We start from the raw sequence: 105933 nt of genomic DNA on the forward strand, positions 1-105933 counted from the left end.
TAAATTATAGTTTTGTTTTATTTAATGCACTAAAAGTGTTTTGTTTATGTTGGGGAAGGATTATGTTCTTGGTGGAATAAAACGTTTTTGTGTTTATTTGTCTGAAACCACAATCTTTCCCTAATCTTAACCATAGGGTTTTTATTGTCTGAACATAACCACAAACAGGACGGAGCTGTTTCCCTACACTAATTGGAGGTATGTACATTTTTTACAGACAGGTTTGTTTTGAGGCTTTTACCCTTTCAGAGATTTTACTGCAATTAAATGTACCTGCTGGGGCTTTAAGGTGTCATTAAATTAATGACCTGGACCATGTTAGATCCCTGAATCGTATCCAAATGTCTCTTTATGGCTCATGCACGGTGTGTGTGGGGGGGGGGGGAATCTGAGACCGTTTTCCAATTCCGGACCCGACCGTAGCTGGTTTGAAATATGTCTTAGTAACACAATTGGGCATTTATGTGAAGAATTTAAACAGTTAATTACCCAACATTACTGTGTCATGCACATTCATTATGAGCAGTTAACAGCCTTGTAACTTTTTATGTCAGGTCAAATGACTCCTCTCTTGATGCTAAGATGACAGGGGGAGGATAAAGGGAGTATTACTATCAGAGTCTTGAGCTCCTCTGACACCGACCAACCACTATCACTCTCTGTCCGAACTAAAGTAACCTTTGAGCAACTCTTAGGGTATTAACCTCCAGCTAAACTAAGCCATGGGAACCACCAGGGAACTGGAAAGACAGCAAAAACAGTCTGGGGTTTTTCTCACCTGGAAGTCCCAACTTTTGGTTTCGGTTTTACGTTGCAATTTAGGTATAGGGCACTAAAGTCTTTTGTATGACATACATACGTCCTGTTGTCATCACCTACGTAGACGGGTGTCGTATAGTACAGTAGGTAGTAGTCTTTCCGTATGAACAGATTTCTTTGCCCCTGCATGATCATTATGGTATAAGTACTCAAAGCTAGTTTGAATGCACCAAATCAATGATATTAATATTATAATATAATATTGTTTATAATATTGTTGCAGACCAAGCAATCCTGCCTGCCTGAGCAACTCTGTTTCTGGAGAAGACCAGTAAGGCTTCCTCTTTCTTTTTCTTCTTTTGTTGTTTAATGTTGTCTCAACTTCCTGCAATTGTCTGGAAGTCCGGATTATCAAAAGTAATGTCTTCTCACACTGAACCAAACCACTGTTTAGTTTGATCCAGACTGAGACCACCTACTTTCGGAGGTATATATTTTGGTCTGTTGGTCCAGGCCGTGGTCTGATAAGTTAGAAGATCTGGAACAAACTAGTTAGATGTGAAAATGTACTTAAACTGGCACTGTTTTGATAAACAAAGCAAAAGTAGATCTCTTTGAAACCTTTTCGATGCTGACAGATTTCATTTCAACATTGGCCGACGAAACAAACAACAGTGACACAGAGACACACAATGACTCAAAAGATCTTCAGCACTTCTGCTCGTCAAACTTTGTAAGGCATCAATTTAAAAGAACTGAAGGCCGTTGACACACGGAGACAAAACATTCATGCCCTCCCCACAAACAAACAAGACAAAATGGTCAAAATCCTTTCGCAATAAAACTTTTTCTTACCCTTAACTTGCCATATACTGTCTAATCCATGTGGAGTTTCCCTGTGTTATTACATTTACAGCAAACTGAGTCCGACAATTGATCTGCCCTGGCATCATAAATCAGTGCGTAATGAAGGAGCACACATGCATTAATTTTTTTCTCTCAAATGGAGCTGCAGTGAGCTCTGAAGCATCTGCAAATAAAACGACTTTCAGGACAGGTGAAGATCCACAGAGGTGAAATAACCGAAGCCTCCCATGGTCAGTTAGAACTGAAGAAGCCTCTTGGATGAGAACTGTCTCCAGTTGCCTATGTGCACATGTACAACTCCCGAAGATACCATGACCTGGGTCACTCAGAATCGTCACAGATACATTGCACTTTATTGTTTTGGCTGTTTTTAGTGAGTTTCTGGAGAAAACCCAGACAGACATGTAAAGCCAGACGGAAAGAAAAATCCTGACCACAGCCCCACCATGCCGCCCTTGTCTTTTTAGGTTGTCTCTCTTTGTCGTTATCTGTGGTTTTACTGGTCGACATTAGAGAAGTTACAAAAAAAACACTGCACTGTGCGACGGAATCCCCACCAGTGTACACACAATGAAAAGCCTCATTGTTTATTGATGGACAGGTCGAGAGGGAGGGAGGACATAAACAGCTGACTTCAGGAAGTCAGGTAAATGGCGGCTGTTGTGAGGAGATGAATAATGGAATGCAACAAGGACAGACTAAAACCTGCAGTTTGTGAAGCACAAATATAAACCTGAGTGTCATTTATACAGTTGTCTATGCAAGTTGTGTTTGGGTGTAATTGCTGCGCTACAACGTTGTAATACTTGACAAAAGTGAATAGTTTGTATTGTATTTCCTGGTTTGTAGAGGTGCTGGGAGGTCAACTTTGCTATCAAAGCTGCCAGGCCTCCCCGTTTCAAGATGCGCTCAGTTCTGTGTTTTTGAGAATCCGTTTAGTGCAAATCTATGGCAAAGATATATAACATTAGACTTTCAAGACAGGACAATTTAGATAAGATCAAAGATCTCCCTCATCCTGTCTGTCATGTTTCTGTGTATGTTCCACTACACAAATACCCGTCATCCTCCACAGTGCTGCCTCAGTTCTCCTACAGAAAAAAAAAAAACACACCCTCTGGTTTGTTTACATTTCTTTAAACCAATCACAATCATTCTCGGGCAGCAATAAGATAAGCAAGACCAGGCTCCCTATCTAAATGAATAGGGGCAAAGCCATAACTGCTTTATCAATGGGCGCTATCAATGAAACTACACGTACAGAATCACCAGCCAAATCTGATTAAAAAGTTACTTTAAAAGTTTTTTCTCTGCGGGTTATAGTCTGAATGTACAAGGTTTCGTGACACCAGCCTGTTTTATACATCAGTCCAGAGAGACGTGACCTGATGAAGTTTATGTATGAAACATACGTTTATGTGTTGATATCCTCCTCTACATTCAAAGTCCATCTGCACTTGCTGCCACTACCATTTTGAAACCGTTAGGAACCTTCTCTGTGCTCTTGGCTTGCAATGATTCTCAGTTCGGCAGACAATTGATATTTCAGGGAAACAAATTTCAACAACAAATGTTTCATACAACTGCCATCTTGGACGTTTAGTCCTTCACCCGGGTTGCAGCAGCGATGCCTCTGCAGCATCAGGGAAGGACCTAGAGAGGCAAGCCCTGTCGTTAAAATGGATAATGCCATCAAAGAAAAGGCCATAAAAACAACTTACAATTTATGATACAACTTTTAACTGATAAAAACAGATTGAATAATTGAATAATCAGTGCCCTGGAGGTGGAGCCTGCTTTGCTTTAGCTCACGAGGAGATTACTGGACTTTTCTAAAGATGCAGTATGTGGCTCTTGCAGAAATGTATTAAAATCGACTTCACAGACAGTTTGGGTGAAGTGGAACGAATCGGTACATCGGCCAAGTCAGTGTCGGTGGTTCCCTCTGTAAAGGATTTGGTAAATCAACTATAACAATGGTTACGTACGTTGCTTGATTGGAGGTTGTTGTTTGTTATTCCATTTTGCACCAAAAACAGTGAGTGGCCAAAGGTTTTGTGATTTCGGCTTGTCCGTCCATCTGTCTCATTCTTCAAAAGCTGTGAAAACCAATGAAAACAAATTGTTGCAAAACTCTTGTTTGTGCTTCGTGGTTCAATGTGACCCAGCTTTAGCTTTTTCCTGTGGATGGTTTCACTCAGGCCGAGGGTCCTCTGAGATATGGAGAGGAAAGTCGTAATATTACAAAAATTAAGTTGTAATTGAGAAGAAAGTCACAATATTATGAGAAGAAAGTTGTAATTTAATGAGAAAAATTATATAATAATATTTTGAGACTAAAGTCATAATATATGACTATGTGTCACTTTAGAGGGGGAGAGAAGATCAGCCTGTTGCCTGACAGATTTTAGACTTTCTTTTGTAAGATTACAACTTTATTTTCGTAACATTACAACTGGATAACTGCATATTGTTCTATTTCAGGGGGTTTACGTCACTATGGACATATTTGAAGTTTAATCTGCATTAGTTTAGCAAGCTGATGTATGCCTCATTTTCTTTTCCCCTTTAAATGATGTTTTGTTCAGGTAGATGACAGCACACTTTACACCTTCTTACTGTTTAATAGAACATGTGGTCATGTGAACTGTGACCAGCACAATGTTGAGTCCTCTGTGACTTGAACCCAACACAAGAGAGAATATATACTGTTTGTCAATATTAATAAATCATAGAGGTTTAAGTGAAGGTTAACAAAATGCACATATACTGTGAAGGCTGTGGTTTGGAGAACTGTCAAATGAAACTTAACGTGTTGTGAGATCTTAAATCTTGTTTACTCACGAACTAGAAGAGAGCTCGGAGATCGTATAACTCCAACATTTTGTGGGTTCTTCTATAGGTCATGCTCCATCCATCCGCAAAAGTTAATGGGAATCAATACAGTAGTTTATGCGTAATCCTGTTTAACATCAATCCAACACAGATGAAAACTTAACCTCCATGACATTCAAAATCTAAGCCAGCAGGTAAATCACCAGCAGTGCCACTGCTTACGCACAATTTGACGTATTTGAGACATTCATCACATCTTTTTGTTGTAGTCACTCTGAGTCATCATGTGCCGTCACAGGTTTCGCGGCATCAAGACAGACGCTTTGGCTTATCATATTATCGATGACATCATTCCTGCTGCACTCATTCGTTTGAATTTTGGGCGAAAGTTAAGGTCTCCGTTTTCCCCAGAAATTGCATTATCTCGGAAAATTCTATTATAGTGTCAGGGTGGGTAAGAACACACACACTTATTGTTTTTCTTTGACTCTATGACAAAGAACAGAAGGGTGCAACGCATGAAGCCCAGGGCTGGGGGCAGCTTACGTGCCATTCACCCCCCTTGCATGTGTTTTCTATGTGTGTGCACGGCTGATAAATGGGTCAGTACATCTTTTTGGGGGAGGCAGATAAAATCTTGCAGTTACTCATACAATGAGGGTAAACTTTGCAAGTAAAAAGGTTGCTGTGTTTTTTCTATCTGGCCTTTGAGGTCTTATCGCTATCTCATCACTTCTTTCATCTCTGTCTCCAGTGGGTGCAAACCCTCCGTGCTTTCAGGAGGTGCTGGAGGTTATGGGTGTTTGCAGTGAGGCTTGTAATGGGAAATTACCCCCGGAGACAGAAAGGTCTTTTCAGGAGAGGCATCAAGAAGAGAAATCCCCTGACGGAAACCTCAGCAAACACGACTGGTGGCACAGAGGGGACGTCAGCTGAGGGAACGGCAGGATATCACGACTATTTTTAAACGTTGTCTGAGCATGTGATGCTGCTTTATTTGGAATCTGAGGTTCAAACTGAGGAGATTGGAACGATTACAAATTCATGACGAAGAGGGAAACACTAGGTCCCCGGTTGCTGTCACCTCTCAAAGGCCTAAATTGAATCTCTTATTGGTGGTCCCCTCTCTGCCCAGACATCCCACAGACGTGTGGGTGTAGTTATTTCCATAAGTGAGCAACATTCATCTCCGCGTCGGTGATGGACCGGCAAACTGGCCAAAGTGTAAAGCCAATGTAATCTTGAGGGGTATTACCAGGGTTAACCTGCAGAGCAAAGATAATAAACAGAAGAAGTGATGGACAGAGACGGAGAGGAAGAACAACAATCAAAGATGGGAAACTGAGTTTTATTGTTTTTAGTCCAGCTACTTGGAATAGTAAAACTACTTTCAGATATAGTTTGACGTTTTGGGAAATTCAATTATTTGGGTTTTTGCAGAGTTTAGGAGATTGATATCACTCTCAACCAGATTTTACATGTCATTAAGATGCTTCCAGACGTGCACTGAAGCCTGGACATTTTCCTGAAATCTTCCAGTGGGACTGTGAGAACGGAAATGACAAAGATTGTATCTCTGGGCATTTTTTTGGAACATGAAAACTGAAAAAAACTGAAAAAACAAAAAGGATGCAAATTTCTCAGGATGAAGAAGAGGTGTCATACATGCACAACATGCCGACGAAGATGTCAATTCAGAAAGACAACAAGATTCGAGAGGTTTTGCTGATAAGGGCCCGCGCAGATTTAAAGGTGCTAGCAGGCGGATTTGGTTACAGAGCCAGGCTTGCTGTTCCCTCCCATTTCCTTTATTTATGCTAAGCTAAGCTAATTAGCTGCAGGCTACAGCTTCATATTTTCTGTAATCTCAAACGTCGTTGAATAAATCTTCTAATCAAACTTCGCTGTGAAGCAAATATAAGTTCCAGGGTAAATCTGGTGATTGCTTCTGTTCTTAACGGACAATATTTATTTGGATTTTATGTTTCATTTTGCTTTTCATGAGGTTTTCTGTTTTGGTCAGTATTTGCTTGTGTATTTATTCATTTATTAAGGATGTTTTAATTGCATTATTATCATTCAAGGAAGAATCCACACAATTTTGGAGCTGATCTGGATAAAGTGAGGATCCAGGTCCAGATCCATCTTTTCCCACTCTCTTTAACATTGTGAGATAAGGGCACAGCGTTGGGCAAATCTCTCTGAGTGACCTTCTAGCTCTATTTGAAATTACTCTGTACAATATATTCTTTCTTATATTGCATATCCTGGACTGAAAGCAAACTTCAATGACTAAGGTTGGTAGAGACAAGTAGAGACGGTCTCAATTATTGCCTCGCTGAAACCCAGCTTTAGCGTGTTTTACTCAGTGGAACACGGTAGATCAGGAAACAGCAGATTTCCATTCATCCTTGAAACGTGCTGCCTCTGCCTGCTCTGAGTGGGTCGTCCTCATCTGTGTGTGAAGATCAAACATTGAGACAAGTTCCTGTCGACCGTCCCCAGTGATCAGCGGGACGCGTTCAGCTTTAATTCAGCTGATTCCGGACAACAGTGACAGGACTCAATGGAAAAGCACTGTGCATTACTCTTTTATAGGGATAAGAGCAGGCATCCAGCAGTCCACCTGTGGTGAGGAAGAGAGGCCCTGCCGAGAGAGAGCATCCGGCCATGTTTTCTCAAATCAGCCAATCGCAGTGAGGGTACACAATGTGAAATAAGGAAGTCAAACAGAAACAGTGATAACATGCTGGTCGACACAGAGCAGGGCAGAGTTGCAGGCAACTGTCCTACGCTCACATGTGCGTAGAATGAGTGCGTCACACATTTTCCATCTTTATTTCATCACGGCACTGTGTCTGTTTTCAGACCCTTTAATTGTTGTGCGTTTGGAGACATCCTGTCTGCCCCAAAGTGGCCTGAGCATGACTGAAAATCCCCTCTACTGCGTAGATTTTCCATGTGCACAGAGATACTAGATTTAATATGATACAGACAATTAACTTATTGTTTTTTTTAATGCAAAATAAAACATAAAGCATATTGCTACTGCTCAACTAAATGAAGTGGCTGCAGGCACCGGCCCTATTGCGCAGCTGGATTAACCACTCTGGGGGCCCCGGGAGCAAGAACTTGATGCAGGGCCCGCTTTGCTTTCAAGTTCCCCACAAGTGGAGTTCACAGATTCAAGATAAACTAACATGATGGAGGTCACAGAGCGCCTCTGCAAGACAGGGTGGTATGATTATGTTAAGATAAGGCGCAAGGAAAAACAAAGTGACACAATTAGGGAAGCAACTGTTTTCTCTGAGTGTGTCACAAAGTGAACTCTTTTATTTCATCATGCCACCACTGTGTATGTTGGATGTGATTAAATAAGTGGTAAGATCAATCTGTCAACATTTTTAAAACCCTTTGATTCTTGCGCCTTTGTAGATTTCCTGTCAAAATCCATTTTTTAAAGCTGTTTTCCTCACAGTAGTCAGGACATTTTTCTGAAATTTTCCAGAGGGGCCAGAATACAGAATACAGTGGGAGGATGAAGAAAACACAAAGAAAACAAATATCTCATACACTTAGAAGATGCCGAAAAGATGCCGAAAAAGATGTTAAGATGTCGAAAACAACGAGATCCGAGAGCTTTTTGCCACTGGCCCCGCCCCTCACCTGAATGCTCCGGACATTTTCCTGTTGTTGTAATTGTGTCTCACTTCGGAATGCATCCCACCGATCCTCAGTCACGGCCACCCTGTATATAGATCAGGTCTGTCAAGTCTTAAACGTTGCCTCTGTCTCCAAGGTCCAGGAAGGTTGGATTCAGTAAATGATAATATGGCCTGAAAAGCATCAGTCAAATTCGGGGGGCTGCTTTGGGACATTTGGTTGACATTTGTTTGATTGCTGTTAAAAGGGGTTCTCTGTGCAGTGGAAGCACCAGATTCGTCTCTGACTCGGTCCTTTGCTTCATGTCTTTCCTGCTCTCTCTCCTCATTTCACATTTGCTGTCCTGTCAATAAAGACAAGAAATCCCCCAAAAATCTCTTTAAAAAAAGTTATGTTTGCACTTATAATGGCATCATATTACCCGTCACTGTGTCATTACAGTCATCTAGAATGATTTCATTAGAAAGAATTTTTAATCCATAAGTGTTTACTTCACCTTTTAAACCTGGGTTCTTCCCTCCAAGAGAAGGTTCTAGCATATAAAAGTTTACAAGTTAAGTTGCCAGAGTCCCTGTATCTGTGGTTCATGAACCATCTGTCATCTTTAATGAAGCTGTGACCACCCCGAACTCTTCGTCTGCACCACCGACGTGTCAGATCTTCCACAGAGACAGTATTTCCTAAGACTATCTGGTAAAAAAAAGTATTAGATGAAAATGACCTAAAAAGACACAGTGGGGTAGAGAGTCCATGCATCAATGTGACGTGACGGTTGGATTCGCAGAGATTAATTTGATGCTGATCACACTGATGTGACACACCGGGATCCTGGACATGCGATAGAGACGCAGATGATGACTCATGGGTCTGGACAGACCAGTGGGATATTTCACAGCGATGACGACAAAGAACAAAGGCCCTGAGATGATAAAAAATCTACTTTTTAATAGAGAAGCAGACGTGTTATCACCCGCCATCATCCTCCGCACCACCCTCACTCTCTTCATCTCCCATCTTCCTCAGCCAGATGTTATTCTTTACAGAATGATCGGCAGCACTGAGTGTTTCTTTTCATCTCGCACAGGCTTCAATATGTCAGTGAGAGCTGGTGTGTTCTTTGGCGTGTGCTTTAGATAATTTGTAATTTAAAGTTTGGAGAACACTTGGTGGTACACACAAACACACACACAGTGGCAATTTAAAATAAACAATGACATGACTATCTATCTATCTATCTATCTATCTATCTATCTATCTATCTATCTATCTATCTATCTATCTATCTATCTATCTATCTATCTATCTATCTAAAGAAGATATTTATTTAAGATAAAACAGAGTGCAGAAAATACCCGAAACTTCATGGTGACAAGAAAAGTTTCCTTTGCCGAGTCAAGCAATAACCAATTTGAAACTTTAACACTTTGATTTTTGATTGTCATCTTCGGTTGTAAAGTGATTGATTCAACTTGTTTTTCGACCTGCAGCCTCTCGCAGGAAGTCGTCTGCCTCTGAATGAAAAAGTTCTATAATTCATCATAATAATGGGCTATGATTCATGCATTTCAGATAGGAGCACCAAATTGGCATAAGTGACAATGGAGACACTGTCCCTGGGGTGTACACGTTGTCCAGACAGATGGGTGTGTGTGAGAATGGACATTAATAAGCTTATTTCATTCAGCAGATCCTCCATCCGTGGCTCCATTTTCATGCATTTGGCTTATTAATCCTCCTTGGAGACCTGGGAGGACTGCGTGTAAAGTTGACTGTCTTCAATTTCCCTTTGATAAATACTGTACAGTCAATGACCTCAGATATAGCCTGTTTATAAATCCACCCTTGGATTTTTGACATCACATCGGGAGTCGAATGCACTTGGCAGAATCTCATCGGAAAGGCATTCATCTTAACTGCAATCTGCTCTGGTACAAAACCGACCTGTGTTATCAAAATAGAGATTAACATGTTCTCTGAATTTCAACATGTCAAACATCGCGTTTCTTCCTCCAGTTCTCTGCATCACTCCATCTCCATCACCTCAGCTCCTCTGGTTCTTTTCCTGTCCGGGTCATACTTCCCTCCCCGGTGCCTCTTCCACTGGGGCCTGTTTTGGCACAGCGTCGGGTGCACAGGCCATTAAAGTCTTCAAATCAAGCATGTGCAGCCCTGCTCGATAACTTTAATGTAAGACAGAGAGAGAAAGAGATCACATAACACCCAGACTGTAGACAACGTCTTTATTTTGTGGCTCCATAACTGCAGACAAATCTACTAATCAATTTCAGGAAATTGCAGGAAAATTGGAAACTGTGTTGAATTACATGCCTATTCCAATTAAATTGCTCACACAACCAAACGGGTATTTCTGTCACGGCACAGCAGGGTAGCTAAACATGCGAAACATTTTAATTTATATATATCTTTGTAACCACATGGAGGGGAGTTCCCGATAAATCCCCATTTTCCTGTTCATTGATTACCCAGAAAGATAAAACACTATGCGGCAGCTTCTCAAACGGACTTTTACATACTTTATTTGGACTGTTGAAAACACTGAATGGTTAAAACAAAGCTCACGCATGTGGCTGAGACTGCACGCAGTATGTTTCTGTACAATCGGTGTAAGAATTTCAAGAATTAGTCTATCACTGATCTTTTTATCCCCGTACGACCCTGCAATGCTCCGGCCTTCTATCTGTTCCAGACTCTCAGCTGAGGACTCAAACGGGACAGAGCTTTATTTTATGTAACAGCCGCGAGACTGTGGAACACCCTGCTCGGGGCGAAGTTGAAATCTAAACTGAAAACATATTTTTATCTCACCACCTTACCCAACTTTATCTGATTCTAAAAAAAAATTCCGGTTCATTCTGGGTTTTGCCATTTTGAGCTTTTCATGTGGTTTGTTAAAAAAAAGTGCTGCTTTATTCGTTTCTGTGTCCAAATCAGTTCAAGTCAATTTTTATTTGTATAACGTCAAATCACAGCACACGTGCCACCCAATCGCTGCAAATCTTCGTGCTGTATTCTCACATGGGCTCTCTGACATTTTCCAGACATTTTACTGGGGGGCTGGCAGGGAAAGTTGTGAAAATGTCCAGAGCAACTGACTCGGACATTTGTGTTTTAATTTACAGCCACTCTGTCAAGTTTCAGGAAAATATCCGCAGTTCAGTTCACATCTAAAATCAGCCCATTGTACTTTTTTTGGGGGGGAAAACCTTAAAAATGTATGGAGGACCAAAACTGCAAAATAAAACTAAATACATAAACAACTCAATAGTAGGTAAATAAATGAAATGCCAAAATAGATTCAGTATCTTCATGAAATAGGTGATTTATCTATTTATGTATTTACTTATTTGGCAATGGAAATCTCTTATCTTTATTATATTACAGATCATGCATTTCTACATCTACACATACGTCTGTGTGTTAACTCGATGGGCGGGGGTTAATTCTGTCAACTTCAGTCAACTGATCTTTATACTGAAACTCGTCTTCGAGTCTGTATCCTGCAGACATGTTCTATTTGATAAAGCATAAACTGCATTAATAAAAGTTACATTGATATCATTTGTTTATTATATATGTCACATACATTTTTTTCATGAATGAAACTGGAAATTCCTGGAAGTTTTACTGCCGTCTTTATCAGACAGTTGCAGGATTTATACCTCACAAATATGCAGAATGTGTCTAATAATATATATCTTTATAATCATGTATATCACTGTGACTCATTCATAAGGACACACTGAGTGAGTCATATATCACTCTATTACTCCACTTTCCCTCTCTCTCTCTCTCTCTCTCTCTCTCTCTCTCTCTCTCTCTCTCTCTCTCTCTCTCTCCCTCCCTCCCTCCCTCTCTCTCTCTCTCTCTCTCTCTCTCTCTCTCTCTCTCTCTGCACGTCTCTTCTCTTTATTACATTAGAGAGCGTGCCCCGTCACAGTGTGGCTCAACCAGCTGCTTCTACAGGACTCTGAGATCCCAGTGAGCCGCCCTCAGTCTCCACAGGTACCGAGAGTTATTTCAACTCCTCCGCCACTTTAGCATTGAGCAAATAATCTGTCAGGAGTGACTCACAGAGAGACAAATGAACAAGAGGAAAATAGAATGAAATTAGATTTATTGTGACTTTGGCAGGGAGCAGTCCGATGAATTAAGTGGTTCAGCTGTGAAGGAGACTGGTGATGATGAGGAATGGAGCACGAAGATGTGACATCTGATAAACGGCTTCTGATTGGATGGTCGAAGGGAGATGAGAGTTGAGCTGGTGCGGGGGGTGGAGGTGGTTACTCATTAATTGCGGTACTGAAAGCCATATAAATATAGCTTTCTATTATAAGTAGTAGTATTAGTAGTAGAAGTAGTCGTACTATGAGTCATATTTTATTATTATCATAGGAACATCTGGGATTTGTTACGAATCAGAAAGTCATTTGATATTTGATATTTAGATATATCAATAGCAATTACTGGTGTCATCCTAAAAGTGTTTCGAGGGGAAATGAATGAATGATTGAATCTGGGAACCATGAATGTCTCCCTTAACTTTTATGGCGATCCATCCAATCGTTATTTCAGTTTGACTGTGTGAACATTACAACTCTGTGACATTTCCAACCATCCATTGTTTGTTATTGTGCCAGTTCTGGAGGCTTCATATAAACTACATCACAGCGTGCTGCAGTGTATAACCGATCATTTATTTAAGTCCATACCCCCTCACTGTGTGGGCGTATACAAACCAACACTGGTTGACATCTCCCTCACTCTCATGTTAGTGTTGTTGCAGCCATTAAATGGTGTTAATATTCCTACTGTAGACGCCCTGTGGGTGTTTATATTCTGCTTTTAAATCCTAAGTAGTAGGTGTAAAAAACAGCTGTAGTTGATGTATATAATGTTTTTTACCTCTGCACAGGAGGTCACGTTTTCTGTTTGTTCAGTTGTTTGTTTGTCGGTAGGATTCCACAAAAACTACTAAACGGATTTACACAAAACTTGATGGAACATGGCTGAGAGAGAGTCCATAACATTTTTGTGCAGATTCCATACAAAGTTTTTTTTTTACTTTCTTTAACGTTGGCATGTTTTTTATATTTTTACCAATTCCCCATTAATTAACTCATGGCTCTTTAGGATAGGGACTGATCTATATGTGTGTGCTGCTGTTTGAATTTAAGGCGACTGTTGAGTGCTATTCTAGTTGTATCGTGTTTTTACAGAGGATTTTAGACTGGAATCCCATATTATCTCTCATATTCTAATTTATATATTTTCCCTACAAACCTCTCCTGTACATTAACCTATATTTAAGCTGTGCTGCTGTGGAGGAATGCAAATTTGCAAGTGTGGAAAGGTGATTAAACGTGCCCCCAATTAACATGACACTGTAATAGACACAGTCCTGACATCATTACCAGAAGAAAACACAACCACAGATGTTGGGAACCACAGTGGGAGCCGACATCAACTGTGTATAAAGTGAGAGAGAACACAGTGACACGCGGTTGAATACACGTCAGTGCTCGTTTCGTTTCTGCGCTCGAGACGTAAACACGCAGTCGCCGTCGAGGCCTATGCAACATCTGCTTATTCTCTGTCTCAGTCATATGCATGGATTAAGCTGGCAGTTGGCTCGACATGCACTGCAAACACACACATCCACAAGATGTCAGAAGTGAGGCTTCACCAACATCTGTTAGTGGGAACGTGCCATCCTAAATCATTTGGAGTGGGAAGACCCCTTGACAGCCCATCAGTGGGTCGGTTGTTTGGCCACAGACTCGTGCTGCGCTGCCAAACGTTGTTCAAACCAACAGAACTTGAATTTCACTTGTAGAGGAGGAACCAAAGATATCAAATGTCACAGTGCATTCTGGGGGAAAATGGGTATAAAAGTCTTCACACTGCATCTTGTTGAGTGTTGCAGTTATTCAAAATATGGATTCTTGAGTTAACATCATACAGAATCAATTACACAATATTCATCGAGTGACGTTGTTAAAAACAAGCTAAAATAAAACAGGAGAACTGGATGTCAGGGGTTAATTCTATACCATGCTATTGTGCTATAATGATAATATTTTGTACACAAAGAGTACATCTACTGTGTAATTCTGCATACTTCACCCCCCCATCTGTAAAGTGCACAAACCTGTCTGAGCCCCCACTCACATGCTGTAATATACTGACATCGTTCGTCTTCATGTCAGTTTCTGGACAAGTGATTCCAAATGTTTGTCAAAGCGCTGATGTCACATTCCTACTGTTAGAAAATGTTTGGAATATTTTCTCCCTCAACAGCCTCTTTGTCTTTATCAATTAAGTTTTATTGTTTAAAAACCCATCTTGAGTTTTCAATGACTCGATTTAACGTTCTACGTGGTTCTGGAAGTGTTTAACAAAGGTCAAGGGGTCGTTAACGTGAGTCACTGCCTCCGACACAAGACAAGATGATCAACAGAAATCAGGGATATTTATTAGGATTTGGAATATGAGGAAAAATCATTTCATTCTTCATTTGGCCGATTTGGTGATGAAATACCCACTGAAACTTGAAAAATCGACTTCATGTGCTGTGTGTTCCAGGATGAGCTTGTCCGAGTTGTCTCATTATCTTTGTCATGCACGCTGTTCCCCTGAAAACAACATGGACCTCTGTCTTACAGGTGGTGTTTCTTATATCTAAAGTGTTTTCACCCACAGCAGTGCAGCTGACTGGGTGTTGTGCAATGCATGACAAACCCGAGGAAATCAGCCATAACTGAGATACACACGAGGAGGAGAATTTGGCTGCAGCGTTTTTGCACCAATCAGACCCGAAGATTTAAACTGCGGATAGTGTCCACTCAAATCTTTATTTGAATTTGAAGAGAACCAAGACCGTCTTAAACTTTGATACAAGACATTACTCATGTTTCTGGAGACGGGGAGCTGGTTGCAATCGATGGGGATGTGTGTGTGTGTGTGTGTGTGTGTGTGTGTGTGTGTGTGTGTGTGTGTGTGTGTTGTGTGTGCGCACCAGAGAGAGGTCAGAGTGCAACCTCTAATGTTATTGCCCTTTCAGAGATGATCAGTTCCTCTAGCTGTCACAGACAAGCCTCCAACCCCAGAGAGGGAGCTCTGTCCAATCACACCCCCCCACCCCCTCACTCGCCGACATGCACGTACGTTCACTTCACCACCTCCATCCCTAAAACACACCCATTTCTCTTCCTCCCCATATTCTGAGATAACTTCCAGTCGATCACTCACGTACGCACTTAATGGATCATGACAGATGAAAGCAGGCAAAGCATACCAACATGAAAGTAGATGCATCTGGGAAAACAAATGAGTGAAAAAAAGAAAAATAATGGTAATTTTGAGGTAAAACATCTTGTCAACCTTCTACAGAGATAAAAAAAAAGTGTGAAATGAGGGATAAGTCTCCAAAGACACACGTCCTGTGGTGGGCAGCACCTGTCTCGTGTCATTTAGTTCGGACTGCCCTCTAGTGGTACATTAACATTTATGGTGTGAACCAAAGAGAAATGTCATGAATAAACATCTCAGGGTGACGACCTGTGTGTTTCACCTCAGCATTCTTACTTTGAAAAGGACACTTTAATGTGTATACTCCCAGAGCAGCGTCTGCATGTTTTCACTTTCCTCAGTGTGTAAAAAGCCTCCTGGGAGAAGTGAAGGGGTCAAACTGCACAAAGAGTCGCACCCAGTATCACAGGCCCTGTAAACCCCCACCACACCCCCTGGGAAGCTGTTAAACCAGTTCAGCTGATCCCGGCATTCAAATCCAGTTAGGCTCGCATGACGCTGTTTTACTATGGAGCGGGTTCCAGTCCTCAGACGCCTGCTTATTCAAATAAACACATCATTTCCATATTATTTTGTGGCTGTGACTTGATGTAGTTGCTGCAGGATTGAAGATCAAACTACTTTATGCTCTCTCACTCTCTCCAAGCCTTATAAATACCATACTACAGACTAGGGGGCCAAGCCTTTGCTCCGATCACACATCCTTTCTCAAAAATACTCTTAAATGTGTTATGTTATGTGTGCGTGACTTCATTTCTGTTTTATGAACTAATTCGTTCTCTGGTTTTGATTTTCGCTTCAGATTTTTTTCTGTTTGCGAAGCACTTTTAAACTTAAAGAAAAGTGCTTTATAAATAAAGTTGATCGTATCATAGAGAAAAACAATCTCATTTATCTCCCCACAAATCAAACAGTCACGTAAAAGTAATTCAAGTAAAGTTTAAACACACTTTAAAACAACATTACATACAAAACAGTTAGTGTCCTTTGGTCCTGGTGTATCTCATTATGTACAACATATTCAGCAGCACTGTTATCAGACACAGGCATCCAGTCCGGTTGTCAGCGAACAATCCTTTTTATAGTCACGATGAAGGAATCTGCCAACCGCCTCCAAATTTCAGGATTAGAGGAGAGATTGTAAGCTCCTCTCGGTGAAGCCCATTTACAGACATAGGGAGAGAGATCAGTCAGTCTTGTCTCTCTTCTCTCTGCGCGCCTTTCGCTTCAGCTGGAGTATCTTGAGTTCAGTCATAGTGGAAAAGGTCCTGTACACCCACAGCATCTGAAGTTAGGAAACACACACACACACACATGTTGTCTGTGGCATACCTGATGCTCATCTGTGCTCTCAGCCTTTGATCTGATGTGACAGGTTACTTACCACAATGAGGACTGTGTTGAGCAGCAGAGGAATCGAGTAAACCAACGATATGAACATGCCCTTTGAATCGAAGTACTGGAAATCAGAAAAAGACCTGCAAACAGAAATAAAGCAGAATGAGCATGTGTTGCTGGTTACGGTTAGTTTCCCCATTTGTGATCAAAGCCAACAGAGCTTCTAGACACACTGTTTCACTCAATGTACATTGAAATACTGCTCGTACCTCCAGTTCATAGCTGCCAGCTCATTCAGTTGTTCAGCGCTGTACACCAGGCCCACTGTGGAGAGACGTCAGGTCAGTCTGGGAACACTGATAAGTCACATCTCTCTCTCTCTCTCTCTCTCTCTCTCTCTCTCTCTCTCTCTCTCTCTCTCTCTCTCTCTCTCTCTCTCTCTCTCTCTCTCTCTCTCTCTCTCTCTCTCTCTCTCTCTCTCTCTCTCTCTCTCTCTCACACACAATAACAACACAGTGTGTTTACAAGCCTCTTCACACTGGGTCTCATTTAGCTTTAATTATGATTTGCTGTTGTGGAGACAAATCCAAACAAGATTTATGGGATCTACCGATACTCAGCTGCTGATTGAAGTATATTATTACGTATTGCTCGCTGGTGCTGTGGAATTGAATGAATTTCTGGATGTTGAATATAATGTGAATATTAAAAAACATGTCAATACTATTTGAATGCTGTAAAAAAAATAAAATATGTATTTTTTATTCATCTACATTGAGTTTAACAACAGGGTTTTGTTTACCTTGTTCCACAACACAGAGAGAGAGAGAGAGAGAGAGAGAGAGAGAGAGAGAGAGAGAGAGAGAGAGAGAGAGAGAGAACCATAAAAAAATTGCTCATCATCTGCTGTTTTCACATCTTTGTGACATAATCTACAGATGTAAACATTGCAAATCTCTTGGAAGACGCTGGTATAATGTCCAAATGATACTTTTCACTGTATCGCTGTGGAAAAAATAGACCCCAAATCTCAAGAGGAGCAGCATTTTACGTGCCTGAGACCCTTTGCTGTGTACATTGTAATAATTGTCTCTTTGACTTTTCCACTTCTCACAACCTCACACTCTTATACTATGGTTGATTCATTATTTGTAATCGGGGGGGGGGCAGTCATAGTTCCTCAGTGTTTCGTTATCCAGCGTGCAGCAGGGTATTGTTTTCCACCTGAGTCTATATACAGTATCTCAACAATGCATGGATGATCGGATTTTCACCAAATGTTGTGTGAATATTACTCAACACAACAAAGTCCTGCAGCTGATCGGTCGGGGCGGGGGGTCGAAACCCCTTAAGTAGAAAACTGTGTACTTGTTGCGTGACGCTCACTTGCACAGAAAATTCTCCATCTGCACACAAAGCTCTCTCTTTCATAGAGCTGGGGATGGGGATGGGGGATGGGGATGGGGGTGGGGTGGCTGCATTTTTCTATTTTTTTGTTTAGATTTACATCGAGCCCTGTTCAGTTTTGGCACATGACAGATACAAGTTAAACTGGAACAGTGAGGATAAGAACTGACTGCGGGTCTGTTTGTTCTCCACGTACCCATGAGCAGAAAGTGACAGATCTGAGCTCTGTAGAATCTGCAGGTCACCACCGTCACACACAGACACACAGCGTGAAACAACAGGAGCCCGACGAGCCAGGGCTCCGACCACTGCACCTACAGACAGCCACAGAGAGAAGACAGACAACAGACAGTCAGTGGATGTTAAACTCTCATCTGTTTAGCAGCAGAGCTCTGTGTGCTAGCTGCGAGAGCTAACGCTAGCTGCCTCGACTCAAGTACGAAACTTCCGCCTTACAGACATGAGGAACGTCCATATCGATGTGATTCTTAAATGGCTGAAGCCGTCGATGGGGATGGAGCTGATGTTCTTCTCCGATTTCAGCTCCGCCATCTTCACAAAACCCCGTAGCAGCCGCTAAATGTCCCTCAGCTCGTGTAAACCAGTCCGTGGTGTAAACAGGACCCGAATGCGGAAGTAGCGTCTCTGTCGCGGTCGAAACACGTCATCAAGGAGCCGGATCTGTCACATCTTTTGTGTTTTCACTTTGTTTAGCAGGATTACACAAAAAACACAAAACAGATTCACTTGTAAATTTATGTATATGTCGGACACGACCCAATGACGAAGACACTGAATTTTGGTGTTGATCCGAAATAAGGAGCGGATGTTTAGTTTGTACATTAGTTACCACAAAGTAACTACAGAGGTTTAGAATGGCATAGGTGCGTGAAGTGTTTAAAGCGATAGTTCTGAGATACAATTGTGTTTTGGTAATACTCGAATAAATGACCTCACACCTTTTTTTTGTATTTGGTGTCTAAAATGATGTCACACAACAATATACCTTTGCCCAGTTGTTGAGTTTCTGGGATCCACACATGGCCAAAATACTTTATTACACATCCACAATCTTTAATATGTTATTTGTGACATTCAGATACATGAATGCAAATATTTTTTAACGAGCATATAAAATGTGATATAACTGCAGGCTGTGAGATGATTTGTGAATATTATTTTAATTTAAAAGCTTCAGCTTGTGCATATGCTAGTAATACCAATGAAAAAAATGTCTCCTCTTGTTAGTCTGTTGTTCATCTCTCAGCAATTCACAGCAGTTTGAGAAATGAGATATTCCCTTTGGATCAGTGGTCCCTGTGTGAAGAAGTGGTCCCCAGTTACTTCAATTGTATTGGATTTGGCTGCAAAGCTGTTCACCCCTGAAACTTCAAAAGTGTTTTGTGGACTCAAACACTTCAACCATCCCTTTAAGGGCACATTATCAAAATTCTAAATGCACTTACATGGGAAAGTGCAAAACGCATGTTACACAGATCAATTTAATGTCTCATCAATTTCTTTGACTGACTTGACTTGTTTCTTGTGCTTCATCATTGCAGATCACGGCTGCGGCCACATTGTGGATAATGGTGGCAGCTATCGTGGATCAGGATTAAAACTAGACTGCTTAGATATACAATATGTCTGCTCACATATATACTATTACTGACAATACCGCCATAATACAGTCGTTATTGCTACTCCTTCCATCTCTGTCAGACATTTTCTTTTGTGTAAATGATCTAACGATTGATAAACTTAATTTGTTTAGACACTGTTCTTCTTGAGATATCGCGTTCACTGGAATTGGATGGACGGACAACCCGAAAACACGTGCAATTTTTTTAATCGGGGTATATAATGAGCATTAGGTCTATGCAGAGAGAAATTTACACCTTTCTCTAAAATCTATGATCTCAAAATGTCACAGATATGGTTAAAAAGTGTAGCTGTACTATACCAGATATCATGACAACACATTATGACCAACAACAGGTTTTTCAGTAAAAAAAATTAGCAAGATCAGCCACGTTTTAATATATCACAAGAAATAACTTCAGAAAATTTATAATTCTTTGATTAAAACTTGTAAAAAAAAAAAATGTAATTTCAAATACACAAATATTATCAACATCAAAAGTCTTTGCTCGGTGACATTGCTGTTATATACACAATAGCTTGTAAAAATAAAAAAAATAAAACTGGACGAGATTCAGGGGCATCAGCTCAGGTTCTCCCTCGGTGAAAGTCAGGGACAAAAGTAGCAGCCACGGTGATCGGAGTGGAGTAACCCAGAGCAAAGTTGTAGAGACCAAGCATCATACATTTCCAGGTGGAGCGCAGAGCTTTGCCAACGTTCTGCAAAACAAAGACAGAAACGGCCTCAGATTAATGATTCATTCTGTGGATTCCCATCGTCATTGTTAGAAAATCTGTTCAGCCAATCAGAGGAGGAGGCCCAGGTGAACTGACACAGATGGAGGCTGAGTCACTAACCTGGGATTATGTCGCCATTCATTTTAATCACAGAATATTCAAATGACAACCAGTGATTTTCACACAACTAGGTCAAATCAACATTTTCATGATTTGTCAGGATCTGAAGTAGAATCAGTTCATATCAGTTCAGACTAATCGTGCACACGCGTCAGGTTAAGAACAATAGCACAGCAGGGAGAGTGTTTTTAGTCGTAACTTATAAATAAGGCGTCCCGTGAACACCATTGTCTCCTCAATGAGCAGGAAAGGGCTGTCCGGCTGGGGCGGATACAGGAAGTCAGATGTTTCAGGAAAATAAAGCAAAAACAATCCTACTCCCTCAATGTGGTTTGTAAAAAGGACTCTGCTCCCTGTCTCAACTGAAAAACTAAATTAATAAGTCAATAAAAGGTGATAAAAAACTAATTCCCAAGGTTGAGAATAAACCTTCAGACTCAAGTATTAACAACAGCTCTTTTATTTATGATTTGTTTACCTGACGTTCATGTTTTCACAGATTTATATGAGCCATGACTGATAAGATTCTGGTGAAGTTCAGCATAAACACAAAGTGCCAGGTCACTGATAAACCAACTGTAGTAGTTTGAAGTTACATTTTATGAACCATTTCCTTCTTCATATCTCACGTAAGTCGGGGGGGTATAAAGTCATCTGTTGAGTAAACATGTTTTCGAGGGACACACCTGCTCGTGGCAATAATTAACCAATGGTGATTATCAACTTGATCACGTTTATAAAAACAATTAATGAGATAAAAACTCATGATTTGATTCATAAGCCCAAAAACCTTTCCCAATAATCAACAGTTTATCTGAATAATTACAATGACAATTGTTGGCATATTAAAAAAAAAAATCACTAGAAAATATATATTAATTTATTATTATATTTATTAATATATATATATATTTAAAAAAAACTGCTTTCAACTTACCGACAGTGAAACTGCAAGAGAGGACAACACATTTAATTAATTTAAGGTTTGTCTTTAAAAGCGTCTTAATTGCAGAAGCATATTATAAAAAGTGCATTTTAGTTATGTTTACTGACTAAACATAAAACTAAATGAATATTAAACAGTCAAGAGGAATTTTAATAAAAAATGTCCTACTTCCTTAATCTCCTCTTTAAATCTGACTCACCAGGGGAATTGAATATGTTACTGCACACCCAAGTAGACACGCATTGGGTTGGATGTCGACTCTAATAAAGGTGTGATATAAAATAGATTAAATATAGTTAAAGATTAACAGCAGACTACGATTATTTTATTGGTTTGTTTACTTGACATTTTACAGCTCTTATTCCCAGAAAAGCAGACTACTAAGATTTCCTCATCATTCACGTGTGTGATGGTTGTAAAGCAAACAAACAAAACAAGAATTTCCCTTTTCCTTTCAATCACAAGAAGAATCGATGCACCAGGAACACTGTCAAGTGATCCTGGCAGGAAAGAGTGAGGACAGACAGGAAACTGAACAACCCTGATTTGAACAAAGCATTTACCAGCATGAACATTGATTGTCAGTACTTTTTTCTGCCACGCAGCAGCAATCAGAAGCTTCAAGTCCTCTCTGGCTTAGTCTGGCTGCGTCCATGTGAGCCCAGAAGTTATAGGTCAATAGATGAATGAGAACAAAGCTGTAATGTGTATGTGATGATTCATATGGTCTGGGGGTAATTCCTGATCAAGCATGTATATTTTTTTCAGATTATAACATTTATGTGATCTCTGTTTTAGGATATTCAGCAATTGCCTCAATAATCAGAAACCTCAGCCTTATTTGTATTTGGTCATTTGGGATGATGATGCAGTTGCAGCACAGGACACAAGGAACCCAAAGAGCCCACATGTTGAGCAAATTAAAGATTTCAGGTTAATTTACAGCAGTTTTCCCCCAATAATTCGGATTCTATTAGAACAAATTGAGGCTGATTGATGCCATATTGAGAAAATCTGTGATTCAAATGTGGACTTACCCGCTCTGAGGCTACAGAGGAAAGACAAAAGAGCAAGAGGATAAGAATCTCTATAAAAGTGCCACCAAACCATCAGAACACACACACACTGCATTTGCAGTACATTATTCAACATTGTAAGAAAAATGTGAAATTAGAATACCAACCTTCTTTACTTTTTTGTACTTCTCCTTCTTTCTCTTCTTCTTCTCTTCCTTCGCCTCATCATCCGTCAGCGGCTCGTACCTCTCCGGCAGAAAAGCAAAGTGTATTTCTCTGTGGCACCGCTCATGTTGTCTGCTGTTGTCTGCCACCGACTCGCTGTCCGTGGAGGAAGAGTCCTCCACGCAGTCCACATGTCGCTGGTACTTGCGTGCGGCTCCTACGCTCAGAGCCTCACCTGATGCTGCAGCTGAGTTTCTGTTAAACAACCGTGATGGGAGAGATTTAGGCTTCATGCTATCTCCTCTTAGCCAGCTCTCAGGGATATAAAGGGAAGAAAGCACCACTGTTCCTGCAGGAGGTCAGGTATGTTGTCAACAGACGTTATGTGCATGAGTGGAAGTGCATTCCAGTGGACCGCCTTGTGTGGGAGATCTGGCACAGAGCCCTTAAAGGGGCAAATCCTTCCTCACATGACTGACCTCGATAGGTCTCAGGGTTTCTGCTTGAATGTTCAAATGCAGATCTAAAACAAAATGACTTTTATCCAGTGAATAGGAAGAGCTGAGGAGAAATATCAAGGATTGTGTGTTCACTCAGTCCTGAAACCTAATCGACAAAAAAAGGAAAATCGAGTCTGATCTATTGAACAATTCACAAACTGAAATCCAAATTATCTCACCAGTGGAAAAAGTCCACTACAATCTTGCCTGAATCGTGAAATATGTTTCCATGCATAAAAAAAAAACACAGACGTTGAATTGGTCTATTAACATGTTTGCTTTAATCAATAACATGAAGAACACCTTAAAATGTTTCAAGCCATTTAAGTTATTCTGACAAAGGAGATTAAAATGCCCCCCCCAACCCCACCCTGCAAACCCCTGAACAGAAGTCGCCGTCTTTGTGCAAAACATTCAATACACTGATTCAGAAAGACAACTTGAGACAATTATTCTTGAATATTTACAGCAGGAGCTAAACCTAAAAACTGAAGCCAACTTTGATGAATAATAATGTGGCTGCACTTACTAACAACTGTTCCCTGAAAACTGGAATCAATGCACAACTGTCAGGCTCATGGAGGATCTCGGAGCCTGATCTCATGTTAAACTGAGCCAGGAGCACTACTGGTCCGCGTCTTGATCTGCTGGTGCATTGTTTTGGCCACGGTCTGGGTCTTTCATTCGCAGGATGCGGATGATTTTGCTCACAGGAAGAGTACTGAAAAAACAAAAATAGGGGAAAAGCAAAGATGACTATTTGTTCGTACCTTTGGAGGTTTACGCTTCAGAGGCAAATTCCCTTTCCCAGGCAAACCCTCCAGTGCACTAAAAATCACATGACCTTTGTTCCTGAACGGATTAGTCTTATCATAGCTCATTTACTAAGTTAATATACAGTAACTAAGCCAATAAATTAGTATCTGGGTGGTCAGACTGCTTTGATATACAAATAGAAGGATGTTGTATCAGTGGTTACCCCATGCTCTGTGGAGTGAGGAATATGAACTGTCTGTATCGCTGACCACTCGCCACCTTCAGCATCATGTCCATTGATATCCTCCTGTTCACCATGTCCTAATTGATCAAAAAATAACAACAGAGGTTCATGTTATTGTGTGATAAATGAGGCCAAACACCAGCAACTTCCCCTCTATTGTATTTGCTACTATACTTCACAGTTGAGAGATTTAAAATCCACACAGATGTAACAATGCCAGTAAAAACAGTCTCTCGTTACCATGTAAACATCAAACTCGTCGAGGCAGCGGAAAGGCGCCTCTGTGATGGCCCAAAGAGAGAGCACGAAGCAAACAGTGGAGAAGGAGCGCTCGCCTCCGGACAGAGAGCGCATGTCTCTCAGGTCCGCCTTGTTTCCCTGGCCGGGCTGCACCTACACAGCACGAGATGAGAAATCAGTTTTGAGTCCTTGAGTAAAATAGAATGGCTGCCTCACACAGTCACAAGCTATTTTGAATTGAACTCTGGAATATGCATGTAGAGCTGTGTTCAGACGTGAACTCTGGCAAGTGTCTCGAAAATGGTGGAAAGCACAAGGTTTTTGTTTACAGCACACCGACACCGGCGTCTGTCCTCATCACCTTAAGCTCTCGAATCTCTGTCTTTCCAAGTGGACATCTTCGTTGGCATCTTCTCTGTGTTTGGCATCCTGACATAACTGTATTCTCTATTCCAGTTTTGGTTTGGTGAAGTGTTAGAGCCTGGATCAACACGGCATCTCACTCGATGAGAATTTTTACCCTGTCTGAAAACAGCTTATGTAACCGACAGTTCATTGGTTTACATAATGCAAATCCAAGCTAAAAGAGGCACCAAGTGTTTCCCCCCCCCCGATGAATAAAATGTTCCTCTTACCGAGATGGAGAGGGTTTCGTTCTTGTGGTCAAAGCTCATGCTTCCAGTGTATCCTCTCTGGGACAGCATGCTGTCAAAGTAGTATTTACATCGGGCTGAGAGGAACCTGAGACAAGAGATGCAGAGAAAAGAGATCAGATGGATGAAGGGGGGAGGAAGAAAGCATGTCAATAAACAAGGGGGAAGTCCAGGGTCACAGTCGGGAGGTTTATTATCTTTTTGATTTGACAACTTGCCTCCTAAGCTCATTGTAAACCTGGAGTCTGTGGTTCATGACGCTGTCGAGGCTTTTGATGAAGCTGTTGAGGTTCTTCATTTGCTGTGTGAGGTTCTTGTAGTTCTCCAGAGCCTCATGGTACTGTCTGCATGTGGAATAAAGCCAAGAGAGAGGAAGCTTTACATGTTGACATGAATCAACTGATGTTTGGTGCGATGGCAGCACTGCAGTTTGCTGACAAGAAAGCCTGTTGCAGGATTTTGTTTACCACAGGGCCCGAGGTAACCTTACCTCACAACCTCCTCGCGGTCTCCTTGTTGTTCCTGCTGGGTGGAGATCTTGACTTTAAGACGGTTGATCTCACTATCCAGACTCCTGGCTGTCCGACGCACTTCCAAGCGCTCTGGACAGATCTCTGAAGCCTTGGATACAGATCCCTGAACCACAGAGGGAAGTAATCAATCAAAATGTATGCTAAACTAGAAAGACACTCAGTAACGCTTCCCTCTACTCAAGCCACATAGGATATCTAAAAAACGATATAGTGCTTTTGCTTTAAGTCCTTTGATGAACTCATCTGTCTCTTATCACCCCTCAAATCTCTGTACGTCATACCTGAACTTCCTGCTCCTTGCTTTGCAGGTTGGCTTCGAGGGTCTGGATGTTGCGGAGGTGGGTGCTGCGCTTCTCGTCGTAATGTTTCTTGTGGTGCTTGCACTTCATCACCTCCTGATCAGCCTTACTCAGCTCCTCCTGTAGTAGAAAAAACACCCATTTAAAAACTCAAGTAATCAAATGTGAGTTCAGAATAAAAAAACATGGAGGCGGACTGCTGGTGCGGTCGGTTGGCTGCGCTTGTTTGCACTGGAAAATGTAATAAAAGAGAAAAGCAATTCCACAAAATCGGTCTGTCTATCATCTCGTGTGCAGCGAGCGTTAAATATATTAAAAATATGTGACAGGTGATTTGGGAATTCACCAATAAGCATTACAATGTTTTTAGCCAAGGATGCTAATCTAAATCGTTTTAGAGATCGAAGTGAACTGGGGCCTGCAGTATGACTGTACCTTGATCGGGTCGGCGTCCTCTGCGATGGTGTTGATCTTCTCTTTGTGCTGCTTGTACTCCCGCTCTGCCTTCTCGTAGGACGCCTTGAGGTCAGTCATCTGAGTTCGGGCCTGGTCGTACTCTGCACGCTTGCTCGAGATCTTAGTAACGATCTCCTGAAGTTCCTCCTCCTGGTGGGGACAGCGACATTTTAACAGCAGCACATGGTGTGAATCACATCTATGTATCGCACTGTATCGATGTGTTCTGAACAAACCAGAGGGTTTAGGTCCTCTGACTGAGGCTCCTCCATGTTCTGTAGGTCCGTCAGCTCCAGCTCTAGTTTTGTGGCCTTAGCCTAAGTGATTAAAATAAACTTCATGAACAAATCCATCATCTCAATATTCTTAATCAGGCATACTGATTTGTCAGAGGTAAAAATAGTTACTTTCGTCATCTTCTGGTCTGCTTGAGCTCTTCTCATCAGCCCTTCATTCTTTTTGATGTCATCATCTAAGTTTCTAATCTGTTGCTGGATGCGAGTCGCTAGAGCTGTTTGGTTCTCCATCTCTCTCTGCAAATGCCTGAGAGGAAAGATAACAGATAAGAGAGGTAAGATAGAACACAAGAGCACAGGTTTGTACAACCACTGTGTTGCGATATACACTATATGGACAAAAGTATTGGTTAGTTCCCGTGAAGGGAAATCTTAATGCTTCAGCTTACTAAGACATTTAGGACAATCATATGCTTCCAACTGTGTGGGAACAGTTTGGGGAAGGACCTTTTCTGTTCCAGCAGGACTGTGCACACTATTGTAGAAAGAGTGGAAGCTGTTATAGCTGCAAAGGGGGGACCAACTCCATATTAATGCCTATGGATTTAGAATGGGATGTCATAAAAGCTCCTGTAAGTGTAATGTGACCTTTGTCCATATAGTGTATTTTCATCCTGTATCTTAATAACTGAAGCTCATTAATTCAGTTTCTATATGTAAATCCAGAGAATTAGCTACAGGTTAGAGTAGATCTCCTGCTGTGTTCACACATCAACTACCCCTGGATTTCTACGGATTTCATACTTGGAGGCCAGGCGGAAAAAGTCAGCAGAAACTACAGAGTGTCCCACTCAGACATATGCGCCTCACACAGGCACACACCTGATCTCATCCTCAACATCTCCTGAGAGGCGGTTGGCTCTGGTCTGCTCTGCAGTGTAGCTACGGTTATTGTAGATCTGATCTCCTTCCTTAGAGAAGGCCATGTTACAGTTGCGCGGAGGGTTTTTGCCCTGCATCACTCGTCGAGCCTCTGTGCGATTCTACACAGACAGACAGACAGACAGACAGACACACATCAAAATCCATGAAAATGAAGAGATGTTCCAATATCAATACCAGCATCTGAAATGACTCCAACACTGTCACAAATGCCGGGTCAGGCATTGGCGAGGATGCAAAACTGACCCCAAACCAAGCCTTTTAAGTATATTAGTTTCACCAACTGCAGTTTTCTTTTATCAGAATTCACGTCAGCTTCAAACGGCAACAAAGGATTTTATTCATTATCTTATTAAACTGGGACTTTTCTTGTTAAGAAATAATTTGTTACCTTGATGAGTAGAATGCTTTCTATTCCTGATTGATCAATCAGGCAGTTGGCCACAACTGGGTCCTCGATCTCTAGAGCTTGGAGCACGGACGGGTATTCAGGGTGATTCACAGCCCTGAAAATAAAAGATACAAACAGAACAATTGAAGTGATAGTTTACACAAAATGTATAGCTCGATTATTATATACTCGATTGCACCAGTCTACAGCTTGAGTGAATGTGTTGAGAGGAAGATGTGTACATTTAAGAATAGTAGAGTACCATTCTGTGTGTGGGAGGAAAACTTCAAGGCTAACGCTTTCATTTCAGGCAACTAAAACTTAAGACACTTTAATGTGAACGATGTACATGTCCTCACCTGGTCCTTGTATCGTGGACATGTTGGAGGAATTGGCTGGTAACGATGGCAGGTCTGCGGCCTCTCTGGCATACTTTGGCCATGAGGTCCTGCAGCACCTTCTCGTCTGCATAATTGTCACAGGTGAAGGCCAGCATCTGCCCTTTAAGACACACTTCTACAGCCAGGGCCAGCTCTGGGTCTTTCAGGCTAATGAGGTAACCTGTAGAGGGAAAGAAAGTACAAATTGAAAAGGCAAGACAGACAAATCAGAAAGGTAGAGCGACCATTTATTTATACATCATAGCTGAGAATGAGTCAAAGCCTGACTGCTTATCACATAACATGACTTTTTACATCTTACCAAGAGGTCCTCTGGGTTTGTACTTGAACTGGCCCCTATTGTGGGCGTCCTGGATGCCATTAAGGAGTGCAGGCATCTGCTCTCCAAAACGCTGCAGCCGATTGGAGCGGCTGCTTTCCAGAGTGTGCGAGTTACGTCTGTTGGCTTCAATGGACCTCTGGAGCACGTCGTGTTCTCTCCTGAAGATGTTTAGATTCTGTTAGAGGCCAATTCTGTTTTAATGATTCTACTGCTGAGTGGAGTTTTGTAGACCAGTGAGAACAACGAGAATGTATCTGGAGAAATGGCACAATAAACGGACTGAAAGAGGGTTTCACAAAGTTATCTATGAATAACTATTTGCACATAATTCATATCTTTTGGTGAACGTATCTGTTTCCCTACTTTATCTTTGATTGTTCTTCCCTGGCACGGCTGCAGGCATTCTGATACTGGTCAATCTGCTGGCCCAAAGTGGAAATCTGGTGTCTATGGTTCTCCAGTTCTGACTGGATCTGCTCCATGTGCTCCATCCTGGCCTGACTCTCTGCTCCCGATGTTTGACTGATGCTAGAGACACAAAAAAAACGTGATAATGAAAATTAGATGCAAAGCAGAGGGGAGGAAAGAAAGGATGAAATAGTACAGATGGCAAAGAAAACAAAGTGATGTTGTACCTCAGCTTGAGATCATTTATCCTCGAGGACAACTGAACCTTGTCCCTTTCCAGGTCTCTCAGGTTAGTCTTGCATGTGTTGACAGGGACCTGCGCAACGAGTATCACAACGATAACAGGGACTTTAAACAGCTGTGCCCTGCATTATATCTGACAACCACTGACGGTGACACACTCAAACTAAAAAACATGTTGGCAATAATATAAAATGTTATAGATAGGACATAAAAACCTGACCTCGCTGGACTTGAGAAGAGTGTTATGTTTCTGGGCCTCAGCCTTAAGGTCAGCACATTTGGGCTGAAGCTCCTGGACTTGCTGGGTGATTCCCTCCAACTGCTCCTGGATCTGCTTGTACTTCTTCTCTGCCTCCTCAATCTTGTGCTGCATGATTATATAAAAACAGATCAATAATATAGGGAGGTTAGAGGATAAAAGAGAGCTGTGTGCAAAAGTTGTAGTGTTAAGCATCAAACAGAGGTAGAAGTTATTTCATAAATAGTAATTATAGATTGTATAGACTTAATGATTTTGGTGAAGATGTGTTTCTGTTGATGAGAAACAGTTGCAATCAGTTTTAAGTCTTGGTTTTATTATTAATAATACACTATTGTACCTTCCATTCTTCAACCTTCTCATCATATTTCTCTGTAGAGTGTCTGTCTGTCCGTAGCTTCTCCTTCATCGGGTCCAACTCCTTCTCCATCTCGGTCACCTGTTAGATTTAAGACATGCGTTGACGGCAATTAATATTCACATGAATCGTCTATTCAGTAACTAATGCCCTCATCCGGTGTCTCGGGGGCAGAGGAGTGGGTAAAGAAGGTTGAAAATCCATAAGTGAGGGGAAAAAAAGAGAAAATGATCTCACCAAGGCCCACGCCATCTGCTTCTGTAACTCCTCTAGTTTAGTGTGCATTTCGTCAAGAGATGCCAGACTCTTGTAACGATCCTCTTTCTCTCTGTATTTCTGCTTCAGGTCTTTTAAGCACTGCAATGGTCACATAACCAGACATGGTCTTATAAATCTTGCTCAGCGGTCTAGTTATCCCACTAAAGTAATAATTACAGGACGACAAATTCTATCCACAAGGAAGCCTAAAAACAACAACCACATATTATAGTGCAGTATCAATACAATTAATAATGAACATGTGACTAATTCTTACTTCGTTTTGTTGATCCACCTTATCCTCTGTGACTTGCTTGGTGGTTTTGATGTAGACAAAGTCCTCTCTCATCTGCTCCAGCTGTGTAGCTTTCATAAAAAACTGAGCAATGGTCATGAAAATTAAAAGAAGAAGAAAAGCTCTACGTCAAAACATGAAAAGCCGCAAAATTCACATCAACAACAGGGCTTCTGATTTTCCACATTTTGCCCCTTCCCAACACCAATTCTGATATCATATTTTGACAGCTGTATGTACTATCATCTCTATAGACATATAGAGATTTTCATTAAAAAATATTTGTCTATATGTTTACTTGAGACTAACCCTATACTTGTCCCCCTCTCCTTTAGAGTGTAGGAAGTGTTTGCTCATCTCTTGGGTGAGGACGGACACAGGATTGTTGACCTTTGAAAGAAAACAAGTTAACAAGTTCACCAACACTGCAAAACTCATTTGTCGCACAGGATTTGAATTTGTCAAATGAAAATATAAGCAACATTGCACTGTGTAAGACTTGATTTGCTCATACCTGAATATTGAAATTATCCAGGACGGACATGAGCTCTTCCTTCTTGGTTGAGACAAGTTGACCTACAAGAGGAGGAGAAAAAAGATCACGAAATCCTTAACGTGTAATGAGAATTAGTCAGGCAGCTACAGGAAGTGTTACAGTTGGACACTAATATTACAAGACTTTGACAATTTGTACTCTTAATCTTCACCAGTGTTTAGTAATTGTGAATAAATTAAATAAATGAAAAAGCTTATTGGTGAAACTATCTTGCTATACCTCGTCCCAAAATGCTGAAAATCTGAAATCCATGAGCATCCATGGTTTTTACCTGACTTGCTCCTCAGTTTATAGGTTCTCATCCCCTCTCGTGTTATTTTGAGGTCTACGGTGATGGCTGGACCATACACCTCAGGTTTGTAAGCGTCCCTTCCTTTGTTACGTAGGGTAATTGATACATCGGCTGAGCTGAGAAACAGAGAGTGACGTGATGCAACCTTTAAAAAGACAAGTGTGTCACACTACATGGAATTTCACAGGTATGATGGGCTATGACAGTCATATTTTCTCTCTAATAAAAGACAACAGAAAATTTATGAATTCCAAAATAACTGTTTTAACAAGAGGAGCTACAAGTTAACATTCATACAATGTTTCCCTTCACAGATAATCTATTACAGTGTGGGAAAAGATTTACCTTTCACCCTCTTTCACAAAACCTTTGAGGGATGATCCTCTGTTTGTGGCCTGTGCATTCCCACCTAAAGCAACTATGAGAGCAGTCAGGACGGCACTTTTTCCACCTGTCAGAGGCAAATTGTACACAGACAAAAATGTTAACACTGAAATCAACAGTTTATTGTAAAATGACTGGGTCAAGTTTAAATAATCTCACGATTAAGTTGATAATTTATGGGGATGCCACAATGTGGACATTTTCCTACAAAGTAATTATCTTGTGACAACACTGGTGTTACCTATTACACTGGACATTTAACAGGAAAAAGCATGTGTTGGCTCAGTGTTTACTGAGTGAGATCTGTAACATTAGATTGTACTGTGAGCAGCATCAATCTTCTGCTGCGCTTGACGTTGTGGGATGAAATTGACTGTGGGGGGTCGACTTTTTATAATAACATAAAAGATTCATAAGACGTTGCGGCTTCATTGTAGAGTACCCTACATCTACACTTTTGACAACTCCATATTTATATACTCATATTTAAAGTATGCAGTATGCTATTCACACAAGATTTCAGCACACCAACGTTCTTTAAGCTGTGTGCCGGTACTGTGTGATGATTTGAGATGGAATGACTCCAAAGTCACAGAAAGTCTTTGAGTAAACTACGTTTCTAGAGAGGGGAACACCTCTCCTCTCCTCCCCCCCCCCGGAACGCTGCAGTAGTCAAACAGCTTTACTCACTTCCATTGTTGCCGACGACAAAGTTGACATTGGAACCGAATGTGAACGGGCCGAGGAGCGAGTGGCACATGAAGTTCTTCAGCGTGATGCTCTCCACGATCCCTGCATCACTCACCACCTCCGCGGCACCTGGCACCTAAACACAAGATTTTCATTTTCCTGTCACTTCAGTCCAAGTCAGGCCACATCTAGATATGCACACATGCTATACAGCTACTATGTGTAATCATTGATTCTCTCCAGAGCAACAGATTTGCAAAGAAATAGTAAAACAGAAAGGAATTATTTGCAGTCAGTAATAAATGTGTCCTAACAAGACAGTGAGTGTACATACGTGCTTCAGTAGAGGATCATCATGGTCATCTCCAACATTTTCATCAGTCTCTTCTTCTTCTTCTTCTTCCTCCTCCTCCTCCTCCTCTTCTCCGTGCACAGGTCGGACCCGTTTGTTGACATTTTCACTGACAGAGCTGCTCTTCCTCTTCGACATCTTCTTTAACCTACTCCAGAGAAGGGAAAGTGAAAGTAAACACACACACACACAGTAATAGTTTTAGTCGCTTCTCTCATTTTCCGTGTCACGTTTCCTGGTTTTGTTTCGCTGCGTCTTCCGCCACTAGATAAAAGCTAATGCCTCGCTTTCTGGACTAGCTTAGCTGGCTAGCTGACTGCCGCTACATGCTAAACAGGGAGTTACAGTCGCTGTGCCTGGCTTCTAATCTTTAGTAAGATATTGAGAAGACGGACATAGCTTGAGGAGGAGCTGCTCACCTTGTTGACACGACACGGATGAAAACATGGAGAAGACCCGCTCCTATTGATGGCTCATAGGGTTCGCGCTCACCGGTTCTTCTTCTTCTCCTCCTCTTGGTTTACTGGAGGATCGCATACAACTTAAGGAGCATACCGCCACCTACTGTACAAGGGTGTGTAACATCATGTCATTTAACACACTTGAATACAGTGTTGGGCAGAGTTCAAAGTTCAGTTCATACAGATGAAAGTAAACTAGTTCATAGTTCATTTATTTTTTTATTTTTAATTAAATACGGTTCCCCAACATTTTCTAGATTACGTTCATTTGTTCCGTTTGTTATTTGGATGATGTAGGTGACAAACTAACGATGATGCATTTAGTTATTAATCGATGGTGTCGGATCATCACTTTAACACTGAGTCCTGACTGTGAGCGTCACGTCTCGTGTCTCTGTACTGAGCGCACCAAATGACCGGTGCTCGGTGCATTCTTCATCAGACTGTTCTGATAGTGTCAGAGTGAGACTCTCGGGAGACGAACTGTCATTACGAAGTGAAATAAGTCTGAGGAAACAAGGAGTATATTTTTAATATCAATCTGGATTTAGAAGAAAAACTGTGACAATATGATATTTCCCAGGGCTTTTACTTTGAACTTCTTCATCAGACTGTCATTATGAGGTGAAACAACGAAAACAGATGACATTTAAAAAAGTAAACTGCTGATGTAACAAAGAACCGGGATAGCAATGATTCTACGCTGGATTTGGACTTTGCATTGCACGAGTTAAAAAAGGCCTGAGAGGGAAGTGGGTGTACAGCTCCAGAACAAGATAAATTGTGTTATGCTGTTTAGGCAGCTACCATGAGGTCCTGGAAATTATATTAAACCCCTTTAATAAGATGAAGAGAAGGTGTCATGCTTGTCAGTTGGAAAAGTGCTCCAGAGCTCCCCTTTGCTGAGCCTGGTAAAGACCCTGCTAATGCAGTAAACTACAAACCTATAGCGTTAACATCTCACTTGTGTTAATGGATGGAAAAGATTATCGTTTGTAGATTGTCGTACTATTTAGAATAGAGACGACTGTTGAGTACATGTCAAAGTGGAGGTCCTCTGACCATTCACTGCTGGTCGTCCCTCAGGCTCGGCGGAAACTCAGGGACCACCTTTCACTGAGACATTCAAAACAAAGCTCAAGACCCACCTCTTCTCCTTGGCATTCGACTGTTAATGGCTCCTACATATTAGCTACTACATTAGTTATTTTGAATTGTTTTCATATTCCTCACTGTTTTTGTCTTGATCTCTGCCTGTATATACAGTATGTGTGTGTGTGTGTTTTCGTAAACACACTGTGGCCAGCTTTTGTTGTTTTAAATGTGCTATCTAAATAAATTGACGGTGTCGGGTAAGAAGTATAATATTGTTTAGACTCTCTTAATAGTTTTAAATTATTTATTGCCACACACATCATTGCACAAAATGAATACAGTGAGCATCAAAAGTGAAAAAAAAACAGCATAAAAACAGGCTCAGCTACGGTAAGCAGTTGGCTCTTAGTCTTTCAAAGCAAGGAACTCGTTCATTTTGGAGTCAAAGTCAATGGGACGTTCACTGGGCTGCTTGTAGCGCCCTCTCATTGTTGAGCTCAGGTAGGGGAGTAGGGCGCAGCTCTTTTCAAACAAGGTCTGGGTGTCTTTGTGCAGCCGGCGAATGTATTCATCGCTCTTCTCGTTGGTAGCTGTATAAATATGAGAGTTATTAGCAACAGCAATTTGGCTTTATTTGCCCAGTGTTAATTCCAAAGAAGGGAAACAAAATATTATAGTAGAAGTATAAAAGTATCATCTTTACTATTTTTCTAATTCAGTGACAACCCTTGAATCCTGTTTACCTTTGAGATAGAAGGCCACATAGAGGATTGCTGATCTTTGTATGCTGACGAAGGGATACTTTGGTTTGAGGCACCCCGCAGCTGTCATGGCCTTAATGACTGCTACGGCCACAGCCTAAAAAACACAGACTTCATTCAAATCCACCTTGAACAAATTTTGACATAAATTCTCTGCATATTTTTAAGTATAAGTGTGTTTGACCTGTTCCAGGTAACCCAACGTTGGAAGGGCGGTGAGGGGTACAGGGTCACAAAGAGGAGGGACTTTAACGGGCAGCCTCTGGTCCCAGTATATTTCAGGACTCCTTGATAGAAAATATGTGAATCAAGTTTTGGTTAATTTACCAAACTTTCCAAAGGCTAAATTATGTTTCACTGTCATCTTTGTTTTAAAGGCAGGATAAGGAAAACTCATCTGAAGCACCATTGTAAGAATAAAACATGACTGACACGTTTCTGAAATCTGCAAAGAGAATAGTGTCACACCTCAAAAACATGTTCTGTTCCTGGTTCGACCTGAAAAAATAGAACCGTTCTCTGTATTCCACTGCATACTCCATCTTTCCTTGAACCAGGGCTTCATACCTGAGAACACATAAGACTTCCATGAATAGAAAATATCAAACATACTAAAGACATATTGCACTGATTAAGTCTAGTGTGAATCCCTGTGGGCTGCAGACATTGTTGAATTGAATTGATTGTTAAAACAGTGAATAATCATGTGTACATATTAGAATTAACTTTTCTGAGACAGATTTGAACTTTAATACTGTACCTTTGCTTTCCACACAGGTAAGTGACAGGACAAAAGCCCATCATCTCAACTTGCTGTGGGAACTTGCTCTTCACCTGAATCTCAGTTAGTTTACTTGGCAGCATGTGGGGTTCTGGGAGAGGGTATGGGCACCTCGGAGTCACAAATTTTTCTGGAGTGGACAGGAATTTCTGTGGTCGAGAGATTATATTATATAAACCTCATATTTATATTTCGGTTACATTTTATATTTGATTTACTTCATATCTGTGTGTAGGTTTCCTAAAGCTCCACCACACTGACCTCTAAATGCTCTTTGCCACACATCTTGTAAAGCTTTCCTCTGTACTCAGCCGCATGAGTCAAAGTTACAGTTTCTGAGCAGTCCACCAGGTGATAATTTATAGCCAAGCAGTCTGGGCAGTAATGGCCAAACTCTTCAAGCCGATTCTGCAGCTCCTCTGGTGTGATGCACATCCTGTCGATGCTGGCAGCTTGACCTGCAAAATGTGTCAAATGCGATCAAGATTTACTTTTATTATTCATTCACTTTTTATTTATCTTTTTAAATTAATCTCTTTTTTTTTTGCTTGTATTTTATTTATTAAATAAATAAAATAATATTAAAATAGAGTAAATGCATCCTCTTGCTTCGAAAGAAACAGTGTTTTAAATGTCATTTTACTTCAGGTGGAACAAAACCTCTGTTAAGCTAGTAGTACGTACCGCTGAGTGTCCTCTCCAGGAAGTTGTCGATGTATGCCATGCTGATACTGACTTCCTTTACAATCTTGCTCCAGATCCACCATTTGCTCTTAAAGCCATCAAGCACATTCCAGTTCCGATATTGATACTGGAAATATTTCTTCACCTGCTCCACATGTTGCTTGTAATGGGAGGTACGCATGTGAAGTAACTCAGAGCTGTCATGCATCAGGTGAGGCCTAAAATGAGAGGGAAGAGGGGAGATGGGATACATTTTATGATGTTAATTTAAAGCTTGTGATTTCTGCATATCATTCCTATTGTGTGTGTATGTTTTCATACTTGTTGGGTTTTATCTGGTCCATGTGGCCTCTTCTTAGCACCTCCACTGTGTCCATCTCAAGCTCAATTACTATCATGGGGATGATGCTCCGAGAAGCCATGAGCTCCGCCTGCTTAAGTGTCATCGGAAAGCCGTCCAAAACATACCTGGAGTTCCAAATAGGTAAATAATAAATAAATAAAAACAAATAAACATAAAAATAACAAAGTCTTCAAAAACATTAAAGCCTGTTCCAGTTTGTAGTCATAACTAAGATTCTAGTGTTCACCTCCAAACACAAAAATCACAAAGCAGTGATTTTATTAAGGCAAATGTTAAAATTTGAGTTTGAATAAATATATAAATGGAACCACCCTCTTACCCTCGGGTGCTGCAGACTGAGCTCAGGAGAACCACCTCCAGACACTGAATGGCCAGTTCATCAGGCACAACAAGGCCCTGGGAGAGAAGCTGTTTCAACTGGACAGCCAGATCTGTGTGCTCCTGAGTTTCAAGCACCATACGCATAGTTCTGCCAATGGACAGCCGCGCCAAGCCGTACTTCTTAGCAAAGCTCTGCGCCACTGGAGAGAAATAAGAGAGGAATGAAGACCACAAATATAAGAGAAAAGGGAAAGATAAGCATTTTCGATTATTTTGCAGCTGTTGTGAGTCTTACCAGTGGTCTTTCCAGATTTGGGTGGTCCAACAACGGCCAGTTTAACAGGGAGGGATGGGGTGGGCTTGGGCTGCCTAAGGTACTTCAGAGGGTTGAGCATGAATGTGTTACGGTTCTCCTCAGATTCAAAGAAGTAGATATACTGATTGAAGATTACGGGGTGTGTGGTATTCAGAGGCCACTGCAGAGGCTGGATCAAGTCCCTCTCTTTGTATTGCTGTAGAAGAGAATAAAACAATGTTGGACACCTCCTAGAGCTTTTATTAATGACAAAAATCAATGTCTCATCTCATAGATGTTAATGAAAATGACCTTTATGGGATCCAAGCAGCCAAAGGCACTGTGGAGCTTGTATGAAAAGAGCAGCAGCCTCTGTGCCAGGGTGGATGAGATGGATTGACATGTTTGGAAAAGTGACTGCCTGTTAGCCAGCAGAGGCTGTAACTTCTGCAGCAGCTGATTCCTCACAAAGCGCGGCTTGCGAGATGCACTGATAGAGATACTGGGAATGTTTTGCTCACTCAGCAGCTCCTGAGTATAGAAAAGCACAAAGCAGAATATATGAGAGCAATTGAAATGCATTTACAGTGAAGAGCTTGTCCTGAACATGAAATAACAGCAGAAAGTGTAAGGGTGTGGCAACAAAATTATTGTTTCGACAGCAAAGTGCCTTCATTGGTTTGTGTGTCTGTCATTGTACCATGACAGTTGCAAGGTCTTCTTCATCTATCGCAAAACGCTGCTTGATCTCCATCTCCAGCCGCTCGATAGCTGCCTCCTCATTCTCCTCGTTCTCTGAGTCTCCAGAGTCTTCCAAAGGAAACTCCACTTCCAGTATGGCCTCTATCTCATCTGCCAAGCTGTCTGCTGCTTCCTCCTTTTCATCGACTTCTTCATCCTCCTCGTCATCCTCCTGAAACATAAACTACAGGGTTATATGATGCAGAGTAAGAGGATATGGTTAACCAGTCATGGAGAGGAGATGACTGCGGTTGTGATGATTAAATACCTTGAATCTGGCAGTCAGTAACTCTGCGGTGAGTTCAGCCCGTCTCCAGACCATTTTCTCATCCTGTACCAAAAAGATAGAAGTTATTGTGTTAGATATTCACACATCTAAGTTGGCCGATTAAGTAATTGCAATATATTACCAACTTCCTTACCCTGATTTTCTTGCGCAGATCCTGAAGAATGTTCATCTGTGCTACGCGGTGGTCGCGGCGCTTACGCCACTTCTCCAGGTATGTCGGCAACAGACGTTTCTGAACATCTGTGACATTCACCTCCATGGTTACTACGACGTCAGGGAAAAGCTGTCCATCCAGCATGAACTGCACCTCTTCGGAATGATGTGGGAAGCCCTCCAAGATAAAACCTGTGGATCTGCAAGAGAGAACGTTATGGCCAGAAAATACCTCGTATTGTCAGTTGTGCACAAAAATAAAAAACACACAACAGAACAGCAATGCACATAAATACACAAAATGCATATGTAATGAATTTAGGCCAATAAATCCATCAGACAAACATTCATTGATTTGCTCAAGTAAAGGCAGAGAGAAAATGACTGTTGGTCAGTAAAGAGTACTGTATATTTGAAAGTGTTTGTGTCTATATGTGACGATGGGGTTTTTAGATAAAAGAAGCTGAAAAATATATAACATATACTATTTTTTGGAAAGGAAATGTTCAACATTTCAAGGAATATGCTACTGTGATTTGCTTTCTTGCCAAGTTAGAAGAGAAGGTTGATGCCAAACTCTGTATGCTAAATATACCGCTATCCCTGGTAGAAACAGGGGGGATTGTTGTTTTTGCACCTTATTGTGTATATTAAATAAACACCTGAGGTGGTTACAGGTAAGTTTAGGTGGTTTTTGTTACTCTTAGAAGAGGCAAGCTTTGGTCATCTGTTTCCAGTCTGTATGCGAAGATAAGTAAGTTTTATGCTCAGCTAATTTAGCTTTTTTTAACTTCATTTGTAGTGTACAGATACTAGAGTAGTAGCAACCTTGTCATCTAGCTCAGTTTGGGAGGATCAATGGAGGGAAAGGATGCATGTGCGTGTGTTTGTGTGCAAGTACATGTATGGTTCTTGATCCCAGAATGGTGCAATAACCCTTTCCAGGATCTGTGGAGACAGTGAATCTCCATCAGACAGGTAGGCTTTGATGGCGTCTTCCTCATCAGTCAGTTTCACTTCCTGTTGTAGACGCACAAAAGCAAATGCAGAATAACTCAGTGACAGAAAATATCACTATTGCATCTAATCAGAAACTAGTTTGATGGTCGAAATCTTGCAATAGAAAATGTTTGTTGATGCTGACCTCTATCTCATCGTCAGTGGTATCCTCCACCTCCTTCTCCTCCTCCTCCTCTCCAGCCTCCTCCCTGGCTTCCTCTATCAGGTTTACCAGGTCCTCCAGAGACTCGTCAAAGGGCTCTACCTCATCTGCATAAGGCACCCGTATCTTTGTCTTGGCGATGAGGAGCATTTGGAGCTGCTCCCTGAACCGAACATGGAAGAGGCCAAGCTGCCGGGCGAGCCACTCACCATGAGAGGTCTTTCCTGACCCTCGGGTACCGAGGGAAAGGATCCGAAGGGCAGGAGGCTTGGATAGAAGACAGAAATATGTCATTATTAATTATAATAATCATAATAATAATATATAATAATAATATGTGTTTATTTTACACATTATCTTTCTCGTTTCATATTGGATTGTACCTTGAGAGGCTCAGTCTTTGCGACAAATCTTATTGGGTTTTGAAGGAAGGTGTCTCTTGCTTCTGTGTTGGAGAAGTAGAAGATCTTCTCCCGGTATTTGGCTGCAATCTCGTCCGTACAGGGCCACAGGATGTTTTGGTTTTTAAAGGCCACAGGACAGAAATGAAGAGTATCACCTAATAATCTCTTAGGTGTTGTGTCCCCCTGGTTTCATTGAGAAGGATAAGATGCAGTTGAAGGTTTGTTTATATTATTAAAACAGCATTACAACACTTAACTGTGGGTTTAAAGATAGAAGCCTCCTCAGTTTACTGACCTTATCCTCATCATCTGGCGCTTTATTGTCACTGCTGTTTTCATCAGGTCTCTCCAACTCAGCTAAGGCCTCTGTATCCTCTTCCTCCTCAAACAGGTCCAGCTGTGACAGCTCCCAGGGAACATACTTGAAGGGCTCTGAAGACGAGGAAACCAGAGATAAAAAATGTTGTGCTGAAAATTGTCTTGGAAATCAGTCGTTTTCTATTATCATTGAATTTCCCTTGGTATTTGTGCTTTTTAATGTCAAGGAGATTGTAGAAATATACAGGAAATATTAGTGTGGAATATATAACAGAAATCTTCAGTAGCTCTTAAAGGACAAACATTAAATACCCATTTTTACTGTATGTAATTGATGCGTTGAGAATGAACACACTTACTCTCCATGTGAAGGACTATCTCTTGAAGCAGGTCCTCTGGGCTTTTTCCATCAACCTCCAGTACTAAGATGGCAGTAGTTAGAGCCGTCTCCATTTCTTCCCATTCAGACACAAACTGCCGGAGTTGCAGTTTGTAGTCCTTCATCTCTGGGCAGTCTGGATAACCCAGCTCCCAGTGATCAGGTAGTGTCACAGCTTGAGCAACAGAGGGAGACGGAGTGGGGGGGAGTAGAAGTTTGTAAATACTGAGAGATAAGTCACATTTAGTTTCCCTCTCCTATGAGTGATCTAGAAAAACAAGAGCATTTCATAAAATGTCTCACCTTCCTGTTTGATCACGTCAAGGTGGGCAGGGCTGAGGGCGTCAGATTGCTCAGGATTCTCTGCAAAGAAAAGCAATTCAACAACAACAAAAATGATTTTACTTGACAGGCTTCATATAGAGTATTGAAATAGATTCATAGGCAGATTTTCCATACCATCATTTTCTTCAACGATTGTCTCTAGATTTGATTGCATCTCTGTGTCTTTTTCTTTTTTCTTTCTAAAATGGAGAGAATTGAAGCACAAAACACAGCAAATGCACAATTAGTCCTGCTCAGCTTATAACAAACCTCACAATGTCACAGCATCATTTTCTATATACTTACAAGGCCTGCTCCACTTTTGCAGACTGTTCGCCTCGCAGCCTCTTCCTCACTGCCTTGTCCACGCTCTCCTTGTTCTTCTCATACATTCTCTCCAAAACTGTTGAAGTGCAATGACGCATGAACCCTGACAGAAGTCTACATATTTAATGCAACTATTTGTTTGTGGTGCTTGGTTTCTGTGTGTCATACCTTTATGTCCACCACTGTCATTGAGACAAAAGATGATGTGTGGCAGGATTTCACCTTGATTTAAAAAATTCAACTGGGAGAGGTTGCTGGGAAAGTTGTCAAGCACCCATCCAGTGTGCGTCTCCTGTTCAATCTTGGCCAGAATTGGCTGCCCCAGGTCCTCCTTGTCAAGCACCAATGCATTGTAGTGCTGCGCTAGAAGCTTACATAAGGTGCTCTTTCCTGACTGAGGGGGTCCAACGATAGAAACCTTGCAAGGGGGCCTGGGCATTGGAGGGAGTAAGTACCGTCTGGGGTTTGTGACAAAGTTCTGGTAGGCCTCCGCAGATGAGAGGATGTACAGTTTGTCCTGGAAGCTAAACAGGGGTTAACATGAGAGTCAGTCGGCTGTTTTTCACAATCTCACTGTAAAATACTGGATATATTCTTGACTCACCTGACAGATAGCTCAGGTTGGCCAGGAACAACCCGGCCCTCCTTCAGAGCAACAGGGCAGGTTTGGCCCCAGCGGCTCCTTCTCCACCTGAAGCCAGGGGCCACCGGCTTGGAGGAGGACATATGTCTCAATAGGTCCCCCTGGAAAAGAGATGAACTCTGGTTTAAACTACTTCTAGTTGAATCAGAATTGGATTCAGAGGAAGAAAAACATCATTAAAAAAACTCAAGCCTAAGTATGACCTAAGTATCAACTAAAATAGGTTCATTAATGTCTGACCGTATCAGCCTCTTCTGGCAAGTCTTCATCAGCTTGGTGGAGGAGGATGGGAATGGAGACACGTTTAATACCCAATGATCCAAGACGGGACATTACATACTACAGACAAAACAATAAACAAACAAATGTCAGCCCACAGAACACAGGTGGTTTAACAGGTACAGTTATACTTATTTTTGCATAGAATATGTCTTTACAGAGTGAAGCTCTTCAGGTGTGTTGTTTCCATCCAGCTCCATCCGGTAGAGGGGGTTGTGGGCTGCCATGTAGTCCTGAAAGAATGTTTTTACTCTTGTAAGTAGTTTTAAAACCATCATCTAATTTGATTTAGAACACAACATCACAGTAAACTGGGTTTGAGGCTCCCGGGCTGTATTGTTTTGCTGCTCCATCTGTGCATTATTAGTGCAATCCACTAATTATCATATGACTTCCCAGAGAGTCCAAATACAAACGTCATACTTCATATTGTTCTAGAAATTGACATCGATGACTTCACTTCAAACAATTAGCTCAAATAGTAGTAGTAAATAATAGTTAACTTCAGCCCCTGGTAACTCACCTCCAGTGGTTTAAGCACTGTATCTTTGTACATGTTGATTCTTATTAAAGCGTTTCGGGTTAAATTCTCTGGCAACCACACCATCTGGTAAATAACATCCCTTTGGAGTCCCTTTCCAGCAGCCTGCAGACAAAATTAACCCTTTTAGATAGAGAAATAGAGACAATTTACTGGGTCCAAATAAATAAAAACCGGGGATTGCAGAAAATACCAATTGTAATGGTATACAATTACAGCTAAATTAGACCAACAGTGGTCAAGGTGTTTGGCCTTGGATCTATACCTGCTCCTTTTCATTCTCCATTGCCTCATCCATGCTGTCTTTCTTCTTGATGTATACATCTTCACGCTGCCACTGGTCCCTGGTGAATAGCTGCCCTGTCTCTGAGTACTGCTTCAGACCTGAGAGCCTCTGGGCCAGGTCCTTGTCTGCACACTGGTACAGGACGGGTGTAGCATTCATAATTAATCCAATGACACATACTGATACAGATACCTCTCACTTGAAGAAATTAATAAGTTGCTGTGTTAAGTCTGCATATGCAGAGGATGTGATAGTAACCTTGATATTAATGATGAAATCAGGTGTCAGCTTGAGGTTCTTGATCAGTGCAACCTGCTCAGGAATCGTCATACACTCCTCAGACATGAACGGCAGGCAGCTCAGCACATATCCTGCATCACAACACATTGAGCCGTATTCACATGCATGATCACTGTACTGTACTGGACCTGATTAAATACACTCCAAATAAGTTATTTACCATAGTGCTCCACATCTGGTGAGTCAAGCCTGTTAAGAATCAGCTGCAGCACCTTTTCTTCTGGTAAAATCCCCCCCTCAGATAAGATATCTAAGAGCTAAAACAGCAGACAAGGCAACTTTAACCATTAATGGTGATGCAAACACATTTAACACAATTAAGGAAAGGTTAACTGTCCTGTGCGATGATGGAGAATTTATTACTCACCTCTAAACCTTCCTTTGTTCTATTTTGTATGTGTGTGTTGAGCACATCTGTATCTGAAATATTGTACAAGCAGATGAGAAATGCCATTAATGACGTGCATAGACATTATTGGTAAAAAATACATAAATAAATAAAAGTATTTACCATCGATCAAGATACACTTCCAGGAATCTGCAATGTTCTTGGCCAAAGTGGATTTGCCAATACCCTGCAACATAAAATGACAAAATATTTATATACTTTCATATATATTTTTTTACATTTATATATTATTATTTTTATTATAAAGGATAGCCAGCATTTTGATATTGTTATGGAAATGAGTATAGTTTATGTAAATGTTATTAATTTTGTTTCATTATTTTCATTTAGTATGTATTGTCACATTTTTGGCCTCTCTAACTCTGGATTACATCCAATAATAATACATGGTCCCCTTTCTCTATTGCAGTATTCGTAGGAGCCGAGGTTAAGTTAGGAAGCCAGATAGATAACACCTGGAGGAAGGTTAATAATATAGCTGAGGGCACTGACATTCTTGGAGGCAGAATAGACACAACAATGGTTTAGATACGTATTGTCCAATAGACTAGCTCCACTTCAAGATTAATGTCATGTTTCACTGTGACTTTGTGAGATTATAATACTCCTTCTTTTCCAATGACAGCTCAGATTTTGTGTTGGCAATACAACTGTTTAATTGTTAACTTTCTGTATGACTCATCTGCCTGGTCTCCTTTTTGCATCTGCTACTAAGAATAAATATCATTTGTCTCCAGGAGAGACTTCATTCCATCACCCTGCAAGATTTCCCTCACAGATTACATTTAATTTATTACGAAGTCTCCGATATATATATTTTGATATGAAGTGTTTATGTGTGTACATCCTTTTGGAAACCATTTCTAATGTTGTATGTGTGCAAAAGAGAGAAATTACCGGTTTTCCAACTATGATGAAGCAGGTGGGTTTGGCAAGAAGCGTCTCTATCTCAATTTCATCTTCCATCAAGTTGTCAACGAAATCCATTTGTGCTGATTAAACAGGAGGGATGTTAAAGTCATAAACATTGAATTAAATGACCATATCAATGTCAGTTTTTATTTATATTTTAAAAGATGTTTATTTACCGTAGCTTTCAATCGTTCCTTTATCCATTTTTAGCTAGTTTAAACTTCTAGAATAATAGTTCTTCTTCTTTGTTCAGTTCATTAGCAGGTGGCAAATTGTCTTCTTCTGCTTCTTCTTATTAGTTCGGTTTATTGGCGGGTGCAAAAAACATGGTTGTGAAGTCCTTCACAAAACAATCAGACATAAAGATAAAAGGCACAATGAAATACAAAGGGACATAAAGGACACAAATCAAATCAATCAGATCAAACACAAAGATAAAAGGCAGTGAAGAAAATTTAGTTTTTTTCCGCTGAGAATTTGAAGCCCCATGATTATGACCATTTTTCTACCACATTAATTGCCTTTTCCACAAGGCTCCATCATCAGCAAAGACCGACCGCCAAATATCACCCTGATTTTGAGATAAAACATCATTAATCATAATGGAAAACAATATTGGACTAATGACACTGCCCTGAGGAGTACCATTTTCCAACATATACCTTCCTGATAAAGCTGTCCCAACTCTCAGTTGAATTAACCAATCAAATAAAAAGTCTCTGATTGTTAAAACAAACTCCAAAAAATGTGTTTCAAATTATTTATTGCCACACACATCAAAAGGGAAAAAAAACAAACAGGCACAGCTACAGTAAGCAGTGCGCTCTTAGTCTTCCAAAGCCAGGAACCTGTTCAGTTTGAACTCAAAGTCAATGGGACGTTCACTGGGTGGCCTGTAGTTCCCTCTCATTGTTGAGCTCAGGTAGGGGATGAGGGCGCAGCTCTCTTCAAACATCGCCAGCTTCTTTTTGTACTTCTGGCGAATGTAGTCCGCGGTCTTTTGGTTGAAAGCTGTATAAATATGAGAATTATTAGCAACAGCAGTTTCAATATCATCTTTACTAATTTTCTAATTCAGTGTCAACCTTGAATCTTGTTTACCTTTCAGATAGAAGGCCAGATAGAGTAGTGCTGATCTTTCTATACTGATGAAGGGATACTTTGGTTTGAGACAACCAACAGCTGTCATGGCCTTAATGACTGCTACTGCCACACCCTAAAAAATACAGATTTTAATCAAAACAATGCAGATATCTCTAAGAAACACTTCAGAAATGCATCTTTAACAAATTTGGACATTGAATCTCTGCATATTTATTTAAGTGTGTTTGACCTGTTCCAGGTAACCCAACGTTGGAATGGCAGTGAGGGATACAGGCTCACAAAGAGGAGGGACTTTAACGGGCAGCCTCTGGTCCCAGTATGTTTCAGGACTCCTTGATAGAAAATATGTGAATCAAGTTTTGGTTAATTAACCAAACTTTCCAAATGCAAAATTATGTTTCACTGTCATCTTTGTTTTAAAGGCAGTAGAAGGAAGACCCATCGGAAGTCTTATGCATTGATTTGTACAGTTGAACAACATTGTAAGAAGAAAACATAGGTGACTGACACGTTTCTGAAATCTGCAAAGAGAATAGTGCCACACCTCAAAAACATGTCCTGTTCCTGGTTCGACCTGAAAACATAGAGACGTTCTCTGTATTCCACTGCGTACTCCATCTTTCCTTGAACCAGGGCTTCATACCTGAGAACACATAAGACTTCCATGAATAGAAAATATCAAACATACTAAAGAGGGCAGAAAGAAGACACATGACATTGATTAAGTCTTCTTGAGATATTTGTTTAGTTCGTGTTGACATGTATTGTGAATCTCTGTAGGTTGCAGACACTGCTGACCCAACAGATTTCTGAATGTGTTCTCAGATAGACGGATTTGAACTTCATGAAAGTGAATACTGTACCTTTGCTTTCCACACAGGTAAGTGACAGGACAAAAGCCCCTCATCTCAACTTGCTGTGGGAACCTGTTCTTCACCTGAATCCCACTGAGTTTTCTTGGCAGCAGGCTGGGTTGTGGGAGAGCGTGTGGGCAGCTCGGAGTCACAAATTGATCTGGAGTGGACAGGAACTTCTGTGGTCGAGAGATTATATTACATAAACTTCATATTTATATTTCAGTTACATTTTATTTTTGATTTACTTCATATCTGTGTGTAGGTTTCCTAAACCACACTGACCTCTAAATGCTCTTTGCCACACATCCTGTAAAACCGTCCTCTGTACTCAGCCGCATGAGTCAAACATACAAATTCTGAGCAGTCCACCAGGTGTTTATATAGAGCCAAGCAGACTGGGCAGTAACGGCCAAACTCTCCAAGGCGATGTTGCAGCTCCTGGGGTGTGATGCACATCCTGTTGATGCAGGCAGCTTTACCTGCAAAATTTGTCATCATATGTGTGATTTAGATTTAATTGAATCGTTTATTCACTTTTTATTCATATTTTTTAATCAATTCCTCTCTTTTTTAAAACATGTTTCCCCTTTATTTGCTTGTGTTTGTCATGAGTTGGTATTTGAAGCAACATTTTTTACAAGTTTTTATTTGCAAGAGTAAAATGCATCCCCTTGACAAACAATGTTTTCAATTTGAATTAACTTCAGGTGCAAACAATCCTGTAGGGCTGATGTCTGGTTAAGCTAGTAGTACGTACCGCTGAGTGTCCTCTCCAGGAAGCTGTGGATGTATGCCATGCTGATACAGACTTCCTTTACAATCCTGCACCAGATCCACCATTTGCTCTTAAAGCCATCAAGCACAATCCAGTTCTGATATTGTTGATGGAAATATTTCTTCACCTGCTCCACCTCTTGCTTGTAATGGGAGGTACGAATGTGAAGTATCTCAGAGCTGTCATGCATCAGGTGAGGCCTAAAATGAGAGGGAAGAGGGGAGATAGGATACATTTTATGACAACTTTGAAAGCTTATGATTTCTGCATATCATTCCTATGTTAAAGTTTTCTCACTTGTTGAGTTTTATCTTGTCCATGTGACCTCTTCTTAGCACCTCCACTGTGTCCAGCTTAAGCTCAATTACTATCATGGGGATGATGCTCCGAGAAGCCATGAGCTCCGCCTGCTTAAGTGTCATCGGAAAGCCGTCCAAAACATACCTGGAGTTCCAAATAAGTAAATATAGTATTCAAACACATCCTCAAGCCTGTTCAGGGTCATTTTTATAACCAAGATTTTAGTGTTCACCTTCAAACACAAAAACCTCTTACCCTCGGGTGCTGCAGACTGAGCTCAGGAGAACCACCTCCAGACACTGAATGGCCAGTTCATCAGGCACAACAAGGCCCTGGGAGAGAAGCTGTCTCAACTGGACAGCCAGATCTGTGTGTTCCTGAGTTTCAAGCACCATACGCATAGCTCTGCCAATGGACAGCCGCGCCAAGCCATACTTCTGAGCAAAGCTCTGCGCTACTGGAAAGATATAAGAGAAGAATGAAGACCAAAAATATAAGAGAAAAGGGAAAGATAAGCATTTTTGATTATTTTGCAGTTGTTGTGAGTCTTACCAGTGGTCTTTCCAGATTTGGGTGGTCCAACGACGGCCACTTTAACAGGGAGGGATGGGGAGGGCTTGGGCTGCCTAAGGTACTTCAGAGGGTTGAGCATGAATGTGTTACGGTTCTCCTTAGATTCAAAGAAGTAGACATACTGATTCAAGATTAGGGGATGTGTGGTATTCAGAGGCCACTGCAGAGGCTGGATCAAGTCTATCTCCTTGTATTTCTGTGGAAGAGGGAAGAGTGGATAGACAATATGTTACACAACTCCTACAACTTTTATCAATGAAAAGAAGGTCTCCTCTCACAAATGATGAGACTGTTTTAGGAAAAATGACCTTTATGGGATCCCAGCATCCAAAGGCACTGTGGAGCTTGTATGAAAAGAGCAGCAGCCTCTGTGCCAGGGTGGATGAGATGGGTTGACATGTTTGGAAAAGTGACTCCCTGTTAGCCAGCAGAGGCTGTAACTTCTGCAGCAGCTGATTCCTCACTATGAATGGTTTGCGAGATGCACTGATAGAGATACTGGGAATGTTTTGCTCACTCAGTAGCTCCTGATTATAGAAAAGCACAAAGCAGAATATATGAGAGCAATTGAAATACATTTACAGTGAAGAGCTTGTCCTGAACGTGAAATAACAGCGACTTCATTGGTTTGTGTGTCTGTCTTTGTACCGTTACAGTTGCAAGGTCTCTTTCATCTGTCACAAAACGCTGCTCAATCTCCATCTCCAGCCGCACGGTAGCTGTCTCCTCATTCTCCTCGTTCTCTGAGTCTTCGTTGTCTTCTTCCAAAGGAAACTCCTCCTTTAGCATTGCCTCTATGTTGTCTGCTGCTTCCTCCTCTTCATCGTCTTCTTCATCCTCCTGAAACATAAACTACAGGGTTAAATGATGCAGAGTAAGGAGATATGGTTAACCAGTGATGGAGAGGAGATGACTGCGGCTATGATTAAATACCTTTGATTCGGCCGTCAGTGTCTCTGCCATGAGTTCAGCCCTTCTCCTGACAATTTTCTCCTCCTGTACCAAAGAAATTCCCACAATCAACACTACCTCTTAGGGCAGATGACACTTCATAATAAAGTCAGCAGACTAAATTACTGCCATCTACTGCTGTGCTTGTCTTTTCCTTTTCTATATTACCAACTTGCTTACCCTGTTTTTCTTGCGCAGATCATGAAGAATGTTCAGCTGTGCTTCACGATGGTCGTGGCGCTCACGCCACTTCTCCAGGTATGTCGGCAACAGACGTTTCTGAACATCTGTGACATCCACCTCCATGGTTACTACGACGTCAGGGAAAAGCTGTCGATCCAGCATGTACTGCACCTCTTCGGAATGATGTGGGAAGCCCTCCAAGATAAAACCTGTGGACCTGCAAGAGAGAATGTTCTGATCAGAAAATACTTTGCATGTTACTTTGCTTCTTGCCAAATTAGATGAGAAGATTGATGCTTGAACGCTATTCCTGGTAGAAACAGGGCGATTGTGTATATTAAATAAACACCTGGGGTGGTTACAGGTAAGTTTAGGTGAATTTTGTTACCTTTAGAAGAGGCTAGCTTTAGTCATCTGTTTCCAGTCTGTATGCTAACATAAGTAAGTTTCATGTTAAGCTAATTGAGCTTTAAGGTAAGTTGTTTGCTGAACTTCATTTTTAGTGTGCAGATATTACAGTGGTTCCAGTCTTCTCATCTAATTCAGTTAAAAAGGATAAATAGTCGGGTTAGAATTATGTGTGTCTCTGTCTGTGTACATGTATGGTTCTTGTTTCCAGAATGGTGCAATAACCATGTCCAGGATCTGTGGAGTCAGTGGATCGCCATCAGATAAGTAGGCTTTGACGGATATTTCCTCAGCAGTCAGTTCTACTTCCTGTTGTAGACGCACAAAAGCAAATGCAGAATAATTCTGTGGCAGAAAATATTCTTATTCATCAACTGTTGCATCTAATCAGAAACTAGTTTGATGGTTGAAAGCTTGCAACAGAAAAGGTTTGTTGATGCTGACCTCCATGTCATCGTCAGTGGTATCCTCCACCTCCTCTTCTCCAGCCTCCCCCCTGGCTTCCTTTATCAGGGTGACCAGGTCCTCCAGAGACTCGTCAGAGGACTCTACTTCATCTGCATAAGGCACCCGCTTCTTTGTCTTGGCCATGATGAGCATTTGGAGCTGCTCCCTGAACTGAATATGGAAGAGGCCAAGCTGCCGGGCGAGCCACTCACCATGAGAGGTCTTTCCTGACCCTCGGGTACCGAGGGAAAGGATCCGAAGGGCAGGAGGCTTGGATAGAAATATGTCATTATTAATTATAATCATAATGTTTGTTTACTATACACATTATCTTTCTCGTTTCATATTGGATTGTACCTTGAGAGGCTCAGTTTTTGCAACAAATTGGGTTGGGTTTTGAAGGAAGGTGTCTCTCGCTTCTGTGCGGGAGAAGTAGAAGATCTTCTCCCGGTATTTGGCTGCAATCTCGTCCGTACAGGGCCACAGGATGTTTTGGTTTTTAAAGGCCACAGGACAGAAATGAAGAGTATCACCTAATAATCTCTTAGGTGTTGTGTCCCCCTGGTTTCATTGAGAGGGATGAGATGCAGTTTAAGGTTTGTTTATATTGTAAATATTAAATCAGCATTAAAATAGCTGATTATGGGTTTAAAGTTAGAAACCTCATCATCTGCCACGCCATTGTCACTGCTGTCTAAATCAACTCTCTCCAGCTCAGCTAAGGCCTCGATATCATCTTCCTCCTCATCCAGGTCCAGCTGTGACAGCTCCCAGGGAACATACTTGAAGGGCTCTAAAGATGAGGAAAACACAGACTGAGGGTATTTTTTTACTTTCTTTTTTTTGGGCTGAAAGTTGTCTTGGAGATCATTCTTTTTCTATTATCATTTTTAAAAAAATCTTTGGTATTTGTGCTTTTGAATGTCATAGAGATTGTAGAAATAATCAGGAAATGTTAGTGTGGAATATATAACAGAAATCTTCAGTAGCTCTTAAAGGACAAACATTAAATACCCATTTTTACTGTATGTAATTGATGCGTTGAGAATGAACACACTTACTCTCCATGTGAAGGACTATCTCTTGAAGCAGGTCCTCTGGGCTTTTTCCATCAATCTCCAGTACGGAGTGGGCAGCAGTTAGAGCAGACTCCATTTGCTCCCATTCAGACACAAACTGCCGGAGTTGCAGTTTGTAGTCCTTCATCTCTGGGCCGTCTGGATAACCCAGCTCCCAGTGATCAGGTAGTGTCACAGCTTGAGCAACAGAGGGAGAAGGGGGGGATGAGTCACATTTAGTTTCCCTCTCCTATATGGCAGTGATCTAGAAAAGCAAGAGCATTTCATAAAATGTCTCACCTTCCTGTTTGATCACGTCAAGGTGCGCAGGGCTGAGGGCGTCAGATTGCTCAGGATTTTCTGCAAAGAAAATCAATTCAACAACAACAATGCTATCATAACAGGCTTCTGAACAACAGGCTTCATAACAGGCTTCTGAACAATATGTGAATTCAGTTATACACTGACAGATTTTACATACCATCCTTTTCTTCAATGACTGCCTCTAGATTTGAATGCATCTCTGAGTCGTTTTCCTTTTTGTTCCTAAAATGGAGAAAATGAAAGCACCATAAACAGCATAATCAGTCCTGCGCAGATATAACAAATGAAAAAGTGACGAAATGTCACAGCATCATTTTATATAAACTTACAAGAGCTGTTCATCCTTTGCAGACTGTTCGTCTTGCATCCTGTTCCTCACTGCCTCGTCCACTCTCTCCTTGTTCCTCTCATACATTCTCTCCAAAACTGTTGAATTGCAACGATGCATGAACCCTGACAGAAGTCTACATATTTAATGCAACAATTTGTTTTTGTTTACCTTTGTGTCCAACGCTGTCTTTGAGACAAAAGATGATGTCTGGCAGGATTTCACCTTGATGTAACAAATCCATCTGGGAGAGGTTGCTGGGAAAGTTGTCAAGCACCCATCCGGTTTTGACCTCCGCATCTTCATCTGCCTCCTCAATCTGTAACATCAACCTCATTAGCATATCATTTCTGTAAAATACAGCCAATGTTTTCTAACAAATATAAAAAGAAAGTGTCATGTTTTAGATCTTAGACTTACCTCTTTTATACGCTTCTCCAATACCTCAGCTTGCAGAGCAACAGGGGATACGCTATGTTGTTTGGCTTCCTCCATTACACCAAGCACCATGGCTTTAACTTGTGGATGATCCTCTGTAACTAAGAATAACAGAAAACATAAGCACACAAATATTAAATAGTAAATACCTGTCATAGTATCAGCACAAGACTGAAAAAAGGACAATTTATCCACGTCTCTTTGTCTGTATGCATGTGTGTTTGTGTAAGAGAGAATACAGCAGTATATTAAAATCTTACCTTCTACAGAACTGCTGTCATCTGATGAAATAAAATATCATAAGATTAATTCAAATCTGACAGAACAATCCACATATCCACAGTATAAAATGTTAATATATGTAGTATATAAGTAGAAAAGTTACTCAGCTACAATTATTTACAAAAATCTATCAGGTTGCATCTGTTTTTGTTCCAGACAAAACAATATAACTAACCAGGTGAACATAATAATCATATACAAAGCTCAACTTGCCCGAGTTCTCTCTGCCATCCTCCTCCATCTTCTTGATTCGCTCTATAGCGAGCTGTGTAGTCTCCTCTTTGATTTTGTCAAGCCTCTCCTGTTCAATCTTGGCCAGAATTGGCTGCACCAGTTCCTCCTTGTCAAGCACCAATGCATTGTAGTGCTGCGCTAGAAGCTTACATAAGGTGCTCTTTCCTGACTGAGGGGGTCCAACGATAGAAACCTTGCAAGGGGGCCTGGGCATTGGAGGGAGTAAGTAACGTCTGGGGTTTGTGACAAACTTCTGGTAGGCCTCCTGAGATGAGAGGATGTACAGTTTGTCCTGGAAGCTGAACAGGGGTTAACATGAGAGTCAGTCGGCTGTTTTTCACAATCTCACTGTAAAATACTGGATATATTCTTGACTCACCTGACAGATAGCTCAGGTTGGCCAGGAACAACCCGGCCCTCCTTCAGAGCGACAGGGCAGGTTTGGCCCCAGCGGCTCCTTCTCCACCTGAAGCCAGGGGCCACCGGATTGGTGGAGGACATATGTCTCAGAAGTTCTTCCTGGAAAAGAGATGAACTCTGGTTTAAACTACTTCTAGTTGAATCAGAAGTGGATTCAGAAGAAGACATCATTAAAAAAACTCAAGCCTAAGTATGACCTAAGTATCAAGTAAAATAGGTTCATTAATGTCTGACCGTATCAGCCTCTTCTGGCAAGTCTTCATCAGCTTGGTGGAGGAGGATGGGAATGGAGACACGTTTAATACCCAATGATCCAAGACGGGACATTACATACTACAGACAAAACAATAAACAAGCAAATGTCAGCCAACAGAACACAGGTGGTTTAACAGGTACAGTTATACTTATTTTTGTATAGAATATGTCTTTACGGAGTGAAGCTCTTCAGGTGTGTTGTTTCCATCCAGCTCCATCCGGTAGAGGGGGTTGTGGGCTGCCATGTAGTCCTGAAAGAATGTTTTTACTCTTGTAAGTAGTTTTAAACGATCATATAAATTGATTTAGAACACAACATCACAGTAAACTGGGTTTGAGGCTAATGGGCTGTATTGTTTTGCTGCTCCATCTGTGCATTATTAGTGCAATCCACTAATTATCATATGACTGCCCAAAGAGTCCAAATACAACTGTAGTTAGCTTCAGCCCCTGGTAACTCACCTCCAGTGGTTTAAGCACTGTATCCTTGTACATGTTGATTCTAATTAAAGCATTTCGGGTTAAATTCTCTGGCGCCCACACCATCTGGTCAATAACATCCCTTTGGAGTCTCTCTCCAGCAGCCTGCAGACAAAATTAACCCTTTTAGATAGAGAAATAGAGACAATTTACTGGGTCCAAATACATAAAAACGGGGGATTGCAGTAAAGGTGTTCAAGGTGTTTGGCCTTGGATCTATACCTGCTCCTCTTCATCCTCCATTTCCTCATCCATGCTCTCTCTCTTCTTGATGTACACATCTTCACGCTGCCACTGGTCCCTGGTGAATAGCTGCCCTGTCTCTGAGTACTGCTTCAGACCTGAGAGCCTCTGGGCCAGGTCCTTGTCTGCACACTGGTACAGGACGGGTGTAGCATTCATAATTAATCCAATGACACATACTGATACAGATACTTCTCACTTGAAGAAATTAATAAGTTGCTGTGTGAATTCATAAAAACTGAAAAAAGATGCAATGCATATGCAGAGGATGTGATGCTAACCTTGATATTAATGATGAAATCAGGTGTCAGCTTGAGGTTCTTGATCAGTGCAACCTGCTCAGGAATCGTCAGACACTCCTCAGACATGAACGGCAGGCAGCTCAGCACATATCCTGCATCACAACACATTGAGCCGTATTCACGTGCATGATCACTGTACTGTACTGGACCTGATTAAATACACTCCAAATAAGTTATTTACCATAGTGCTCCACATCTGGTGAGTCGAGCCTGTCAAGAATCAGCTGCAGCACCTTGTCTTGTGGTAAAATCCTCCCCTCAGATAAGATATCTAAGAGCTAAAACAGCAGACAAGGCAACTTTAACCCTTAATGGTGATGCAAACATATGTGAAATTAAGGAAAGGTTAACTGTCCTGTACGATGATGGAGAATTTACTACTCACCTCTAAACCTTCCTTTGTTCTATTTTGTATGTGTGTGTTGAGCACATCTGTATCTGAAATATTGTACAAGCAGATGAGAAATGCCATTAATGACGTGCATAGACATTGTTGGTAAAAAAAAAAGAAAAAAGAAGGTATTTACCATCAATCAAGATACACTTCCAGGACTCTGCAATGTTTTTGGCCAAAGTGGATTTGCCAATACCCTGCAACATAAAATGACATCAACATATGAGTAGAGAGAAAATATAACCAGCGCTTGGTTGATGTTGTAGAAAGCTTAATGGTTTATGTCTTTTTGTTAATTTAGTTAGATAATTATTTATCACTTGATTTGCATTATATTAGTGGACTCTCAAAGACATTACAATACTTGTAAAGACAGATAGAGAAGACACTACATGGTGAGATGATAGATTGTTGGATTTACTGATGTTATTGTTAATATCTGTAAATTAAAATAGCTCCACATGAAGAGTATATGTGGTCACTGTGACGTGGTGAGATTGTAATAAAGACTTTATTGATTATATTAAATCTCCTGTATCTTATTTCAAAAAACGACATCACCATGTTTGAGACTCTTTGAATGAAGCATGCATGTTGGAAAACAATGTCTAATGTGGAGAGTGTGTTAAAAATATCCAGTTACCGGTTTTCCAACTACGATGAAGCAGGCGGGCTTGGAAAGAAGCGTCTCTCTCTCCGCTTCATCTTCTATCAAGTTGTCCACGAAATCCACGCGAGCTGATTAAACAGTGAGGAAATGAAAAGTCATAAACAGTGAAGTAAATATGGAGCAGATTCAAGTACCTAGCTACAGTTGATATATCTCAATGGGACATTATTCACCGTTGCTTTGAGTTATTCCTTTATCCATTTTCTGCGAGTTTAAACTTTTTGTCATCGTTTCTTTAGCCCGTGCTAACCACGCCAACCTTTCAGCTAGCTGTCACCGGATACGGTTTCCATAGCAACTGACAAACTAAAGCGAGAGAGGGGGGGGCGTTCCAGGTTGTAGCCTGTGTCTGTGGCTAGTTCGAGCTAGCATCTCTATGGGTTAAGAGTAAGTTTACAAGTTTATTCTTAGAAGATTAAACTAATCAACACATGTTGTTGTTAACTCCGTGTGAAAGTTTTGACTGCGTCCGATTCCTCAATCGCATTTTACGTCCATCGTTTTGACTCTGCGAGGCACCGTATCAGCTGACGGGATTCATGACAGTCACCTGACAACAACAAGTTCCCCCTGCATGCTCCCGTATGCTCGGTGAAGTCCCATAGACGGCTTACTCACGTATTTATAAATACGGATATAGACATATATTACACATAAGTGAGTATTCAGTGCACGTTCAATGTTGGTGTTCGGACGGAGGAAATGATCACTGTCATCACTGGAGGCGATTTGTGGCTAACGCAGCTAGTTAGCTAGCTAGCTAAGTGTATGGTGAGTGCTGGGGGAATGCTGAAAGTAAATAAAGTTTCATGCACACTAGCTTCAAGTATCAGGGGTGAGCTGGTGTGTCTATTGTTTTATGATGTGGTGAATAACACGTTGTGTCTTCATTCGCTCTGCAGCCCCCCCCCCCCCTGTTGTCTGTGCTGGATTCTCTTTGACTGTTTGGGGTAAACAGGAATAAAAATGCCTCCGTCGGCGGCGTTCATCAGTGGGATCCAGAGGATGGTCCTGTATGAAACCAGAGCTGTACGTGTCACACGATATTCATTCTGTTATTGTCACTGCATATCATCACGACTCCCTACAGCGGTGGTCAGTCTGTGCATGGGTTACACCGTCGTAGGGTGCAAGCACCAGGTCTGGGCTATGTGGCCCAACATGTTATCATCATAACATCCGTTGATACCAATGATTATCAAAATAACTTTCAGATAATGATTTTCTTCAAGTTTATAGTTCAAGACACCATTTTGATTTAAACAGTGAAACATGTCACAAATCCCAGAGTAGAACATTCAAAACAATTGCATGTGTAATACATCTTAAAGTGCTTATGCATAAGAATTACATCAACGTACTGTGTGGTGAACCTTTGTTATAGTACTATTGAAGATCATGAAGACCATCAATTGGATCACGTTTTCACCCTTGTCCGTTTCATTGTAGGTTTTTATGTTCGTTAAACACATTACGCAAAAACTACTTTATGAATTTCCACGAAACTTGTGACGTGGTATGGGTCAGGGAAGAACCCATTCGATTTTGGTGCAATTGACACTTCACTGTTTTCCCAGGGAATGATTAATGGATGTTGATGAAAAGAATCTTGTTGTCCTGATGCTTTTCCTAGTACACAAGTTAAAGTACTGATTAGGTTTAGATACAGTTGAAATTAGTCACTGGTTTTATTTTTCACACGTCTTTGAACTAAAGGAAAGCTAATTGAAGATGCTAACTGTTTTATATTCCTACAGTTCCCTATATTTGCAACCTGTATCTACAAACTAGGGCTGGAAACTGCACCTTATTAAGGACACTGTGGCAGAAAAATCTGCTCAGGACATACAACAATGAAAATAATATTCACAGCCAGCCTGGGTTTTCAAACTGTTGCAATTTACGAGCCCATCTCCCTGCGGGATAGTAATAAAATCTATGTGAACATGAGGATGGAAAGCTCCTGTATGATTTCGTGTGCTTGTTAGCAAACACTAGATGGCAGCAAAAGTGTTTGTGATGACTTGCTGCTCCAAGTACAGTTTACATTGTTCTGCTTGGATTTACCATAACCACCTCAGTTATATGTATTTCCATCACAGCTCTCTAGACAGTCAGAATATTACTTCTCACTAGACATTACTTAAATATTTGTTTAGGTTTTATAAGGCTTGTTCTCTTTTGGTAAATTTCGCACTAGGAGGACAAGTTGCTATGAATCAAATTTTTTTTTTTGCCAATGTATTTATGTTTTTACTACTTACTTAAATAACTAATTTTATGGCCGTGTTGAATTGGGATTAATGGCTGACATCACAAGTAACAAACATAGAAAATATGACAGGAAACTATTTGTCACAGCTGAGTTATCACAAATTCTTATTGAGCATCTGTCAGCCCATTAGACTGAACAGTGGATAAATACTCTCTATAACTATTGTGGACAAAGAGAGCTCCATTGGACACTGGGAACAGGACAAAATGGCTTTAACAGACTGTACTGATACACAATGTTCCAATTTAACACTCTTTTGGCCATCTTAAAAAATAATGACTTGAAAGGAACATATGAAAAGTGAAGACACAATCTTAACAGGGAACATTAGAATATAGCCTTACGATCAATTCTGTGCTGTTCCCTCATGCACCCCAAACTGTATCTACTCTAATTCCACTTCTAATTCATATAATACTGCCTATATGATGTGAATCTGGCCTGAATTCCTTTTATGTATCATTTCACAGGTTTCTGATACATTCAGTTGGAGTTGGGCGACTTAGTATGAAGAGAACATGTTGCACATTATGAGAAAAAAAGGCCCATCGAAAGTGGGAGTGGGGGGGGGGACTTTAAAATGGCTATAGACTTTTAGAATTTTTCTGTAAATTCTACAGTATTTTGTTTTGTCAAAGTTTGAGAATAAGACTGAGGTGTATGTACTATATGAGAAAGTATTAAGTAAAATATTATCACACATGTAATTTTTTAAAATCTTCATCCGCACTGCTGTGTAGTATTCATTGCAAATGCCCCCGTGATAATCTGTACCAAATGCATTACAGCCTTTAAGCATTCATGACTTTATTTTTCTTTCCAGAGGTACTTTTTGGTGGGGAGCAATCAGGCACAGACCAAACACCGAGTCCTGAAGATCGACCGCACAGAACCCAAGGATCTGGCCATAATAGACGATAAGGTGAGCAGAGTCTCTGGTACAGTGCAAATATATATGCTTATGTAATACAGTACAGTACGCCTGCGGGGGAAATTGTACAATCACTCAGCTTGTCCCAAGTGTATTGTGGATGACAGCTTAGCTGATGAGTGCTGAGTGTAACTCTTTTTCTTCACCGCTGCTCATTTCCAGGATCTATGAGCTGGAAGTTGATTTGTTTGTTTGTGTTGCTGGTGATTATGATTATGATGTGTTTATGTGTTATTAAGAAGCATCCATGAGTAAATATTCATCACCCCACGCTCCCATTCCTTCAGATATTGCACTGACCTCTGTAAACCATGTTAATCTGATTGGCGTCGCGTAGTAATTTATAAGATGACACAAGCTTAAAGAAATATAATGCCATTGAATCTCTTATTATTTCTGAGATGAGTGGGGATCTTTTACATTTATGTATTTTACAGTTGGAAGCATGTAATTCCACAAATAAATGGTAAATGTCCACACAAATACGTTGTTATATATTGCAGAGGACATGAAATCTATAATATGAATTCAGAAATTGCCCGTGCAGGTAACTAGTTTGCATTTGCATTGTTTTTTGTCTGTATGTATTTGCTCTTTCAAACGCAATGATAAAAACCACTGTCGGAGTTTTTTCATTCCAACATTGCTGAGCTAATGTGAACAGCAGCTAATCAATTTTTGGCTTAATCGCCTTATTGAGGATTAATCCAAACCCCTTTGCAGGAAACTTAGAGCAATCTATTAAACAATGCCTTTTAGCCATTTGTTTATGATTGCACAGTGTACAAGTCTCCCTGGCTTTGGGTAAAGTTATTAGTGGAAATTAGCTTTGACAGAAAAAAACATCATAACCACTGTTCTCCTGTTGCTCTGAAAGGTAAAATGAACAATGTGGAAACTGTGCACATAAATGAATAAGGCGACCCTGCTGACAGCTGTATGCATGCACAGTATAAATATACCAGATCTGTGTGTGTGTATTTGTTCGCAGCATGTGTACAACCAGCAAGAGCTTCGGGAACTGCTGGGCCGCCTGGACCTTGGAAACCGCACCAAAATTGGCCAAAAGGGTTCCTCGGGTCTGTCCAGGGCTGTTTCAGCTTTTGGGATTGTGGGTGAGTACAGGCCCTCCACTCTCTTCCTCATCGTCAAAAAGTCATTAGTTTTAAAGTTTTCATTGTCTCTTTATTGGCCTTTTGTTAACATTAGTTATGGAACACAGGCCACTCTCATTTTCTATGATCAGTCTTGTCTTGTTGCCCCAGAAACAAAATACAAGGTTTCCATTACATGAGAATTGTGTAACTGATCACATTTGTACGTCTTACGATATGTAGACGATATATAGTGTTTTCACCCCAGTTACTTTTACTCTAATATACAGAAGAAATAACGAGACGGCTTTCGTTAAGTCCCGAGGAACCTGTGTTTGAATCAGGACCCATCATCATTAATCTTACATACTTTTTCTGTATTTTCTCTGGACATTTTATCAGTCAAATAATGACACTGACCTAGATCCCCCAGTAATGAGAGAAGCTTTTGCCAATATGCAGTTCTTCTAAAAAAATGGTGAAATCAGTCGGATGATTTCATATTTTTATTTATTCTCAAAAATTATTCAATCCAATGCGCCAGAACCAAATGAGACCAAACATTAAACTCAAGCATGTTGCTGCCTAGGAGACCTTCTTTTTTTTTCGACCCAAGAATGACGGTGATTAAAATGCAGACTTGAAGGGCTTGTGCAAAGTGGTTTCTAAAGGTCTACTTCTACATGTCACAGTCCAACCACCGACATTCCATTTTCCAGTAAGAGGATATCAGCAACTCTTAACTAATACTGACGCATCTCTTTCAGAGCGAATAATCAATCAAAGATGAAATTCAGCCCTGCCCCATAGTAAATAAGTGCTGGAATAGTATAGTTTTAAGATTAAATCTAGTGTCATTGTTGAGGCTGTCTATTGGTCGGTCACACTGGGAGACAAATTCGGACTTTGACATCTGCTTAAATAAATTAGATACCTTTCCTCCACAGTACCTAATGCCATCTTTGTTCACATGCTGCTTTTTGTCAAAGTCCCTGTGTCATATGGAATAAAAGAGTGACGGGGATAGTGTATCCTGAGAGCCCCCTTCAGCCAAGAACATTTCTTATTACAGTATGAAATGAAAAATCTTTATTGTCAGTATATTTTTATTCACTTTCATCTACCATTTTTGTCAGTCTGACCCATCTCTGACAGCAAGAGACACAATGTACTGATATGGGTCTTGTAAGTCAGCAAAGCCTCAAGGGTCCTGTGGAAGCGCACATGCTTCACCAACCGTCATTACACTGGTAAACATACGTAAAAAGATGGTTAAGAGGGTAAAATCAGTGCAGTGGAGATCAAGATATTCTCTGGGCAAACTCTGGATGATATTTTAGGACTTTACTCCTGACAACAAAATATTTCTGTCTTTTTCTCTCGTCTGACAAACCAAAATATCTCACAGATACTGCGACTTAAAGTTATTTTCTGCGATTTTAGACACGAGCTCCATAACACACTATACATCTCTTTTCAAAGGTCGAATATTACTTCGAGTGTCTTAATTCACCCTAACACTTTCTGTGGAGAGCATACAATCATACATACAGTAATTCATATTAGTATTTGAATATGAAATCAATGTGAATCTCATCATCCTCACTTGTCATCTTACAGCACAAAGGCTCTGGGGCTTCTTCGATTGTATACAGTCCAGTTGTATGCACAATTAAGTTGTCCACCAATCACTCATAATGGAAATATAATGAAGGTGCACCCCCACATTACCCACTGGCCTCGATGAGGCAAACATTACCAATAATATTTATACCAAATAATAAAAACACACAGACGTCATTCACATCCATCTATTATCTGTTGAATGTCACAGACGACAAAATAGCTCATCAAGCTGAGAGCAAATAATTGACCATGTTGCACGATCTGGGTCAGACTGTCATTATGTAATACTAAATGGTCTGGATGGAGTGAATAGGGGATATAATGAAATATGAGTCGCAAAAACTCATGGTGAGCAACCAATTACTTGTAATTGAAAAAATAGTTTGTCCTGAAAGATTTCAACTTTTTTTTTGTTTCTTAACAGGGTTCGTTCGTTTCCTGGAGGGTTACTACATTGTGTTGATCACCAAGCTAAGAAAGATGGCCGACATCGGTGGCCACTCCATCTACAAGATCGAGGACACCAGCATGATCTACATCCCCAATGACTCGGTCAGGGTCGCACACCCCGATGAAGCGAGGTACGGTTCTTGTTCTCTGCCCTAGATTTGTAATGGTGCCATACACTAAACACACACACATACTGATGATGCCTTTAAGGACGAGGGATTTGATGCTGAGGCTGACCTGAAACTGTGACTCCTTTTTCGCTGAACGTTGATTCTGCTGTCCGAAAATTAATAAATTAAATGTTTAAGAGTCTGTACAGAACAGGGAAAATTAAATGTGCATGGTCTTAAATTATGAAAGCTTGAAAAATATTGATTTATTCCTTGTACACATTATAATGAGATACTGATGTTGTCTATTGCGTTATCTAAGTGCGTTAATGATATTGACTCCTGTTTTTTGTTGGTGCAAGTAGCATCATGTGTCGGCATTTTGCTGACATTGAAATCATCCCCATATTTTTGTACCGCGTAGCTCATGACTTTAAGCTTGACTGACACAGTTTTGCTTTTATAGATACGTGCGGATCTTTCAGAATGTGGACCTGTCCAGTAACTTCTACTTCAGGTGAGACAAAGGCATCATTGCTGGTTAATAAAGATTTTAATTGAATTATGGCAGACAATTAGGTGACATGCCAAGAAACAAATGACTCGACAACTCACGATCTCGTCTCTCATTAAATTTGCTTCAATGTGGTAAAATGAATTGTACCTATGTCTGTAGTTTAGCCAAATTAAATTCATGAAGCAACTGTACAGACGCGACGTGTTTGAAATGACTTTGCTGTCATACCCTTGCAGCTACAGCTACGACCTGAGCCACTCGCTGCAGTACAACCTGACTCTGCTGCAGAGGCCTTTTGAACAGTGGCTGTCGGCAGCTTCTTCCACTGAGGAAGAGGTTCACACCCAGAATAAGCAGGACAGCTTCGACATCTTTGAAGATGAAGGTTTGCCAACACAAGGTGAGCAGAAGTCGATCAACGGACCTTTATTTGAATACATTGACTCTAGAAGAGCTGGGTTCAAAGCTAACAGGCTGGCAAATTGTTTTATGAAAAAAAGTTTTAAATATGAAAAATATAGCCAGTAGTCAGGGCAAACTTAGAAAGTACATTTTTAGGTATGTTTGATTTAACCTTCTTTAAGTTACCGAAATGTTTTGAAAGAATAACTCATGTTTTCTGTTCTTTTATGTATTTTAATAAATTATTATCACCTTAATCCTAGTTTTAAGCAATTTCCTAATGTTTCTAAATATCTTAGCTCTTGTTTCACGGCCTCCGTTACCTGAGCTGCTGTTATCTGAATGTGATCTTAGGTCAGTAACAATAATCCAGAGGATGTTTTTGCTTTCCTCTTTCGGCCACAGTTGTTTACGGCCTCCAGAACGAGCCGTACTACAAGTACGTGTGGAACGGGAAGCTGCTGGAACGAGTCAAGGACATAGTGCATCATGACTGGCTCATGTATATAATCCATGGCTTCTGTGGCCAGTCCAGTATCCTTTCAGCAGCCCTGTGGAGTCCATTTCATGTGTGACTTACAGAACTGTTTGGCTGTTTTCATGCGTATTTATGTGTGTATGTGTGCTTTTTTTTAAATTGTCATCAACTTGTAGCTTTGGGCTTCAAAACAAAATATATAAATGCAAAAAAATATAAATGCTACTACTTTAACAATATATTCGAACGATATAAAATGCCTGGAAAGCATCTGTCTGCGTTAATGTGCACACAACTCTAACAATGTGTCCTTTGGCCACACACCCCCTTCATCCCTCAGCATCACCTGTTGAACTGCATCTGAGCACGTGTGTGACACTGAGCGACAGCATGTGATTAACCACCAAACTGCACAATCAACTTGTGTTTGTTTTTAGGGCTTTAAGCAAACAAATGTGATGCCAATTAAGCAATGGTTATCAAGTATATAAACACTGGCGCTTGCATAATCTCTCCATCTGTCATCCGCGGGGGGAAAAGCAGAACCGAACACTGTGCATATCTAATCAGATGAGATTTTGAGATGGCTTCTGTTTTTGGATGGAAGACAAGATTTTGTTTTGTAACACACACACACATTCATTTCAGTGCCACAGTAGCTTTTGCTCTGAAGTCCTACCAGACACAGGTTGTGTGTGTGTACCAGGGATTTGTATTAGTCTCTACATTAATAATTTCCTCTGCCTTTTAAAAAAAAAAAAAAGCCTTTGTAGTATTGATGCATGAGTTACTGCTGCAGAGGAGCTTTGGGCAAGTATAGAGCTGAATAAACAGTCTGATTTATTATGGTAAAAGTCTGCCTTAGGGTTACTGATACTAATGTTTTAATTTCATCATTAATTCACGAATCAAGTTTTTAATGTTTTAATGCAGTATTTACTGCATATTCCCTGCCTGTGTGTTGTGCAGTAAAACGCAGCAGATACTACAGACAAGGTAAACTGCACTTTAAAGTCAGTGCTGCAGGTAGCTGTTTGGCCTTCAGTGCTGTTTCTCTCTGTCAGAATAAGAAGGCCAGTAGATGCAATAACAGACGACTGGGCGAAATGGGAAAATGCAGAAATTTATAGCCGATGAGGAGACATTTGATAAGATGCAACAAGGCAGTATGGGTGAACAAACGTGGGAAACATGGCCTCTCTAAAATATTCCTAAGAATGCTTGTAGAAATGGTTTAAGAACTCTTGTAAGATAAATTATTATTGTTATTTCCAAGATATTTGTTTTGTGAATAAGAACAAAATGTATATGTTGTCATCTCATTCTGAACACACCCTTTTCAGGTTTTAAGTTAATTTCACAGCTAATGACAAAACATCCACAACAAAACTGATCAAAATGGAAAAAAATAGCAATTTATTTATTTATTGTAGACATTCCCTGTTTTAAATACAACATTAAAGACTATTTAAATGTATCATATATAGACCAATAATGTTCTATCTAAAAAATCTATTGTGTGTGTGTGCCAGCAGGTCATTGTGTAATGCTGTCAGTGTTGCATTATTATTCCTCCTTTACTCACCGACCACAGAGCTTCTGATCTACGGTCGACCGGTTCACATCACCCTCTTTGCCAGGCGATCCAGCAAGTTTGCCGGGACCCGCTTCCTCAAAAGAGGAGCCAACTGTGAGGTACAGCTGTTGCCGTGGCAACAGGGAAGAGTACACTAGGGGAGGCAGGGCCGAGGGCCACCGGGAGGATTGAGATGACTCAGGATGATCACAGGGGGTTAATTTGACCTGCTGCCTCTTCCTTGAGTATATGCATGTGTGTCTGTGTGGGTGAGTGGCGGTGGGAGGGACAACTTTTAGAAAAAACACAGATTGTATGTGTGTATCTGACGGCTACACTGAGAGAAGGCTGAACTCAGTTTTCACAGTTTCCTACTCTTGAGTGCATTGCCAAATAAAGTAGTCTTTTAATATAAATCTGTAAGGGTTTTCTCATAGCACACAACTGACATTTTGAATCATTATTTTATATTATATTAGTGTCGGTAAGTCAAGTTGTGCCACTTAATGTAGTTCAGCCCTTATTATTATCAATCCAAAAGAAAGTCTGCCATGACAGTGGCCAGGGAGCCGAAAGCGTGGATTTACCCAGTGAGACACTTTGTTCATGCTGAAGTGTGACATTCCTTCTTGACCTTGGAAATGTCAACTGTGAAACCAGTTTCACTAAAAGGTTCATTTAGTCGATGCTTTCACCTGAACAGCGCAGAGACATGGAGCAGTTTCTATTATGCCTTCATGCTGGAGTGGCCGGGGGCATTGTGTTTGTGTTGTCCGTCGCTCCATACATCTCCATTCTGGTGAACGCAATACCTCAAGAACACCTTCAGAGAATCTTTTCAAATTTTGTAAATATGTTCACTTAGACTCAAGGATGAATTCAATATATTTTGTTGGCCAAAGGTAAAAGGTTAATTCCACTCAAAGCACATTTTTTGCCTTGTGGACACAATATCTCAAAAATGTTTTGAGGGAATTTTATCAAATTTGACACAAACATTCACTTGGACTCAGAGATGAACTGATTATATTTCAGTGGTCAAAAGTCAAGGTGCTTTGTTGGTGGAGGCATACAACTGTGGGGCTGTAATTTTGGTTGGATTGGAGATTTGGAATTTTATTGAGCTGGTTAAGAAATCCTTCTTGTGTTGATCTTGATAATGTCTATGTCTCACCTAAGATAATGTGATGCATCAAAAGCTCCACAACAGTGACTAAACTCATTCACTTCCACTATCTATTTTTTATGAGCACTTCCTGTCATTCTTTTCCACTTTGGCTTAAAATCTGAAGTTCAAAGTTCATTCTTGACCTTGGAAATAGCAGTTTAGTTGCAGTTGCATCACATGATCTTAATCTGCAGAGGTCCACGATCAATTATCAGATCACCGACTCAACATGGACCAGAACTGCTCAAAACTAGGCAGATTTGCACGTATACATTTCTGTGATATGATGCAAAGCTCCAGACCAAGAAGCAATATTAATACCACAATGTCAATTTAGTTAAGGTTACTCTTATTTTGTTTCTAGGGGGATGTGGCTAACGAGGTGGAGACGGAGCAGATTGTCCATGACGCCTCGGTTATGTCTTTCACAGCAGGAAGTTACTCTTCATACGTCCAGGTGCGAGGTTCAGTCCCGCTCTACTGGTCTCAGGACATTTCCACCATGATGCCCAAACCCCCCATACGATGTAAGACCACTGTTTACACCTAATATATCTGTCCTGTTCATCAGCAGCCTCTATTTTGTCGAGTACCAGAGTAATATGCATCATGTTTTATATTACCATGGGAACAACTGGCTCTATAATAGAAATGAGTTATCAAAGCAGCTCAGGCTTTGATGTAGGTTTTTTCTCATATCCACTCATACACAAGGACAGGAGACAAATGATACGTCCACATACATCCCCTTTGAACAGAATGCAGCAGCACAGCAGGTATTTAACTAGTTCTCTTTATAGTGCTCAATGTATTCAAGCTAGAAGCTAACAAGGACCAGAAATAACCCTGTAGGCTCAGAGGACTAATGCAATCAGGACAAATGCATAGTGTCTTTCTACCAGGGTCATTCTTCTCAAACTGACACTAAGATAAAAAAATAAATAATAATAAACAGGTGAATCCAGGACACCACTACTCTTTTGGTTCTCATCTTTGTATCCATTCTCCTGTCTCATTACGAGAGGGATAAAAACACAAAACCAGGGCCAGAGGGAAGGGATCAGGTCCTTGAGACGGACGACACTGGAGACAGCTGTTTGTCCTTCTATGTGTGTGTAGACTGGAAGACATCTGTGCTTGCATGTGTACAATATCAGTATTAAATCATAATCCCCCAGTATGCCCTTTAATTCATCCTTAGATGACATTTACCTGCGTAAGATGCACCGAGCGTGTCCCTAAGACCCCTCTGTGTATCAACTTACCTCATCGTCCTGGTCCCACTGTGATGCTGAAAGACTGTCCTCATCTGACAAACGCTGCCCAATTCAAAATCTGCCAAACTGCAAATCTGCTTTCCTGGCAACACTCATATGAGGAGATTAAAATCACTCTCACACCCTATTCCTGCCCTTTGTACTGAATTCTTAAGCCGGTTTGCTGATTTGTTTTCACTTACCTTCAGACAGGCAACTCAATGAGGGGGTACTTGTGTCAAACTTACAAAACAATGTGTGCGCACATTTTGTTCGACTCGCAAACCAAATCAACATCCACACATGCACAGGCTTGACAGCAGATTAGCTTCTCAGCTGCAGCACATAAAAAGCTTCAAGAGGTTGTTGCCATTCTACCACAACCGTGACTATGGTGAAACCTCAGCCATGCAGAACTAGGTGCAGCTCAGATCCGACTGAGGATCAGCCCATGTTCACTCCAACTGTACTATTTATTTGATTTTGAAATGGACTGTATAGAATGATATCAGACAAATCTAGGTCAGCGACGTGGCCAAGAGACAATTAGAGCTCTGTGTCTCTGCATGTTGAGTACATTGTGCCTATCCCAGGATGCATTGCTCATTGGCCGTGTTTGTGATAACTGGTGAGAGTAATTGTTACGTAACCAGTCTTTATGACTGACCTGGAGTGGGCAGATGACTTGGTCGTGATGAAGATGACCTTAATGGGCGACTCTTGTTCACCGTTGTCATCATTATCAACACTCTCCTCCCAGGTGCAATAAGAATTTAAAGCTTACGCTCTCTTTGTTTTCACAAATTCTTGTCTCCCTGGAGGACGCTTTGTGGTGACGTGTTGATCTTCGTACCTTGAATGTTAATCAACCGATTATTTTTCCTCCCTTTCAGTGGACCAAGCTGATCCATACGCGCATGTAGCTGCCCTCCATTTTGACCAGATGCTGCAGCGGTTTGGCTCTCCCATTATCATCCTCAACCTGGTCAAGGTAGCGCGCGCACACACACGTTTTTAAGGTCCTCTCCTTGGCTGTGGGAAAAATCATAATTATGACTCCTGAAAACTAGGAATACCAGGAACAAAACTGACATCCCATCAAAATGAACAAAATAATTGCCAGATGTTGAAAAAATGATGAACTGGCATTTTAAATACCTTCATCGAGGGCATCATTCATGGGCATCTTATTTTTAGAAAAAGTGTTCACATTTACCGGCGGTTTCTGTCATTTTAGGTAGTTCATTTTTCCGATCCAGTTTTTATTAGTTATTTGATGCTATAACAACAGGTAATCATAATTGACAGATTCATGACTAAGATTGACTCACAATTGATTGATCACGTGTGAAAATGGCGTCTCCATCCCCCATTTGTTACTGCGCAGACTCTGGCTGCAAGATGGCGAAGATCAGGATAATTTAGCTTAATTTCTGGACAGTGTGAGGAAGTGGAGACGTGTTACATCCAATTTCCTGCATATATTGTTTAAACTACATCACAACATGTCAGTTGTCTTTACGACTACCATGACCATACCATTTTATTCTCCCAAAGATTATGGGGAGTATAACTTTTATTGATTTTATTTAGTATAATTATATATTTCATTTAATCTCCAGATGTGGATCCTTGTGAATTGTTGATGTGGATTTAAAGTGGAAATGTGTCTTTCAAACCTGTTGAATTACTCAACAGGTCCGTATCTTATAAGGACGTGATTGTGTAATTGCCCAAGCACTCGATGTGATGTTCAGGGGTTAGTTGCTGCTCGTGGCTGCTGATTAGCAGCAGTTGAAATGCTCCCTTGAATATTGATCTCTCTGTGCATTGCACTGAAAACACACAGACAGCACGGGTGAAAGGACACACACTATTACACAAACACAGCTTGCTGTCACCACCACACATTCGGGCATTCATCTCTGTGCCGTAGCTGGGGTTGCAAGCTCACGTTGTCGCACACAAGGGAAGCTGCGAGACAAGGGACCAATCACAAACCTCAGTTGTCCGCACAAGCCGCAGCCATGTGATATTTGCAGACTGTGGGGAGTAGGGGAGGGGACCCCCCGCTTTTGCTACACCCTCTCTCATACCCCAGTGTGATAGGGAAGGAAAGGAAGTGGGTTGGACAATAAGATCATGACTGTCCATCTCTATATGGTGGCGACTGGGGTCGGCGTAGCCATGTCAACTCTGGGATGGGTGCATAATTTTCCTCATGGGTTAGTGTGTGCTCCCCCCTGTGTGTATGTTAAGAAACACAGGGAGGCAGAGTGAGGGCGCACATGGCCAAGCATGTGAATCACTTTTTCAAGTGGATAACTTAAAGTCCATTTGCCCTGACTTCGGGAGACAGCTTTTACTCTCATCACATGGGCGATTTGAAAAATATATTTTAATCCGTTAACTTGAATTTAATTATCGCGAATATCAAAATCTCTCTTGTCTTTGAGAGTCCCATGCAAATATCCACCCTAAATTGTAGCAGGACACAAAGGAAGACAAATAAAGAAGAGGGAAGCATAAAACGAGCCATTTGATGCACCCTATTAATGTGTAAAACTGTACTTTGAAATAATTTGTGCTAATTTCCATCCATTAAGATTACCTTGATCAAGCCCCTCCACATGTGCAAGTGTGCATGTGTTGTGGTTTCTTTTGTGATCAAGGACCTTAGTACACCTACAGCCAGATTTAATAGTTCGATATGTGAACAATACACGTGTGCTTTGTGAAGTGTATGTACGTGTGTATAATGTATTCTAATCTTGTGGGTGTGTTTGCACTGGTAATCCGGTCACTGTGTTTCTTTGCCAAGGCAGAGTGTGCACGAAGATCTGAGCTGCTAAATGATGCATCCAAGTCAATTATCACCCAGGGTGATTAGTCAAAAGGCTCAATGAGGGGTGGAGGAGGACATTGAGAGAGAACTTTCATGGACAGTGTGCATTCATTTTCATTCACAAAAAAAGCATTAGTTTAATTTTATTAATGATTATTTTTCCCTTCTGACTCTTAACTAAGAAGTGTTTGGATCTCGGATACAAGAGAGATTTAAGAAGTCTTTAATGACACTGTACAAGTTCAACAAAATATTGTGTGGAGCAAGCCTGTCATTAATTGGTGACACTCAGGAGTTAAGACTATAAAGTAGAGGAAACATACGGAATAACCAGTAAAAGCTTAGTCGTAGAAAACACAGTGAAATAGGATAGAAACAATAAATATGTACATACAATGAATTTGATGTAGAGAGACATGAATCCAAATAGAGAGATAGTAGACAGTACTAAAATACACAGATCATCCTGACATGATATCTATCGGTGTACACATGGGATCTCCGAGCAGCGTACGATGACCTATAACCACCTGTAAAGAGGTTTTATTTTTGGAGAAAGAAACAACGTCATACGTGTGACAAAGTTTATGTCTCTCTTGTGCTACAGAAACGGGAAAAGAGGAAACACGAGAAGATTCTGAGTGAGGAGCTTTATCCAGCTGTGACCAACCTAAACCAATTCCTCCCTCCAGAACACTGCATCGACTACATTGCCTGGGACATGGCCCGCTACACCAAGAGGTTGGAATGACAAATGTGCCTATGTTGACAGCTAGAATTTATTATGTAGTATTTTCATCATTCTCGTGTTTTGTATAGAAGCGATATTAGGTGTGATGAAAAGTTGAAAGAAAAACACAAAATTAACGTTACGAAAGAAATGAACAATTCTTTTCTATATTTCTTCTCTGCTGGGAAACTGTTGCAGTCATAATATCCACCTTACAGGAATCGGATGTTTTTTCACGTATTTTTTTTTTTTTCATTTTAAAATGAAGTTTAAAGAACCTGGGGAAATTAGAGCAGTCTGCACAGCTGCGATCTCCACTTGAAATAATGGCTTAGTTTCCTGAAATGACACGCATCTGCTTTTTGTGCAAAAGACCCTTTAGGGCAACTATTCCGAGAATTCGGCCTTGTTTGGCTTATGTTGAGAAATGAAATAAGCGTATTACAAAAGTCAGAGGTATTTTATATCAGCTGTGCTGACATACTCGGGGACAGGAATTGGCTTGTTTTATTCAGCAAATAATAATTTGACCGCCCCTTTGCTCTCTCCGTTTTTTCAGTAAGCTGTGCAACGTCCTGGACCGTCTGAGTATGATAGCGGAGAATGTGGTCAAGAGAACAGGTTTCTTCATTAACCAATCCAGCTTCTACTGTCATACCCTCAGACCAGACGACAGGTGAGTCATTTCGAATTCCATGCTACCCCTGTTGTGTCTCTTATAAACGGAGGAAACACACACACACACACACAATCAAACACACAAAGACTTTCAAAGCCCCATTTCGATCTTTGTTCATTTAGCTGTTGTACACAAATCTCAACACAAATTATTTCTCATAGGAAGCTGTTCTAAAACTGACATGAAAAACATCCGAGCAGTTTCAATTTAGTTTTCAATTCCTTTTTAGCGAGAGAACTGTTTAAAGGCTTATTTTTGCTCAATGTTAGCTTAGCTTACGGAAATGGACGGAACCTTCTGTCTGCATCCTGAGTTTGTTTCGTCTATACTATTGCCCGACTTCTTAAAGCTCACTGATAGAGACAGATCAGACGAAAAGGAGCAGTACCATCTGAAATCGTAGGGGGCAGTGTAGAATAGTTCAAACCAGATGATAGTCGGACAAAAGAAATTATTTTCAGAAATTCTCTACTCTAGTGCCCTCTCGTGGATTTATTGCTTAACGACCATGCCGAAGTAAAGGACACATGGAAGTATGTGTCTTTTTCTGCGTAAAGGCAGCATAAAGGAGCCCTGAGTAGTAAAAGGTTACATAGGGTCTCAGATTATGCATAATGGATTTGAATAAAATGTGAGAAAAACAACTATTTTACCAGAAACCATGTGCTCGACCACATCGCCATCATCTCTGCATTTGCATATCAGTCATACTTTTTATCCAACCTTGTGTGAATTCCTTTTTGTGCTCACACCTATCCGGATACATTCACCGACACTGGTTAATTTAGAAACTCTCCACATATGAATTCTTAATGGGAATTATGCCTGATGGCAGTTGTGTCGCAGATATTTCTTTTTCTGCTAATGAGCTGAATAGATTGCCGTCCATGTGCTTCGTGCATTGTCTGCATGTCTTAATCACTCCAACCCAACATTACCATTCTGTTACGTAATCCAACGACCACGCCGCGGCCAGTATTTATTACCCCTTCTTTTGCATTACCCAGCGCCGTCTCTGTTTCTCTGTTATACGCGCTCACTTCACACTCATGCACACAGTCCCCTGCTGCCATTTACACACAAAGAAAAGCCTCAAAGGCATTGAGATGCACTAATGATTATGGCACCTTTAGCCTTCACCACATTGTTAGTTAGCATGTGAATAATAAAGAGGATTTGTTAACGTTGTCTCGTCCTTATCAAGCTCTCTTTGACTTTTCTCTCCACCTTGTTACATTCACACGCACGTTTTCTCATGCTTTACATTACTGGAACTACATTTGTTAATTGCTCTCAGTTCATTAAGTTCATGCCCTGTTGAGACACACTTTGCCTTTAAAAACACACATCACCAGCTATCGTGGATATTTTATCTTCAGAGATTCCCCTTTCAGCAGTTTTCAGAGAGGCAGCTTTTTCTCGCAGGGTGATTCTTCCTTCCCTATTGCTGTTTTTTGCAGGACACTTTAAAAAGAAAGTGATGAACAGTGAGTAGTGTATTGAATTGGGTGGAAAAGGGCTAATAAAGAGCCAGCAGTGGATCTTATTCAGTGTCCGACTTTAAAATCTAAAAGCTAAAATGCATCCCATTCTTATTTCTAAAACGTGGTTTGATCTTTTATACTTTGGTTTTTGCCAAGATAATAAGATTGATAACACTCATATCTGTCCATTAAATATGAAGCTGTAGTCAATTAGCTTACTGGAGGCAGAGGGAAACAGTTAACAAAGTCCATCTCCCAGCATCTCTAAATATCACAACTTAAAACACTGTACATCCTCATTCCTAAAAGTAAAAAGTTTAAACATTTTTGGTTTTCCAAGAAGTTATTGGATGGACAAACTTATCATTTAAGGTGAGCTTACTGGACAGCAGCTGTAGCTTTCTGTTAACAATACAGACACCGGAGTGGTATTTACAGCCATATTTAAATATATATTTCCACATCCTTGGATTTTTTTATTATAAGAATTAATGTCGAAAAAGGAAGGAAACAAACAATTGTTCGATATTTACAAGTACAAGCAACAAAATAACTTTAAACTAAAAACTAGGACAACTGGGATGTAAACAAGATCCATTATATTTTCTCCTTGAAGCAAACCTGTCATACTGGTGGTATTTTGTCTAAAAATATATTTGCTCAAACCGCCAGCGGTAATGTCAACAACACATGTCTATAAATACTTCACTATGTTCTGCATGAAAATGGTGATTATATCAATTATCTTTTGTCTGTTTCCACTGTCTGTTTTTCAGATGGGGAGATGTGGGTGGACACATCACAGCCAATGGACGAGTGCAGGTATGCCACAGAGAAAACTTGTTGAAAAAACCTTTCAAAACCAAAAATATTCTCAATCCTATTTGCACACCTAATAAGATTAAGAACCTTTTACATTTATCAATTGAATTGTAGATGGTAACACTTATTAATTCATAGCACTGAGATATCTGGGCCAAGGAAACAACTATTATCTATTATGTGTATTCAAGAAATGCCCAGTATTCATTACTACAGCTGCAAAATTGGGCCAATGCATCAACAGTTGGTGCACAATGAATGGTTTTATCAGTTTATATGGAAACGTTGGTCACATATACAGTGACCTATAGAAGTAAAATACATGGAGATGTGTTTGCAGTTGATGCTATGATTCTACTTATTGTCTTTTCATGTAGTTTGTGTCTGACTCTCAGAAAATACATGAACATCTTGAAGTGAATGAAGTGGTGTCATTGGGCTTCATGAGTCTCTGTCACCGTAGACCGGTGTGTTGCGGACCAACTGTGTGGACTGTCTGGACCGGACCAACACTGCCCAGTTCATGGTGGGGAAGTGCGCATTGGCCTATCAGCTATACGCACTAGGAATGATTGACAAGCCCAAGCTGCAGTTTGATACAGACTGTGTCAGGTAAAGCTCTTTATCTCACCCTGTGTTTTTTTATTTGTTTATGGGTTTCATGCTTTATTTTGCACAACTAGATCCCTCTGTGTTTGTCTATTGCTTGAGTATTTTCTGTTTGTGTGTATGCATACGTGTGTGTGTGTGTGTACTTCAGGTTGTTTGAGGAGCTATACGAAGACCATGGAGACACACTGTCTCTGCAGTACGGCGGCTCCCAGTTGGTCCACAGAGTCAAGACCTACCGCAAGATCGCCCCCTGGACTCAACACTCCAAAGACATCATGCAGACTCTGTCGCGCTACTACAGCAACGCTTTCTCAGGTGTGTGAAACAGAGACACGTCAAATCTTTAATCTGCATGAAATCCTCTTATATACTTATACACAAATCATATTCAAGATACCATAGCAACTAATACTTTTCATACATATGAAAAGGAAACATATCGATGAATAAAAACACTGAAAACATCAGCTCCAGGAGCCTGGTGCATCCTCCAGCTCTTAATGGAGCTTGTTTCCTGCTGCGCATGAGTTCTCATTGAGAAACCCATGAAGAATAATTTCGGCTTGAAAATTTCGGAAGTAATATTTAGGTTACTGAAACTACGAAAAGTTAAGTAATGTAGATATCCAATTAGAAACTGTGTGTCTAAGAAAATGTGCGTGAATGTACACAAGTGGTCTGACCCACTAGTGACTGTTCCACATCAAAAGGTGGAAATTGTGTGCCCAGAAATGAAGAGGTGAGATTATCCTGTGTTTTGTATTAAGGCAGCACTGATGGAGCTGTACTACTTGACCTACTATGTCGACCTCAGCTATGTTTTTTTCAAAATGGGATGACTGGCTGGTTGCAGTGCAGAGCCTGTAAAGTAGCTAATTGTTTTATTTCTGGCTGAAATGTCAAGGCCGAGAGGCTCATATGATGCCGACCTCTTAGGTTGTATTTTCTTCTATTAATTGCGAATACGCTTTCTTTTCCCTTTACTCCCTGCATAGTTTTTCCCCCCGTTCATTTAATGTAGGTCCTTTGAAGTGTATTGCTCTCTACACTCTCTGACATTTTAGGTTATCATTTTCATAGTATACCACCCAAAAAATCACATCATACACCTTGGACAACTGAGCCCGTAAACATGAATGTAACCAAGCCTATTCATTTTATTGACTGTGTTTTATTTCATGCATCTGGAAACATAAATGTACAGTACACACAAAGGTATGTTTTGCTGGAATTGAACAAACCTGTCGACAGATTATTTTACTGCGTGCATTTCATTCAAAATACATTTAACGAGACAAGGTTTTCTTGACAATGTCTTCTGGTGCATGTGCATATTTTGTTCGCTTCTGTTACCTTGTGATTTATCGAATGCACCTATGGAGATTAAAATTACAAAGAGTAAAAGCTTTACAGCAGGCTTTAAAGGTTCAGTGTGTTGAATTTAGTGACATCTAGTGGTCAAGTTGCATGTTGCGGCTGAATACCCCTCACCTCACAATCCCTTCCAAACATGAAAGAGAACCTGTGGAAGCCTTCAGTTGTCATAAAAACTCAAAAGGTGTTTAGTTTGTCCAGTCTGGGCTACTGTAAAAAAAAACATGGCGGCCTCCATATAGAGGACCTGCTCCCAATGTAAATTTGTATTAAAATAAAAAAGGGCACATTCTAGGGTAAAGAAAACAATAATTCGTACAATTTAGATGAAACACACTAGTGAAAACATCACTAGGATAGATCCCTTCCACCTGGATCTCACACACTGGACCTTTAATAGAACCCAATTTAGTTTCTATTCTTCTGACGTGACTGTTGGAACAACCAGCACGTGGCATCACAGTTGGGGGATGTATTAAATGGCACCAAACTGGGCAACATGCAGAACACGCACCACATACTGAACACACAAACCCTTGCAGAGATTATCTCTGCACGCGCTCGTAGCCAAACATGATGTTAGGGAGGTGCTCAGCAGCAGAGTCTTTACTTTTTCGATTCGGATGACTGAGTTCAGCTTTACCCTTTGTTTCCTTAATTGGCACCTTTGCAGTCTCCTTTCCCGTCGTCTTAAAATTTATTTCACCTCTTATAATTGGCAAACTGCTAAGCTGACAAAACCGGATAAAGCTCACATACTGCACGCTGAGAACATGCAGCAGAAAAACAGAACTGAGCCCGTGAGGTCATTTTTGACATTGAAAAAAAATTCCCACAACTCCACTTGATTGATTTTTTTAGGCTATAACAAAACCGAAGAACCAGAAACTTGACAAATTTGAGTCCGACCAAAACATGTGTGTTATATCAGCAGAGGACTGTGCACAGTGGCCGCTGTTTCTTTGTCGTTATCGTGTCCATCTTGCTCCTCCAGACGCCGACAGACAGGATGCCATCAACCTGTTTCTCCAAGTCTACCAGCCGTCGGAGACCAAACCGCACCTGTGGGAGCTGCCCACTGACTTCTACCTGCATCAGAAGAACACCATGGCCCTTCTCCAGGACAGACGCAGGTACACACACAAACACGTATACACACGTACATGTCTGCCATGAGTGTTGAAGACGTTCACAAGAGAGTGTGGCAGGTTTTCATGAGACTGCTTCTGTGATCAGTCCGACTGGTTGTTATCGAGCCTCCTCATTTGAGCTTTGAGGTCTAATTATGTGAGCAGCAGCCCTGAGGCTTCATGATTTACCAACTCGGCACATTGTAGACATTACACTGCAGCACAGCATCTAAGTCAATATGATAATTCATTTTACTCTTAGTCAAGGATGTGAACTGGTTTAAACTTGTGATGTCTGCGATGGACAACAGTTGTGTTTTCTTTGTATTATATGTTTGTGCTTATGAGGTCCTTCAAGGAGGTTATGTTTTCACCCACGTCTGTTGTGCGTTCTTCAGCAGGATTATGCAAAAAGTACTGCAGGCTCCAGTATTGAGACACATCTCATATACTGTATATTGAACTTTTAGTTGATACATGAAGCAGTTTTCTCTTCAAACTGATGTTTTTGTGAACCTGTGAAGTGCAAATTGTTGGTCCATCCTTATCACACTGACTTTTGTATTCCATTATAAGTTGTGACCCACAGCGATGCTCTTGTCATTGTGTGCATGTGTGCGGCAGCGTACTAGTATGCATGTTGTTTGCTTCCCATGCTAGCATAAAGGCAGACCCACTTTTCTGATACAGGCCACTCATTTATGGCGCCACAAAGGGCCAAGGTAGCACAACCATTATTCGTAGAAATTAGCATGGGCAGAACTGAAGTTTGGCAGCCACACACTTTGCTTCTGCTCTCAAACTCGCCTAAGTAGCACATCACACACTAAATCATAATCAGTGCATTCAGACAAATTGCTCATATTGAATAAAAGGATGATGTATTCAGCAGTTTTACAGTATTTGGCCCAGCCAAGTCAATTTCCATATCTAGGTTATGTGAGGTCCCAGAAGATTCAGATGCAGAATAGACATTAGTCAGTGGAAAGTTCTCTGGAAGATTTTAATGATTTGTTTTTTTCTTATTTCCAGTTACACATTGTGGTGGTCAGAGGGAATCCTGGCCTATCTCCCTGTTCCCTATGATGAAGGTATCTCTTTATTATATAATATCTGCAATAACATCAACAATATGTATCCATTAAATGAATGATGAGTGATTTTCTATAAAGCTTGTTTTCTTCCCCTGTGTGGATGCAGTCCCCTGTGAGAACAACATGAAGAAAGTCAAAGTGAAGAGAGTGAACCACTACGACGAGAGCACTGACATCTACACCGAGTTCTTCAAACCTTATGAGCTCACCTCCTTCGATGACACCTTCTGCATCGCCATGACCAACTCTGCAAGGTGAATACAGAGATTCTTGCAATCAAAGATTTCATGGGTTAAACTACAAGCTGAGACGTGTTTTTACAGCTTATTAAAAGGACGTTATTGCTTTAACATTGCTAAAATGTTTGTGTCAAGTTGCCCTTCATCTCACCTAAATAAGGCAGTTCACATTTCTTAGCTTTTATTGCAATGTATGACAAGATGGCAGCTAATGGGTTTCCCTGTATTTTGTTTTCTTAAAGGGAATTTATGCCCAAAACAGTTGGAGTGGATCCAAGCCCATTCACAGTTCGCAAGCCAGAGGAAACAGGGAAATCAGTGCTGGGGTGAGTAGATCTAAGCCCTGTCCACATTTGTGATGTTTTTTTTTGGGGTGTGTATGTTCTTTTTTTATGTAATAAATCCTGTGTCACTGTGCCCTCATGCACACGTCGTCATTTGTGCTCCCAGGTAACCAAAAACCACTCTGTCCATTTCCCTGTCTTTGTTTAGAACACAAAGTGCTGAGTTCACCATCATCAAGTGTGTGTGTGTGTGTGTGTGTGTGTGTGTGTGTGTGTGTGTGTGTGTGTGTGTGTGTGTGTGTGTGTGTGTGTGTGTGTGTGTGTGTGTGTGTGTGTGTGTGTGTGTGTGTTTTAAATACTTCCTCCTGCACACACATATTATAATATGAGCTATTGCTGAACTCGTGCCTGGTTATAACCCCCATGTGGCAGCTACTGCTCAACACCCGACCCACTCTGTGCTCTATGCTGCTTTGATGTTTCCCTTTAATGCATAAATCTTTAGGGATCCTTCTGCTATTATACTGGTCTGTTTGCTTGTATGGAAATACAGTGCAGAGCATTTACCACTGATATGACTCACTGGCTTTGAACTTCACCTCATCACGTGTGCTTACACACAAAGAGCCATCTATTCATCCATTTTCTTAAAGCCAACTATCTCGGTCAAGTTACTGTGGCAACATGGTGAGGAGAGAAAACCAAAGTTCGGTTTCCCTTTTAACATTTTCAATCTCCTTCTGGACGATCACCAGGTCCCTTAAAGTTCGTTCTTATAGGTTTCCTTCTCACTGGTTATGCCTGGGCATTTACATTTGAAAAACTTCTTGGCCTGTGGTGATGCTGGTTTGAGCTTTCTTTCTGAAAATTTTATGTTAATTCAAAGGTTTTTAATATTTAATGTAGCATGTGTCCAAAAACTGTTCTTGAGCTATGTGAGCCACAGACAGACAGAGATTTCTGATATATTCAGAGTTGTAGGAATACATTGTGCCATTGCTGCTATGGTGTATTATTTCTCTCAGGAGAAATGCAGTCATTCTCCAAATTTACATGTGAATTTGTGATACGAGCTCAATCAAGGAGCTAATTGTGTGTTTGATTATCTGTTCATCTCTGGATATTGGCAGCAACAAGAGCAGTAAAGAGGAGACGCTGCTCCAGAGGAAGACCGCAGCTAGCGCACCTCCGCCCCCGAGTGAGGAGGCCATCTCCAGCACATCGGAGGACGACTCCGAGGAGGACCGCGACGATGACGGATCCGTATCCCAGCGCTCGACCCCGATCAAACTGCTAACGGAGTCTGGAGAGAGCACACGCACGCAGGAGGTATGAAAATACAAACTGTCTAAATAAATACAAAAATACAGAAAAAGGCTATAAGGATATAATAAAGAGAGAAGTAAAACAAAATGTGTATCCCTTAATAGCCTTATTGTTTAATGTGGATGGAAAATTGCAGGCTGTTAAATGAGATCCTCTAATTAGTCATGGATAGGCAATCTCTTCCAAGGACCTCAGGGAGATGTCATCAAAGTTCAGGCTGAGATTTTGCCACCTGGATGTATTTTTGGCCTCCAAAGCATTTTGCATTGTGATTGGAGCATGTCACCCTGATTGTATTATATCCACTTCCTCATCCCCCTGTGTCTTGCTCTAGAAATTAACTCTGTATTTCTACGTCAAATAGAGGAGAAGATGTCAATTTAATCAGCCACAGTAATGGGGGTTCAATAGCCGAGGTGGTATTGTTTATTATCCCTTCCTGTCTCTAGTTCCTCTCCTTCTACATACCTGTCGGTGCTCCAATCTTATTAGGTACCATCACAGCCTGTTCATAGGGCAGCGTGTGTGCAGAGGGATTGTGTCTACTTTTAGGACATCAGCGGATGTGCAGCCTGCATCTTTTTATTACTTATTTTGTCTCCTCTTTTGGTGCCAAGAGGTCAAGTCTGTCTCTTAAGGACAAATACATATTGGATGGGATTTAAAACATTAGTTGTTTTTGCAGTTTATTGTTTCCTAAAGTTGCATCCTAACAATGAGGATTGCAGTTCTTGGACCAGCTTTAAACCATCTTTGCAGCTGGTGATCTATCCATTCTTGCATTCTTGCTAATTTCTGTCAGTGTTAACTCCCTTTCACGTGCTGGAAAGGTTAGGGTTAGATATTAAATGTATCGTCTCTTTAAAATGAATGCATGGCAGGCCAAAAGTGCTTCAAGGATCATTCCATACCTCATCACCAGGAGTGTTTCGGACCACATGGCCACTGGTGCATCATATAGAGCACAGCATACGTGTGAAAAATTCCCAGGCTCTATCTATCTATTTCACGCCCCAGGTGGACCGGTCACACATTTTTATTTCCTATTGACCCAGATTTGATGCAACCGCGAGGAGAAGTGGCACATTAATCAGCACAGGTAGTGGGTCAGTGTGTCAACGGGATGATTCAGAAGCCCCAGGAAACAGCCTCCAATTGGAATTTGTCGGGTTATAACAATGGTCTCGGAAGCTTGTATAAGGAAGCCCCCTGTGGAGTGTAAGCTGTTGATTGCAGCAGCCACACTGTTACAATGAGACAGCCATAATTATGACATAAGCAGGATTGAGGTGACTCCCTCTGGCTGTACTTTGCCCTTGTGTCCTAATTTACATGCAAAATGACTGTGATTCGCTCTCAGTCAGTGACATTTTCAAATGTGACTGTTCGAGGCCACAGCCCCAACTGTCTGATTGTTAGTCATCACAGGTTTAACCACCATCTACAAAAATATAGTGTTTTTATTCAAGAGTGCAGGTTTTCATTTTGTGAGCGTTATTTCTTTATTTCATATCCATAATCATATCCAGTTCTGTCGCTGCTGGACAGAGCTTCAGTAGGAACAGTGGCAAAAATGTCATCTGCTTTTGGACATGTTGGAAAGATAAATAAAAAAGGAAATAGGTTCAGAAATGCTGGTCAACAGTGCTTGTGTAGTAGTGATTGATTTGTATACGGGGAAACAACAGATAACTGGGAATGCAATTCATAGACCATGAGCGGTGAAGGATTGGTTTGAAAATGATTTGAATCATATGCTGTCGCCTTCACCAGTCACCAGATCTCAACTTGACAAAAAAAAAAGGGATTTTGGACCAACGTGTTGGCAAACGCTCTCGACCGCCATCACCAAACCACTGAACGAGGAAATACGTTTTGGAAGTATTGCGCTCATGCCTCCGGTAGAGATCACAGACTTGTAGGATTTATTCAAAACTGCATTGAAGCTGTTCTAGATGCACTAGTTTCCCCTTGGTACAATAACGTCTACCTCTTCTGAACTCACCTTATCTTACACCTTATGAAGACACTTGTTTGGAAAGAAGATAAAAACATGTTTATACGAGCAGGATTGTGTCCACGGTATATTTCTTCAAAAGCCCACTTCAGCCAGACGTAAACTGAGAAAAGTGTCTGGACTGAATAAATTTCAATTTCTGATTCCTTCTGGCTCCATCCATCTCTCCCACCTGCTGATTTATGATGGATTTTCCCATATTTTTTTCTCTTTGTCTCTCCTTTCGGGGCCTTGAGCAATGAGCTGGTCATGAATATTGTGGGCTGAACAGTGAGCGCACGTGTCGCCTGCACACACTCGCTCTCGTGTGTCTCGTGTTGCTGCCCCTGAGCCTGTCCCTGAGAATGAATTGCCTGGGTGCCAGCACAACACTAAACTGTTGAAATATTTAAACCTCGGACCATTACCGCGTTTGCCCATGTAATTACACATGCTCATATTATATTCCTACCCAGTTTGGACATGCGTGTGCATGAAGAGATTTGTGTGGGTGCATTTGTGTTTTTTCTCACTCTTCTGTGTCGGGTGCATGTGTGTTCACGCTCGCAGCTGCTGTTTCTTGGATAGAAAGAAATGCAGTCAGATCAATACACATGTATAGAAAATTGAATGCATTATGTTGAGCTTATTTCTGCCCTGTCAGAAAACAGCCAAGAGAAGAAAGGGCCGGCTGCTTTAAGACCAGACATCGTAGGTTTTTGGGCTTTTTTCATCAAATGTTTAAGGATATGTTCTGAGGTTGTTTTTTGTTTCCTTACATACAGTAAATACAATAAATTACCATAGATACCAAAAATGCAAAACATCACCATTGTAGTTAAGCAAATTGTTGATTTACTGCGTTAGCCCAAAACAGACAAAGTTTTTGTCTCACATACATTTCGTTATGAAAATGTTCCTTCTTTAGGTCTGTAGATCTAAATGCATTGTGTCCATGGGTGGCTCACTGACAGCCGAGTTCACTGTCTGTAGCCGTCTGGTAGAATTCACAAACATTATCGTCATCATTATAGCCCCGAACCTACACGCGTAGTAGAGCGTATCATAATCTAAGACAAATCTCAACAGCCCAAGTGTCTCAGGGTCAATAAGTTCCACAAGTCGAAATGAAGTGCCGACCAGATCTGCTCCAAAACTTCTCGCTTCATGTCCCTACCCTCCACAAAATGTCATGGAAATTGGTTCAATATTTGATGGGTCTGTCAGGGTAACAGCAAAGAAGACATTACCTCCTTGGCAGAGGTAATAACCTCATTTAGATGTGTAGTGATGAATGTGTATGAATGAGTATGAATGAGTGAAGGGTTAAATATGATCTGGATCTAGGAAAACTTCAGAATTGTGTTGCCTCAAACTGTGGTAATTCAAGCTCCTGTCTGTTCTCGTGGACCGAGCTTGGATAAATGCCTTCGCCTCAGCCATCTGGGTCTGCCATCATTACTTCCATCCGGTCACGTCATTTCCACCACATTATTACGACATCACAATCTGAAATGGCCGATGAACAATCGTAATGTAGATCTCATTTCATCAGATTTATTTATTTATTCAGAATAATGCCCGGCTGTCGTGAACGGGTCCCATGTCTGCCAAGAAAACACTTACAGCACCACCCCCACATGGATCTGAGCTGTTTGCAGGAGATTCCCGTCCTACCGTCAGCATCCTATTACAGAAACTCAGATTCAATATTTACCTGCGAATCCAGTCGCACTTGTTCCCCTGTGAAACCTCATTGTCGTGTAGTTCTCCATCAGCTGCCGTCGACCATCTGCTTCAAGGTTCAACATGTTGTTGAACCTTCTGAGAAGGCTTCCTATCGCACTGAGCTATTTTTATGGGCCATCATCAGCCGGAACAGAATATAAATAAGGACGACGCAGTGGGCAAACATTTTAAATACGAATAAACACTGATATTATCTTTATGGACTCGTCTTATTGCGGCTGTTTTTTTTTTAAAGGGAATAACTTCGATTTTTTGTTTTTCTTTTAATGTAATGTTGTACTTATAGCGTGACCTCATGACTATTTATACTCGATAATATTTTTGTTGATCGTTGTTAGGCGGCATTAGTCTAATCTGTTGATTGCATTTTCTTTGAAGGTTTCCCATATTGTGCATATACTCTTATGATAGAATGCTCTTGGTTACAATTTCATCAACCGGCTTGATTTACTTTTTTGTTATTTTAGACAGTTGATTAATTTATAATCAGATTTACAGATTTAAAGGTGCATATCCTTCAATAGCTGTTTTTTGGTCTTCATCCATATCAAATGGTTGTTTTCAGTTTTCAGCGTGACACTGAACCCTTCTCAGGTTAAGTCTTTTTTCGAATCTGTGAGGATGAACCGGTCTGACCTTTTTAATCTGATGTATTTATTATGACCATTATATCTCCCCAGTCCCCTGGACACTGTGTGCAGAAACCCCAGGAGGGCACTATCCCTGAGCATGAAACCACCTCATCAGACACCAACGATCCTAATTTGTGAATCAGTGGTGGGGAGGCGACTGAACCTGATGACTTCGTGTGACTTTTGAGATTCTCAGTAAAGGAGGAGCTGGCTGGGAACAAGAAGCTTTACCTGCTGAAGTCTGTCACTTTGTATTAATCGTGATCATCCTGTCTCGCTCTCATCTTTCCCCTCTGACCTCTGCAGGAGCAGCAGCAGACTGCTAAGGAGCCATATGGACTCAGCCTGGCCAAGTTTCCTACCGAAAAAGATGTCTTCATTTACGAAAGGTAAACACTTTCGAATGGTTGATTGGTGTTTATAGGGGTTGGTATGGTCCTTTTTAAGTTAGGACGAGTTTCAACAACCAATAATGAAGTAGTAATTGAATTTGACTCTAGAATACAGTTCTAAAGGATGAGAATGTCAAGAGTTTCTGTGATAACATAAAGTACATCTGACATATTCAATGACATGTAATGAGTCGTTACGACCGGCCTTCACAATGTCAGACAGAGTAATAATAATAAACTTTATTTAAAGAGCAATTTTCAATGTTACAACACCAGACAGGTAATATAAAGTAAGAATAAAACAGTGGAACATGAGCATAGAGAATAAAATCCTTCAAATAATATGATAAAATTATTTATTTTATTATTATTATTAATTATTGAAGCTTTCACTGAGAGAAAAGTTTTAAGAAGGGTTTTAAAAGAGACTTTGTCCGAGTTTATTGAGCAGTGAATTCCATAATGTGGCGGCTCTCATAGCAAAGGCTTGGTGGCCCTTTGTCGTGAGCTGAACCCTGAGAATAAACAGCAGGGCTCCATCTACTGATCTCAGCAGTCGACAGGGCACGTACCAGGTCGATAAATCTGAAAGACATTTTGGTGCAACGATTAAATGTCTTTGGATTTGGAGGTTTATCAAAAGCATTGGACAAATTTGGTGCTGGAGCTCGATGAAAAGTTGATGAGTCACTGCCGTCGTTACAATTCATTCTTCAGGGAACTTGAATGCTGTCTACGTGTCTCACATCTGTCGACTGGAGCTGGTTTGTTTGGCCTTCAGCTCTCAGGACTCAGGACACTATTAGTCTGTTTTGATTGTGTCACGTGTGAAGCAAACGCCTCCAAACTGCAAGAGCTCCAGTCTCATTTTCAGGCTGCCTCTGCCGATTTAACTGATCCCGAGGAAGTTCGTTCTTTTTTGATTGTTATTGACGATGCACCCGGAGCCCAGGACCGAAACGGGGAGGAACAAGCAGTTGGTGTCAACAGCCCCCTCAGGGGAATATGACGGGGACATTGTCAACTCTACCCTGCTGTGTGCGTCGCACTTCTGACCTCACTGCTCTCCGTCCACTCCTTCCCTTCCCTCGACCCCTGAATTTCATTTTATCTCCATCTCTTCTGGTCCGTCCTGTCCTTTCTCCCTGAACGCTCCCGACCATGATGATGAGCCGCAGTGAATGGCCCCCATCAGGCTCTGAAACCGAACACTACTGTCTGTTCTCTGGATGTGAACTGCACATTTGATACAGCATGATGCCTTTGATGATACTTTAATAGATGATAACTGTTCCACTCTGTTATTTCAGTCGTGTCTGTAAAGCAATTGTTTCCATTTGTAGAATAACGAGAACAAACATGTCATGATTCATTGTCTGGTCCATTTATTTGAAACTGCCACTACCACTGTATGTTCTGTGAAGGAAACGTTTTAGTTGATGAGTGTTTCCAAACCGTTTCCTGTCAAACAGTGAATTTTTGTTCTTGGATTCTTAATTTGAACGACTGTTGTCTGAAGAGTTGAAGATTGCGAGAAAAAATATTTAACTTAAGCGAAAAGCCAGACAAAGTAAACATAATTATGTGATTTAAAAAATGTTCTTTTTCCTTTTTTTATGCCTTTACATGATCTTGATAGCCCTCAGACCCGAGTCAGATTTTTACTTTCCAGAAATATCAATTTTTTCTCCTTCTTAAGTGTCTTTAAAGTAAAATAGTGAGTAGAAGCTGTTTGGATAAAAACTTGCATTAATCTGAAATCCTGAATTGTTTTTCCCAGCAACTTCTATTTCTTATATCCGTGTCACATGTGCCTTTAATAACAGGCACGGCTTTGAGGTGTGATTGAAGCAGGGGGAGATGATGAAAAAAAACAAATCCAAATTGCAGTGAAGAATGTTGTTCACGTACTCATGCACATAATGGAAATGAAACGGCATTCATTATTGAGGCCGGACTCTGGAGCGGCTCCAGAGATGCTGGCTGCAGCCATAGCTCCTCTAATCAATGCATTAATATTAAAAATCATAAGCAAGAGCCAGAGGGGAACTCTTAACTCTCGCATGTTATTGTTTCATTGCAGAAGAAAAAAAACGACAGACGGGGAAGTTTGAGATTTGAAATGATGTGTTTTGGGTTCTCAGCGGACACGTGAAGCTCATCTCCGAGTGTTAGAATCAAAGATGATGATCATATATAAATGGTGCCTCCGAGAGAAGTGACACTGTTAATCCACCATTTACCTTTTGTTAATTTCTCGCAGTAATGTTTTCTTCTTTTTTTTTTTTTTTGCAGTTTTGCACGTCTGGGCGAGAGCCAGCACAAAGTGGAGAGAACTGAACAAATAAACCTGGCGAACATCGTCTGCTTGTGAGTAAAACACGTTCACCCAAACACACACTCAGAAGATAAAAAAAAAACGAAAACATATGCATCCAAACCCTTGGTTGCGCTAATAATCCGACCCTTTTTAAATACCACTCAATGTTTCCAGCAGCCTTGGGACAAGTGAGCACAGTTGCTGGGACTAAGTGGTCTCCAGGGAGGCTTCTCGCTGTGCACAATTTAATCTTCATGCCTCACAAACAGCCACTCTTGTTATCCGTATTTCCTCGTCAGTCCACTCATCGCCCTGCTGCTCGCTGCAGCCGTGACCCAGCGATCACAGACTTTCTCCTCGGCCAAATCAAAAATCCAGCCACACGTTGGAAGGCAATGTGCAGCCATAACGACGCCCGAGCAGTTTCCCCTCCTTCTCTCCAGCTCCAACTTGCACTCGAGCAGAACATTTCAGTGACGAGATGCCTCACCGGGATTTCTATTAATGTGCGTTGTTTTGAATTCTTTATTTCTCCTCTGTGCACGTCCACAGCTCCGCGGGGACTCAAATTAATATCACATCAAACATATCAAAGAGAATAGATGATGGGTAATAAACGGCAATAAGACACTGACTAATATGGCTGATTTACACACGCCAGAGCAGAGTCCTGCACGGATCCATTTTTGCAAACTTGCACCTGCTGCAAACCTTCGTACCTGTGAATAAACACATCTGCTACATACTCAGTCACTCACATCAAATGGGTTTTGGTTGTTGAGTTGTGTTCTCTGCAAAGTATCTGTCAAATTGTTACACAACTTTTTCTGCGGATCCCCGACGTGGTGCAGGACTCAAGGCCAAAGTGCAAACAAACGAAAGAAGTAAAATCAGTCTGAATTACTTGTGGTACACCTTGTGGTGTTTCCCTCTTTGTGGATCCTTCAACAAGGACATTCTGTTCCACAGTAGAGTACCAGTCACTCCGCACTTGCTCCTCCATAAAAATATAACCATCCCATTAAAGGAAATTTGCCAACTGAACATCACTCTGAACAGATGAAAGATTCTTCAGAGATGGCTTTTGATGCAGAAAGAGTCGAGAGGCTGCAGCAACACAACGGGAAACAAAAAGTGGTTGTTTCATTGTTTTTCCCTCAAAATGGATCCAGGTCACTTGTCAGTGTTTTCAGTTCATCTGTGGTCAACAGAACTGGACGGTGATGGATTGTTAGTGGACCGGGATCAAATTTTTTAGAAAGGTGCCAAAACTAAGCGTTCAGAGGACGAAGGTTTGAATGTTGAAATGAGTTGGTAAAAAGGTAGGAGAAGGTTCAAATCAATGAAAACATGATTGCAGTCAGGTAGAGTAAGAGTGGGGGGTGGGGGGGGGGGGCAGTTAAATAAGAACAGCTGAGATTAAGAACTTGGATGTAAAAGGCGGAAGAAAAATTATCGATTAGAAACACTTAAGAAACTGAGTGTACGAATATATAAGGAAAATATATATTTCTCTTTTTAATCAAGAAATATGTTCAGGCCTTTAGTCTTTTATTGACAGGACAGTGCAAGTGTGAAATTGGGAGAGAGACTAGGAGACATGCTGCAGAGGGGCCGGCTCGGAATCAAACCTGTGACCCCTGCAGGAGAACTCAAGCCTCTGTATGCGACATATAAAAATTGCACGAAAAAAGCACTTCTGATTCAAGATGGCTTTTCAAATGTCACAGAAAAGGTGACGGACAAATTGATATTGGCTTTTGTGTGTGAGTGAGCCCTCAGCCAGCCGGGAATCACAACATCCTTTTCATCCCTGCTCAGTTTGCATCTCCCCTCGTCCGCCTGTGTCTTCACCTCACATCACTCTGCGCTGGATGAATGGACTAATGAATGGCCAATCAGGGTGCAGGAGGGGCGACTGGTGTTGCGCAACAGTGCCATTTTGTGTGTGTGTGTGTGTGTGTGGGGGGGTTACAGAACCTCAAACACGTTTTCCCTATCAGGAGCTTCTTGGGTTCTCACCTCCCTCTGCCGTGTGGCAGTAATTCTCTTTGAATTATCATTAGCTTTAAAGTAGCAGATCCACATTTATGGTTTTAATTAGTTTTAAGTATTTCCCCTACTTTTTTTTAAATTGTGCATCAAATTATGAGCCATTTTATACATTCTAACCTCGTAATACCTTCAGAATAAATATAAGAGTTTTAAGTTATTGCATTTTAAAAAATGTCATTAGAATGTCTTAAAACAACAAGACCACTATTTTTTGGATAAACATTATCCAAAATGTTTCCAACCATGTTAAAACCCAGAGGAATCCATCATTTTATTCAAGGTAACAGGACGTTTTATTTTGGTCGTCTTTTAGTAACGTCATATCAGCTTTACTCGTAGCTTTGTCCATCGGTTACTCATAATGGATCACGATTATGTTTTTTGCTCGTAACATGAATACAACTTTAATACATCGCGTCAGGTAGATTTTCATCAGCAATATTAGTGAAGAACCAACACTGCTTCACGACGTCTTCTAACTCGCTCTTTTATTATTGTCTTGACTTTGAGACCCCTTTCGGCCAAAGTCACACATTGTAAATTTCACGTTTTAACAAAATATTCTCCCTGGTACCCAGCTAATATGCACATGACGCCATTTTCTCCAAATCTGAAAAGCTTCACATCATATTTCTGTTATGGTGACGCTGTAGGAAAACGTGTTGGGAGCTGTGGGATCTCCCCGCTCCACTCCAGCACGGCTCACATCACTTGACATGTCGACAGGGTGTAATGATACTCTGTGAGAGCTGCTGAGATCTCAGCTGTGTGTGAAGAGCCACCTCAAGTCAACACACAGACACACACACAGCGAGACTTGTGTGTTTAACAGACATCGTAGCATCACCCACTGAACGTTTGAAACACACGAGATGATTATAAAGAGAGTTAATACTTTCAGTTAATATTCTTTCTTTAGTTTATTTAATTTACTTATTTTTCAAGCATTTGAAACAAAATTTATAATTGAACACATTCTAATTTCTCAACTATCTCTGATATATCTACTTTTCGGGGTTTTGTTGAAACCATTTCATGAAAAAACACCATTTTTAAATTATCATAATGTTTATTTTATATTCTATCATCTGAATGTCATGTTTTGTTTTTTCATTTTCGTTTCCATATAAATGTAATTACATTGAATATTTTGTTGAGCACTTCAATATGACTCAATGAAATAAACAACTATAGTTAAATGATTAACAGCAACCCTGTAGGTTTGAAATGTACTGCAGAGTTAAGTCCAGATTGTAAATCAACATAATTTGTTCCTGGGTGTGAGTGACGGGCAAATTGTGAAATGTTTTGGCACAGAAACGCGATTCCTCTCTACTGCCCTGCTGCTGTAAGACTGGAGCAGAACTTGGAAGCGTCAAAGTTGGCTTCAATCCACTTGATTTTATGCACATTTTAAATTTGTGCTTAAAAAAACCTGAGTGGAAACATGGAAAATTCCCCCAAATCCTCATCCTGCATCATATCTGAAGCTTTATTTGCTGCTGCTCTCGGCCTCTTGGTTGTCACTGCCCCTTGGGTTCACATCCTTTGCTTGGTCCCCAATAAATACCGGCTTTAATACACATTCAACCCTTATTCAAAGACTGCATGAGGACGCTTGCTGAGTTCATAACAATCCTAAAGGCTCCTTGGTCCAGCACAGCCTGCGTTGTGCCGATCGTCAAGGGGGAGCATTTGTAATGCAGCCATGTGTGTGAGCAGCGTCTCACTGGGGCCTCAGCTGCTGTTGAACTGGTGGACTGATGCATTACCAGACAAGATGATGCACCCTGAAGATGATGAGACATTTACAGTGTAGCTCCGGCCAAAATATGAGTAATTCTGCTGTAAAAGCCTCGTCATTGCCGTCCTCGCATTGTTTCCATCACCAGCCCTCTTAGTGACCCGCCCTCTCCCGCTCAGGTTCACAAGATGTTGGTCAGATAAAAGGGTTATGGTGGAGTTTCTATGTGAAAATGAAACATTCTCTACCACCGCCCGAGTTTTCGAAAATGAATTCACCACTTTATCCGCCATTTGAAACGTGCCCGTCTCCCTCTCCCTTTTCTCACCAGAGAGCCGGTGTCCTGCTTCGCGGAGGACAGCATCTACGGCGTTTCCCCCCCGCAGGTCGACCGAGACAGCCGAGATGTGTTCGACAGCCACGTGCTGACGGGTCAGGGTCAGGTGAGGGCGCTGTGCAGGGACGACATGTTGATGTACAGGGAGTACGTCAAGAACAGATACATGTGAGACGTGGATCTCCGTCGCCAACACGTGGTTCTGGGCTGTTGTCCCGCACAACGTTCAGACTTTAAGACGTTTTGGTTTCAAGATTTTTGTTTCAAGGAACAGCAATAGATGTTTTCTTTTTGCTTAATTTGCCCATGTCTTTTTTTTTTTTCTCTCCTGTTGAGAAAGGCTCAAATTCAGCCATGAACAAGCCATAACAAACCGCCTATAAGGTGTTTTTTATTTGTTTATTTGTTCTTGTAAATGCATTTTTAATTCCAAATCTTTTATGAAACTTGATTCAACTATATGTGCCGTATATTTCAAAAATGTTAATTGTTTTGTTTCAGTATTTTTGAATCCTACATAGTTTTCTCTGACTAATAAGATGCTTCTTTAAAATCGACCTTTTTCATTTTGTCACTTGAGCGTTTGAAATGTATTTTTAAAAAGTCCTGACAGGAATGTACCTTTCTTTGTTTAGTTTTGTCAAGTGGTCAGAAACTGTCTTAGAAATCACACATGTACTGTAAATCTACAATCTGCTCATTTTACTTTGTAAGGTCACTCCCGTCTTATTTTGAACGTTTGATTCAACCTGACTTGTTTGTTCATCATCAGACAAAACTCTGCCTTACGTGTATATATATATATATATATATATTCTGGGTTTTATTATAAAATACTCATTCACATACATTCTCGGTTTACAGAACTGCTCACTGATTTTTTTTTTTTGTGTCAATGCATTTCCAAGATGTCAGCCTCTTATTGTGTGTACATCTAAATTAAACATTTATTTATTAACATGGTGTGACGGATTTGAATGCTGTTGCCTCTACAAGGCCATTTGTTCCCTCTTTTCTCTATATCTGAGGACGTGTTGTTCTTTTGCTCTTTTGCACGTGCACACATTGAATATTGTTCCTCTCTCACACATTGAATATTGTTCCTGTCGTGCAGCGTCTGTGATCGTTGCTCGTCGCTCTGCAGTTCCTCTTTATTGCCTCTCTCTGTCACACGTTCTCTTCTCTCTCTCACACTCCTTCAATAAGCAGCTGGATGGAGACAGTCTTTCCTGCACGTTCCCTTTCAGCCGGGCGCTCTCACTGACCCCTGCTCTCCTTCTTTGCCTCGTGAGCCTGTAGGGGGGGGGGTCAGATGAGAGCTGCTTCAGCATGTGATGTTTTGGAGAGTGGCAGAAAGAAAACTACAAATATGTTTCCTTATTTCCTTATGCAGCACTTTCGTTGTACAGTTACAGATGTGAGGATGAGAGAGCGCTGCAGATACAGTGTCCAGTAACGACACGTCACAGATGCTTGTGTGTGTATTGATGCCTGGTCAGGCCACAAGAGAGAAATATGGATCCACGCACGTGCTTTCCCTTATCATTCATCTCCGGATGCTTTCATTGGATTCTGTGGCTCAGGAGGGAGAGAGGGTCGTCCACCACGTAAGCAGAATGTTGGTGGTTTGATCCCTGGCACCTTCAGTCTGCAAGTGTCCTTGGGCAAAATAGCAAGATTAAATGTCTTATGTATGATCCACAGTGATGTGAAGATTCTTCTTTATCCCAAACACGTAGTTTTTTTCAAGCTTGTAAATTAATTCCAGTCATGATTAAGTCCTTTTCTTGGAGTTGGTTTCCTCAGGAGTGAATGATGAATCTCTAATGTATCGGGACCTCAAGGCCCATTAAGGATAAGCAGGTGATTATGATAATGAGTAAAATCAGGATTAAAAAACAATTTTACCAGGCTCATATTTTACGTAACTAAATGTATAGAAGGACGTCAGTTACACAAAGTTTTGGCTTGAAATGTCAGAAATACAAATTCCCCCAGGGCAGCCCCAACCTGCAAACAGTTGTCTCACTACAATATCTTCAAATTTAAAAGAGTTAAACCCACTGTTCTATTCACTCATAGTATCCAATGTAAATTTGATCTAAACACACGGTGACTTCTTGGTAGAGCGTGACCTGCTTTTCTCGGTTGTTTCATCTCCAGATTCCCAGAAACGGCACCAAGGACCTAACCAGTGTTTTCACTAGAGTCTTTTAAATCCAGCTCCAGTGGGACGAGAGAATCCCCTTCAGAAAACAAGTCGCTGGGTTTTCCAAACAGTGAGGGTTATTTTTAAAGAAATGTAGGAATCCATCACCTGTGGTTCATTACTTGACTCACTCGATTCAGGCCTTTTGACACTAGCAGGTTCTTGGCTGTTGTAATTATCATAAAATGGAGGTCATGCTGACAGTGAGGCGGTAGCAGGTACAGTGGGTCAGACACATTAATCAGATTATGTGACCGTTTCTTCTGTGACTCATGCTCAAGGGATCGTATCATTTTGTGTTCCATGAGTGTGTGTAAAGTATCAAAGTGTAGCTGAGTGATTTCAACTACTTCTCTTATAAGCAGTAGGTGAACTTTGTGAGTAAACTGAGGCTGTACATCTTAGATCAGACGTTTCTCTCCTATACCACCAGTTGATTCATCATTTTTTTGTAATTCATCATCTATCATCCCCCATACTAAGGTTGTCTGTGTCTCACCATTTCTTGGTTTAACTATTAGAGATTTTCATGCCTACATATCTTTATACGGGTATTTTCACATCCAGGGGTGAGTCACGCAGCTCGAGTGTTTGTGTACGAGCATTTGTGCACCTTAAAAAAAAAAGAGAGCTGTTTTGAAGGGAAAGCAGGTCTTTTATATAAGGTTATGTTTTTCTCATGTTTTTATGTTCCTGGTGGCAGGTGTCTCATTACACCGAGCCTTCTCCGCACACATGGACACAGATGAATAAATGCATCCAGTCACTGATATATTTTTGGAGGCATGTGTTCTCGTTATAGCCCCCGTATAAAGGAAACCAGTTCTGTGTGGTGCCAGCAGTGCAGCACTTCGGTTCAAATATAATGAGAAGAAGAAAAAAGAAATCCGTGTGTTTAGTTTATTCCATCGTAGAAAATGATGTATTTTTGGTCCTGTGTGTTGTCTCGTATCTGCCCAGGTCTTTGACATCGGCCACTCGGCACTTCATGTGACCACTTAGCTTATGTATGAAGACAATTCTCCGTCCAGCCCCCGGTCTGCTGACAATAGATGTTCAAGCAGCTGTTGCCAGGAAACCAAAACTGGTTACCATATTGCTATTGCTGCTTTGAATCTCCCACTGCATGTCAGCCGCTGTCGCATGACGTTCAAGTGTAACACATGAATACAACAGTTCATCCCAAAGATTGAAAAGACAAAAGGATTTTGTGTTTCTTTTGTTAAACACTGTTGAATAGCTGGAGCTTTTAAATATGTCTCAGTGATTTGTGCTCCAGCTTCATATTCACTGTGTTATTACACGTTAGTTATCACAGCTCAGTGTAAAAGTTTCAATAGACGACTGAAGCACGTTATATTAATTTATGTATCATTTTATCTGCTGTCTTTGATTTCAGATTTTTATTCTATATCATTTACAGTCTCTGATTTTAAATTACGATATATAAGTTTGCTTCTTGTCTTTGATGTTTCTTCGACAGCTGTTCGACACAAGGTGATGGACCCAGGTGGGTTCTCCACCATCCCACCTGTCGGATCAGGGGTTTTTTGCGTGATGCATTTGATTCGTTAGGCAAAAACTTCACTTTGTTTGTTAAAGCCCTTTGTTTTTTTTGTATTACACGTGAAGCCCTGTGTAATACAGTTCTATACAGGCCAATATTCCAAAGTTGGCCACAAAGAGAGACGGGGCTACAACAAAAAAACACAAACTGAAATCTGTAAATAATGATATTAATGATTATGATGATAAAAATATGTAAATAATATATTGTGCCAACATCAACTTGTTCCTGAGCTTGACCACTGACACTGTATTTTATTTCCATTATTTCATAAAATAAATGTATTTACATTGTAATGTTTAATATGATTCTTCCATTGTTTTCAATATTGTATTTGTGCTGCACATGTAAATATGAGGGCAATAAAGCTTACTGAGAGAGAGAGAGAGAGGGTGGGGGGAGGGAGAGAGGGAGGGAGAGAGAGGGAGGGAGGGAGGGAGAGAGACAGAGAGAGAAAGAGAGAGAGATAGAGAGAGAAAGAGAGAGAGACCCCGTGACGTCACTCGGGTTTATAGCTCTCCTCTCGTGTCTTCGCCCGGTTCCCTCTCTTCTCCTTCATCATCCTCCACCTCCTCCTCACATTCACCCTCCTCATCGAGCTGAACACCGGCCAATGCTTCACACCAGCGCTGCCCTGGGTGTCTGTCCCATGCGTGGGGAGCACATGCACAGTGAGGGCTTCACCGCAGAGGAAGAGTGGAACCGTTGCTTCGTCTTTATTTGGTTCTTTCACACTTCGGCCGAGTGGCTCTGATTTCAGCTAAGATCCCAGCTCGCATCGTTTTGTCACGGAGGTAAGTTCATATATATAGAAAAAAATATATATATCTAAACTCAAAAGACACAAGTCTTCTACAGTCTTTTTGTATTCATATTTTATTTAAAAAGATGAATTCCTTCTTTTAACTTCGATTTAATTTCGAGGAATCCAATGCACTGTTGTTTTCCTTAGTTTTGTCGTTTTAAAATTATAAAATTATTTTTACAATATAAAGTTTGTGATTTCAGCACCACGGACAGCTCCTACGCTTTTCTCTGCTGCTAAACTGCTGTGATTACTTTGAACAGGAAGATCCACCCTAAGAATAAAATATATTTTTTTTATAATTCACTATAGAGCAGCAGTAGGAAATACAGATCTGTTTTATGGTGGATTTTCTTTCTAACTTTTGCATGACTTATGCAACAGATATAAAAAAAAAGATCCTGTTTATGCTTTGTTCTCACCTTATAATACAGAAAAGTGTAAATAATTCGCTTTTGATTCACTGGTCGACAATGACAATATATTACCAGCTCCCCCAGTGATGTCATGACTTCTGAGAAGAGACGTTATTATTATTAACAAACCAATCTATTTGTCCCTCTTCTTCCTACAGAACTAAGAGGCAACAGAGTGGAGATATGAACGAGTCGCTGGTGGTGAATGACTCCTCTGCGACTCCAGGGGCCGGGGAATCTCTCTCCTGGATGGAGGCTGACTCTCCAGAGCACAACGGCAGCCTGGAGTTCTCCACCGCCCCTTTTGATTTCCCCATCAACCCATGGGACATCATGCTCTGCTTGTCAGGCACCGTCATCGCCTGCGAGAACGCCATAGTTGTAGCCATCATCTTCTACACGCCGACGTTGAGGACTCCCATGTTTGTTCTGATCGGGAGCCTGGCCACAGCAGACCTCCTGGCTGGCATGGGATTAATCCTGAACTTTGTGTTTCAGTACGTGATCTCCTCTGAGACTATCAGCCTTATCACTGTAGGCTTCCTGGTGGCCTCCTTCACGGCCTCCATCAGCAGCCTATTGGCCATAACAGTGGACCGTTACTTCTCCCTCTACAACGCCCTGACATACTTCTCAGAAAAGACGCTACAGTACGTGCACCTGATGCTGCTGGGGACCTGGGGGGTGTCCCTGTTCCTGGGCCTGCTGCCGGTGCTCGGCTGGAACTGCCTGGATGAGCCGGACTCCTGCAGCATCGTCCGCCCTCTGACCCGGAGCAACCTCACCCTCCTGGCCACTTCCTTTTTCGTAATATTCGTGCTCATGCTCACGCTCTACTTCAAGATCTGCAAGATCGTGTGCCACCACGCCCACCAGATCGCCCTCCAGCAGCACTTTTTCGCCACGTCACATTATGTCGCCACTAAGAAGGGCGTCTCCACTCTGGCTATCATCTTGGGGACTTTTGGCGCCAGCTGGCTTCCCTTCGCCATCTACTGCCTGGTGGGCGAGAAGGAGTATCCCTCAGTGTACACCTACGCTACACTGCTGCCGGCCACCTACAACTCCATGATCAACCCCATCATTTATGCCTACAGAAATGCAGAGATCCAGCGCTCCATCTATATGCTCCTCTGTGGCTGCTTTCAGGCCAAAGGATCCTACCGGTCCAGGTCGCCTAGTGAGGTCTGAGTAGGTGTTAGGGCTCTGTGTGTGTGTGTGTGTGTGTGTGTGTGAGAGAGTGTGTGAGAGAGAGACAGAGAGAGCAAAGACAAACCACCCCTGCTTCAAGTTGACAGTGAATGCTTTACAAACACAAGGGGGGGGGGGGGTGATTCTCAAACGTGGCTCTGTGCATACTGTACTTTGCATCTGCACTTTACTATGTCTCAACACAAGTTAGAGTGAGATTTTTGGGGAAAACGCTGTGAACAAGAAACACCTGTGAAAAAAAAACAAAAACCTGTGAATGTAAATGAGAAAAAGGAATGAGAAATCTTGCACTTTATTCAATGTTTTTTTTTTTGGGAAATGCCAAAGCAGTATTGTATAGCCCATATTGTGTTTCAATGGTTGGACGTGTGAGTATTCTGTGCCATTTTTCTATTTTGTATTGTATTGTATCTGATGTACATTTTCTACAAGAGAAATAAAGAGATGAAAAAACAGCTGTGGCTGAATTGTGTCTTTACTCCAGCACGTTTCTGTGGCGAAGGATCTTTATGTCACACCTGACTTGTTTTTGTTTTACATCCTCTTCATCCTCTCTCTCTCTCTCTCTCTCTCTCTCTCTCTCTCTCTCTCTCTCTCTCTCTCTCCCTCAATACAGACATACGGGTAGCACATGCACAACTGCTAAATTGCACATGTCACAATCCTGGTTGGAGCCAGGTTACTAACTAGCACGAACACAATAACCAACCACAGCACACAGTGGGGGGCTATTGTCCCCCCCTCTCTCTCTCTCTCTCAAGTGTGTTTAGCCTTTGTTTTTAAACCACTTTGCAATTTTACTATCATAGTGCTAGTACATGGTTGCATTGATAAGATACGACGCACTCCACTGTGCGAGTGCAGGAAATGAAAAAGGTCTGTGTGGACCGCTGCCTTATCTCCCCTCATCTCATCAACATCGACGATTATGATTCAGGAGGAGAGCGGCCCACAGGCACGTGTATTCGTTTGTGAGCGAGACGTGCTGAGGTGATAATGAGTCCGCCTGCGCTCCGTCAGCTGGCAGCCACAAACACAGCAGTTTATCCGGCAGGCTGTTTAAACAGGTTCTGGTTGAGGGAGTCAGAGTTCCACACAGGACACAGGGGGCTGATGGGGAAAAAGTGACATAGTTCCATTGCCAGGATGTTACTGCTGCTACACAAGTGACATAAGTCAAGTGACAGAAGCACCACTCCACCTTTAGTGGTAAATACATGTCGTACTTTGTTATCTGCACCAAGGAGGTCATGTTTTCATCTGCTCTTGATTGTTAGTTTGCAGGATTACGCACAAACCACTCAACGAATTGCATGGAGAGGTGGTGCATGTTCCGAAGGAGAATTTTGGTGCAGATCTTTAACTTTACGAGATTTTTCAACCTTTTTTGTGGATTTCTCTATGAATAATAAATGCGTGTGTGCAATTTGCTGCAGATTGAAATGGTGAATTTAACTGTGGTTTCATAAGAGTAATGTTGGGCCTTGGTGGAGATATGTGCTCCACTGAGAGTCATAGTTCAAGAATAATGGCAATAAATGAAAATTGTAACATCTGCACATGTCATGTTGCCTAAAATGTGGCAACATTTGAATGGTAGATGTTCTTTTCTAGTCTTGATGACCACTCAAAGCAGCTTTTATAGTTTTGCCATTCACACACACACACACACACACACTCACAGATCCATATTGTGCTTTTGTGTGCAGCACTTTCTATATATCTCATGGGCTCTGTGTCTTGCCCATGGACACTTCGGCACAGGGAATGGGGAAGAGGGGGATCAAACCGCCAACCTTCTGGTTAGTGTACAGTCCTTTTTGTTTCAGTTTAAGAGTCGTCACAACTTTTAATTTGTTGCGATATGGAAAATACTCGCCACAGTCGTGCATGCAACAGCTTCAACTCCCTCGCAAACTGTTTTGCATCCAGCTTCCACGTAGGTTCCCACACAACACTTTATATTCCCTCTTACTCATAGTACAATTTAAATATGTGTATCAACCAGCTTTCACCTCCTGCATATATTAACTCGGTGATTCCCACTTTGAACATGGCCTGCGACACCCATGCCTCATGAGCACGGTTACGTAATTTCTGAACATTAAATTAAATATAAATGAGTTATTGGATTGAGTGCTCAAGATGAATTGTAGAAAAGTTTGTAAATGGAAAGACTTGATAAGATGAAATAAGATATTCACACGTCTGAAGCGGTAGGAAAAGAATAAGGAGCTATAGAGCTGTTAATAACGGCAGAATAAGATCGTTAAATCAAAAACATTCAAAAGCTTTATTAACAGTTTATGAAACTACTTGGTCATATGCAAAGATACTAGTAGAACTCTGCAGGTCTTGTTAAGGTAGAATTGAACAGACGAGGCTGCTTCGCTTTAGACTCAACATTCAGTTCTAGTCATGGATGAATTTCAGTGCAGATTCAAACCTTTATCTTTACTATAATCAAAGTCCAGATGTTGTGAGTTTGACATTTCTTGATAAAAATCGTATGTTGTTAAACAATCCACCTTCCACATACGGAGAATCAGCTTCTTTGCAATGACAGTTTCGAGCCAAACGGCCATTTTGTCATATTTACTGACAGAAGATGGAGAGTTAGTTTGTCCTGAAATCGTCATCAGCAGGGTTTGGGTTCCCAAAACGTCCCCATAAGCCCCAGCAAATTAATATAAGATACTTTCCCAGTATGTGTATAAATCAACATGTGACAAAAAAACATGTGCTAAGTTACTAATCCCACACAAGAAATAGATTTGTTCATGATAGGTACCTGAATATAGATCATGTTTTATTAATAAGAAACTGTTTCTTTTGGAGTCAAATTAAATTGCTTGAATAAAAATGTCTTTATTTCACCATGAACCTTTAGATTTGAGTCCATGAGACGCCGATGCTGTAGCCACCCTGTCATTTTCAGCCGGTGTGTTTCAACCTGGGCTCTTTTCACAACACACATTACCAAACAGGACTGCATCTCTTTTCCTGTTTGTTCCTTTGACCCTGTTATAAAGCTCAGCCCCACTCAACGTGTCCACCACAGCTCTCACACAACAACATTTCCTCTTCACGTGGCCTATCAGCCGTAATGATGTCCAGTTGGAGATCGGCGAAGCCTTCAGTCATTTTAAGGCCGACCACAAACTGGGGGAAAGGTGAAGGATGGCGAGGACCACTAATGGACCCGATCACCGTGAGAGCAGAACATGTTTGTTCACTCAGGGTTTGTTTTCTCCAGCTTAACAGATGTTGCTCTCGGCCGCTCTCTGTGGCAGCCAGCCACCTGTTTGTACACATGGCACAGGACGCCATATATAGTGCTTAACGATTCATTCTATTAGATGTCACGTAACTCATTCGTAGATATAAAAGTGACAATTAATTCAATACAACAATATTTATGAAAGTTATTGCTATTTTATATTTTTTTGTAAAGGTAGTAATATATATTATTCTTTTACATCAGCAATCCACTTAACCCAGTGAACAGAAACATACAAACTCAGCCACTATAGAAGAAAAAGGTTCTTACAGTTGTGAGTGTAGATTTGTCAAACACAGTTATAAAAGCCAGATGGGTAGAATTTCCGTTTGGTTTCCATTCATCACTATGTATAATACAGCAAGGACTGCAAATATAGATGGATGCTGCATCTCTACTTCCTGCCACTTTCCAGGAATGAAGCTAAAATAACCCTGGTTCGAAAGCTGCCATCTTACACAAGCGGTGCCAGTCTGTGCTGTAGCGATCGGGGGGATTGGAGCTTTTTTTTTAGCCTCTACACTTATACAGTAGGAATTTACTTATTCACATTTGACACTATAGACATTGATTTTAAAGGTATGATTTAAATTCTAGCAGTGCCAGTAACGCACGTGGGACTTTTGTTAATTCAAACAATGACAAGCTCTTATTTAATCGATGTCATGTCTTCTCAGCGGCGAGGTTAATATTAACAACTATGAAATTCACCTGTAGACCTTTATTTATATGACATCCATTAGACTAAACAGCGGGCAGTAGCAGTGTTTGAATTATGTAATGCTTAATCAGAGCAGACCTGAGCAGCTCTCCAGGCAATTACCAAAGTACACAGTCGAAAGATTCCCTCATTAATAACATTAATTACAGTTGTGTAGCAACATCACTATTACTGAGTTAGACATTAGCTCGATGGAAAAGGCTTTGGCGTTACCGATTGTGTAATCACACTAATTGATGTTTTATGCTTCTCTGCCGGGTCGTTGTCTTATATTCATATGGACGTGATGTCGCAGGAATGTTTGAGATACAGATGGCAGAAGAAGAGACAGACTAAAAAAATCAATAGAGGCGTTCGTCTCTGACCGGACTTCATGTGAAGAGCAAAGTGGAGTCCAGGAAAAATCATTGAAATCTCCTACATGGTGATTATTAGACACTGGGATTTACCACGATGAACACAACACACGCACACACACACACACACACACACACACACACACACACACACACACACACACACACACACACACACACACGCACACACATTTTATCTCTTGAAAAAGCACAGAAAAGCCGACATCAGCTGCATAAAATCTGCTTTGCAATAATAGCTATAATCATTTGCCTTTGTCCCTCTGCCTGTGGTCTGTTCAAACACTGGTGTGTGTGTGTGTGTGTGTGTGTGTGTGTGTGTGTGTGTGTGTGTGTGTGTGTGTGTGTGTGTTTGTGTGTAGTCCAGATGTTACTCATGTTGTAGAGACCTAAATCTCATTATGAGGACTTGTCTTCCTTGTGTGAACAAAAAGAAAATCCCCATCATAAATCATAAAATTAGACTTGTAGTTAAACTAGTGTGTGTGTTTCTGTGTGTGTGTGTGTGTGTGTGTGTGTGTGTGTGTGTGTGTGTGTGTGTGTGTGTGTGTGTGTGTGTGTGCGCGTGCACGTGTTGACACAGGACTGTACTGTATGAGTGTGCTTGTTAGTAGCCTGGCTCCGACCAGGATTGTGTCATGTGCAATTTACCAGATTGTGGGTGGTTGTGCATGTGCTGCCTTTATGTCTGTATTGAGTGTGTGTGTGTGTCTGTGAGAGAGAGAGAGAGAGGGGGCAATAACCCCCCACTGTGTGCTGTGGTGGGTTATTGTGTTGGTGGGGGACATTTCAAGGTACATTGAGTTTAATAAGCACTTGAATACATGACGTAAATATAGAAAATAGGACAATTTTTTAAGGGCAGATACAAATTATACCTAATATTCTTATTTACAGCAAGAGGGGCCCAGTTTGAATCCCAGTTTGGCTGTGGTGTTTCTGTGCGGAGTTTGCATGTCTGCCTTTGTTTTCTCCGGTTACTCTGGCTTCCTCTCACAGTCCAAAGGTTACTTGGACACTAAGTTGACCAAATGTGTGATTTTGTTTGTCTCTTTACACTTTGACCCCCTCTCATCCAATGTCAGCTAGGATAGGCTGCAGCTCCCCCCGCCAGCCTCAAAGGATAAGCGGTATAGATAATGGATGGATGTAATTCACGATGGTCTGGCATAGATACCGAAACAGCTTGCTAAAACCCCACAGACCAAATGCAGTAGAACACCTGGGTTATGTGGATTTGGAACTCCTCTGAAATATCTTTTAAATTAAAAAGACCTACCAGCTGCCACATTAGGTTATTACTTGGTGGGGAAGCAGTTTACATACACGAAAAAGAACCCGACCTCTGATTATGAGACGGGGTTTTATCACGTAACTGGCACCGCAATGAGGTCCGACAACCTACAACTGTCTCTGGAGCCCACTGACACACTAATGACCCCCACCTTCTACACTCAGAACAGTGCAGAGGTGTGTAACGTTCGTAACCTGACAACCACCTTTGTGTCTAATCTTCTCTCCTCACTTTCCTGTCTCACCCCTCTACTTGACTCTGGCCTCAGCTTCTCTTCTGGAGGAACTCCTCATTAAAAGATTCCTCAGCGCTCTGACTATAGCCATGATGACTAATATGGAAATTAGATAAAATCATGTGTGATCAGCCCAGAGCCTCAGGAATATGACTTGCATTAGTATCTGGGCATGAGGACTTAAAACTCTGTTCTATTATCTGATTTAAATGCCGGCTGTTACAGAGAAATGAGTCAAAGACACTTTTCAAATCATGATAAGTGCAGAAGGAACATGACAGCGAGGTTGATTTACATCCAATGTGAGTGAAAACGATGTGTCATGGTTTTAAATATTTATGGACTCTACTGCACATGGCAGACTTTGGGCAAAACTCAGACGTCATTAGAAACAATAAAACTTTTCAAATTAAAAAAGTAAAAGAAATCCATCTCAGGCACGACCCAGAAAAGTTGGGAAAGGACTGTGAGACGACAAAAAGGTGCCAAAGGCTTACAAAGATGAAATCAACTACATGTACTTATCCAAACATTGTACCTAAGTGCAACTGTGGGGTTTCTTTACTATCTTTTTTCTATTTTACAGTATCTTACTTTATACGTTTACCCCTCTTCATATAGAAAATATTGCACTTTTACATATTTATATGTTGTTGCGAATACTTTTCAAAGGTTTTATGCATAAATCAGCTTATAACACATCTGTTTTAAATCTAACCACCAAACTACCTCTGCCTTGAAAGAGTAAAATGCTGCTTACACATTAAAATATAAATTAAGGCAATAACATCATACAACTCTTACAAGGTGGATTCTAATTCAAGTACTTTTTTGGTGATGAATCTCAATGTAAGTTCAATCAGGAAGACTTTCTCTTTCTCCCGTTCATTCGAATATACTTGAGGCCAAATAGACTCTGTAGCACATCATTTATTATTGTGCAGTTCAATAAATTTAGTTCATTTTTCGAAGTTACTTAATAATTACTGATTGCTGGTAATACTTTTACTACACATTTTTATTGTGGTATTGCTATTTTTATATGCATTTAGGCCGGTACCACGTCTGTGATGACACTAAAATGAAATGTTACTGACATGCGAGCTGACGTCTGTTATAAACACTTCATCGTGTCATTTGCTTCAAGTGAACCGAACCACAAAGGGCAACAAGAAAGGTTCAGACCCTGCAGACGTCACCGAACAGCAGCAGAAGAGTTACGTCACGAAGTCTGACCCGAGTGCAGACCGCGAACCTCCACCTGCTGCGGCCGAGCTCAAACATCGCTCTGCTCAAGAACTAAAAGTATTCAAAGTGACATCTGGCATTTTGGTGCTCAGACAGACCTCTTCTTCTTTTCTTTTTATTTGAGTCATAGCAAAACCTGAGGCCGTGTGACAGTGTCATGAAAAGCAAAACAGCAAACACGGTCACCATCTGACTGTGCAGGAGTATATAGTCAAACAGAGGGACTTCTTACATGGAAGAATAATGAACACAGAAAACTTTAAAAGCCAAATCTATTATCAAAAATCACTGAACAACAGTGTAACCTGAAAATATTCAGACCTGACTGTGACTTTCCCCTTTGACTGGCTTATTTTTAAAACAGTTTTAACTGAGCAATAGTATCAAAGACCACATGAGAACAAATATTCAAACTAGTCTGAGGCACGTCCACAACAATCGGCCTTTAAATCCCACAGCGGCGTTGCATAATGGGCTTGTTTACACTCGCTTTATCTGGGGATGAGAGGATGAGTGTGTGTAGGCGTGACGTGGACTGTGCTGGTGATAATAGTGTGTGTGGGAGGGAGGGCACACAAACAACTATTTGCTGAGCTGTCCAGAGTTTTCCCACCACAACTAAAAGAACCTGCCAAAGAAAAGAAGGGATACGTGTTTTTTTAATTGGCAACAAATCCTGTAAATAGACAATTATCAAT

The 105933-nt window shown here is 41.0% G+C and overlaps 7 protein-coding genes across 11 annotated transcripts; 2 read left to right on the forward strand and 5 right to left on the reverse strand.

Annotated features, from left to right (window-relative positions):
* Positions 1–16377: 16377 nt before the first annotated feature.
* tmem18 (transmembrane protein 18) lies at positions 16378–18844 on the reverse strand. Its single transcript, XM_035143631.2, has 5 exons — positions 18655–18844; positions 18395–18512; positions 17061–17115; positions 16838–16931; positions 16378–16738 (listed from the first exon to the last, which is right to left on the reverse strand). Exons 1-5 carry the CDS (start codon positions 18748–18750, stop codon positions 16640–16642), a joined length of 462 nt encoding a protein of 153 aa, XP_034999522.1. The 5' UTR covers positions 18751–18844; the 3' UTR covers positions 16378–16639.
* Positions 18845–20030: 1186 nt separating this feature from the next.
* Positions 20031–23220, reverse strand: LOC118099230 (uncharacterized protein C1orf115). Of its 2 annotated transcripts, XM_035143633.2 has the most exons (3): positions 22827–23220; positions 22681–22691; positions 20031–20559 (listed from the first exon to the last, which is right to left on the reverse strand). In XM_035143633.2, exons 1-3 carry the CDS (start codon positions 23115–23117, stop codon positions 20520–20522), a joined length of 342 nt encoding a protein of 113 aa, XP_034999524.1. In that variant the 5' UTR covers positions 23118–23220; the 3' UTR covers positions 20031–20519. The 2 variants fall into 2 exon arrangements, with proteins under 2 accessions (XP_034999524.1, XP_034999523.1); XM_035143632.2 differs by lacking the exon at positions 22681–22691 and having other exon boundaries at positions 22827–23219.
* Positions 23221–23680: 460 nt separating this feature from the next.
* si:dkey-119f1.1 (Structural maintenance of chromosomes protein 6-like) lies at positions 23681–33435 on the reverse strand. 2 transcript variants are annotated; one of them, XM_035143627.2, is made up of 27 exons: positions 33312–33435; positions 32875–33040; positions 32541–32676; positions 31812–31917; positions 31446–31582; positions 31133–31194; positions 30928–31008; positions 30601–30702; positions 30303–30422; positions 30048–30146; positions 29669–29815; positions 29433–29521; positions 29161–29325; positions 28777–28955; positions 28434–28635; positions 28075–28189; positions 27624–27784; positions 26913–27048; positions 26742–26822; positions 26485–26655; positions 26032–26169; positions 25708–25853; positions 25436–25561; positions 25200–25305; positions 24565–24717; positions 24304–24401; positions 23681–24045 (listed from the first exon to the last, which is right to left on the reverse strand). In XM_035143627.2, exons 2-27 carry the CDS (start codon positions 33028–33030, stop codon positions 23949–23951), a joined length of 3309 nt encoding a protein of 1102 aa, XP_034999518.1. In that variant the 5' UTR covers positions 33031–33040; positions 33312–33435; the 3' UTR covers positions 23681–23948. The 2 variants fall into 2 exon arrangements, with proteins under 2 accessions (XP_034999518.1, XP_034999519.1); XM_035143628.2 differs by having other exon boundaries at positions 32875–33043; positions 33312–33399.
* Positions 33436–34853: 1418 nt separating this feature from the next.
* LOC118099846 (adenylate kinase 9-like) lies at positions 34854–45196 on the reverse strand. Its single transcript, XM_047338192.1, has 33 exons — positions 45107–45196; positions 44312–44375; positions 44168–44220; positions 43961–44057; positions 43759–43871; positions 43480–43632; positions 43197–43307; positions 42832–42906; positions 42635–42733; positions 42356–42495; positions 41920–42275; positions 41731–41827; positions 41560–41624; positions 41404–41463; positions 41081–41275; positions 40699–40835; positions 40383–40586; positions 40012–40266; positions 39739–39857; positions 38818–39037; positions 38664–38726; positions 38355–38567; positions 37967–38185; positions 37655–37871; positions 37358–37559; positions 36996–37142; positions 36675–36892; positions 36252–36448; positions 35970–36139; positions 35678–35776; positions 35394–35496; positions 35192–35306; positions 34854–35038 (listed from the first exon to the last, which is right to left on the reverse strand). The coding sequence occupies exons 1-33, from the start codon at positions 45194–45196 to the stop codon at positions 34854–34856; spliced, it is 4851 nt and encodes a 1616-aa protein (XP_047194148.1).
* Positions 45197–45893: 697 nt separating this feature from the next.
* ak9 (adenylate kinase 9) lies at positions 45894–56622 on the reverse strand. Its single transcript, XM_035143625.2, has 37 exons — positions 56321–56622; positions 56121–56215; positions 55611–55674; positions 55469–55521; positions 55265–55361; positions 55063–55175; positions 54761–54913; positions 54521–54643; positions 54235–54309; positions 54038–54136; positions 53763–53902; positions 53363–53682; positions 53128–53148; positions 52850–52968; positions 52601–52748; positions 52431–52527; positions 52259–52323; positions 52078–52137; positions 51781–51975; positions 51382–51512; positions 51077–51280; positions 50717–50989; positions 50463–50581; positions 49862–50081; positions 49664–49726; positions 49379–49570; positions 49039–49257; positions 48710–48926; positions 48413–48614; positions 48155–48301; positions 47840–48057; positions 47365–47561; positions 47089–47258; positions 46770–46868; positions 46455–46557; positions 46223–46337; positions 45894–46132 (listed from the first exon to the last, which is right to left on the reverse strand). Exons 1-37 carry the CDS (start codon positions 56373–56375, stop codon positions 45948–45950), a joined length of 5166 nt encoding a protein of 1721 aa, XP_034999516.2. The 5' UTR covers positions 56376–56622; the 3' UTR covers positions 45894–45947.
* A 35-nt stretch (positions 56623–56657) lies between these two features.
* On the forward strand, positions 56658–92832 carry fig4a (FIG4 phosphoinositide 5-phosphatase a). Of its 3 annotated transcripts, none has more exons than XM_035143630.2 (24): positions 56659–56918; positions 57050–57176; positions 59246–59344; positions 60345–60468; positions 62498–62654; positions 63100–63150; positions 63387–63550; positions 63958–64086; positions 65625–65725; positions 67139–67301; positions 68924–69021; positions 71483–71616; positions 72165–72281; positions 74545–74590; positions 75054–75202; positions 75351–75517; positions 77571–77709; positions 78739–78797; positions 78907–79054; positions 79282–79365; positions 80454–80652; positions 85333–85415; positions 87714–87788; positions 91869–92832. In XM_035143630.2, exons 2-24 carry the CDS (start codon positions 57114–57116, stop codon positions 92044–92046), a joined length of 2727 nt encoding a protein of 908 aa, XP_034999521.1. In that variant the 5' UTR covers positions 56659–56918; positions 57050–57113; the 3' UTR covers positions 92047–92832. The 3 variants fall into 3 exon arrangements, 2 of the variants coding, with proteins under 2 accessions (XP_034999521.1, XP_034999520.1); XM_035143629.2 differs by having other exon boundaries at positions 57056–57176; XR_004694254.2 differs by lacking the exon at positions 91869–92832 and having other exon boundaries at positions 56658–56918; positions 57056–57176; positions 85075–85415; positions 87714–87780.
* A 3351-nt stretch (positions 92833–96183) lies between these two features.
* On the forward strand, positions 96184–98112 carry LOC118099561 (G-protein coupled receptor 6). The gene is made up of 2 exons (XM_035144227.2): positions 96184–96444; positions 97030–98112. The coding sequence occupies exon 2, from the start codon at positions 97055–97057 to the stop codon at positions 98060–98062; it is 1008 nt and encodes a 335-aa protein (XP_035000118.1). The 5' UTR covers positions 96184–96444; positions 97030–97054; the 3' UTR covers positions 98063–98112.
* The last annotated feature ends 7821 nt before the right edge of the window (positions 98113–105933 follow it).

The sequence above is a fragment of the Hippoglossus stenolepis genome, chromosome 20 (assembly GCF_022539355.2).
Source record: "Hippoglossus stenolepis isolate QCI-W04-F060 chromosome 20, HSTE1.2, whole genome shotgun sequence".
Lineage (NCBI taxonomy): Eukaryota > Metazoa > Chordata > Actinopteri > Pleuronectiformes > Pleuronectidae > Hippoglossus > Hippoglossus stenolepis.

Bases quoted from the DNA above. Each gene is read 5' to 3' on its own strand.
- tmem18 (XM_035143631.2), bottom strand. From the start codon at position 18,750: ATGGCGGAGCTGAAATCGGAGAAGAACATCAGCTCCATCCCCATCGAC. The intron at 18,513-18,654 runs GTAAGGCGGAAG...GGCTGTCTGTAG, and splicing joins TATGGACGTTCCTCATGTCT to GTGCAGTGGTCGGAGCCCTG. The intron at 16,932-17,060 runs GTACGAGCAGTA...TTCTGTTTGCAG, and splicing joins CTGGCAGCTATGAACTGGAG to GTCTTTTTCTGATTTCCAGT.
- LOC118099230 (XM_035143632.2), bottom strand. From the start codon at position 23,117: ATGAAGCCTAAATCTCTCCCATCACGGTTGTTTAACAGAAACTCAGCT. The intron at 20,560-22,826 runs GTTGGTATTCTA...TTTGTTTTGCAG, and splicing joins AGTACAAAAAAGTAAAGAAG to AACGTTGGCAAAGCTCTGCG.
- si:dkey-119f1.1 (XM_035143627.2), bottom strand. From the start codon at position 33,030: ATGTCGAAGAGGAAGAGCAGCTCTGTCAGTGAAAATGTCAACAAACGG. The intron at 25,306-25,435 runs GCAAGTTGTCAA...CTCTTGTCTCAG, and splicing joins GTTTACAATGAGCTTAGGAG to GTTCCTCTCAGCCCGATGTA. The intron at 24,402-24,564 runs GTAACGAGAGAC...TTGATCAATTAG, and splicing joins ACGAGTTTGATGTTTACATG to GACATGGTGAACAGGAGGAT.
- LOC118099846 (XM_047338192.1), bottom strand. From the start codon at position 45,196: ATGGATTTCGTTGACAACTTGATGGAAGATGAAATTGAGATAGAGACG. The intron at 44,221-44,311 runs GTAAATACTTTT...ACAATATTTCAG, and splicing joins GAAGTGTATCTTGATCGATG to ATACAGATGTGCTCAACACA. The intron at 43,308-43,479 runs GTATAGATCCAA...GCTGCTGGAAAG, and splicing joins TGGAGAATGAAAAGGAGCAG to GGACTCCAAAGGGATGTTAT.
- ak9 (XM_035143625.2), bottom strand. From the start codon at position 56,375: ATGACAAAAAGTTTAAACTCGCAGAAAATGGATAAAGGAATAACTCAA. The intron at 52,528-52,600 runs GTAAACAAAAAC...GCAATTCAACAG, and splicing joins AGACAGCGTTGGACACAAAG to TTTTGGAGAGAATGTATGAG. The intron at 51,281-51,381 runs GTTTCTAACTTT...CAATGAAACCAG, and splicing joins ATGGCGTGGCAGATGATGAG to GGGGACACAACACCTAAGAG.
- fig4a (XM_035143630.2), top strand. From the start codon at position 57,114: ATGCCTCCGTCGGCGGCGTTCATCAGTGGGATCCAGAGGATGGTCCTG. The intron at 65,726-67,138 runs GTACAGCTGTTG...TTTTGTTTCTAG, and splicing joins AAAGAGGAGCCAACTGTGAG to GGGGATGTGGCTAACGAGGT. The intron at 79,366-80,453 runs GTGAGTAGATCT...GGATATTGGCAG, and splicing joins ACAGGGAAATCAGTGCTGGG to CAACAAGAGCAGTAAAGAGG.
- LOC118099561 (XM_035144227.2), top strand. From the start codon at position 97,055: ATGAACGAGTCGCTGGTGGTGAATGACTCCTCTGCGACTCCAGGGGCC.